The sequence below is a fragment of the Alligator mississippiensis genome, chromosome 1 (assembly GCF_030867095.1).
Source record: "Alligator mississippiensis isolate rAllMis1 chromosome 1, rAllMis1, whole genome shotgun sequence".
Classification (NCBI taxonomy): Eukaryota; Metazoa; Chordata; order Crocodylia; family Alligatoridae; genus Alligator; species Alligator mississippiensis.
The window spans coordinates 49,344,117-49,488,295 of NC_081824.1; the positions used below are offsets into that span (position 1 = coordinate 49,344,117).

Here is a 144,179-nt window from a genome sequence, read left to right on the forward strand (position 1 = left end):
ATAAGGTAAGTGCATTTTTGGGGGGATCTTCTCCCTGATTTTGCTTTGATTTGATTTTTGTGTCTCAGTCTTATGCATAAGGTGATCATGTGTCAGAAATGATACATTGATAGATTTTTCAGGACTTGAACAGGATGTAATAGAATAGCATTTAGGTATTAAGTCCACTTAGATGCCTAATAGGTGTGCGGGCCAGGAGCGATCCGGGCCCTTTTTTGCGCTGCGTGGGCTGTGGCCAGCAGCCCGGGCACGCTGGATTGGAGAAAACAGGCAACGCGCTAGAATTAGTCATGGACGCTTAGTGGTTGATTCAAGATTGTTTACTTACACCGAAGATGGTCGCGGTGTAGGCTGGACAGTTTCCCATGCACAGCTCCGATTAAATCCTCATTTGAGGACTACGACAAGCTCGGGTCTCTCCCACGGAGTTGTTGAGGCTCCGTGGATCCTTTTGCGCGCAGGGAGAGGGATACGTCGAGGATTGCGAATGGCGACGGGGAGAGGCTAGAGGCTGATCAGACCTCTGTTGCCTGCTTGAAATGCGCTGGGTCCGATAGGCTCCGCAGCACTTAGAGATCTTCACACAGCGTGAAGGTCCCTCCTCCTGGTGTTCGTGGAGTCCTCCAATTTGGGCGGAAACCACTCAAGCTTTTTATACGGCTAGCAAGCCAATCACTAGCCGCCACGTGTGAATAATTTCACGCAAGCCAATAATGGGGCTCGAATTATTATACAAATGGTGGGAACTCTTTGCAATGAGCATTTCTTAACTGCAAAGAAGAAATGCACACTGCAAAGAAAGCTACAAATTGGCGGGAAAATAATTCAGTGGCTCCAAAGCACACACAAAACAAAAAATCACACCCTTGGGTTGTGACAATAGGTAGAACAGAATTTGGCCTTTGGTCTCCAAATTGATTTGTTTTTATTCTTCCCCAGCAATTCTTCTCCCTACATGTTCATGAAAGTTTGGTTGTTTCAGCTGTATTAAAAGTTTAGCATAAATAAGATATGGCTTTTTTACATGAAAAGATATCTATAAAAACATTTTTTCTCTTGCTCCAAGAGAGCTGATTCAAACCTCTGTACTTTTGTCTTAAATAGAAAATTATTTGATTTTAAATATTGTGAATCTGATATATCTTTAAAAACATATGTTGTTGATATTAATTATTACCTGTATGTATTGCTGTGGTACCTAAAGCCACAATATTGGATCAGTGTCCCATTGTGTTAGGCATTGTACGTATACCTAATAATAAGTAAGCCTTAATTTAGAAGGCTGGTAGCAGAACAAACCTGCTTCCTTTTTCCTCATCCAGGTCCCTAGATCCCGAGAAGTTAATAGCCTTTTTTTCCCTTTTTTCTTTTAGTGCTGTGCTTATGTTCAATGATTCATGTATCTCATTTGAAGTCTTAGTAATAAGAACAATATAACAAAAAGAGATCTAAACAATTTACTTGGTATAGAAAGAGCTTTAAGTGCCATTTTCCCATTTTTGTATAAACGTAGAAAATAACTCCTTATCGTTATACTTTTTTGAATGAGTTTGCCTAGAAAATCATTCACCTTCTTCACAAATCATCATAGGGATATAATGCACTATATCAAAGCTAACTATTAAGTAATATGGATCTAATTAAAATGTTAATTTTTTTAAATAAAAAGTGATGGAATTTTCATCCAGAGGCAACTAAGAGCAGAATTTGGTACAAAGGGTACTATTAGTGGTGTTTATAGTGCTAGTAGTTGAAACATGTTCATAGCACGTGTCTACTTTTTCTTAAGTACGCCATTAACTGAACTACTTACTCAGCAGAAATTTATTGGCTGCCAGTCACTTCTTTGGATCCCTGCCTCAGGTATTTATTTTGATAAAATTAAGTCAGTAACTTTATCACATTTACTGCCCAATTTTTTTTCCTTAAAGACTGCCATTCAAGAAATGTATCTATTGAATCATTCTTAGCTTGTCCATATCCTACATTTAAAACTGGGTGTTATAAGGTTGCAAGGAAACTTTTCTGCTTCAAGATAGACATGATGAATTACTTCTGATAAAATACCTTTGTCAGAGGGTGCATCTACATGTGGAATTAATGTCTGAATTTTCTTTGCAGGCTCATTAAAGTGATCTGGAGCACATGTTTACGTATACACTCCCATCTGGACCAAACTGCACCAGACAGGAGCAACCCAGTCTACAGCTGCTCCTGCCCTGCTCTGCCCCCCTGCAGCAGCCTGGGGCTGGCAGATAGTATGGGGGTTGGTCCCAATCCCCATGTGTCCAGGAGAGTTGTCCCCACTCAGATGGGTCCCAATCCCCACATAGACGGGAGACAGCTGCCCCTGCAGCTGGCACAGCTCCCCACCCCGAGCATCGGGGCTTAGCCAGTCAGCAGTGGGTCCCCAGCAGACAGTTTGCTCCTGGTCAACATCTACACGTGTGCTATTGTGCAGTAGCTAATGCACTATTCATCTAATACCTATATTTCCTGGTACTAGCAAACAGCATATTAGCTTAATTTACTACGCAGTAAATTCTATTCATGTGTAGATGGTGAAACTTTACTGCCCATTTGCAGTAAAGTCTCATGTAGACATGCCCAGAATGACACAATATCAGACTATCCCACCAAGAAAAGGCCTGGCTGTATTTACACACATTGATATGTGTTGCAAAGTGTAATTAGGACAAAGGATTGCAAGGATAATTTACTTGAAATCTCATTATAATGTCATTATCTTAAACTGAAAATAACCCAGGCCTTAAGTGTTAAGCCATGCAATTGTGTGGGCCACTAATATTGAAGGTCAAAGTACACATTGAAAAGAGAATAAGCTTCTGAGATCTTTATTTGAAAAACTTTTTCAAACAAAACATTTTATAAATGATGGTTAACTTTCTAATTTATATCCTACTATTGAGGTGTTTTATCCAAAGGCCAAATGACTTACTAGAAAGCCAATGGCACAGCTTGGAAATAAAGGTCAGATGTGCTGACTACTATTTAGGATGTGATTACTCTTCAGTCATAGTCAGATTGTGGCACCCAAACCAAAAGTTGGCCTTAAACTTACCAGCAGCTGTTCTTCACAGAAAATGTTATCAATGTTGTTGGGTTTTTTCTGTGTTCATGGGCTACATGTGTGCCACAAGTGGTGTAGACCGCTTCTGTGTGGCATGCCAGCAGGTGAGGGAAAGGGTTAGCAGCATAGCTGCAGATAGGGCAGGAAACAGAAGGCTGGGCAGGGAGCACAAAATAGGGAGCAGAAAGCAGACCAACAAATTGGGCAGGGGCAGGGGATCTCCATGAGGTTGGGAGGCAGCTGCCCACCCAGCTGGGACAACTCCTCCCTCTGCTCAGGGCCAACCCCATCTTTCCCTAGCTGGGCTGGAGCTGCTCACTGAGCTGGGACAGCTCCCCTTCTCTGGGGATAAGGGCTAAGCCCCTGTGCCCCCTGCTAGTCCAGGGCTGGCACCCAAGGGAGCCTAGAGCTCCACCTGGCTGCTGCAGGGGGCAGAGCAGAGCAGGAGCAGCCCTGGATGGGCTGCTGCTGTCAGGCTCAATTTGCTCCTAATGGGGATGCACATGTAGACAGAAAATTCAGGAGCGTCAGTTGCACGTGTAGACATGCCCAGTGTTAACCAATACACTCCAGATTGTTTTTCTTTCCACCTGAAGTGTTTGCTACAATTCACTTAGGCGTGTGCCTGTTTTTGTGGCTCCTTCATTATCCGTGATTGTTCCTGTGCCTTCTGAACCAGTCAGGATTTCCTTTATGGACTTCCTCCATGTCTCAGCAGTGAATCCTTAGACAGCATTGCTTCCGCAGCGTGACAGAGGCCAGCAGAGTATAGGTTTAAAATTCATTAAGCTATGGGAAGAATGCAATGTAAGCTAGCATTCACACAGGAATACAATGGAAGGCTGCAACTGAACACCCTCAATGCCACTTCATCTAGGAACTGTGGCCTTCCCTGACTTGAGAGTTCAAAGCAAAGGCATTGGTTTGGGATTTGTTTTTTCCATGAGTGAACCTTCTGCTCCTTATAGCTTCATACAAAAAGAGAGTCGGAAGAGAGGTCATCTAGTCCAACTTCTTGGTCAAAGCAGGACCAGCCCCAACTATATCATCCCAGCTGAGGCTTTGTCTACCTGGGCCTTAAAAACTTCTAAGGATGGAAAGTCCACAGCCTTTCTGCATAGCTTGTTCCAGTGCTGTACTACTCTCCTGTCAGAAAGTTTTTTCTCATACTTGGGGGCACAGGGAAATTTAAACTTTCTTTCTGTGATGCACTACCCAAGTTGTAGACTATCAGAGTCTAATATTTAATAGTATGCATATGTGTGTGTATATGTCAGATAAATATATAACTATATCTATTGTATCAAACCCTTGCAGTATCACACACAGTCACTACATACATTACACTATAGACAGATATATAGATATACAGATATAATCAGGGTTGTTGGCTGTAGCTCTGTTAGTCTAAGAACATAGGCAAGGCAAGGTTCTTTGGGTAAATGTGATATCTTTTATTAGACCAACTAAATAGTCAGAAAAAAAAGTTCTTTGCAGGCTTTCAGGGACAAACACCCTTCCTCAGGCATTGGGAGAAGTGCATGGGTGCTTGACCCTGAAAGCTTGCAAAGAACTTTTTTCCGACTAGTTGGTCTAATAAAAGATATCACATCTACCCAAAGAACCTTGCCTGTCTATGTTATTAGACTAACAGGGCTACAACCAACAACCCTGATTATATCTATATATCTGTCTATAGTGTCATGTATGCAGCGATTGTGCGTGATACTGCAGAGGTTTGCTGCAATAGATATAGACATATATTTTATCTGACGCATACATACATACATATATATATATACACAGACACACGTGTACACACACATATGTATAATATTAAATATTAGACTGATAGTCTATGACTTGGATAGTACTTCACACAAAGAAGTTCATACAGAAGTTCAAATTTCCCTGTACCCCCAAATATGAGAAAAAACTTTCTTACAGGAGAGTAATAAAGCACTGGAACAAGCTATGCAGAGAGGTTGTGGAATTTCCATCCTTAGAGGTTTTTAAGAGCCAGGTAGGCAAAGCCTCAGCTGGGATTATATAGTTGGGGCTAGTCCTGCTTTGAGCAAGAAGCTGGACTAGATGACCTCCCTTCCAACTCTCTTTTTGTATGATGCTATAAGGAGCAGGAAGGTTCACTCATGGGAAAAACAAATCCCAAACCAATGTCTTTGCTTTGAACTCTCAAGTCAGGGAAGGCCACAGTTCCTAGGTGAAGTGGTACCAAGGGTATTCAATTGCAGCCTTCCATTGTATTCCTGTGTGAATGCTAGCTTACATTAAATTCTTCCTATAGCTTAATCAATTTTAAATGTATACTTTGCTGGCCCCTGTCATGCTGCGGAAACAATGCTGTCTAAGGATTCACTGCTGAGACATGGAGGAAGTCCATAAAGGAAATCCTGACTGGCTCAGAAAGCACAGGAACAATCAGTGATAATAAAGGAGTCACAAAAACAGGCACACGCCTAAGTCAATTGTGGCAAACATTTCAGGTCGAAAGAAAAACAATCTGGAGTACATTGGTTAACATGGGGCACGTCTAAACGTGCAACTGACGCTCCTGAATTTTCTGTCTACATGTGCACCCCCATTGGGAGAAAATTGAGCCCTTCCTCAGGCTTTGGAACAAGTGCATGGGTGTTTGTCCCTGAAAGTTTGCAAAGAACTTTTTCCCAACTATTTAGCAGGTCTAATAAAGATATCACATCTACCCAAAGAACCTTGTCTGCCTAGATATAATCAACGCATTTCATAATTCAAAAGATGGGCATGAGGCATTTCAGGGTGCAGACAGCAAGGTGGGCAGGGCTCAATTAACCCTCTAGTGGGCCCTCGGCAAACAAACTCATGGACCCGTACTTAATACTGTATATATTTATATTACATTTTCACTCAAGAATTATAATATGTAAAATAAGCATAACTGGGCCCCTTCTTCACTTAGGGCCCTAGGCATGTGCCTAGTTTGCAGTATTGCCAACTCTCATGGTTTTTGGCCTTGTTCTTAAAGTCTACACTTTGGGAATGTGAAAAACGTAGCTCTTTCTTCTATCTATCTATCTATCTATCTATCTATCTATCTATCTATCTATCTATCTATCTATCTATCTATCTATCTAGGAAAGAACTAAGTTTTTCACATTCTTGCATGAATAACGTGTGCCCCTGGAGGCTGGGCGACCGCCCCACGGGTGGCAGGAGTGGTGTCAGTGGTGACTGGGGGTGGTGAGCACCGACTGGTGGTCGGTGGCAGCCAATGGCAAGTGGTGACCACCTGCAGGCACTGCCGGCAGTGGCGGCCAATCACAGGGGGTGTATCGCCAATCTCAGGGGGTGCACATGCACCTGCGTGCACCCCCTACGTGTCGCCAATGCATTCCTGAAGCATAGATTTGAAGACCAACACCAAAAATCATGAGAGTTGGCAATGCTGCAAACTAGGCAAATGCCTAGGGCCCTATGTGAAGTGGCAACAGTGAGTTTGCCTATGCGTTCATCCGGCCCTGGAGGTTGGGGGGCTACTTCTCTTCAGGGGTACAGCAGCCATGTGCCAGGCAGCCTGTTGCAGGTGTCCTCCCTGCCTGCTGCTCCGTGCCAGGCACAAGCCAGGCGGGCCAGGACTGCCAGGGTGTCACCGCCGCTTCTTATCAGCCTGGCCCCGAGAAGCACAAGCCCTGTGCGAGCAGCCCTGGACTTTGCTCGGCGCAGAGCCGGCCGCGCCGTGTCTTGCCGAGTTCAAACGAGTCCTTGCCGCGCGCGCAGCTGCCCCGAGCCCCGCGCCGCGCCGCGCCGACATGCTCCGACTGGTTTCCACACCCAGGGCGCTCCCGAGCGCGACGGGAAATACCTGCCACGGGTTGTGTCTCAGCTTGAGTCCCAGCCGCCCGGGGTGAGCGCGCGGGCTCGGGCTGGGGAGGGGGAGAAACTGGTGGGGGGGAAAAAAAACCAAACCCCAAAAGCTTCAGAGGCGATTTGCAACCGCGGGGAACTAGCACCGTAAGTGGGGCTTTTCTTGCCCGCTGCCCCGCGCCGCCGGGGAGCGAGGCTGCGGGAGGCGCGGGCGGGAGCTGGGCGGGGGCGAGGGCGGCGCGGAGGGCCGGGGTGCCCCCCACGCCACATGGCACAGAGAAGCGGCTCGTGCCCTCTCCCGCTCCCACAGCCGAGGAGCAGGCTGCCGCGCTCTTCCCCCCCAGGAGAGGCGACCCCCGCTTGGCAGCCGCTAACCCCGTGAGGCCAGAGGTCTGGACTCGGGCAGCACTTGGCGTTTCTTCCCGTTCCCCGCTCCTCCAAGTGTCCTGGCTTACAAAGTTTCTCTTCGCCCCTTCTCTGGCTTCGCTACAGCTCTTGGATCCTGGGGTGTGGGAGAGTCGCCTTGGGCAGGGGACTGCAAGCTCGGGGCTCCACACTTTAGCAGCTCAGATTTTGGTGGTGGGGGGAGGTGCAGTTTTTGCAAGGAAGTGGCTGCATTTGCGTTTTAACACTTGCCTATTTATCTGATTCCCCCAAAGAATAGCAAAAAGAGTCACGGTACAACTCAGGTAATATTTACCTGAGCACATACCTGGAAGGAGCCCCAAATGACTCTCTTGCTAGGGTGGGCCATCATAGAGGACAGTCCGGTTGTCCTCTGTCCCCTATTGACGTGAAACCAGATGCCTTTATGTCCTCTATTATTCTCTTGAAGAAAAAAATAGAGGACACAAAGGTGTCGGGTTTTGTATCGATAGAGGACAGAGCAGCAGAAAAGCAGAATGTCCTCTATGATGGCCATCTGATCTCTCCCAGGGCCCCAACAACCCTAAAGCCACCACTGCCCTGGGCCACAGGCAGGGTTTGAATGCTGGGGGAGCTCGAGGGTGGAGGCTGAGCCCCCCAATAAGAAATGAAAGCTCCCCTATAAGATTTGAAAATCATAATCTGGATGGCAGGGCTCGACATGGGTATGGGCGAACGAGGCGGCCACCCAGGGCCCAGGCACAAAGGGGGCCCCAAAATGTTAATTTAAAAATTATTATCATCGTTATCTTTGGTGAAGGAGAGCCCGATAGTAAAAGTTCACCCCAGGGCCGCCAGGAGTCTAGGTATGGTGCTGCTGGGGGGGTAGGTGTCTCCAATTGTGTTAGGGCATTGTGATGGGCAGCATAGTTTCTTTCAGACCCCCCCTCCCCTGCCCCCCCACCCAAGAGTCAAAGTGTAATTCAAACTCTGTGCCACAGGGATTGGGAAGGCAAGTGTTCCTGTGCTGCTTAGTGCCCCCGACACCTTTTGATTGTGACTATAGAGCAGAGGGTACATCAAACCCCTGTTAATTCTGTTCATGACAGGCTGGACAAGGCCCAGGGTTCTCACTGCACAAATCAGAGGTGAATGGCACATTGCTGGAATAGCCCTCACATACCCACATGGGAGAGAGGGGGCAAGCCACCGGTTTGTGCCTGCTGTGTCTCCTTCAGACCCACCATTGGGTAAACACAGCTGGGTGTACTGTCCTCTGAAAATGCTGATTTCACCAAAATGGATACATTTGGCAGGAACCTGTCTGAAATGTATGTCTTTCTTGGGGAGGGCAGAGAAAGAGAGAGAGATGCTTGCTTGTACCTAGTCGTTAAGGCCTCACTTTGGATATAAGAAATGATATGCTGGCTGCACTGGCAGCAGATCAAGGGAAGTGATTATTCCCCTCTGTTCAGGGCTGCTGAGGCCACATCTGGAGTACTGTGTGCATCTTTGAGCCCCCCACTACAGAAAGGATATAGGCAAACTGGAGAGAGTCCAGCAGAGGGCAACAAAATGGTTAGGTGTCTGGGGAACAAGACTTCTGAGCAGAGGCTGAGGGAACTGGGTTTATTTAGCCTAGAGAAGAGAAGACTGAGGTGGGATTTAATAGCAGCCTTCAACTACCTGAATGGGGGTTTGAAAGAGGATGGTCCTAGACTGTTCTCAGGGGTGGCAGATAGCAGAACAAGGAGCAATGGTCTCAAGGTGCAGCAAGGGAAGTTTACGTTAGATATCAGAAAGAACTTTCTCACCAGGAGGGTAGGAAAGCACTGGAACATGTTACCCGGAGAGGTGGTGGAATCTCCATTCTTAGAGGTTTTAGAGGTTGTGGAACCTCCATCCTTGGAGGTTTTTAAGATCCAGGTAGACAAAGCCTTTTGTGGGAAGATACAGTTGGAGCTGGTCCTGCTTTGAGCAGGGGGATGGACTACATAACATCCTGAGCTCCCTTCCAACCCTAATTTTATATGAGTCTATCATTCTGACTTCAAATGACTGTTCCAGGAATTGTCCCAATTTGGAAGAGGAGCATTTTTGAAATCTTGAAATTCTTTGTGGGATAGGAAAATCATTTCCCACCCATCTCTACCTTAGTGTATAGAATCATACAATCATAGAAAATTAGAGTGCAGTGTATAGAAGTTAGCATGACTGAAGCAGGGGTAGAACTCTCAACTTTTTTCCATTGGGTGTACTTGTGGCTGTCTATCACTCATTTGTCACCATTTTGAAAGCTAAGATGGTGTGGAAATTCATTCCCACAAAGACACAATTCTACTTGCCTCCCAAAGTGCAGGTCTTTTCTTGCTATATTCCTTGTATCAGCACTGGAAAGGGCAGGGCACATAGTTAATATAAAGCAAGTGATGAGCAAGTCTGTGCAGGATCCATGCAGAGCTTACCAGCTGTTTTAGCCTGAGCACATGCTCTGAAGCACAAATCCTTTCGTCATTCAATTATATGTGCATTTCAACTCTGTGGAGGAAAATACTTCTTTGGTCAACATTATATTTACAATGCCCACATCTACAAAATGAAGATGTCTGATGCAGTGGACATCAGGATTACTTAAATCAGTAGTTCTCAAACTTTTTAGACTATGGCACCCCTCAGACTTGAGGCTTCCCTTTGAAAATGCCAGCTTTTAGTTTTCACTCATTTTTTGAACATGGAAAAATAATAGAGAAATTTTTCTGTTGCAAAGAACTGAGAAAGACCGCAATGGATCAAAATGTTTTTAACACTAAAGATTCCTATTTGAAGTCTCTGGGTTTATCTTGAGAATCATGTTTGCATACCTAACAGTGCTAACATTGCTTTACTTGGCACCCTTGAAAGGATCTCAAAGCAGTCCAGAGTGCCATGGCACCCTGGTTGAGAATCTGACTTATACAGATATAGTGAAGATGTTGGAGTTAAAAAGTAGTTGACATCAAATTTCTAGCAGCTGGTCAACCATATAAATACATACATGAGGTCTGCAAATTTACAGTCACGACAACACCTACAATAAGCAATAGATGGGTGTAAGTAGATTACTGAAAACTCAAACCATCAGCCTGATTCTGCCGGAACCCTACTTATATTAGTAATAAAGCTGCTGACATGAGAAAGTATTAATCTGGAGAGTATATGTTTCAAGAATCAAGCCCGCTTTACAAAAATCAACATACATGACAGAGAGAGACTTGAAAAAGTTCATTTAAAATTAAAAATAAAAGACAACTCTCAAAAATTTAGTAAACTTTGTTTTTTAATTGTATCTCTATCATGAGTGATAGTAAAAAACAACCCTCATAAAGACAGCTAAAATATACCTGTATTTTATTGTGAAATTTAAACTACAAGACACAACAGGTCCAAGCCAGCTACCTAATTCTCCTCATTCTTTCTCTCTCTTACCTTCCAATAATTATAAAAGTTCTATTAGGATATTGTTTCAACACAGTAATTATTACTTTCCAGGAAAGAAAATAAGGGTTTCAAGAGGGTTGGACCTTGTACCATATTTATTTGATGCTATTACTTCAATTTGAGATTTTTTTTGACTAAATTCATGTACCATACCATAGAGTCATGTTCTTAATTCAGCACTATAATTTTCCATAGGTCTGACCTGTCTTGCAGTCTATCTTTTTCCTGATAATGAATAGGAAATCTTGGCTCTCAAATAAATATATAATGTTCCTGATATCTTTTGCAAGCAGAATTTGTTTTCTATGGAAATAATTACTCTCATGTAGGACAGAATTCACTAAAGCAGAAGTTTGTAGCTCTCCCTGGATAAAAAACTGTATCATATTCACATCCTTCTTTCATGTCTGAGTACAGATTATTTCATTTGATCTGTGTGCCACATTAAATGTATTCGCTTTCTTTGATAAAAAACAGTAAGCACAAGTCAATTTACTATGACTTCATTTAAAATTTTAAAATAGGGAAATATATCATCCTGAGGTTCTCTTAACTTCAATGCAGTATTACAAATCAATACCAAATGAAGATATAGCCCATTAATGCTTAAGTAAAAAAAGAAATAAGAAAAAAAGAAAACAAAACCTTCAGTGAAACCCCCAGAACAGGGGCTTCATATACCGCATATCAGTCACCATGCCTGGAGTACCCAGAATAAGTTGAATAGCAATGGATGCCAACAAAAACAATTTAAGACAGAATATCATGACAAAGATTAGAGCTGTAGAGAAAATATATTAGCAGAAATATAAATGCTTGACTTATTGCTGGGTATTACCGAGTTAATAATTGCCACAATAGCTATGTAATATAAAATGGATTTCTTTTCCCACACATCTTTGCAGACTCAGGCGCAATCATGTTGCAGCTCATAAAATCAGTGGCAAAATTCCCACTCCCAGCAGCCCTATGCCACAGTATAATCAGATCTAGAAATACTAGAGATTGACTGACTTCAGTGGAAACTGGATTGGGTCATTAATATCATACAAGAAGTGGATTTCTTGCAGAAGAGTTTTATAGGTGGTCAGCTTAATATCTATTCATTGCCTCATCAGTACATTGCCCAAATACCAAGTCCCGTGTGTATGATTACTGTTTTCTCAGTCATTTTTAACTCTTAAGTCTCAAATAATTTTGAAACAAACTGTTCCAGTTAATTCATTTATGAGGCATTGTTTTCAGTATTTCAATATTACAATTTCATTCCATGTTTCATTTTGTCCTTTTTAATTACTGTACTCTTTTATGCACCACAGAATTGAGTATCCACCCTTTACACCCTGTATAATCATCTGCACACATGTAATGTGTATGTTAATGCTACTGCGCATCTTTCATAACGTTTTGTACTTGCTTCATATGTCAATGAATGGACAGATCCTCCAACAGATCCAAATTATCACTCTGGAAAGCCATCAAGCCCCCTTAGTTTGCTTGCTTGATTATAGTAGCAGACAAAAATGTTCCTTCCCCCCAGGCTCAGGAGCAATCTTTTTTCCCGCTGGCTCAGCGATATGATTCAGATTTAATCCCTCATGTGAAAGGTTGATGGCAATATCAGATTGGCCATTTTCCATTTTTTTTGGTTAAACCTCAGACTTTGCAAACTCTTCATCAGTGATCTTGGCTGAATTTTTGCCCTTATCTTATTCTTAGCTATTCAGTAATTTTTTTTCTCCATCACAAGACTTTGGGTGTAGGATCAGAAAATCCACAGACACAAATATCCAGAATTGACAATATGTTTGAACATTGAATTGGATTTTGGAATTCACTGGAATTCAATTCACTTTTTACAGACCTCTGTAGAGAGTTTTTTTAACGTTTTTTTCCTACCAGGCTTAGTTTAAGTGTTAAATGAAAGCAACTTCTATTTCATTTAATATTGGTTAGGATATTACCAGTATGAATTCCAGACCAAAATGCACATTTCACAAATTGTAAAAACATCTTTGTAATATCTGCATATAAAGAGAAAATATATTTACACATTGTGTAAATGTATTCAACATGCCTAAATGATTTACTATTGCAAAATTGGCTTCAAATGATGGTTTTCATATTAATGTTCTATTGGTGCTTGTGTATATGTATCCTAATTTGCTCATCATACACTGAGGGAAGAATGGAGCCTTTCTGTAATTATCGTTTATTGGATCAATTATATAGCTGGGAGAGATGCCTCTGTTCCCCTCAGGATAACTTTCTCTGAATTTCACTATGAGGTGAGCTCCCATGTCATTGTCATTGGCAATAGGAAGTTTTTTTCCATATAGCTTCTCTCTGTTATGCTTGGCAAATTCTTTGTCATTCTCATGGAATTTCCAGGTTTTTACTTACCTCCATGCAGTGCAGTGCGTGAATGCGATTAGACCTTAGTTTTCATGCAAATTGTGAAATTATGAAAATTCAGTGGCTCTTCATGTAGGTAAATGAAGAAGGATAATGTGATCCTTTATTCTTGCACAGGTTTGAGTTTTTAAGTGGGTAACACCAGCATCCCTTTTAAATTTAATTGAAATAAAAAAGGGAAAAATCTCTTTTCTTCTTCTTCTTCTTCTTCTTCTTCTCCTTCTTTTTCTTGGTAACATGGTAAGATACAAGCAGGAACTCCACTGAGTGAGCTGGGTGGAAACTAGTGACCAAATTGCTGATTCAGAGCCTGATACAAGATGTGGGAGGAGAAACTTCTCTAGAGTTCCTCATAACTCATCGAAGTGAGGCAGGCTAGTCCCGGTTATAAGCAACACAAGGATTAGCTCATCATGGGAAAAAGAGTAGATAAGACAACGACTGTGGTTTCAGAGAATCCAAAGAGGAGGTATGTGTGTGAGGGAGGAATGGAAAACAGTGTAAAGAAATGGGAGACAGGCGAGGGTTGTGAAACATTTTTCTTGACTGTTCTAGCAATGTTCCAATTACCACAGATAAAGTTTTGAAACATATTAAATGAATGCTAACTGAATATATTATCTTTTCATAGAGTATGGTTTGGTTTATAGCACTGGGAAATCTGGGACATAGTGTCAACTCTACCACAGATTTCACATATGAACATAACCAAATCACTTAGCTATTTTCTCCTTCAGTAAAAAGGGACAAAAATACCTAAACTTGGGTCTGAGAAAATTACTTCAAGACAATTTTCAAAGGATCTTGAAATTCCTAGGTGACCTAGAGAGTTTTAGTATAATATCATTAGAATCATACATTGTTACATTTATTTTTATATTTCTCTGGATTGCAAATTAGCAAAAAATACTCTTTTCATTTTTTTATATCCTTTTAGATACATTTCATCTGTACATGAATGGAAGTTTAAAAGGTTTGTTGCTAAATATCTGTGAAAATGGAAACCTCATCTTTGCTTTCATCCCTACATGAAGACTGCAGATCAGAGAACTACATTGAACCTCATTACAAGGAATGGTACCGAGTAGCCATTGACGCTTTAATTGAAGGAGGTTTAGAAGCCTACAAAGAATTCCTTTCCAAGGAGAGATGTACAGAGTTCCTTGCAGATGAGGAAATTAATTATATTTTGAACACTGTTCAGAAACTTCCTCCAAACACTGTTTATTCCTCTGACAATTCAGTTGATGATGCTTCTTCCTCAGGAACTTATTGGCCTATTGAATCAGATGTAGAAGCTCCAAACCTTGATTTGGGTTGGCCCTTTCTCATGCCTGGTATTTCTGGTGGCACAAACATTGATCTGCTTTTTCACCCACCACGAGTACAGCCTTTCACAATAAAGGAAACCATTAGGAAGATGATAAGAGAAGCAAGAAAGGTAAATAATTTATATTTAAAGACTATGGCAATAAACACTTTGGTTGATATGTTAAATAATTTTTTTGTTCATAATATCAGTAGAAAAAAAAATTCTGGCTGCACAAAAAGTTTATCATGGAAATGAAGGGTCACCTTGCATCATGATTTCCAGTTGCCTGTTATCACAGGCCACATATCCTATAATCCCACTTATAAAAGGACCAAAAGAAGATGGAATTCTTGTAATGAGACCCCTGCGTGATGCTGATTAATGCTTGCAAAATCCATAGCTTATTGGTGGATCCTTGCTTTGACCTCAGTATACATTCCTGCCTATGACTTTATAAAAACAAATTGGCCTGATTCTCAGTTGGTGTATTTCAGTCTAGCTCCAATATCATCCCACTTTCTTCCCTACCTCCCCTCTGTAATTATAGGATCATTCATGAATAGGATTTGTCTGTTGGCCTGTTTTTATAAGCAGGCAACATTTTCATGTGCATTACAGTACTATATTTCAGGTGCTCAAGAAGTAAGACTTCTTTATTATTTTCATACCAACCCTGGTCACAGAAACAGAGCAGAAAAGAGAGGTAAATATAAACAGGATTATGTTAATATGAATTTAGGGAACAGAAATGATAAAATCTGGTATCCTGCCTCCAGAAATAGGTAATACATGAGGCATCAAAGAAAGTTGAATGGTGTTCCGCAAACTGCTTGATTTACTTTACAGTGGGAAAAAATACTTCCTGATCCATAGACAAGATCCATCAAGTAGTTGCATGTAAAACAAAGGAGGGGAAAAAAACTACTGCTTATTAAAGTATGTTGTTGGCACCTAACAAATGTTTCCATTTGCTGGAAGTTAAAAAAAAGTTTCTATCTCAGACCAATTTGCTTCTAGAACAGCATTCCCATGAGTGTAGCAGGGACAAAAACCTAACTAATTTTAATATAGAGTTTGATCAATGTACAGCAAGGGACTGTACTTGATGAACCAGGAGATTCTTTCCATTCTGATGGTTCTATGATTGTATTGTGTATTGTAGTAATGTTATAGAGAAGTACCTGCACAGTAGAAATTGCTTACAGTTTAATTAGAGTCTTTAAAATGAAAGCAGAAACATAAAATGCTTATGTGTTTAAGGAGTGATGTATGAGCCTATCAAATGTTTCTTTAATGGTAACTTAAGAACAATGTCTACACAAAAGGCATAACTTTAAGGTCCTCTGTTTATATTAATTATGTGGCATGTGCTTCATGCACAGGAGGGCGCCCAGTCCAAGCTGGAGCACAGCTGTGCCTGACAGTCAGGCTAAATACAGACAGTCAAAAAGTCAGAGCCTGAATTGATTCAGTCTTTGCAAGGTAGTCTAAACTGGATAGATTGAACCAATAAGCAAGAGAACAGACATTCACTTCCAATTCTGGAAATGCAGCCACATTCTGGTTCAGGCCAGAAGCTGGGGGGTGCTAGAGCAGGCCTTCCAGCCATTGCCATAGCTAAACCCCAGCCTGGGGCCAGTATGTTGAGGCCAGGGTGAGGGGGGGCTTTAAACCCCACTCTCTGGTCCGCATAGGCCAGGCTTATCCCCATCTCCTGGCCCAGGCCAGCATGCTGAAAAGGGAGGAGGGGGGGTTTAAACCCTATACCTGGCTCACAGTGTACCCTAAATGGGGTCTGCCTGCTTGCGGGGAGGCAGGGCAGTCCCTGCCAGGCTTTTCCCCCATCCTCAAGCAGCAAATGTGGGGGGTGTAGCCATACGTCGGCCCAGGGCTCACACACTGAGGTGGGAGAGAAGGGGGTTAAACCCCTCCCAGTCCACATGGGACCCCAGCCAGGGTCTGATGGGGGCAGCCTCTACCATGCTTTTACCCCCCTCCCCCCCAGTTTACGCAGAGATTGGGGCATCTGGCCAGACTGCGGCCTGAGGCCAATACTCTAAGGTGGGGGAGGGGGGGTTTAAACCCCCTCCTAGGCCCTCACAGGACCCCAGCCCCTGTCTGCCTGGGGTGACAGCCTCTGGCAGACTTCTGTCTCCTGCTGCCCACCTAGTGGGGGGCAACCCCTACTAGGGTTGTGCTCCCCCCTTGAGCAGGGGGTGTGGGCACACTCTGGCCAGCAGCTTGCAGGCTGAGGTGGGGAGGGATGGGGATTAAACCCTCTCCCTTACTGCAGAAGATCACAGCCTGGGTTTGTTTCAGGGGGGAAGGGGTCCCTGAGGTCCTTGCCAGGCCCCTGCCCCCACCCCCACCTCTAGTAGAGAGTGGGGGGCATAGCTGCACCCCCAAGCCAGGGGCTCACTGACTGACGGGGGGAAGGGGGTTTAGGCTTTTTCCCTCCCCTCCCTACTCACTCTAGTGGAGGAGGGGCATGGCCACACCTTGGCCCGGGGCTCTGATGCTCAGGTGGGGAGGGAGTGGGTTTTAAAACATGCCAGCCCCAGGCCAGGACATGGCCACAACACCTGCTGTCCATTTGAGTGAGAGAACAAACCATGACAAGAGCTGCCCTCTCCCCTCCTTGAGCAGAGAGTTGGTGGGAGCAGGCAGAAAAGTTGCAGGGGCTGTCCCTACCCAGGACAAACCCTGGCTGGCTGCCCCCACCCAGGACAAACCCTGGCTGGGGTATATGATAACTTGCTATATGTTTGAAAGAGGACCTCCAGTTTCAAGAAAGGAAAGAGTTAGGAAGATTCGTCCATCATGGCATATTTTTTTCTGAATTGGTCCAAATTTTCATCAGCATTTTCTACTGTACATATTTTAAATAAATGCTGTTAAAAGCAATGACCATTGCTTTTAGCAGCATTTATTTTGCCAGCACACTCTATGAATTGCTTCCCCCATTAGATGTTTTGTGCTTTATACATGTTCACCTTAGGGAGCACCGTTGACAGAACAGTTTGCCATTCTACCAGGTCTGGTCTATCACAGAATTATAGAACAGGTTACCCAGAGAGATTGTGGAATCTCCATCATTGGAGGTTTTTAAGACCCAGCTAGACAAAGCTTTGGCTGGGATGATTGAGTTGGGTATGGTCCTGCTTTGAGCAGGGGGTTGGACTGGATGACCTCCTGAGGTCCCTTCCAACCCTTATTTTCCTTTTGAGGAAGGTTTGGGACTCCATAAAGATATACTGTCTATAATCTGAAGCTTCAAAATCACAAAAGACAATGATTCTTGCAGTAAATTTTCTACATGTTTTCTGCCTGCCTACAATTCATGCTTCTTCCACTCCTGTCCTATGCAGGAAATGCTGCCAGATGAAGGCTCAGTATTTTGTGGGTGTTTTATGTATTATTATATAGGAAAGGTTCGACATTACCTTTAACCTTTTTTAAAGGAGATATAGTTCATAGTATTTTAGACCTTTTATCTAAGTACACAAAGGCAAAAAGCCTGAGGGTGAATTGTTTGAGGGTTTGCAGGGTAGGTGCAAAGCATCTTGGGATGTTGGGGGACAATGAATTAACTGGAATCTGGAGGGGACCTGAGACAGATGTTCACTAAACTGATTTAACTTAAATCAGTTCAATGCGATACTACATCCGTCCAGGTTTATCTTAAACTAGCTGTGGTCATTTTGAAAGTATTTTATGTGTAATTAACTTCTGTTGTGTTACATATTTGAACCAGTTTCTGATCATTTATATCAGTTATGTTTAATTTCTGTCCTAATGTTTTATTTAGGTCACTTCCATATTAATTAAGAGAATGATTTCTGGTTGGTGATGGCATCACTCTGCAATGATGAGACAGCAGAATGGATTTTAAAATCAACCAACACATTACCAAACAGTAAAAATGAAATAGCAGCCTTATAAAATTGGGATCTTGTGGTGATATGGATTGGTTGCTTCAGGAGGACATTATTTATTCTTGAAAGCAGCAGTGATATTTGACTGTGTCTTTTGGTATTCGCTGATATATGTCAGCGGAGCATCAGGCTCAGAGAGTAGTAATCAATAGCTCGATGTCTAGTTGGCAGCTGTTATCAAGTGGAGTGCCCCAGGGGTCAGACGTGGGGCTGGTTTTGTTCAATGACTTCATCAGCGACCTGGAAGATGGCATAGAGTGCACCCTCAGCTACTTTGCAGATGACACCAAGCTGGGGGGAGTAGTAGATATGTTGGAGGGTAGAGCTAGGATTCAGAGTGACCTAGACAAATTGGAGAATTGGGCCAAAAGGAATCTCATGAGGTTCAACAAGGACAAGTGCAAAGTCCTGCACTTAGGATGGAACAATCCCATGCACCAGTACAGGCTGGGGGCTGACTGGCTGGGCAGCAGCTCTGCAGTAAAGGACCTGGGGATAATAGTGGACAATAAGCTGAATATGAGCCATCAGCATGCCTTTGTTGCAAAGAAGGCTAATGGCATATTGGACTGCACTGTTAGGTGTGTTGCCCGTAGGTCAAGGGAAGTGATTATTCCCCTATTTTCACAACTGGTGAGGCCACATCTGAAGTACTATGTTCAGTTTTGGGGCCCCCATTACAGAAACGATGTGGACAAATCGGAGAGAGTCTAGCAGAAGGCAACAAAAATAGTGAGGGGCCTGGGGGACATGACTTATGAGGAAAGACTGAAGGAACTGGGCTTATTTAGTCTAGAGAAGAGAAGACTGAGAGAGGATTTAATAGCAGCCTTCAACTACCTGAAGGGGGGTTCGAAAGAAGATGAAGCTAAATAGTTCTTAGTGGTGGCAGATGACAGAAAAAGGAGCAATGCTTTCAAGTTGCTGCAAAAGAAGTTTAGGTTAGATATTAGGGAGAATTTTCTCACTAGGAGGGTAGTAAAACACTGGAACAGGTTACCTAGTGAAGTGGTGGAAGCTCTATCCTTAGAGGTTTAAGACCTGTCTCGACAAAGCCTTGGCTGGGATAATCTAGTTGGGGGTGGTCCTTCTTTGAGCAGGGGGTTGGACTCTCTTCCAACCCTAACTTTCTATGATTCTGTGATTCTATGTCACATATACAGTTAAACTTAAAAGGAAGGTGGATTGCAGGCAAAGTACTCAAAACATTTCTATTGCAGCTTATCTCAGTTTGCAAGAATTAGAATACTGGACAAGGACAGGGCAGCTTGCTTCTCTTGAGCAAGCTATGATGAGGTAGTTGCATTGAAATTAGCTGTTTGTCAGTCAGTGAGGGAAGAAGGGGGCAACAGTCCACAGAGGGGAGTTATAAAAAAAGAAAAGAGAAGTTAAACACAGTGTTCAGTAAACTCCATACAACTAAAGATATGAGGCCTCATGCTACTGCTGTTGAAATTAATGAGAACTTCAGAAAACCTTAGTGGGAACAGAAGACATATTCAACAGAATTCTATTTCACCTAGTACCCTCTATTATAGCAATATGTGTATGTGTGTGTCTGTCTCTCCAAAAGGTGATCATGTTCCTAAAATTGGGGCACTTACACATCCATGAGGGTAATAGAATTGCTCCTGTACTTCATTCAGGTAACCCAGAGTTAGTCTCAAACTGTACTTTGGTCATCCATTCGGTGGAACAGAATTCTGCCCTTACCATTCAAGGTATACTAGCCCGAGGAATGTTGATTATGATCAATTCAGCAAATAACATAGATTCTTAGAAATTGTGTGAGGCTGTTGATGATCTTTAATGGTGAACTCATTCTTCTGACCTCTTTCTGCAATGCTTGATGCAAAAGGTGTCTCCTTAAAATGACTAGCCTCTGCTTTTTTTTTTTTTTTACAGAGGTGTGTTTTGTAAATAATGTTAGGCAGATTGCTGACTGGTGATGAATCGACTTAGCTGGAGGAAGATGAGAGGTCAAGCTGTGCTAGAGAAAAAACAATGCCCGTGAAATGATGTCAGAAAAGAATATTGCCAATAACTTTTTCCTTATCAATGCAACCTACTGCATATGATGCTAAATATCGGGAATACTGTGATTGTAATGATGATGTTTGTGTAACAGAATACTTACTATATTAACATGTTACAAAATAGTGAAAATAGCTATAGTAAGGAAAATTAGAAACTTAGCTTAATGAAGGCTTATATATTTGAGCCTTCCTTTTAGAGTTATTGTGGGTGGAGAAGAGGAATTGGTGCATTAGTTACAAGCTAGTTATTTTATTTCACTTCCAAAATGGGTTTCTAATATTAATGAAAGCTAAGTAATTCTGCTGTTTTTAAAACAGAGCTATTTAAAACCCAAATATGAATTGACTTTGGAGTCCCAAGTTTGAATATTGTGACAGTAGCTTTCAGGTCTACCTTGGTAAGGTACCGGGTAAACAAAACCAAACCAGATCCTTAGAAAAGAGTTAACTTCCACTACAAAATGATTTTTATAAAATTGTGTGGGACCCATGATGAATGAAAGTAAAATAAACTGAAACACAAATGCCATCTTTGTTGACCTGCGGAAAAATACTAGTACGCACAAAATATAATTGTCAGTTATTCTGTCTTCCAGTTCACTATGCTTAATTAAGTAGATCCAAGCAATTGCAACATTTTATAACCCTGCTGAGAGAATGTATATGCTCTTTATGTTATGAGAAAAACTGATTATTTGCTGTTCCTTATCATGTTTGGTAATGCATATGAGTATACCAATAGTTAGTATCACAGTCTAATGCAAGATTTTTTCTGAAACTTAAAACAATAGCAAGCCCTTTGCCTACCTATAGGAAAAAAAAAGAAGATTATAGCATAAGGGCATGGGAGACTGGACTGAGAAAATTTTTTAACCTGTCAGCAATCCGCTTTGCCAGCTGCTTTCAGTATAATTAGGGAAAAAAGACTGGAATGGTAGTAAGGAACTGAGCTTGAGGGAATGCTTGTCTTGGCTCATTAATTGCAAACGTCCAATTACATGGGAGAAAGATGCCATTTTGATGGTTCATGGAAGATATGGAAATAGACTGAATTTAGTGAAAGTAATACATAAACAAGCTAATCAGCCAACTGAAAAATTCTCCAGTTTTTTTGTATAGTATGTAAGAAACACTAGTAAATTTATCTTTACCAGATGGTTAGTAACAACTCTTACCAGTATTGCAACTGCCATTGCCTTCAAATGAGGTTGATTTAATGTAGGCCAAGTCAAAATTCAACTCTGTTAAAAGGTTCCAACAAGTACTGAATTTCAGCAAGAGCTCTGTAGATTCAACTTCTATGAAACATGCATATTAAACATGTATTCACCATTCAGTTCATCTCTCTTCTACTAAATGATTTGCTGTTATTTGAAAACTGACATAGCAATCATGTCCCCAGCTTCCAGGTAAAATGTGTATTGTCAGTTTTTTTATAGAATTTTGGGATGCTAGGAGGGAGAGAGGCTTTTCTAGTCATTTAGAGTTAGATTCAGTCATTGGATAAGGTCCCTCCATCCTGTTCAACCCTTACAGTACTTCTCCACAAATTGAGGTGATTGTGGGGCATACAGGATGCTGTGAAGCTGCGGTTTGGAAAACAATCATTTCAGATTTGTCTATGTAGAATGGAACAGTGGGCATGGCTGTGCTTAGGTGGCTACCATGGCAGGAAACCCTCCTGGAAGGAATGGAGTGAGCCCCCTACCTGGTTGTCATTTCATTATTCCCTTGTATACTCTTTCATTTAGATTGTAAAACCCAGTGGGCCATGTCCTTTTGAGACATGTCTGTCAGTATTTAATTAAGAGGTTGCCTTCTAAATTATAGGAGTTTCTATCTACTTAATTTCCACTCAAGGCATATCTAAAACCCAATGCACAGTTGCTCAGGCTCTGTTAAGAAGTTGGTACTTCCTCCCTGGGATATTAGGCTCTATTTTATAATTATAATTTTTTTAAGTTTTTGGAAAAAGAGTTTATCAGCTATTCAGTCCCTTAAGTATCTATTTACCTTCATCCTCATCATCCAAATGATAAAAACTTTTCAGGCATTTTGTCTGTTTTGATTTGTTTTGGAAATCTTTGTGCTATCTTCTCAACTGCCCATTGTTGTGAATACAAAACTAATAGTAACTAACAAACATTTAGTAAATAAGGGTGTGTCTACACGTGCAAATGCTCTGAGGTAATTTACTTCAGAGTAAAAGCACCCTGGGCAGGTGTCAATATGTGCGGGGAAGCAGGAGCAAATTTGCTACTGGCAGGCATCAGTCTGCCCCTGCCTCCACCAGCCCTGCATCAATCTCCTGCAGCAGCCAGGGGGACATTGTCCCCACCTGGGCTCTAGTGGCGTAACCTGCCCCGGCAGCAGGTAGCTCCCGGGGGCAGGGAGCAATCTTCCATCCCCTGCTGAATAGCTGACAACACATGTCATACTGCACAGCATGAACGAAACATGCCCCCGGCAGCTGGGGGGGCATGGCAGTGGCAGGAACGTGGCAGCAGCAGCGGTAAGCGGGAGCTCCCACAGATGCTGCAGTGTCGCTAATTGCCCACAGATGCCGCTGGCGGTGTCGGCAGTCGGGGGTGGTGGTGAGCGGCTACTACCTGCATGAGCTGTTGATACTGTCAGCAGCACCTTTTTGTAGGGGGTGCACCGCCATACTCAGGGGGTGCACGTGCACCCCTTACACATTGCCCCTGCTGTGCAGTAATTACTCCTGAGTAAATTTGCTACTTGTATTTATAGGTAGCAAATTTACCCGTGATTAGTGCAAATTACTGTGCAGTAAGCATCTACACATGTAGATGGTGATGTTTACTGTGCAGTAATTTGGTCTAATTTCCAGTAAAGCATCTCCTCTAGATGCACCCTAAGTAGACCCTTGTAATAGACTGTCCAAAAGGTAGGAGGAGAATAAGGAATTCTCTATCTTCTAAAACTTTAATTGTGATATATGGGACATTCTGGCTTGGTTGCATTTTTTTAAATACCTCAAATATCACCTGAATATACAATTTATATGACAGTTCTGAAGTATTAGCTCTAGAAGATGATTCAGCCACACTGGCATAAGAAAGTCTTTTATTAATGAGCCCTTGATGTGAAAAGAACATAACCACAAAATGTAATTTTTAACAGAAGATTCAAGAAGAATTGTTTGGGAAAGCTAGGAAGCTTGTAAAATGCTTTCTCTGTCTAATGTTAACCTCATAGTTTCTCCTGATAATTCTTTTATTATTTGGGAAAAGGTTTAGAATATAATGTGGGTGGATGATACTATGGCTTTTACTAATGACTATCTCTAGAGTTAAGAGGTGGCAAGAGGAAAGGTGTTGCTAGGATTTATTTAAATAATTGATTTACATTATGATTTAAATCATGTAGTTTTTTGCAAGTCATTCATTTAAATCAGCTAATGTTTTAAAAAGGATTTTTAAATGTATGGTGTTTCTACTTCCAAACAAAATGTATAACAGCCTAATTTCTAGATAGTGTTATATTTAAATGCCAGTACAGTTACAGCATCTTATTCTATTTTACAGCCTTAGTTAAAAAAAAATTTAAAAACCTGGAGGAGGAGAAGGAATAAAGCCTTGGACCTGCAAACAATTAACTTTATTAATGTGCATATTCAATTCAGTCATTGCAACTACTCATATGCTCAAGGTTAATAAGCCTGTGAACAAGTTTTACAGAAGCAGGACCTAAAATTTCATATGTATTAAACAATCTTTTTTCTTTGAGTCATCACGGTCACTTAAAAAATCTCTGCTACTAAAATGTTATTTACAGCTAGCAAGGAAATATACTCTATCATATAATCAAACAGTCCTTAACTCTAGGATAAAATCAACAGTTTGTTAATACCTAGGAGATGATAAGCTGATAAGGAAGAACTAACGGATTTATTAAGTGGAAGTCATGCTTAGCCAACCTGATTTCCTTCTTTGACAAGGTGACAGGTTTTGTGGATCAGGTGATAGTGGACAAGATACATCCCAGCTTTAGAAAGCTTTTGACAGTGTATTTCATGACATTCTCATAAGTAAGCTAAGGAAATATAGTACAGAGGAAATGAAGGTAGGTGCATGACAGGTTGGATAATCAGATTCAAAGAATAGTTATCAGTGTCTCATCGTCAAAGTGGAAGAAAGTTTCATATGGGCTTTTTACAGCTCTGTTCTTGATCCAGTACTATTCAGTATCTTCATTTATGAGTTAAGGGATTAAATTGAGTGTTCACTTTTTAAATTTGTGGAAAGTGCCAAGCTAAGTGAAAGAACAGACAAGGAGGACAGGATTCCCCGTTGAAATAGCCTTGATACATTAGAAAAGTGGCATGAAATAAAATAAAATTCAGTTAAGACAAATGCAGTATGTTACATGTAGGAAGGAACAAATCAAAAGGACAAAAATAGAGAGATAACAGCTGGCTAGGCTGTAGTGCTGCAGAAAAAGGCCTGGGAGCTAAAGGAGATCACAAACAGAATATGGAATATTGTTACCAAAAAGTTAATAGTATAAAGCAAATCATGGGAAGTACTGAATCCAGTTTGAGGCACCACTCTTAAAAAAAAATAAAAAAAAAATGGGCAAATTAGAATGCCAAGAGAAAAATAAACTGATCATAGGTCTAGAAAAGATGATGTAAAAAAAGAAGTTGGAAAATCTGGGATTATTTTGTTTGGAAGCGAGAAGACTGAGGGGGAATGAGATGCTAGACCTTAAATACAAAAAAAAAAAAGTTGTTATGAAGAGGACAGTGATCAATTGTCTTTGTCCATAGGGCACAGGACAAGAAGTAGCAATAATTTGTGCACTGGACCAAACTACCTAGAGAGGTTATGGACTTTCTATCATTAAGAACTCTTACGTGCAGAGTAAATAAGCACTTACATGGAAAGGTTTAAACCAAGGTGATCCTGTCTTGAACAGGTAGCTGGACTACATAAATTCCTTAGGCCCCTTCCAGCCAAGTTTTCGATGATTTAATTTGGGCTTTTAGTGCATTGAGTATATTAAATATTATTGGAACATTTTCGTACACATAGTAAAAAATATTGATCTTTAACTTATTTTTAATCATGACTTTTAGTCTCACTGAAAGCTGCTCTGTTCCGTTTAGCACTTCCATTGCAGCATTTCTGCTCTGTTGGGAGAAGGAAGTTAATACAGGTGAAGTACTATGCTCTTTTATACTTTTCCTCCTTTTCCCCATTTTTCTTCCCATTTTCTTTCCTTGCAGAGGGAACAGTCTGACCCAAAGATATTCTGAACAGTAAGTAAGGCTTCTTCCTTTCCCTCTTGCCATGAGTCTTTTTGAACTCTTGTAGTCACCTTCTGTCAAGAAAGCAATGCTCTGGGGAACCACACTTGCACAATGCATATTTTAAATCCATTTGCTGCTTACTAGCACTTCCATACTACGTTGATGCACTTCTTAGAATATCAAAGATAAAATTTAAAAACAGTTTTGCTCAGTATCATACCTACAGCCTAACTGTAATAATATTTGCATAAAACAGCACAGCATGGAATATCTGGAAAATGGTGTATCACTGAAGTAGCGAAAAATATTCCTGGAAAACAGGGAGTTTCACAGTACAGAATCTCCCGTTCTGCTTTTGAGAGAGAGAAAGTGATTATTGATTACATGATAACATTGAATTCTTTTTATTATGTTTTCTCATATAAAAGATCATGTTACCAATACCTTCTTTACTTCAAATTACATTAAAACACTGTCCGAAGCTTTATTCTGCACACTGCAAATACTCCCATGCAAGTAATACAAGAGTTCAAATCAAATTGCGCTCCAGGGCTTTGCACGTTAAAAGAAAAATATGTTACCATTGATTACCATGAACCCAGATTTTCACCTTTAGTTTGTTAGTAAGAATAAAATATACTGGTACTACTACTGTTAGATGTTACTCTTTTAAGTAAATTTTAAGTATGGATTTTTCAAAAAATGCAACGCAATAGGAACTGTTGAGTCCTAATCTCTTTAGAAAAATTTCACCCTACATTTTTTATCTTAGAAAAGAGAGTTCAGTCAGCAACTGTAATGGTCTAATCTTGCAACCCTTCCTGGTGTAAGCAGTCCCATTGATTTCAATAGAGATTACCCACATTAGTAAGAGCTACTCAGAATAATAAAATTTGCAATATTTGACTGCCACATTGAATCATTTCTATTTTGTACTTCCCCCACATGCATTCCTGCATGAATTTTTGTAATTGTTGTTTTTATGCTCCCCCCACCCCCGAATGTAAAGTTACTGGGGCATGCATTATGTCATTCTATAAACAGATGAAGAAGCTACTGTCTTGATTCTTATAGGATTCTTTTAGTGCTACTGGAATATAAATGGTAACACAGCTTACACCGCTGCTTTTCATCTTTAGATATCAGTAGGCGTGTCGACATACGTGCATTTACTATGCAGTAACTGAAATTATTGCATTGTATGGGCACATGTCTACACACGCATGCCCGTACTGCACAGTAAATATGGCGACTTATGCTGACTTGATCGTAAATTTGATAACTGCATCATGAAGGTATCAAATTTACACCCGAGTAGTTACTGCGCAGTAACGCATGTGTAGATGCCTTACTGTGCAGTAACACTGTGTGTGTGGACTGACTTGGAGCTAACTTTAGTCCCAAGTCAATCCACATACAGCCTTAATACGCTTTAGTGTCTACATGTGTAGTTGCCTACCCATTCCCACTTACTGCGCAGTTACTTACTACACAGTAAATTTAAGCCAGCATAGATGCAAATGTAGACACACCCGGTGTGTTGAAAAATACCCCCCAAATCCTTAAAAACTGAACCACAGAAACATTAAATGAACACCTGTAGCTTTCAATAGGAATGAAAAAAATGTAAGCCAAAATCTTAAGCATAATTTACATTGACAGCTTCCATGGGGGGAGGGGGCTTATATACTTGTGTCTGTAATTTTAATATACAGCCAGGCTTTTCAACAAGTATTTACAACATAGAAACCTGAATTCAAATAGGGCATCAGTGTCCCTTCAAAATAGTTAAATTGGTGCTTGACTGACTTCATAGTGCTTCCTTTTCAAAAGGTTTGTGCAAGTATAACCTCCCATCTTATCTTTAGATAGGGAGTACTTATTGTGCGGGCTGGGCCCCAATCCCACTGCCAAGTGCGAGTCGGGAGGGGCGATCCACGGCCCGTCTTTGCGCACGCGGGCTGTGGACAGCAGCCTGGGCACGCGGGGTAGGAGAAAACAGGTGGCGAGCTAGAATTAGTCACAAACAAGTAGTGGTTGATTGAAAAGTTTATTTACTTACGCCCAAAGATGGTAGTGGTGTAGGCTGGACAGCTTTCCAGGTGCAGCTCTGCTTAAATCCTCGTTGGAGGACTACGACAAATTCTTTCCCACGGAGTTATTTAGGCTCCGCGGGTTGGGTTGGGTTCGGTTCCCTGGTCCCCCGGAGTTGTTAAGGCTCCGTGGGTTCGAAAATTGGGCTTACAGGAAAGGGATACGTCTTGGATTGCGCTTGGCGACGAGGAGAGGCTAGAGGCGGTTCGTTCTTTTGTTCCCCCCTCTGGAGTAGTTAAAGCTCTGTGGGTTCGATTGTTAAGCCTCTATTGCCTGCTTGAGAAAAGCGTTGGGTCCGTAAGGATCCACAGCGCTTAGAGATCTTCACACTGGGTGAAGTCTCCTCCTCCTGGTGTTCGTGGAGTCCTCCAACTTGGGCGGAAACCACTCAAGCCTTTTGTACGGCTAGCAAGCCAATAGCTAGCCGCCATGTGTGCCTACATTTAGAGCCGGCCAATAATGTGGCGCGAATCTAAATACAAATGGCGGGAACTCCTTTGCACCGTACATCTCTGAGATGCAAAAGAAATGCACCATGCAAAGAAGCTGCAAATTGGCGGGAAATCCCCCGTTGCACCAGAGTTCTCTCGCACAGCAGAGAACTGTACCGTGCAAAGAAAGCTACAATTTGGGCGGGAACAATAATTTAGCGGTGCCGAAACACACACAAACAAAAACCACAACTTTGGGTTGTGACACTTATCAGGATGGATGTGAAGTGTTCTGGTAACTTTAAGTAACTGTAATTGCTTAAGCAGTCTGTCTGTCAGGAATGCTCACACTAGCTGCCCAAAGGATGAGGTATAAAGGAGTCAGCACAAATTCTTATAGACAGGACATGGAAAAACCTCTTGTTTTCATCAGGAAGACATACAGGCAGAAACCTGACTGTATTGCAAAAGCATTGTGAATAACAATATACCTCTTGTCCAGGAGTTTGGCAAACTGTAGCTCCAACTCCTCTTGGACTCTTTTCATAGGTACATTGTATTCTTCTGGAAAAATACCATATTTTCTTAAATATAAAATACACCTTCCCCCCTACCCCCCAAATTGGGGTGCATGCCTTAAGTGGAGGAACTGATTTCTTCACTGAAAAAGGAACATTCCAGAACACACTGTGCAGGAAACTGAAGATGCAGAGTCTCGTGGTAATCCTCTTACAGCCAGAAAGTAACAAAGGCCAGCCCCAGGGTGGCCTTGACATGCCCTGGTGGCCACTTAGTTCCTGTTTCACCCTATCCTTTGAGCATCCTGGCCCAGGGATCCCTGAGCGAGATCTCATCTGCTCATGAGATAAGGCAGTGAGCAGTTAGGCCTTAAGGGCAATTTCATGGCTGCCTTATCTCCCCTTTGAGCCACACCCAAGCCTTGCAGATGTTTCCTGTCCAATCAGTCTCCTTTGTTGGGAACTTGGCCCATTTGACTTCTGCCCCTTTTTTCTTGCTGGGCCACTTAGTTCTGATCTATTGTGTTAGACCAGGCTTCTGGGCTCTAGCACTAGTCTTGCCCTGTTGTGCTCTGGCTTAGCCACTCTCGGGTTTCAGGCCCCTGGCCCTTGTTCTTGCCCCTTGTGGGCACTGGGTTCCCTGGCCCTGGGTCTTGTCCTTCCTGGGCACTGGTTCTTCCCCTCTCAGGCTTCAGGTCCTTGGCCCTGATCTTAGCTCCTCTTCAACACTGTTCCACCCCTCTAGGGCTTTGGGCCTTTGGCCCTATCAACAACCCTCCTGGGTGGTGGGTCCCTGCCCCTGCTTAGCCACAGCAAGTGGCAGCTTTCTCAAATTTTGGCTTCACCCCTTCTAAAATGCCACCAGTCAGTACCCTGTCAGGCCCCTGGCTCAAAACACTCATGTACCCCTCAGGCATCACTGGGACATCCAAAACCACCCCTCACAGTCCAACCCAAACCATTGGTATAAACTATAAGAAAGGAATAAGTTCTCTGGCTATAACACCAACTAACCCACTCTGGGTCCCAACATAAACAGTTGCTGCCTGTCTGTACAACAGGGCTACCCCTTATCCTGGGTCATATTCCTCTGCAAGGCAACTGCATTTTGTTTGCTTCCCCCAAAGTACCACCACTGTCAGCTAGGAGCTCTCTTGGCCTCTTCTGCTCTGGAACTCTTTCCTTTGCAGCATCTAGGGCCAGATTACTTGTATAGGCTCAGGCGGTGAGTTTATATACATACTAAGCCCTGTCCCCTTCTGGTCAGGTGATTCAGTAGCTATCACAGGTATGTTCAGTTTTGGACCCTAAGGCCCTGCCTGCTTCCCTTGTAGCTGTTTAGCTTCTGTTTGCAGCTCTTAGCCCATGAGAACCTTGTCTGTCTTTCCCTATGCCTGTTACTGCTGGTTTTTGGCAACATCTCAGCTAGCGGGTAACTAGTTCCTTACCTGCTATTCTCTGAGCCAACTCACCCTGCTGCAGTTTCCTCCTATTGGCTGAACAGCATTGCTTGTGCAGCAGGTGAGCTGTTGGTAGTAACTTGATGAAGTTTGTGATATTGAAACAACACTTTATATACCAGAACTTGTATAGAAAACTACTTACAGTAAAGAATGAACAGTCTTGCTACTGCCTTTGGAATGGTCTGGGGCCTAAGCTTAGACATCGAGTAAGTCCTCCTAGAAAATATGGGCTAGGGACAGACGTTACACATAAACTGGTTTAAGTGATCAGAAATTGGTTTAAACCTGTAACAGAACAGACATTCAGTGCACATAAACCAGTTTCAAAATGGCTGAAACAGGTTTGAGATAAACCTGGTTGAATGCAGTATCAGACTTAAGTGATTTGGCTCAAACTGGTCCAAGACCCCTTGCTGGTTTAAGATAAACCAGAGACTGCCAGCATCCTGGCATGCTATCTGTTCTGGGAGGAGTTCTCTGCTCCAGCTCAGCCAGGCTGGCTCCGCTCCTCTGCTCCCCAGCCTAAGCATGGACAGGCAGAGGCAGGGGTCTGGCCAGAGAGGGGTTTAATTCTCCCCTCCCTGTGCCACCAGTAGGGACCAGAGCCAGGTCTGCCAGTTGCTCTGCTGTCTTTCTGCAGCACTGGGCACCATGGCCCCTGAAGCAGAGGGGGCAGGGAGGAGAGTTATTTTCCCCTGCACCCCCACTGGCAGCCAGGTCTGCTGGCTGTTGCCGCAACACTCACTCCCTGCCCGGAACAGGCCCCCGGCTGTCCCCTCACTGGAAGAATAACCCCACTTCCTGCACCCCCTGGGGCCCTGCCTGGTCATGCCCCTGCAGGGCCACCATGCTCCACAGCAGCCCTGCCAGTCCCACAGCATGTTCCCTCCCCAACACTGGGAAGGGGCTCACGTTCTGGGAAGCTGTGATGGGCTGATGCCTGTCACCTCACCCACTGCTCGCTGCTCCAGCTGCCAGCTGGGGGCAGGGCCCGGCCCCTGCCGCTCATTCTGTGCTGGGGCAGGTCCTGGCGGGGTTAACTTGCAGCCCCTGGGCTCCCAGCTGCTGGCTGCTCCACTTCATTATTCCGCACCAGCTTCGCCTGTGACTGGGCTGGGCAGACCCCTCTGTGGTGTCAGCAGCTGAATAAGCAGGGGCCTTGCCCCGAGCACAGAGAGGCCACTCGCATTGCTGTAGGGCTGCAGCTTGGGGCTGTGCTCAGGGCTGGTGGCTGAATAAGTCCCTTCCTGCTGGGAAGAAGCTGGCCCCGAGCAGAGAGCAACGGTGGCCGGGCCAGGCAGACTCCACTGCGGAGCAAGCAGCGTCTCTCTGCTTGGGACAAGCTCTCTCCCAGCAGAAGGGGGCTTATTTAGCTGCTGGCCCCTGGCACCGCAGCAGGGTCTGCCTCGCCCAGCTGCAGCTGCTCTCTGCTTGGGGCCAGCAGCTGAATAAGCACCTTCCTGCTGGGAGGGAGCTGGGCCTGAGCCTGTGAGGTGTGGTAGCAGGGGGAAGAGGTGGCAGAGGGGCAGGTACAAGCAGGGGGCAAGCTGTTTGGCCTCCCCACAGCACCTGCCCCACCACTACCTGCCCTACTGCAGTGGTGGGGGATTAATTAAAGATGACCCTCCAATAATTAGATTTTATAGGTGGAAAATTATAACAAATGTATCAATTTTCTATGTATAGAATGTAATTATTGGGGGGTTATCTTAAAGTCAGGGTTATCTTAGATTTGAGTAAATACAGTATTTTTCAAGACTAGGTATTAAGGGTTAGGCAGTCTTTTCCAGTTGATGTCAGGTGGGGTCCATGTACTGGGACTGTCCTGTGATAGCCTTCATGTAGATGCCCCTGGACCAGTGGATAGTGTTGGACACCATGAGGCGCTGCATCAGCTTGGCATAGTGGTGTGATATGCGGCAGGTGCACAGGATGCTGTCATTTCTAGGGTCCCATGCTCCAAGTGCCCTAACGATCAGTGCCTCAACCATCATGTGCTACATTTGATCTTAGAAAAAGGCTGAGATGCTGATGGGAACCTTTTTTTTTCTGCTGGTTTTTTTTTTACAAATTTTATTAAAAATACACCTATCACCCTACATTTATAAATCTATACATACGGAACATCCTTGTTTTACCAAGACTTCATGAAACAGAACCAACTACACATCAAAAATGCACTGCTGCATATATTAAACCCGTACAGAAATCTTTTTCTTTATACAAAACCCCATGAAAAAACTGTTACCTCAGTAACCACCTGAAACTCCTGTCCATTCCCATCAGTCTTCCATTTTGGTTTAGTGAAACAAGTGTCCAGTCCTTTTTCCTTCAGTTCTTCCTTGCCTTTTTTTCTCCTATCTCTTTCAGAGGTTTCTTACTTTCCATAAACTAGTTTTAACACACGCTAATGAAGTCCTTAATAATGTTTCCTACAGTCCCTTTGATATGAGTACATATTGTACCATCTCCCTTGCTAATGACAGGTTTATTTTGGTCACAGAAAGCAGTGGGCCCTTTCCCACACCCCCTTTGCATGAGTGTACATGCGTACAGGTTTCCTTAGCTTTATGCTGTACATGCGTTCCTAGAAAACAGTGCATAACTCAAATTTGCATAAAGGGAACCCACTTTATAATGTAACAAATAGGGATCCATTCTAAGACCTCAACTACTGACCCCCAGACCCATTTCTACCACTTTTAAAATACAATTTTGGTAGTCACCAACAGCAGACAGTACACACAAGCACAGGGTACTATCATAATGGGGATGGCAACTACAGAAACATGTGTCACAGATAACGAGCAAGGAGCACAGATCCACACAGGAGACTATATTTTGGTGTGTGTCACTCCCACAATGCACTGCACAAAGCAGCTGACTGTGGGTTTCCACCACACCAATAGTATTAGAGTGACTTTACCTTGCATATAACAAATTTTTGGTATAAAAAGGGTCATTGCAGAAAAGCAAATTTGCACATACAGATCCCACATAAACTGATGGAAACCTGTACACCATTGCTTTTTCACCACAGCTCTCCCTTGGGCACCTCAATGAGCTTGTCAAGCCCCATCTGTGTTTTACTTCTCTCATCAGCAAGATATTTCATACAAACATCCATGCTCATCCAGCATGCTCTACTTTTAGATGTTTACCTGCCACTGGTCCCTACATCTTCTTCACTTGTCCTTCTGTAAAGTTTCCCACTTTCACTCTCCCTTACTGCTTTCATTAATTTCTTATGATCCTTCAGGACCTCCATCCCTACCTTCCCTACTTTATACCTCTGCATGAATCCTTCCATCCTAATGTAATGAATTGTTGGTTGCCACACCCATGGACTCTTCAGAGAAGTCTGATATACTCCCCATTTCCTCAAAATTGAAGCTGTGTGAAATCAGGTGATATGCTGTCCCCTCTCCCTCCGTTACCGCCTTGTATATCATGCTTACATATTTTGCATAGGTGAACAATCCCAAGTCCAGCAGCCCCCATCCCTCCACCTCTCTGGCTTTGTACAGTTAGGATCTAGCCAACTGTTCTCTTTTGGCATTTGAGAAGAACACACATATTTTCTTCTGTATTTTTGCTGTCTGCTGCCACATCAGGGGGAAACAATTCCCATATATATAATAGTTGGCAGTATCACAATCTTAACTGTCACCAGCATCCTTCCAGACCATAACCAAAATATTTGCTGGAGTCTTGTTGTCACCTTTTCCCATATTTGCCAGTCTTGCTGTCACCTTTCTCTTCAGCATTCATTAGGATCCCAACACTCGTGATTCCTCTCTCTCTTATTTGAAGGCCCAACTTCTCCAAGTCCTTCCAGTTTCTACTCCCATTATAGTGCTTTTTGATCTATTTAGTTTAGCCCCTGTTCCTTTTCCATAATCTGTTGTATGATTTCCAGCTTTAGCACCCTTTCCATCGAAAGACTCTAACTGCTCCATTTATATCATCCATGTATGGTACACATTTTAACTCACCTGTTCCGGGTATCTTTACTTCACTTTTGACCTTCTCTTTTCTTATTCTTTGCGTTAATGGTTTCATGCTGCACACAAATAGATGTGGCAATGGGAGGCATCCTTGTCTCACCCCTATATGGATTTTAAAGGCCCCTTTTAGGTGCCCATTAATTTGGACTTGACTGTCTGCTTCTGTATACATTAACCTTATCCAACATATAAATTTCTCTCGGCACCCCATTTTTTCTAGCACCTTGAATAAGTAATTATGATCCACTCTGTGGTATACTTGTTCTAAATCTAGGTCTGCTATAACTGTGTTTGTATTCCTCTCTTGAATGTGGGACAGTGTATCTCTGATCACTCTGATGCTTCGGAGATTTTTCTACCAGGTACTGAACACAGTTGGTCTTCATGTATTATCTTTTGGAAGTTTTTCCTCATCCTCAAAGCCAACATCTTGGCCTTTAACTCATAGTCCATATTAAGGAGTGTAATTAGTCTCCAGTTTTTCAGGAGTTCCTTCTCCCCTTTCTTGAAGAGTAAGAGTACAGCACCTCTTGTAAAAATTTTTCCCTGCCACTCTTATTTCTGCTATTTCTTTGAACACTTCCATTATATCCCTCCCTACCCATGTCCAAAACTTCTCATAAAATTCCTAGGCAGTCTGTCTGCTCCTGGTGATTCCCCTCTCTAAAAGGTTTTTAAACACATATCTACTTCCTTTAAACATATGTTTTCTTTCATATACTTTGCCTCCTCCACTTCTATTTTCTCATCAGTCTCTTCCAAGAAATCCTTCATCTTTTTCCTTCTTGTTTCCTTCTTCTGGTATAGCTCTTTATAACATCTCCTCATTGCCTCCAACACCTCCTCCTGCTTTTCCACCTGGGCATCACCTTCTTCCCGCACTGCTTTACCTCTCCTTTTGCTGCCTTTACTCTGGCCAATAAGTATCAGGGCCACTCTTCCTTTTCTCCCAGCCAGGGTGCTTATATTAAGAACTTTTTCTCCCTCATCTTTTTTTTTTTTTTAAACAGCTTCCTAACTCTTGCCTTATTTATTCTAGCTCTTCTTATATCCATCTTCCTTCTGTGGCTTCCTTTAGCAGCTTCTGCATCTTTCTTTGCAGCTGTCTTAGCTCTTTTGTTCTTTTCCCTTCACACCTTTTGCCTTCCTTTCTAAAGGATTATCCTGTTCTCTTCTTCACCATCATAAACAATTCTCTGGTACTTGCAAAATATTTCTTCAGTGTTTGCCACCCCTCATAATGCCTCAAGTATGTTTGACATATCTCTTCATCTTGTAACAGCTGCACATTTAACTTCTACAGTTCCTTTCCACTCATGGGGCACTTACCAAGATTCATTACCACCTTTAGCATCTGGTGATCATTAAAAGCCACATGTATGGTTTCTTTCTTCTTTATCCATATTTCTTTTGAAACTAGCACAAAGTCAGTTCTTAATTGTTTCTTTCCACTGGAGTCTGTTATAGTGAAAACTTCCTTTCCTGTCCACGCAACTCTTCTTTCATTATATTTGTGAACAGTCTGGATGAGCTGTGTAAAGTCTTGTTTCCTTCTTCACCTGTTCTGTTGCCCACTTTGATTATACAATTGAAATCTCTCACTATTATGTGCAGTCTCCCTCCGATCACATAAACTGCTAACTTTCTAAGCTGTACATTCCTCCCCTCCCTCTCTGGTGGCGCATATACATTAAACATTTCTAATTCTGTTCCCCTGATTGCTAGTATCATTCATTGCAATCTTCCACTGATGACTTTTTCTACCTGTGTTGTTCTCAGCTCTGTGTTCTTGAATAATATTGCTAGCCCTGCCACTTTTTTCTCATTTGTCCCTTACCACCAAGATGGTCCCGATCTCCACATTTTCTCAAAATGTTTATAATCTCTTTCCTCTGGTATACCACATTTTTGTAGGCAGATTATGTCTGCCCTTACTTGGTTCAACACCAGTTCAATTTGTTCCAATCTTTGCCTTGTTAAGGTATTCCTGACATTAAGTGAAACTGTTGCCAATGCCATTTATGGTTGTTTTAAAATAAGCACGCCTTTCCCTTTAAGGTTCATCTGTGCTATGCTCAGGGTGGTCAACTCCTTCCCCTGCCTCGCTCTCATTCCTGTAGCTTTTGCAAGCTGCTGGATCACTTTCACATTTAGGAAGGCTTGCGTATGCCTACCTCCCTGTCACATCCTGCCTTCTGGTCTCAACTCTGGGCTGTAGCCCAGAGGTGTTAGCAGCAGGAAATGGCTCTTTGGCTCTTCCTCTGATTCACCTCCCTCATTAGCAGGTTTCTTCTTCCTGGTCTTCAGCCTCTGCATTTTCTTTTCTTTTCCTGACTGGTCTCTCTGGTTCTTATCTTGCTCTGTTTCCATTTCTGTTGTCTGTAGGGTGTCTTCTTTCTTCCCCACCCCCACATCCATATCTGAGCTGTTTGCTGTATGTGCCTTCCCTTCCATTCCATCTCCTATCTCCTCCTCTAATGCCTCAGTCACAGAAATTTTGCCTTCCTCCTTCTCTGTTTCACCCTCCTGCAGGGTTTTTTCCACTACTTCTGCCTCAGTGTCTAACTTCTCCTTTTCTCTGCTATCATCCTCTGGGTTTTGCTGCGCCTCAGGGGTCTGATTATACTTGCGAAGGTTTTGGGGCACCTACAATACAAGTGTCCCTCTCCCTTACAAATAGTGAATTCTAGGGACTCCTGGCACACTGCTGCTCTATGCTTCATCCTATCACACCTGTAGTACACCGTGAGGGGACAGTAAGCAGACAGCTGCCCCATTTTTCTGCATTTGATGCACCTTTTTGGTTGCCTATGGTACATTAGAAAACCTTCGTGTGCCCCAACCTGGATCACTGATGGGAGGTGCAGCACCCCACCTGAGCTCTATTTGTCTGCTTGTAACACTACTCATGCCCTCCAAGACCGCATCCAGATACCATATTTGTCCGTTACTTTCTCTACTGACATGACTCTTGACATGACTCTTCTGATGCACTTTTCTCCCCAGCTTTCCAGGAAATGGTATCTGTTCGTTGTTGATCCAGTCTGCATCCTATCACCTGTTAAAGTTGCCTTTATCCACAGCTTCCACTCCTCCTTAGTTTTTCTGGGTGACTATTCTGTGTTTTCTTGCCATGCCACTCCCAGTGGGCCAGCCTGTCATCATGTTCCTGCCATCCTCTGCTTCTTGCCTGATGTGCCTTCTCTTAATGGTCCTGATCTATCTCACATTCTCCTCTGCTTCTGTCTTCCTTCTGGCATCATCACTCTCATCACTGCTGCCCCTGCCATTGCTCCTGCTGTCACCTTCTTTCTTCCTTCTCTACTTGTGTCTACTCTCCATCTGTCTCCAGATATTCATTTCCATTCTTCAACTTTTTTTTCCACCACATGCTTACTTGCCACCACTGCCATTGTTTTGATCTTTGGGTCTCTTTCTTGGACTCCTTACACCTCAATGCTCTGTTGATCCCTTTCTCTGCTTTTAAGGCATAGAACAGGCTTCCACTCCTTTTGGAATCTACCCCAAGGATAGGTTAGTGCATCCCATTTGCATAAGATATCTGATATTACCTATTGTGTGCCCCCTCAGTCATGATGAACCACTAAATTAAGTATATTTTGACTTCTTCTTTGTTTCCACAGCTGAGCTATGCCTTTCCCATTTCCAATAATTCCTGTTTCTTCGCTAGCCTTACATATCTGACAAACATCACCAAATGGGTCCCCAAACAGTTCACCCAGAATCGCTCTTTTGCCTCCTATCTTAGCCCGTTGCATATGATTACTGTGGCCCTGCCCTCCATGATGTGGAACTGGACCCGGATGCCCTACCTTTCATCTGCATATACATTTTTAGACTGGTCCTGGGATTCATGATAAAAACATCCAGTTCCAGTCATTAGTGGGAGGCTATTGAGCATATGGTTCCTTTGCAAGGAGGGATCTGGAGTACACACACATACTGAACAGTTTTAAGCTGTGGAGTCACCATGGCTTGAAATGCTGCTGGTTCTGCTGAGGCCCAACCCAGTGAGCTATATGATAACTGATTAGCCTTTTGGCTTTAGACTAATATCATCATTAGTGGGTGTGTCTGCACATGTACTTTAATGAGTAGTAGCCTATTTTACTGCGTATTAAAACAGAGCATAAAAAGTCATGCTGCTAAACTAATGCACAGTAAAATAGGCTACTGCACATTAAGTATCACTTAAAAAGCATGCACTTGCACTGCTGTACATCAGGGCAGCCTAATGCTCATTCATGTAGTACCTCACAATGGAGGTACTAAATTTAATACGCATTAGGAAAAGTGCATTAACGCACATGTAGATGCACCTGGTTTGTATTATGTATATGTAGGTTCAGAAATGCTATTTAAAAGTGAGTTTATAGAATACCTGTGCTAAAACTTGCAGCAATTTCAAAAAAGATGAAACACCTCAATTCTGGCTGAACTAAATCTATGTATGGGTACTTGTAGTTATTTGCCTATATGCAGATTTTTTCAGACATGTTTATTGCCTCCAGCAAAGTTTTCAAATGTGTTCCTCACTTCCATGTTCTTAGGGAGACCAGGGTCTGACAGTAGGGAGGAGGGGAAAGGGTCATTTTATATTTGAGTAAATATGATATATATATATATATGTTGTAATGATTCAATTATCCATTTTGTTCATGGATTCTAACCCTATTGAAATCTGGTGAGATGCAGCTGTTAGAAACTAGTAATTAAACTGTTTATTTTCTTTTTGCTTAGTTCAACTTAAGTGATGAGATTGGCGTTCTGATCTGAAGAAAAGTGTTGCAGCATTTTACTTTGCATTTTAGGAAGTCTTACTTATATTACTCCCATACATTTGAAGTGCAGAAGGAGTTAAAGAACATCAGGATGACAACCCCATAGAAGCACTTAATTGTAAACTTCTGTTTAGCTAGGGCTTTAAAAGCTTTCTGAGGAAAGGCAGGAAGGATTTGCTAATCTTGAGACACTAAAGGCCCTTCTAAATGTTCAGGTAAAGGCATGATAGGATCTGTTGCATGATCTGCACCATCGTGCCCCCTGCCATGCCATACGTGCATGCGGGACTATAAGATCAACTGTCAGTTCTAGCATTTTGATACTGGGTTCTCCGTGCACCAGCAAGTAGCAAGTTCCCATGGCTAGGAGTCCTGCAGCTGACAGGACCCATGGCAGCAGCAGCATTTCATGTGTTGCTGCAGCTGCAAGCCCCTCAGCTATAGGATTCACAGCAAATGGTACACCCCTGTATCTGGGAGTCTCATCACCTGATTGAGCTCCCAGCCATGGGGGAGCACCTGGCCACACGTCAGGAGGGCTGGCCGACCCCATGCCTGCCGACCCCACCCTCACCAGAAACTAGATAGCCAGAGCCATGCTGGCCAGACTCTGTGTGCTGAGATCACCACTGCTGCAGCCCTGGGAAGCCCCCAGAATCCCAGGTTAGGCTGCTGGGGACAGCCCAGGTGCTGGCCCCAGCGCCCCCTGTCCCACCTGGGGCAACTTGCTGTGCATCAGAGTACACATGTAGGGACATTCCCCGGGGACAGCTAGCAGCGGCACAAATATGTGCCACTGCTAGTTGTCCCCACGGAAATGCATGTTCCCGCTAATGGGGACATATCCCTAGAGTCCAAACACATGTTCACTAGACCTATCTCAGGTTTAAAGGGCTGTCGGGATTGCCACGTGCAAGTGCTGCTTGCTGGGAGAAGATGTGGGAAGCTGGAGGTAAGTAAGATGGTGGGATGGATGGGTCTACAGTGGGTGGGCTGGTGGATCCATGGAGAGGGACTGGAAGGTCCAGGGGAGCTGGCAGGTCTGTGAATGGGGTTGGCTGGCCTGTGGAGGTGGGATCAGAGTTGCTTAATCCAGGAAGTGGCTAGTTTTTGGGGAGGAAAATAGGTTGTTCATGGTTGGGGGTGGGGGGTAGGCTGTAAAAACAACACAGCCCCAGGGCTGTGGAGAGCAGCTGGGCTTTCACAGTCCTTGGGCTCTGCTGGGAACATGTGCTGCAAACATTAAGTTGGATTAACACATTTTAGGTGAGGTTAAAGTCAGGGTTTGAATTATGGGGGAGCTCAGGGAGGCTGAGCCCCCCCCCCCATAAGATACAAGAGCCCCCCCCCATAAGAGATGAGAACCCCTTCACAGGCCAGTCAGGCCCCAGCCCACCCAATGCCTTTCTAAGCAGCCCAGGTGGCAGTGGCGGCTTCTTCCAGCTGCCACTGGCACCAACCCCATTGTACTGGCAGGGATCTGTGCACACAGCCCCGAGCCCGGCCAATTGTTTTTGCAGACCCCCGCAAGAGTCCAGGTATAATTTGAACCCTGGTTAAAGTTGGCTCTCATTTGATGAGAACTAACTTTAGATCACGTGTGCTATTTTTAGGGCAACATAAGCCCTGCCAATTCTTGTATACAAGCTGTTTAGATTTAGTTAGGGTCATCTAAATATAATGCTTGCGTGTACTCACAGACTTTTACTGAGTGCTTTCTGGTGCTCTAGTAGCAATTGCAATTATGTTAGTTTGGATATTTAAGTAAATATCTTATAATAAATACTGAACCAAAAAGGGAATGCTTAATGATGATCTCATTTATTTTTGCAGTATAGTGAAATTTAAAATATTATTTGCTACTTTTAATCTGCATATAAACTGTAAGTTTAGTGACAGAAATTAATTTAGCAGAAACTGAAATACAGGAATTATTTTACTACAAAAATTAATTGCACATAACTGATTTTTCAGCTTTTTATGTAATGGAATCAAATTTTGTTGTGTATCTAATAAAGGAAAAAAAAAACATTTATGCACATGTGATGACAAGTAGTGGTTTTTATCTTTACCGTGCAAAAACACTTCGCTTTAAAAAAAAAGTGCCTATAATGCAGGGAGGGGCTTTAAGTATGCCAAAATTTAAGTACATGAGAAATCCCATTGACTTTTCATGCCTAAGGACTGGAATACATAACATCAGGGGTCTGGTTGAAAATATTTTAATGAAATCCTTCCCTTAAAACATGTTGCTATATTTTGTATTTTGTTTCCTGGGAAATGAGTAAGAATCTCAGGTTGATTATACCAGTACAAAAAGTTAAAAAATAAATAATTTGTTACTGGTTTGTGGCAGTTTCCCATTGGAAAATTAAATCTAACATTGGACAGCCTACTATTTTTCCCATTCCCTGCTATTGTTCTACTGATTACTACTACTTTTCTTGCAAACATTTCATAATGTTCATAATGTTCATGTTCATTCATTGTATAAATGTAAAGCACATGCAACCATTGGGGAAAATATGCCATTTCATTTTTAAAAGCCCAGCTCCAGAGTCAGAACCATAATTTTCAATGTTAATTGTACTGCGGAAGGAAGGAAGGAAGGAAGGAATTAAGAGCAAATATTCTAATGCCAAAACTAACTATATATGGTGCAACTCAAAACTCCTGCTCTATATTTCAATACTAATTGCAATTAATATTAATACAATAATAATTAATACAAAGGGAGACTAAACAGAGTCTGTATAGCTGTGTTAACATTAATGGTTACACTCATTTAGACTAACTGAGGATCTAAACTGAAACACTGAAATAAGTTAAATGATCTGTTTTGAGGTATAAGGTGATCAAGAAAGAAAAAAAAGACTACATTTTAATATTACCTTTTATAGCTAATGTAGTATTAATTTTAGGATAGCAGACCAAGTGGGATAACAATTTTATCTCATAATTCGAAGAAGTACATATAACCTTGAAAATGTTACAAGAGGTTCAATTATTGACATTTCTATGAAATGTCTTTAAATCAGGTATAGATGTTCAGTTTAGGATCTTGGTCAATACATCTGATATGGAACCTAGTACTGTAACTTCATTCTGAGATGTGCAATCTTAGATCACTTTGTTGTATTTGGAGCACAGTCAGTTTAATTAGTTAGCAAAGCGGGGAAACATTTTAATTTTTTTTTCATACTGCCAGCAAAAATATCAGGTTAAATGCCATACCCAGTTTTGTTCCTACTAGTTATCTGTTATATAACATTATGCACAAATATGAATAGATTATGCTGTGAGAATGAGAGGTGAGTTCTTTTCCCTATAACAAATACGCTATTTTAAAAGTGATCCTATACAGATTAAAGGCATAAACAAAGCCCCACTCTGTGGTCTTGCTTTGAAGGCATTTCAAACACAACATGAAATTTTGCTTCAGTTCACATCACTTAACCCTGATTATCCCTTTTGAATTTGCATTACAAAATATCCAGAATAAAATTCAGTCAAAGCTGCATCTGGTTTGCATGGGAGGACAGACACCTTGAATATATTAAGAGATTTCCCTAAAATCTTGGAATATTTTTATTCAAAATTTAGCTGGGCTATTCCCAAAAGAACTTAAAACTTTTTAGTAAGCTTTTTGATAAACCTGGACTGAAATCAGGTGCATAATATAGTAAAAAACTATGCAAAACGCCTGATTTAGCATTTCATTTTTTTTAAATCTGCACCACTTTCCTCTTCTGTTGTGTGAAGAACTGCTTATGACCATTATAATAAGTACTTTTCTCTGAAAAAGTTTGAAAATTACAGCAAAAATAAATGGGATTCTGTTCTGATGGTATGCCTGAAACAGGAGGGACGTCAGTATAGAGTGGAGATTAGCATTGTTTATAAAATCAAAATAGCAGTCCTTTTGAAGGGAAAGTTCTCATTGACATTAATTATATAGTAAGAGTTTAAATTTCTGCATCTTACTATATAAATTTAGTTTTGTTTTCAAGCCAGCACATATAATTTACAAGTTTGCAAAATAAGTAAAGTCCGTATGAATTTCTCCCTATAAAAAATGGTTTGAACTGTTGAATTGATGGAGCCAAGGGGTACCTATACATAAGCTGGGAGGCTGCTCTGACATGCTGTAATTACAGCATGTCAGAAAAGACTCGATTAATTGTGTCTGCTGAAATATGGTAATTACCATGCTCTAGCCAGCCTCTGTGCCTTGTGTATCATCATTCCTAAACTTCACAATGGTGGTGGGGGCACTTTAACTAAAGTTCATTTGGCAAGCTTTAGATAAAGTGCCCCACAGCCATTTTGAAGCATGGGGATACTGATTCACGAGACGTTCCGGGTGCTTTAATTAGAGCAACTCTTGGAGCTGCTCTTATTAAACTGGTCCCCCCCAACAGACCATGTGTAAATATGCCCAAGATTTCTAGTCTTCAGCATTAAAACAAAAAACAATCTGAGTATTTAATTCTGTGAAGATGAACTATCTCAACAGAGGAAATCTATTTGCTCAACAAAAACTGATATTAAATAATTCAAATCTGTCTGTGCAAACAGGTTGCATGACATTTGACCATGTGCATCCACTGGGATTTCATTAAAAAGATCACATAAAGCAGCTGCAACAGTGCATGTTACTAAGCATTTGCTGAGATGCAGAATACCTATTGACAGAACATTTGTTAGAAAAAAAAATCTGACTAGGTTGATTATTACCATTCATTAAACTGAATTGGTATATTGTGTAACTTCTGTAAAATTAATTTTAGTCTAAATATTTACATAATTTGTAAGCTATAACCCTGCCTTTTAAAATATCACAAATGAAAATGAGAATGTAATTTCAGTTAAGATATAATCATACAAGTTTAGCCTTAATGTACTTGTAATTCCTGACAAGGCCAGTGCTAGTGCTGACTGTTCAAACACAGCAAGATCAATTCCTTGGACAGAAGGATATTATTATTACTTAGTGGCCCATGCTGTCATTTTTATTTCTTCTCTGTGATTTATTTAAAAATCCACCAAGTAAGAAAATCCCGGAGTAAATATTTTATTTCTACTCAACCTGCCTTGTGTTTCTCAGTATTTCATAGAATCATGCAGATTAGACACAAAAAAAGAACTCTTTGTTCATCTTTCCACTTATCCAGGGCTCTTGCTTCAGTAAAGGTTTTGCTTGCTTTGTCTGTTTTGGCTGGGATTTTGAAAGGCTTGAAATATGGGAACCTAACTCCCTAATGCTTCTTTTCAAATATCCTAGCCTTTACATTTTAAATCTCTTAGTTGTGTTTAGACGTACCTCTTCCTTTGGGAGACTGATCCTAATCCTACATAGACCTGCTTATGAGTTCTGCTACAGGGTACCTGCCCCTAGAGGTCTACTAGTACCTGCATCCTCTCTTCTCTCTCATATTCAGTAGTCTCTCCTGCCATGTCTTGATGTCAACATTAGTATGGGAGACTGCACAGAGGGCAAGACATGCTTTTGAAGAGGTGGGTCCTGTCTGCTCCAAGGCTTCCCCCTGGCCTTGTCCCAACTTTACTTTCACTGAGCTCTCTAGCTCAGGTGCACTGTTCAGAACCACAAGCTCCTAGCTCAGCTCTGGTCATGCCCCATGACCACAGGTTCCAGAACCCACAATATCTGCTACGTAGGTATCTAGGGGCCCTCAGTCCTATTTTGCCCCTGCTACCTCCTGCCTTATAGTCCAGGCAAGCTCAGTCTCATTTGGCCATACAACATACTCTAGTCCAGTGGTTCTCAACCTGTGTCACATGGGTCACATACAGGCCAGTCAGCATACTGCTGTGGCCCATGTAAAATCTTGTTAAAACGTTTTTTAAATGGATACGCAGGAAGTAAGTTGTGTGGGTGCAGCCCACATAACACATTCAGAGCTGCAAGTGTGGCCCACTATGGCAAATAGGTTGAGAACCACTGCTCTATTCCTTATCCTCTGTCCACTCAGTGGAATTTCAAGTTTGGGGTGTTTCCAGCCACCCCTTTCAGTGGCTTCCACCTACCCGACAGCCACAATCTGACCCTCCAGAAGAAAATGAAACCACCAAATATAAACATCAGTCCCAGTTGAAAGGAATGTCCTGCACAGGATTTCTCATACCCCTTGGTGGTGGGCTCCAAGTAGAAAGGAAAACAGAACAGAAAATGTCCAGGGTACTTAGCTTGCTTTCTATGCATGTCCCCAGCTTCTCTTTACTCAGGGCTACCTCCTGAGTCCTCATACCACAGCCTGGGCTCCAGTCCTCATGCCTTTCAGAGAAGTTTTTGTCCCCAGTAGCTTCCACAGCCAGGCTACCCACCCTGGCCAGAAGCTTGGGCTTATACAGGGCTCTCTGGGTCATATGTCCATACTTCTGTCCCTTGGGTCATCAGGCTCTGTCTGCATCTGAGCCTGACATCTATCTTGCTTCAGGCTCCTGTGCCTGTGAGTTTGCCTCTAGCAGCACCACCGGGGCACAGGCAGGAGACAGAGAGGAAGTGGAAGGAAGCAAGGGGGGGAGGGGGGAATGAGAACCACGTAACCAGGAAAGCAGGGGGTGCCCAATATTTGAAATCCAGGGAAAGGATGAACCAGCAAACACACCAAAGATAAGAGAGGACAAGGTAGATGGAGGGGGAGTGAAGGAAGGGAAAAGGGCCAGGTGCCCTTGGATCCTCTTCCCATTTTTGTAATGGGGTACAAAATATAGATTTTTCCACTAATATTCAATCTAGACTTATTTTTTCCTTTCCTGATTTTCTCCAATTACTTGCACTGTTTTATAATCTCTCTCCATAGGAGCAGTCGTATAATTAATTTTTAGGTATTAATCATAACTGATTCCGGGAAGATATCTTACAAACTGCTGCTATAATATAGTTTTATCTTCAATATTTACAACCATTAAATTCTTATAGGTCATTATTGATGCCCAGTGTTTTCCTGATAAGTCTTTGTTTAATCATTTCCAGAGCCTAACATCAGCTCAGATTATTTAGGTTAGATTCATAGATATATTTTTGTTAAAACAGAGGGGACCATTGTGATCATTAACTCTGACCTCCTGCATAAGAGGCCTTAAAAATATCATATCTTCAAAGCTTGTATCACCAAAAATACATTTGATCTCATAACATTTATGTTATCACTACTGACTACTAAAGACAGGTATAAAAATATACCATGCCAGATGAACATAATCAGTTGTCAGGCATCAGGTATTTCAGAACACTAAACAACTGTGGGCATGAATGGATGATTTTTTTTTTCCCAAGGACTGATAAGCCACTACATGACTAGGATCAGTATCAGCTGTACTGAGGGCCTTACAGACTCACATCTGTAATCAGCCAAAATCAACACCTGATAAAGTAGGCTGTTGCCTACTAAAGCTTATGCCTCTCTGAACCAGTTAGTCTTTATGGTGCCACCCAACCTACCCTACCTTTTGCCTGGTTTTAGGTACATACTTTCTTTCATATGAAATTACAATGAGGTAAACACACTATGTGCAGGTATTATGAATGCAAAACTGTATCCTGGGTTAAAGCCTCTTTTACTAGTTGCCACTAACTTCATAACCTGCAACACTGTATACATAAAACTGGCAGCAAAGTGAGTCCAGTAAATAGAATACAAGATAGAGCATCAAGAAATCCTTGTTCTTCACTTTGTTCTGCTACTGACTTGCTCTGTTACTTTATATAACTTGCTAGTGCTGTCAGCTATACAGTTTTTTGTTGTAGTCAATGAGAATTTTAAGTGCTCATTAAGTCGTTAACATCCTGTGAGTTTTCAGTTTTTTATCTTAAAAAGCATATAATAATGTTTTACTCATATTTATAAAACTGAGTTCTGCAAATGAAGAGCTCCATGTATGTTCAAAAAGTGGTATATATAATTTAAATAGATTAAGAAAATCTGCTGTTTTCCTTATAGATTTTTTCTGAGACTTTTATAACACTGGAAGAGTACAATAGAAATCTGAAAAAAGACTTTTAAAAGCTTCAAATATTTTAGTTATTCTGTGGATGATCTGATCTGAAAAGCCATAAATAATGTGTCTCCTTGTAAAAGATCTATTTCTATGCTAATTGATTTTGGGGCTAAGCTAACATTATATGTACTTCATATACCATTTCATCTTGATATTTAGATACAGTGTTTTGCCATCCATCCATATATGTGGGTGTATATATATGTATACGTGTCCGTGATAAATATATATCTCACACACGCACATGTATACGTACACACACACACACACACATACAGACACAGATTCTGTGATGTAATACATAACAAACATACAGTTGTACAGTTCTGTACAGTTGGTTCCTGCTTTGAAATTGAAAAGTAATGTGGCCAGTGACTAAAATGTTAGTTTAGGATATGGGATCCCTGTGTTTGAGTGCTTATTCTGCCACAGACTTCCTGCATGGCCTTTAGGATGTCACTTAAGCCCAGAATTTTAAAGATATGCAGGTATCTAACTCCTATTGAAATGAAGTGCACCCAAGGAAAACGATTTGCCTTAGAGAAGTCAAGCAGAAGCAATTCAGCAATTTTAATATATGAAGAGAGCAGTGAGTAATACATTTCTGTCTGACTATCACTGAGGCCTTTTTCAAAACTATGGTTCCATCAGAATTCCTTTGATTTATCATCATCATTATCAACAACTACCAATAATAACAGTTGTTATTGTTGTTATTTAGATTTATATCCTGCCCTATCCAGAAAGGCTCAGCTATTGGCTTACAATGACAAAGAACCTCCATGATAAAATGCAACGGACTCCCCAGTCGACATCCTAAAACTTACAGTTCCACTGTACTCCATCCATTAGGCCTTCATTCAGGAAAATACTATTGTGTAAATGCCATGGAAGTTAAACTCACTTGAGTTGCTGCACTGGTCCAGATTGTTGGGCCCCTTCAAGGCCAGATCCAGACGTGGTGGTAGTGGCAGGTTTAACAACAGCATGAGGGTTAACACAGCTATCTCTCGCTCTCTCCCTTCCCCCTACCCACCACAAATATGGGTTCTGAGCAGGGCTCTGTAGCTGAGAATTTAGTGGTACGCCTGCCCCAGCTTGCCCTATTCGCGAATTCCTGGCCCCTCCTAGGGTTGGGCCAGATGAAATGGCTATGTGGTCTGGATCCAGCCTGTAGGCCAAATGTTGGGCACCCCTGGTTTCTATTATAGTTAATATAGTTAAACCCAGTAAAAGTATGGACAGACATTCATTATAAGTACTTCAAATTCCTACTCTAATTTAGACTATATCCCTTCTTTGCCATACTCCCCTCAACTCTCCCCTCTGTTGGAGTACATCAAACTGATTGTGAGAGCCTGTATTGGTGGAGCTGGAGAGCGGGAATCTACACGTTACAGTTACATGTTACAATCTACACGTTACAGACCTACACGTCTCTGTCTGTGAAGGTTCCTGAGGACAGCCAAGCACCTATTGGCAGTCCACCCCTCTGCCTAATCCTTTGCTCTCCTGCATGGGAAGAGTGGGGAGCAGCGTTCCCTCTAAGCTGTGTGACGTGTGTGGCCATGCAGGGGCACCTAGCAGCACGGCATGAGCCGCCTGTGCAGCCGTGCATGCCACAGATTAGAGGGAACCCTCTGTCCTGGGCAGGAAAGAGCAGGGAATTGGACTTGATGACCTGCTGAGGTCCCTTCCAACCCTAACATCTATGAATCTATTAATTACTGCCCCAAAGAAACTCTTCAATAGTGGTCAAATTGTCTTTTTAGAAATGACCCTCAAAAAGAGAGGAAAACCTTTGAAACACTTCTTGAAACATTTGTATCTTTCAGCAGATCATGATAGGAATGTCTGCACCATTGCCATTTGGAGCACATCAAAAGCACTTGGAGCACTTCCAATAAAACATCTAATAAAGTCTGGCTCTACATAGCATGAAAAATTTGTGTTAGACCTTACTTACAACAGCCGTATGGCATACTAGCTTCCTAGTGAAACTGTCTATAACAGGGGTTGGCAACATAAGGCCCAGGGGCCAGATCTAGCCTGTGGAACCTCTGGATCTGGCTTGTGGCATTAGAAAATTTTGCCTGTGACTGTGCCCACACTGGAGCCAAGCAGCAAGGAGCTGCAATAGGGCTGGGCAGCTGGATGCTTCACCCATGCTACCACTGCCTCCTCCAGCCTCTCTTCTGGTTGTGGAGTGGGTGAAGCTTCTGCCCAGTAAGGAACTGTGCTGCAGCTGAGAGGTTCTGACAGGAGAAGTTGTGGAGCAGGGGGAAGCAGCAGCAGGGAGTATGCGGCTTCCAACTGCCCAGCCCTGGAGCAGCTCCTCACCAGCTAGAAGCTGTCACAGGTGCAGCCACAGATGGGGCGGGGAGGGGTACAGATGGCTGGGGGAAGTGGTGGCAGTACAGGCACAGCTCCCAGCTGCCTGGCTTACTATTGTTATGCCACTAAAGCCATTTGGCAGTGTCAAACCAACACTGAGTTATTCTGTCTTGTAGCTTGTTAAAGGCTGCTGGCCTCTAGTGTAAAACATGACCATGGACTGTTCTCTGTGGCACTTTTTGTTTGCAACTGCCATTTCAGGGTCCACAGGATCAACACAACCAGTTCCTGAAGACCCCAACTCAGTGACCTACTTAAAGATTCTCTTGTAAAGTTGATTTTTAACTTATACATCAACAATCTACTTAAAACTATATCCATTCAGTTTATCTATGCTAATAACATCTGCTTGGGTACTCAATATCAAGTCTTTTCTGACTTGTGGATACATCGATTCTGATCTGGTAGATATATCCAGCTGTTGCTGTAAGTGTAACACTTCAAATTCAGTTTATTTTCATTTCTACTTCCATAATGCCCTTTGAAGTTAGGGACTAAACATCAATCTCAGTGAGTGTTCTCAGAAACACAGTCTTCTTATCTCATCTATCTCAACATTACTCCTGATAGGTCTTTAACTTACCATGACCATCTGATAAAATTGGCTGCCAAAATCAAGATCTCTATCAACGTAACTGGCGAGCTTGTCAGCTGTATGAGAAGACCTAATATTCATACTCTTCAGACATCTGTTCTTGCTCTGCGACCTGGCAGCTGAACAGTAAACTCCAGCATGGGTATCTCAATACATGGTTGTTTCCCACATTCAGCTTCATGAGATTGTAGACATCACATAAAGGAGTCTGTAGTCCATGCCTTCACCCTGTTTGGTTGTGTTCCACAATATCGTCCTGCCACACATTCATTAGGAAGCCAAAATGTTGGCAAGTTTGAAAGGTCACAACCTTCTGAACCATTTGGATCTCATTAACTTCTCCAGCTCCATTGAAATCCTGCCACCTCTTGTGGTCAGCTTGTTCTTCCTGGGGCTCCTCAGTGACATGCAGTTGGTAGAGACAGTCCAATTGAGAGTCACTGGGCATGTCTACACATGTGCATTTCCTGTACAGTAACCAAAATTAGAGATGCACTGATTTATCGGTCCATATCATATTAGCAGTGACAAAAGGAAAATTGATATTATTGGCAATTCGCTTTTTTTGGCTGATGTGGCCAATAATGTCACCAATAAATTCCACATGCATGCACACAGTCAGGAATGCAGCCCGGCAGCTTGGAGAGCAGTGTCTGACTGGTAAGTCTGTGGAGAGGAAGGGTCATGGGGGAGGGAAGGGGCGTGCGGGTGGGATATCAAAACCCCCAGCATGGCATAGGAAGAGGAGTTGGGGCAGGGGTAAGCACTGCCCAGCTGAGGCAGGGAGGGGTGCAGGACAGAACCGCGGGTGGCTCATCTGGAGGGTATGGGGAGGGTGGCTCCCACTACTGAGCGCACCCCTGGGGGTGGCATGTGCCCCCTGGATTTGTGAGTGGGGCGAGGGCAGGCTGCCCGCTGCGGGCTTGGGGCTGGGGGTTGCACTGGCCTCTTCCAGGTGGGGAGGCTGGACTGCAACTATGCTCAGGATAGGCAGGGGCAGAGCAGGCAGCAGCAGTGCTAGACGGAGGGCTGCAGCAAATTTTGGGGTGTCTATAGCCCACCCCACAGTCCCCCTCCTAGCACTGCTGCTGCCTACCCTAAGCGTATCCCAGGCCCAGCACCCCACCCTGGAAAGAGGCCGGTGCAGCCCTCAGCCCTGAGCCCACAGCAGGCAGCCCACTTTTGCCCTGTGCACAAATCCAAGGGGAACATGTCCCCATGCCTCCCCCGGGTGTGAGAGCAGCACCCAGGAGCCACCCCCCGACACTCCTGGAAAAGACATCAACAGCTCCTCCCCATGCCCTCCGCCACCTGGGCAGTGCCTGCCCCTGCCCCAGCTCCACTCTCTCCCTCACCATGGGGACCTCAATCTGCCTCCCACATTCTTCTTCCCTCCCCCACACCCTTTCCCCCACACCAAATTGTTAGGCTGTATATCAGAAATTGGATCAGTTTTGGCTGATATGGCTGGTTCATAATCAGCCATTGGTATTGGCCAAAAAAGTCCTTATTGGTGCACCCTTAACTGAAATTACTGTGCAGTAGATATGGCAACTTGCACTGACTAGAGCATAAATTTGATACCTGCATCATGCATCATGCAGGTATCAAATGTATACTCGATAAGTACTGAACAGTAATGCACATGTAGATGCCTTACAGCGCAGTAACACTGTGTGTGTGGGCACACAAAGCACTAATGAACTTTAATGCCTTCATGTGTAGATGCCGGTCTATTCCCTCTTACTGTGCAGTGAATTTAAGTCTGCGTAAATGCACATGTAGACACCCCCCCGAGCACTTCTTTATATTTCTATCCAACTGCTATACAACTGAATAACAGATGAAATTCTGAAATGACTCTTGGGAAAAATAGTCTTCTGGTTAAGCTAGATCTAGAATCTACTCCTGGTTCAACCATAGAAAGGCACTGTGACTTTAAGCAAATCACGGCTTTAATGTACCACTGCAGTACTGAACTCTTCTGAATCACTTCTATACTGGTCAAAAGCCAGCTACATGCCAGCAGACATCAGTGGGATTTTCAGCAGAATCTGATCTGAACTCTGCAAATTGCGTATAGCAGAGTATTCTTCAGTACCTCAAACATGACGTGACTTCGATTTGTTCAGATTATATAAGCTGGGGTGAGCAATTATTTCAGATGGAGGGCCACTTAATCAGTTTTGGTGAGCTGTTGAGGGTCACAAGGGTAGCCCCACTCCTTGATAGGTGCCCTGCTCCAGGTCACCATCTTGGACTCTGGGGTTATGGTGTGGGGTGGGAGAGTGTGTGTGGGAGGGTTATGGTGGGCGATGGGGTGGGTGGGTGTGTATATGGATATGGTGGAGGCTGGGGAGTGTAGAAGTGTGTGTGGGGAGCTGTGCGGTAATGGTGGGGTGTGGGAGTGTATATCGGGGCTGTGGGATGGTGTGTGTGCTTGGGGGTATGGTGGGGGGGTATGGGGTGTGAGAGGGGCTGTGTGCATTTGTGTGTCTGGAGACAGTACTCGGAGTCCCCAGAGTGTGCGAGTCCCTGGAGCTGTAAATGGTGGCAGCAAACAGGGCCAGCCCCATCCAGCCCCATGGTGCACAGCTCCCCGCACTCTCACACCAGTCCCCACTACAGGTGGCGGCACCATGTGGGGCGAGCCCAATAGCACTCCTGCCTGAGTCCCCAGCTGCACATGGTGGCAGGGTGTGCAGCCAGCTCCACCCCACCCCATAGCATGAAGCTCCCTTCCCTGTGTTCCCACCCCAGTCCCTAGCTGCAGGTGAGAGCAGCACGTGGGTCCCATCCAGCCCAATAGTGCTCCCACCCAAGTCCCCAGTCACTCATGGTGGCAGCATGCAGGCCCAGCTCCACTTGGCGACATAGCATGCAGCTCTGCTCCTGCAGCATGAGCGGCCACCCCAGCTGGACTCCATAGCACATGGCTTCCCATGCTCCTGTCCCCTTTCCCCTAATGGGAGTCCCTGGTCCCAACCTTGTGGAGCCCCTACTTGCATTTCTAGGCTCACAGGCAGGGGGATTGGGAACAGCCATGTGGTGACCAGGCAAAAGCCTATGCCAGATAGAGGCTTCCTGTCTCTAGTGTCCCCTACCCTGGGGCTGGGGTGGGGCAGGACAGGCCAGGGGAGGAGGGTGGGGAGGGGTTGGCTTAGAGCTGCACCTCCTGCACAGAGGTGGCTTGCAGAGGGACAGCCCAGGACAAGGTAGCTTACAGAGGGGCTCCACAGGCTGAATGGAATTGCCTGCTGGGCTGGATCTGGCCTGTGGGCCATATTTTGCCCGCCCCTGCTATAGGCTAATAATAATAATGACCAAAAAAAAATTTCCAGATCACTTAAGATCTTGTATATTATAAATCATTACAAGAGGGGATTGAAATGTCTGCCAGTTACCAAAATAGTAGTCATTAGTTCATCAGATATGTAAGGAACTTCCAAAAGCTGCAGACGGCCTGCTTGAAATTCAAAGAAATTACTTAGAAAAATGATTGCTGGAGGGAATCTTACACCAAGTGTGTTGCAGTGAATACTGATGGCACTGATGCAGCAGTTAAAGAATAAAAAAACAGAAAGAAAGGGGAAAATGAGGAACAAAAGAGAGCATTTAGAATTCACGGTGCCTTTTATTAATTAGAATAAGAATTATATTAAACTTATACCAGAATTTAATATCAGTTATCCTGTGCCTTTGGCTAATATGATTTAGTGGGAAATTCCACATAGAAGGACAAATGTATTTCTCTGTCAGGTTTATGTTTTAAGTGTCACTCCAGGTTTAAGAACTTTAGGGGTGCAACTATGGAAAGATTAATGGCCAGGTACAGTGTAAGGCTTATCATAAATGTAATTTATCACTTCCACGTAGTATGGATACTGGTGAATGTGTGTGCATATGGGTGTGTACAGAAATACATCTACACAGGTACACACATACTTAGTGCTTATAAACGATATAATGCTCATGCATATATAAGCAAATACATATATACTAATAGTGCAAGATAGGAGAAGTTTTGTAATGTCATTGGTTTGAGATGGCTGAGTTACTCATGAGTTTATATATCTTGAGCTCAGAAAACCCTTTCAGGAGAGAAAATGTTTCCTTAGAAGGACAGCATTTGCATCAAAAGACAGCTATTTCTAAAATACTCTTAAAATAATATAGCTTCCAAGGTATTTCACTCTCTCATGTCCATGCGTATTTCCAGTGCCATGTTGAGTACTATGTTATTCTGTCCATTCATTCAAGAACAAGTTTCTAACAGAACGTACAAAAATGTAGCTCAGTACAAGTCCATGGCTGGTTTGCTCTGTGTTGCTGCTACCTTTGTTTCTTATGATTACATGAGATTTTCTCTTTGAAATGGGAAAACTAGTAAATAGGTTCCAGTCCCTGTCTTCTCCTCTCTGCCAGGGCATACTTTCCTGAGATACGTATTTATTCAGTATATGATTTTTTTGTGGCAGCAGCTTTTTAATGTAGGCAACAGATCTATCACAAAACTATTTTAGAATCATATTTAAAACTTAATAGGTGCTTTTGGGTTGAGTTTTCTCTTTCTTCCAAGTGATTCCTGAGATCTTTTGAAAAAGAGTGGACACCTCACGAACAGGACGCACAAACAGGTGCACTTCTGGGCCTGGTGTGAGAGTTAGCACAGGAGTTCATGCAGAAGCATGAGCGGGAGGGCCTGAGGCCCTGCCAGTGAGCCCCAGGAAAGGTAGTCCAATTAGTAGCTGGCCTACCAGTGGCACGATGCGGATAGGCACACACCACATCCAGAGGGTACCCTCGGAGTCTGCGGCCTCCCCATCTGGCACCTCAGAGGCCTCCACCCAGCTCTCAGCTGCAGGAGCTGCCTGGGACATTTCCAGGCTCATGGGACTGGGAGCATGGCCACCTCCCCTTGTGAGGTTTGCTCCACTTCGGAGTCTCGGGAGCACCAGATAGAGGAGCTCCAGGTCGCAGTCCAGAGACTGTGTGCCATCAGGGATGGCGAGCAGGAGATAGACTCCTACTGCCAGACCCTTCACCCCCTGGAGGTGGAAGGTAGACCAAGGTCACCCTCCAGGACAAGGGAGGTCTCAGGGATCTCCCATACTGTCTAGCCAGGGGGTTGGACCAAGGTGGTCAAGGGCCCCAAGGCCTGCCGCACCAAAGTCCCCTCCTCTCTGGGGCTTTGCGACAGGTACAAATCTCTTGCAGCCCCATTAGAGCTACAGATATGCCAGCTCCTGCAGGCAAGGGAGGATTACCTATCCCTATTCTCCCTAAGATGAAACACAGACTGGTCGTCATGGGAGACTCCCTCCCTAAGGGAGACTGAGGGGGCAATCTGCCACCCTGATCCCCTAGCCAAGGAGGTCTGCTACTTCCCGGGGCCCCGCATCCAGGACATAGCAGAGAGGATCCTAAAGGTTATCCGGCCCTCCAACCACTACCCTATGCTCCTTATCCATGTGGGCATGAATGATATGGCTCGGAGCAATCCCAGCCAGGTCATGAGAGACTACAGGGCTCTGGGAATGGGGCTTAGAGGGCTGGGGGTGCAGGTGATCTTTTCCTCGCTCCTCCTGGTTGTGGGTCATGGGCTGAGGAGGGAGAGACGGGTTGAAGTAGTTAACCAAAGACTGTGGCACTGGTGTCATTGTGAAGGCTTCAGCTTCCACGATCACAGTCCTCTCTTTGGTGAGAGAGGTGGTGGTCTGCTGAGGAGAGATAGCCTCCACCTCACTCCACTGGGGACGAGGCGCTTCTCAGCCAGACTGGCTGACCTGCTTGACTGGGCTTTAAACTAAGCCAACTGGGGGATGGGGGAATTGCTGCCACTGCAAGCACACTGGGCAACCTTTGTAAATCCAGCAGGCTAAGGCACTTAAGGGAACCCACCCCTATCCTAGCCCCAGAATGATCTCTAGGGAAGGCAGGGGCCCCCAATGGGACACTTACCTGCCTGTACACCAATGCCAGGAGCTTGGGGAATAAACAGGAGGAACTGGTAGCTCTGGTAACTGGTAGGGGTGTAGCTCTATGTCAAGGAGAGCCACACATCCCTGCAAATTGTCATTGGCACCCAGGAATGATGACTGGAGTCTGTCTGGGTTAAAATACGTGGGGAATGTGGCACAGGGGACATCATGATAGGGGTCTACTACAGACCTCCTAACCAGAAACAAAAGCTGGACCAGGAATTCACCAGGGAACTGGCTGAGGCTACACACACTCAGTGAATGGTTGTCATGGGAGACTTTAACTACTCAGACATCTCATGGGAAGAGCACTCAGCCAAATCTGATCTGTCGCAAAGCTTCCTCATGTGCGTGGACTAGCTCTACCTGACTCAAGAAGTCTATAGGCCGACAAGAGGTAAAGCATTGCTGCACCTGGTACTGGCCAAAGGGGATGACTTAGTCAATGATGTAAGAATCGATGGAAGGCTGGGTGACAGTGACCATGAGCTGATCACCTTTACTACCCATCGCAAAGTTGTCAAGTTAGTCAGCAATACAGAAGTCCTCGACTTCAGGAAAGCTGACTTTGACAAGCTCAGGAGGCTCATTGTCAAGGCCCTAAGGGACCAAGACTTGACAGGAAAAGGAGTCCAAGAGGAGTGGTTGCTCCTCAAGGGAGCGATCCTGACAGCACAAGGGATGGCCATCCCATCTTGGAGGAAGGGTAGCAAAAGGGCACAGCAACCCCCTTGGCTCAGCAGGGAACTTGAGGACCTCTTAGGCCTCAAAAGAGAAATGTATAAAGGATGAAAGGATGGAAGTACCACCAAGGAGGAGTACTCAGCTCTGGTCCATACCTGTAGGGAGTGAATCAAGAAAGCCAAGGCTGCAACCGAGCTCCATTTGGCCTCACATATCAAGGATAACAAAAAGTCCTTTTTCAGATATGTATGGAGTCGGAAAAAAAGCAAGGGTAACGTTGGACCCCTGCTGAACCAAATGGGACAGCTGATAACCGACACCCAGGAAAAGGCCAATCTGCTCAATGGGTACTTTGTGTCAGTCTTTCATTAGTCCAATGGGACTGCCCTGCCTAGTAAGATGTGGGATGGCCAGGGTGAGGGAGTATTTATACCCAGCATTGGTGTTGATCTAGTAAATGATCACTTTGAGAGGCTGGACATCTTCAAGTCAGTTGATCCTGAAAGATTACACCCTAGAGTACTTAAGGAGCTGGCAGGTGTCATAACCCAATCACTGGCAAAAATATTCAAAAACTTGTGGTGCTCAGGTGAAGTACCTGAAGACTGGAAGAAGGCCAATGTGGTACCCATCTTCAAGAAAGGGCAGAAAGTAGATCCTGGGAATTACAGTTCAGCCATCTTGACCTCAATCCCTGGGAAGATTCTGAAGAAAATTATCAAGGAGACCCTTCTGGATAAGGTGGCTGAGGGCAACATCCTGAGGGACAGCCAGCATGGGTTTGTCATGGGTAGGTCTTGCCTGACCAATCTCATCTCCTTCTAAGACCAGGTGACATATCACCTGGACAAGGGAGAAGAGATTGATGTCATATATCTGGACTTTAAAAAAGCCTTTGATCTGGTGTCCCATGGCCTCCTCATGGAAAAAATGGCCAACTTTGGCCTCGCTACACCACAATCCAATGGCTGGGAAATTGGCTTTGAGGTCAGACCCAGAGAGTAGTGGTTGATGGCATCAAATCATTATGTCGCTCTGTGACATCCCCCAAGACTCTGTCCTTGGACCGGTTCTTTTTAACATCTTTATCAATGATGTGGACATTGGTGTCAGAAGTGCACTGGCCAAGTTCGCCAATGACACTAAACTTTGGGGCATAGTGTCCACATCTGAGGACAGGCTAGTGATCCAGGCTGACTTGAATAAACTTAGTAAGTGGGTGGATACAAACCTGATGATGTTCAATACCAATAAATGTAAGGTACTCCATCTGGGGAAAAAAAACCTGCAGCATACTTATAGGCTCAGCAATGCTACCTACAGTTGCTAGCACCACTGCTGAAAGAGACTTGGAGGTCGTGATTGACCACAAGATGAACATGAGCCACCAATGCGATGTCACAGCTGGTAAAGCAAACAAAACTCTGGCTTGCATCCATAGATGCTTCTCAAGTAAATCACAGGATGTCATCCTCCTGCTGTACTTGGCCGTGGTGGGGCTGCAACTGGAGTACTGCATCCAGTTCTGGGCTCCACAATTCAAGAAGGATATCAAGAAGCTTAAGGGAGTCCAGAGCCACACTCATGATCAGAAGGCAAGAGAATAGGTCTTACGAAGAGAGGCTGAGAACCATGGGACTCTTCAGCTTGGAAAAGTGCAGACTTGGCGGAACCTGGTGGCTGCTTATAAGTACATAAGGGGTATACACCAGGATCTGGGAGAGCATCTGTTCACCAGAGCGCCTCAAGGAAAAACAAAGACCAGTGGTCATAAACTCCTCCAAGACTGTTTTAGGTTGGACATAAGGAAAATTTTCTTTACTGTCTGAACCCCCAAGGCCTGGAATAGACTCCCTCCAGAAGTGGTGCAGGCACCTACTCTGGACTCATTCAAGAAACACTTGGATGCTTATCTTGCTGGGATCCTTCGACCGTAGCTGACTTCCTGCCCCTGGGGTAGGAGACTGTACTTGATGATCTTCAAGGTCCCTTCCAACCCTAATGTCTGTGAAATCTATGAAATCTATGAGACGTACCACTTCCATTTTCTTTAGTGGGAACTATGCATATTAAGCAAGTGTGGCCCTTTTCAGTATTTGACTCTTACAGGTTCTGTTACAGATTACCTTTAGAACATTTTAAGTCCATGGAACGTTATGCTGTCAAAAAGTTTTAAGTTTCAGATTAGTCACAGGTTAAGGCTTAATACGATCTCAAACCTGCCTAGCAGTGACTTAACATTAGACAGTCTGATGAGCAAGGGTATAGAAAAGAGCCACGATTCTGTTCTTACTTTTAGATGGGAAAGGGGCAGGAAGGATAGCATACAACTCAGAGGTGGAGAAACTACCATGTGGCTTCCCTCACTCTGCAGCCAGCAGTAGCTAGCCAGAACCATGGGTGGAAGGGAAAAATTCTTGGAAAAAAAGTTGGTGGCTGAATCTCTGAATCCAAATCGAATCAGGGAACCCTTTAATCTCTCTGAATCAAACTGGAACCCTTCGAATCGATTTGGAAAGATTTGGAGATTTGGACATAGAGACAGCTTTAAATGTTTTTTCTACATATGTCTAGGTAGCAGGGGCTTATGAATGCTGCGATGCTGGGGTGCATGGAGTGTCCCACAGAAGCATGGGAGGCTCCCCAGTACACTCGACAGCAGACTCGGAAGTGGACCAGAAGCAGTTCCGGTCCACTTCCAGGTCGACCAGGGAGCATGCTGGGTTCCCCCCCCCCCCGTGGTCTCCCGGCTTGGCGACTGGTGCCTCCTGCATCTGGGGGGGCACCCGGGGTCCCCCTGCAGCTGATCACCAAGCCAGGGAGGTGTGGGCCCCCCCCCAGCACACTCCCCAGCAGATCTGGAAGTGGACTGGAAATACTTCACCACTGAGCACGTGGAGGCCCCCCCCCCCCCCAAAACTCCTGTAGAATGATTCATGCACCCTATTATCACAGCAATCACGAGCCATGCCTGCTACCTCAAGGTATGTAGAAAAAAACTTTTAAAGCTATGTCTGTGTCTGAATCTCTGATTCTCCAAATCAGTATCAAATCTTCAGATTTGGATTCAACCAAATCGAATCAGGGACAACAATCTGAATCAATGATTTAAATCGCTGTCCCTGATTCGGAGCAAATCCAAATAGAATAGGGCCTGCTTCACACACCCCTATTGGGTACCCATTTACTTATCACTTCTGGTAATAGCCTGCTTAATGCACAGAGTACCCTGAGAAGGGTGACATATTTATTTTATTTTTCCTATTTACTCACCTACCAGGCATGCCTTTTTCACAAAAATATGTCCTCCAAAACTAGAGTGCGTGGGGAAGCTGAACAGAAGCACAGGGCATTTATACACACAAAGGGGAAGGAAGGGGCCCTTGGAGCCGCTCTAATTAAAGTACGCAGAGCACCTTGTGTATCTGCATCCCCGCTCTTCAAAATGGCAGTGGGGGTGCTTTATCTAAAGTTTATCAAATGAGCTTCAGATAAAGTGCCTCCGCCACCATTTTGAAGCACGGGGACACTAATACACAAGGCATGGGAGGCTGCTGGAGCATGGTAACTACCATGCTCCACCAGACTCGATTAATCGATTAATTACAGCACATCAAAGCAGCCTCCCTGCTCTTGTATAGGCACCCAAAGAGACCCTGTAAGATGGCTGCTCTTTCTTTTTCTATATTCCTCCCTCAGCAGCCTCCTAGAAGAAAGAGTGGAGTCTAGTCTTTGGCACCAAGTTGGGTCACAGACAGAGGCTAATCTTCAGCTCACTCACCATCCCTTTCCTGCTCAGGCAAAAGCAGCCTATTCAGGTGTAAAAGGGTTAAAACTGTAGCTTTTGCCTGAGCAGAAAAAGGAGCTAAAGATTGTTTTCTGTCCCTGCTGAAAGCAGCCATGACTCTGGACAAAATCATTTTTTCTTCATTGTGTCTTCTCAAAAATAAGATGTGGGTCTTATTTGGGGGCAAGTGGTATGCCAAAAAAATATGGTATTGCCTGTTCTTTGGCATTCATTACTCTAATATCTGCTTTCTCACAAGAATGCTATAAGGAAAAAAATATCCATTTTTTTTTACCAATGGAGAACATGAGACATCAACTTAATGAATATCACACTCCTCTTCTGTCATTAAACTAAGTTTCAATTTTAGATCTAACCACAGGACCAGTTCTGTACACAACATCATACTGCAACCAGCAATTTATAAGACTTGGATGGGCAGAAAGATCTAGCTCTTTTTAAAAACTTCTAAAAATTAACTAGGTTTGTATCTAAATAATCGATTCCTAGATTTTAAAGAAGGGAGCTATATGACAGTAATTATCTACTCTGACGTGTATACTCAGGCAAAGAATATTAGTTTGTAATTTTGTATAATTAAAGTTAAAAGTTACAAATGATGAACCAGATATGTTCATTTTACTTCTATTGGTATGCAGCTGTGTAAATATCAATGGAATGGAATTAAATGCCATGCCTAGCAAATGCAAAAAAAAAAATGATTATTGTTGTGCTGTAAAACTTGCTATATGATAGGCATGGCCACTCAAAATTCAGCTCACACTAAGATCAAAAGATCAGAAGAACAAAAACCTGGTATAGCAAGCAATGGGTTTAAGGGTTTTTTTTAAGTTTTTTCTACTCTCTTGTCCTTTTCTTCCAGCAGCTTCTTACCCATCAAACACAAAATCAACCAGAGAACTTGAACCTCCAGGGAAAAATTGATCATCTTTCCTCACAAAATCCTACAATAGACTTTAAAATTGAAAATGTGTTTTCATAAAACTTTAGTTAAAATATAATGTTTAAAAAAAAACTGAGCTGCATGAGGTGACTGAAAAACTGCTTGCAAAATGGTTTCTCCTTTTTGAAGAATCTTATTTTAAAATGCTACTTATTGGGCACGTCTACACTAGACACCACTTCACAGTGGTTACTGCACATTTAAGTACATTTATAAGCAAGTACTAAATAAATGCACAGTAACAGGAGTTACTGTACAGTAGCACCGGTGGATGTCTTTTAAGTGATGCGACTCTGCAGTGGCCTAATACTAAGGCACAGCAGCGTATTAGCACTGTTAGTGCTGTGACATGCTACTGCTTAATAATATTCAGCTCCTGTGCAGTCAGCTTCTCGTGTAGACATGCCCATTGACCTGCAAACTGGATTTTATTTAGTTCAGTGTTTAGCTGTTGAGGGACTGTATTTTACTATACCTTCCCACTTTCAGAAATGAGATACTTAAAACCTAACAAAGAATCTTGAATTGCCTATTTGCCACATTTCAATCATCCATGGTTAGTTAAGAAATTTGGAGTTATTTTTTCTATCACTAGCTAACTCAAAACTTTTATACACATTTTTGTTGGTGTGTATAAAAAAATTGAATTTTTCTGAAAAAAAGCAAGTGTCATCATCAAAACTTCCTTGTCTTTAAGATATGTTGTTGATGCTTTTTGATTTCTCTGTAATTATTTTTCTATTACAATTCTGAATGTAATAGATAACTTGGCATTTTCAAACAAGGATCTCAATGAGACTTGCAGACAATTCTCAGCTAATTAAGCTGTACCAGTGCTCTCTATCACTGATGAAGCTTAATTAGTGCAATATATTAGTGCTATCACTGTATGATTCTAACCAATCTTTAGAGACAGGTAAGAAGCATATAGAGATCTTACTTTGCTTACCACACACACTCTACAGTACTACATAGTAATTTAGCAACATACACAATGTCCATAGGGCCTGATCCAAAGTGGATTCCTATCCATGAGAGTAATTAGTGAGGACCCTTAGACATTTCCTTTTAGCACAAATAGATGAAACTAGACAACAGCATGCACTTGACAATTCATCTAGCATTTTCTAAGGCCAGGTACAGACATTACATATAAACCAGTCTAAGTGATCAGAAATGGATCTAAACGCATAATACTACAGAAGTTTGGCACACATATCCTGGTCTAAAAATGACAGAACTCAGTCTAAGATAGATCTGGTTCTGTGTGCACTCAGATTTAATTAGTTCAGTTTAGAATGGTGAATAGAACTTCTCAACCCAGTCCTGGCTCCCTCACACCCAGCCAGGGACCCCAATGACCCTATGCTCAGACAAAGCCCCATGAAGCCTGACCCTGGCTTCTGCACACCCAGCCAGGGAACCCCATTCCTCCATGCTTGGGCATATCCCCGCAGAGCCTGACCCTGTCCCCATGCTCAGGCACAGCCCCATAGAGCCTGACTCTAGCACCTACACACCACATCATACAGGCCACAAACAGGTGCCCTGCCACCCAGACCCCAGCATGGACTCTGCAACCCTGAGCAGGCCAGTGTGGCCAGCTCACCTCTCAGTGATCAGGGTAGCAGAAGGCAGAATATTGAAACTGGTCCTACGCAGAGGTAACCCTTGACCTCCACAGCTCAGCCACTGCTGGCAGATACCCAGGCTATGGGTACCTGAGGTACTGCAAGGCTTTTTTGGCCCTCAGCCAGTCTTAGGTCAGGGCAGGTGGGTGGAGGCCTACTTGCCCATTTCTGGCAACCAGTCAGGGTTAACAATACATTTGGCTGCATTCAGCAGTCTCTGGCCAGCTGGGTGGGGGGTTGTGGGGTATGCTGGGAGGCATGTGGGAGTGCTTCCAACCTGCAGGCCTCAGCCAGTGGAGGCATCCTTCCTCCCCACCCACCCCTGACACCCATGAAAGGGCAAACGTGTATACTGTTCACTACCAATCTAACCTAGGCCACTTACAGAAAAAACTTAGGTTGAGTTTTCCTTGGGTTTTTTGAATGTCTGTACTTAGCCCAAACATGTGCCACTCCCACTGAGTTGTAATTTCCTAGCATTTACAGGATCAGACCTAATCGCACAAATCTTTTTGACAGTCTGAAACATAAAGGTCCTGTTCTCGCCTTCCTGAACCAATGGAGAGGGATAAAAATGGCTGGGGAGCAAAGTGACTACCAGCACAACTACATCCAGCAGATTTCCCTTTGTCCAAGAGTACAGTATTTAGATATCTAACAGCTATTTTCCAGAGCTCCAAGCTGGATTTAGAACTGATGACAAAAGTTCTTTGTTTAGAGTCAGAAATATTTTTGGTTTTTATATCTGTGTGTACCTTATAGAGGCCACATTTGCTGACCATTAACTCATTTAACTGATTGGAAAACTTTAAAATGTGATCCCTTTATGGTTTATATTAAGTCAGGACTGAGTAAGGCTGGAATAAAAAATAAGGAAACAGCTTGAGATTTATCTTGTGTGTTTATACAACAAAATGGGTTTACAGATCATTTTGTTTCCGATTTATTATCTCATAACAGACACATAGCTCTGAAATGTAAAATGACTGTAAACATTGCATACATTAGGGCTGGAAGGGACCTCGGAAGATCATCAAGTCCAGCCCCCTGCCCAAAGGGCAGGAAGTCAGCTGGGGTCATAGGATCCCAGCAAGATAAGCATCCAATTTACTCTTGCAGGTGTTCAGTGTAGGTGCTTGAACCACCTCCGATAGCAGGCTGTTCCAGACCTTGGGGGCTTGGACAGTAAAGAAATTCGTCCTTATGTCCAGCCTGAATCGGTCTTGCAGTAGTTTGTAACCGTTTGACCTTGTCATCCCTGAGACGCTCTGGTGAACAAACGTTCCCCCAGATACTGGTGGTCACCCCTGATAAACGTATAGGTGGCCATCAGATCACCCCTGAGCCTGTGCTTTTCCAGGCTAAAGAGCCCCATGGCTCTCAGCCTGTCATTGTAGGGTCTGCTTCCCTGACCTTCGATCATGCGCGTGGCTCTTCTCTGGACTCTCTCAAGCTTCTCCACACCCTTTTTGAATTGTGGAGCCCAAAACTGGATGCAGTACTCCAGCTGTGGTCTCACCAAGGCCGAGTACAAGGGGAGAATGACGTCCTGGGATTTGCTTGAGAAGCATCTATGGATGCAGGCCAGTGTTTTGGTCGCTTTACTAGTCACAGCATCACATTGCAGGCTCATGTTCATCTTGTGGTCAATGATGACCCCCAAGTCTCTTTCTTCCATAGTACTAGCTAGTGTAGCACTGCCGAGCCTAAGGATGCTGCAGGTTTTTCCTCCCAAGGTGGAGAACCTTGCATTTTTCAGTGTTAAACACCATCAGGTTCTTGTCTGCCCATTTGCTTAGCCTGTCCAGGTCAGCCTGGATCGCCCTCCTGTCTTCTGGTATGGATGCTTTGCCCCAAAGTTTGGTGTCATCAGTGAACTTGGACAGTCCGCTTCTGACTCCAATGTCCACATCATAAATGAAGATGTACAATAAGTCAAAGACCTATATTAAGATCTCATTATACTTTTGAAAGTTTAATTCAGTCTCAGATATAATTGGGTTGATACTATACTTGAGAGAATACAGGAGAAGAAATAGAAAAGAGAAAGAAAAAAATTAAAGGGGAAAAGAGGTCAGTAAGAATAAAAACTAGAAAACAAACATGGGAAAAATTTAAGGTGTCTATATGCTAAGGAAGGATAAGTGGAATGGAAAAAAATGAATAAAAGTAAATGTACTATGTAATATGTGTTTAACTTTAGGCAAGTTCTTCCATCATAATTCTGAGCACAAACTTCTGTTTAGTTAGAATTGCATTATATACAAGTGGTCCTGGGTATGACTGTAAACTACGTCCTGTTGGAGGGCTTGGTGGCAATGCAGGGCTACTCATGGTGGGGTAGCTCCTATAAAATACCACAATGTTGCAACCTCCACAATAAGGCAAGTATATGGCACCTCAAAATCCTAGCCCTCCCTTCTGCCCCATCCACTTATGATTATTCTTTGGTTGAAGAAAGGCTAAGGGATATCACCCTGACAGAAACACACCATTGCTGAGGTGTTAGGCAGTCAGCAGTAGAGTTCTTATCTGTTGCTGTCTGGCAGAAGCTATAACCACTGGGGCACTGAACATCTGGACTTGGCCTGGCCTTTGGATTCTGTCCCAAGGATCAAAACGGGGGGATAACAGGTCTTGGACAGCCTCCACTCCTCTAGACTTTTGTCTAGGCATACACATCTAAAGTCTTGGAGTAATGGTCACAGGACTCCATATAAATGGATTCATCAGGCACCTGACTGGACCTCTTATGCATACAACATGATTCAAAGGATTGACAGTTGCCTAGTATTACAATATATAAAATATAAAACCTCACTGCAGAAAAAAATGGGTTTAAACTGAAGAAAAAATAAGTTTATAAGCTCAAACAAATTTTGCAAACCATTTGAATTCCAAGATTTAGGAATCTGCAAATCCTTGAGCTCTAGGTTTTATCTATCCACCTTTTCATGTTGGAAATCATCCCAAAACCTATATAAAAATGGGGAACATAATTCCTTAAAGTAAGTCAATAGAATTTAAGACCAGAAGAGATTGTTAGATAAAATAGTCTGACCTACTGTTTGAATTTATTATGTCTGACTAATTACTAACATGAATTTGACTAAAACATGTCTTCCAGAAACATATTCAGTCTTGATATGAAGACATCAAGGGATGGATAATCTAATACTTCCCTTGGTAATTAGTTCCAGTGATTAATAATCCTCAGTTTTAAAAAGATAATGCTTATGTTTATATACCCAAAAATCTCCGACCTGTTTTTCACAACATCCTATTACAAACTAGTGTTTAGTTGTTTGCCTGCTATGACCCCAAGATCCTTTTCAGAGTCATTGTTTTCTACAATATGGTCCCCCTTTTCTAGTCATGGCCAAGATTTCTTGTATCTGAATCAGTGGTTCTCACCCTCTTTAGTTTGAAAGCATTCTACCATAACTTTCTGGAATTTGGCAGCACCTTGGTTGAGAACCACTGTTTTACTGCCACAGCTTACCTCTGTAGTTCTTAACTGAGGTACAGCTGCTGCCACCACAGCAGCAATGTAGAACATGTCTTGTAGCACCAGATTGGGAAGTGGTTGCATGTTCCTACCTGCATTAGGATTATCTAATAACCTCCTGCCGTAGCCCTCCCCAGTCTGATCCATCGTGCTCCTCCCAGAAACAGAGGACGGTTCCATCTGCCCCATGTTCCTGTGTTTCTGGGAAGAGTGTGTGGTGCTGAATCAGTGCCTACTTCCCAATGTACCTCCAAAGGAAGCATGCAGAGTAATTATATCTGACCATGGCAACCCAGTTGAGAATCACAGTTCTAAATTAACAAATTTACATTCATCTGTAAACCATTTTGTTTGAAGGGATCCAGTTTACCAAATGATCTGCATTGTATCGTATAACCATCTTTGTCATTATTTACTGTTTTCCCATTCACTGTGTCATTTTCAATGTCACCGGCAGTGATTTTACATTTATATCCAGATAGGTGCTGAAAATGTTGAAATAAGCTAAGTACCAATCTCATGAAATAATAGAAACCCACAAGAAACTCCAATGTAGTGATGATTATCCATAACAGCCAGTTTGGAGATTTGAGCCAGTTAACAAATGTTCTGCTGGCACTGTACAGTGCCAGTTTTTAATCAGAATTACATTTAGTACTAAGTCAAACATATAAAAAAGATTTATTAATAATGAACATCAGTAGAAAGAGATTTTTTCTTTTAGGCCTCTTAGTTTCAAGGTATCTGGGCCTTGAAATTTTAAACTGTTTATCCTTAACAGACGTTGTCAAAAATCCTTGGTTTCTAATGGACCAGAAATATCTTAATCCTTATGTGAAGCAAGCATATATTTCTTTTTCCTTTCAAAAACAGAACAGAATATTTATTTTAAAACTATTTTTCCTGCTTTATTATTTTTTTATCTGTTATAGCTCTATATAATTGCTACAATTTCTGTTGTTCCTGATACACTTATGTGGCCCAGGTGTACATGGGTTTGTACTCCCCTCTCCAATTGAGGAAATTATTGGCAGGGCAGTGTGCTGCAGAGGCACACTACAGCCCAGCTCCCACCTTCATCCCCTATGGAGTCAGGCCCAGTCAATCAATTACTTACCTATATACAAATGTATTATTATAACAAAACCATTAAAAGGTAAGGACGGACACACACACAAATATACATTTACAAAACAATAAACCCTATACTATATATCTATCTATATATATATATATATACACACACACACACACACACACACACACACACACACAATTATTATTAAAAAATACAGATGATAGGGCAACCTTATAACTCTATTAATATACAAACTATTACTTCAACTTATTCACATAAACTATAACGCACAGTCTACAAATATAACCAACAATCCTTAGACTACCTGGGTGCCTTCCAGGGCAGGGCCCCACTCCCAAGGTACCACTACAGGAAAAGAGGTGGGGGGAAAGGAGAAGGAGACTGAGACCTCAAAGACTCCTAAGCTCCCCCGCTATCACCCAGGAGCGGCCCACGTGGTGCCCCTTCACAACCCTGAGGGTTCCTCCCCTGTGGGGACATTCTCTCCAGGGTAACTTACTTCTCCACAGTCCCGGACAGTTGCCTCCCGTTCTCCAGGTCAAGCTCTGTTCCCCACCAGGCTTTCCTACCACCCAACTCTGCTGCTGCCGGCCCGGTTTAGGGCCACATGCACCACTGTGTGTAGTGGGTGCTTTGCCTTGTGCTAGGGGTTGGAGGCCTGGGCAGCCTTGTGCAGCACCGGGGCTCGGTTTGTCCCCAGACCCTCTGTGCAGCATTGTCTGCACTGAGCTGCTGCCCCGTGCCAGCAGCTGTAGACCTGAGCCACCTCAAGCAGCTCCCAGGGTCTCTCAACCTCCATGCAGCACCTCCTGCACTGAGCTCCTGGCCTCATGCAGAGATTGGGGACCTGAGCCACCCAAATGGCTCCAAAGATCCTTCTCTATGCACCGGTCAGTGCATCATGTCTCTGGCCTCACTCCAAAGGTTACAGATCCAAGCCACCTCACACAGCTTGCAAGGTCCAGACACTGTGCACTGTGGTACACACTGAGAGCCTAACCGCTGGAGCTGTCCACAGCTCCCCGCTGATGGAAGTCTTCAGGGGCTCTTCTGGGCTACTGCTTTGCCCTGCTGAGCAGCTCTCCTCAGCTCTTCTAAGCCCCACTCTTCTCTTTTCTCCATCCCTGATGCATCTCCTCATGCTCAGCATGTAGCTCTTTTTATACTCTTCCGCCCCCGAAATCTTCTGGACCTGACAGTGTTGCAGTCTTCAATCAGGTCTGGGGGAGCTCTTCTTCCCTCTCCTCAGGAAAGGGGCTTGACTTTATTTCTCTTGCACCCTCCTGATTGGTAGATGGGCTCCAAGAATCAAAAAAGCAGAATCTCAAGCCTGGGACTCAACCCAAGCTCTGAAAGGTAAGCCTGCTACACTCACATAAATATTGTTGTCATTAGACCTGCTTATTGTCTTTAACTTCTTTTCTATACCTATTGTTGTATTTACTACTAATTATTTGTCCCTTTTTCAATTGTTGCCTTCACTTTTCTACTGGAATAGATAGGCTTTAAAACAAAATTTTTATATTTCACTTTTTTGTAACATCATGAGGTTTGACTATCTAATAAACTGTTTTCCTAGGAATACCCATTATCATACACATTTTTGTTCCCAGGTTTTTTTCTTAGTCAATCTCACTAGTAATTTTCTTCAGCTTAGTGAAATTATCTTTTTTTTTTAAATATCAGTTATGTATAAACCTATATTCCAGTCAGTAATATTGCTATTTGGGACTATCCTCTGTTTCCCATTATTGAATCTCTTCAGTAACTTTGTTTTCTTAGCATTAAATTCCTTAATGGTTGATTCATTTTTCCTGACAGTGGGCACATCTGCATGAGATGCTGACTGCGCAGTAGCTGGAAAATATTGTGCAGTAGTGCATCACAGCTCAGACAGTGCTAATACCCTACTGCACAGTATGCTTAGGCTACTGCACAGCAGTGTCACCTAAAAGATGTTCACCAGCGCTACTGCTCAGTAACTCTAGTTACTGAGCATTTATTTAGTATTTGCCAATACAAGTACTAAATAAATGTGCAGAAACAACTGTGCAGTACCATCTCATGTACACATGCCCTGTGAAGTTCAAATACATACCTACCTTATGTTAGGTTGACTACCTTTAATGTTAGGAAATCATTGTCTATATTTTTCAAATTAAGTTTTTTTTAGAATAACTACTTACATTTTAGAATAATTTCTTATTATGATTTACTACTGGTTATAGCCATTTTTCCAGCATATGTCTCCCAAATTTAAATTTCCCATAACAATGTAAAGATCCTTTTCATACATTAGAAAGAAGTATCTTACCTTAACTCCCTTGTTCTTTGTTTTGATTTGGTTCTTTGCAACAGACCTCCCTCACTTTACCAGTCAATGCATCTATCCACAAAGCCGCCCTTAGGGGTGTGTGGGGCATATCAGGCTGTGCAGGGGGTTGGGGGAGGGGGGATGACAAGTGGCAGGAGCGTGGAGCTGGCAGTGCACGGTGGCCAGCAGGACTGTTCCTGTGTACAACACTGTTCGCAGGACCCTGCAAAGTGCAGGGCCCGGGGCAGTCGCCCCAATTCACCCAAACCCCTCAAGGGACAGCTCTGTCTATCCATATGCTTTCCATATCCTTTCTAGATCCAGCTCTAATTAGCAATAATTGTAAAGATATTTTGTGCTGTTGTCTAATGTTCTACATTGTTCTCAAAGCCAAAGCACTGTAGAGCATGTTACCTATAGTAAGCACAAATTGAAACATTTGGAACATCAGATTGCAGTAGAGTTTATTATCACTGATGTATGGAAGACCAAAGCTCGTCTCTTAAGTACAAAATTTACATTTCATTATGGGGGAGAAAATGAAAAACCTATAAAAGGAGCAAGGGCATTGGAGCCACAAAAATCAAGCTGCCTTTATCTTCAATAACCTTTTTTTAAAACTATGGAGCATGCCGTTCTCCATTTTATCCCAAGCCTACTTTTCACTGGGAGCTCTTGGACACCCAATATTTTTTTAACTGAGAATATTATGGCTGTTCAGAAGAGGAGGAACTGATATCATTGCTTCTCCCTCTGATTTGCTGTCTGGTTTTAGTAGTAATAATGTAGTACTCCTGAGACTTTGGAATCTTAATTTATTTCTGTAAAATAGAGAGGGGCAGATGGCCTGCTGGAATATAATAACATCTGAAATCAACCCCTGTATAATAAAACAATGGGAGAGGCTCCAGTTTATAACTGAATGTATTACATGTTTTAAATGAAGAAGTATCACAAAGAGAATACCCTAACACCAGTACCGAGCATTGAATATAATACTATAAAATATGCTGCTTACTAAAATAATATAAAAGTCAGTCAGGTTAGGCTGTTACTGGGTAATTTAAGAAACGTCTGTTTTCTGCTAAAGCCTTAAAGATGACAGTCATTACTATAGTCGTAGCATAAGCAAACCATGAGAGAAATTGTCCTGAGTCTGAAAAAATGCCTATGCTGCATAATTTCATTCAGTGAATCAGCTTTTGAACCTAGTTAAATAAAAGCTTTCAGTGTTTTTCATACGGCTAATCAGCAAATGCTTGCATTTGCAGTTGACTAATTTAATGGCATGCTGCTTTATTATCATATACTAATGTTGTTTAGTACTGTGATTGTAGACTCAGTTTATATCTTTGCATATGCAGTGCGATAAGGGATGAATACTGTAACCTGATTTTACATCTGCATTGTAGATTTTTATTACTTTATTTTGTCTGAATTCAAAATAATCATTTTCCATTTAAAGCCACTACCTAAACAGAGGACAGGAAAATCCAGAAGTTTTAATTCACTCAATGAATTCTTGTGTTGTGGCAAGGGATTTGCCCTGCCTAATACACCTACATGCTTACATGTACACAAACCCGCAGGTTAATCCCTTGGTGAAATTTGTTGAATGAAGGTATTGGACCTCTGTAGTGTCAGCCAATTATTACCATACCATCTGTGTTATTATCACATTTGTAGTCTGTTGTGAAGCTTGTTCTGTGATTTGAAAGCATCTGGCTTAAAATATACTTGCATATTCATATGAAACAATATTCTAATTTTATTAATTAAATAAAACTGCATAAACCACTATACAAATATAAAAAGACGAAATATAAGTTTAAATATATAAGTATTTAATTCATATTAAACTGAGCCCCATACTCCCAATTGACGAAGATGCACAAGCACCACAGTAGCAATACTGACTTTAGTAAGACTACACAATATTTAAAGAAGAATTATCCATTCAGGGGTTGGACAAGATGACCCTTAAGGTCCTTTCTAATCCTATGATTACAATCAAAGATTATCAAATTCTTTGATTACAAGTCCTATTGTCATCAACTGGACTTCTGGAAGTAAAGAGCAGGGTTATATGCATTTACAAAAGTGGGGGCCTCTATTATAGTTTTTATTCAATATCATTCAGATTTATATTAAAATACTCAAACTGCAATCCTCAAACTGCAATCACTTTTAAAAAATCAGTAACTTGAACTAAGATTTCAAACTCTAAATGGTGAGTAACGGTTGTTCAGAAGTGAATTATGAAAGAGAAACACCCACTAATTTTAGTTAATGGTCTAAAGATCACCCAGAGATTTTAATTGAGGGGGGAAACCAAAACACCAAAGCTTTCTACTCCTTTAAAGTATATAATGAACAAATCCAACTATCCTGTGCTTTAGTACTAGATGGTGGGGCGTTTGGGGTTTTTTGGTTATATTTCTCCAATCCTATAGTAAATTAAAAGCTTACATTTGGTGTGAGATTAGTATATAGTACATTCTAAATACATTAGCAACTCTGGTTAATTTATAACAAAGATTATAACATAGATCTATATCATTATATAATTTTCAATATCCCCTTAGTAAAATCCAAAATCATTAGAGACAGATAAAGTTAAACATTTAAAATCAAACTTGAAATTCTTTTAGGCAGATTGCTCTTCTTATGCATGTTGGTGTAGTTTTAAAAATCCAAATAATAAGATACAAATGATTCTTACCCATATATGTAGAATACCTCATATAATTTATTTTATTTAGTCATTTCCACTTCTCTTTCACTTTCTTTTTTGGCAGTTGGCCCTTTAAATTCAATCTGGAGAAAGTTTCCAGTTAAAAGATCTTTTAAAAATATTAAATTTAACTGTGGCTTAGCTGATTTACAAATTGTCAAAAACTGTCATTTCCTTTCTGTTGGAACATTTTGGCAGCTTACCAAAATAACAACTCCAAAAGAATATTCTAAAGAGCCACCCTACAAACATTCTGAAGAGCTAAATAAGAACATTATAATTCTGCTTGTTTCCAGTGTCCCTGAACAGCAGCTGCCAACAGTGCAGTGGGAATGTCAGGAAGTTCCTGACAGTGGGGAAAAGGGAGTTAGGGCAGTGTTCCCAATCATATTTGATCCATCAGGTGCAACTAGTTTCAGGACCTTTTACCAATTTCTTTGCAGAAACGGCGGCCAGCTAATAAATACAGTGATGGAAAAGACCATATTAAAATCAAATAGGTTTTTTTTATGCATAGGGATGTCACAAGCAAGAGACATGAGTTTAAAATAACAACAGCCCTATCTCTGTCATAAGCTTGGGACTTCTTGTAAGTTTAGGTGAGTCCCCAGTGCCCTGTTACAGTCCATTTTTCTATGGATCCAATGTCTTCCTTGTTCTCCAAGACTCAGATTCTTGACTGTATCCATGCTATTTGTTTGAATCTCCCATCTAAGGTCCCCTCTACACATGAAGGTAAAGGCACGATAGGATCTAATGCATGATTGACACAATTGTGGATTAGATCCCATTGCACCTCATTGTCCATGTAGGGACAGCTTGGTCCTGGGCTCCCCCTGCACCAATAAGAAGTAGGCTTCTGTAGCTAGGGACCCTATGCACACCAGTTGAGAGACTCCCAGCCATGGGGGTGCCCCATCACCCTGAGGACTGGAGGATCCCCACTCCCCACCCTAGGGGTACAGGAAAGCCCCAGGGGAGGAGGATCACCACTGCAGTGATCTCCCCACCCCAGGGGTGCAGGGAAACTACCAGAGCAAAAGGATCATCTCAGGGTGATCCCCAGGTTCTGGGGGTTTCACAGGGAGACCTTGCTACACATGCAAATTAAAGCTCGATAGCAGCCAGCTATAAAGTTAATACACATTTTCAAGGTCTAACTTTATAGCTGGTTGGAGCTTTTTATTATGTGATAGCTACATTGCACATGTAGCTGCTCTCCAGGTAATTATGCAATTAACCAGTTAATTGCATAATACCTGTAATGTGTAGAGGGTTCTAGTGTTAAAAACTTCTAAATAATTCAAATGTGGCTGAACTCATCCTCTACTGCAAGGTTTACCCAGGAAGGATGCCTTTGAAAATGCCATCAATCAGGTCATCTCCTGGCCAGTCCAGCCTAAATAGTCTCACTGGGCACATCTAATGCAGTCTCACTGGACACATCACCCTATGATCACGTAGCAATGCATTACGGTGGTGTACAGTGTGCTATGGTGACATAGTGATCATGTGTGTTTACACACAATCACCAGCTACATTGCCATAGCAGCGCGCTCCCCAGCTATAGCATACTGCTACAGCAACATAGCTGGGAAATTTACTCCTGCACAGTGTCCATGGTGCAGTAACAGCCCATACTACACCATGTTTTAGTACTTCTGTTTTGAAAGTACTAAAACATGTTGCTGTAGCAACTTTGCCATATGATGACATATAGACGTGCCTGCTGGGTGCACCTAAATGAGACGTTAATGTGCAGTAGCAATAAGGCACTAACCATGGGCACTAACTGTGCAGTGACAATACTGCGCAGTAGTAATGAGCTACTGCACAGTAGCTCATTGCTACTGCATAGTAGTGTCGGAAAAAAATGTGCTGTGATGATACTGTGCTATAACACTGGTTGCTGCACGGTCATTTATTACTTGCTAACAACTGTGCAGTCCACCACTCATGTAGACATGGGCACTGTTCCCACCCAAGTGATTCCTGGGGGCCTTTAGCTTCAATTTTGCTAGCAGAAGAAAATGATTGTACTTTTCACTGTATGTCCTGCAATTCCTTTTTATTGGAAATAACTCTTTTAATGGTCGTTACGCTTCCTTTGCTTGGTTATTTAAGAGTAAGTGGTAACAGAAAAAAAAAAGTTATTTTTCTAATGTAATAGAAATACATACAGAAATATAACAGATTTTTATGATCAGCTACTTGGAAAACTAGCACTTATAAGGGTGAAGTTACACATTACACTTAGACTATACTAAATCTGTGCAATGTTAAATCTGTAAGTGTTAGAATGTGCTGTGAGGAGTTGCTAAGTGTTAATATCATTTGTTGCCTGAACAGCTCCGTCTTGCCACTAGAGGGCTGGTGAGCAGGGTATGGCTAGGAACCAGGACACCTTGGCTCTATCCTTACTCTGGTGGGGAAGGGTGCATCCTGGGTGCATCCTGGGTGCATCTGGTGGGGAAGCAGTGCACCCTGGGATGCTGGAATACTGCAAATTACTCATTTTATCTCTGTGGAGCAGAAGTTACCTTAACCTGAGCTAGGTAGCACAATCCAGAGTTAACCCTTGCCTAAAGTGTTTAACTTTGAGATGCCCAGACAGCACTTAGCACAAGTTAATATGTGAGCATCTGCGCATTACAGCTTGTTAAGTGCCCTTAGTATGGTCTAAGAGTAAAGTGTAACTTCACACTTCCTGATTTACTTATGATTGAGCATAAGGAATTATGGACCTTGTTTCTATACCCACTGTATGATAAAGTAAAGGGTAATATGATTAAGATTATTAAAAGCTCCAATTTGGTACTCCATTTGAGCCAGAACTGCCCATCACTTCAATGCACATGAATTTTACAGAGTATTAAGCTTAGGTAATATGTATCTTCTAATAGAAAATTAACAATCTAAAAAAAAGCATCTAACTTTTTAGCATTTTAAACACATTGTTATGCTTCTAAAGGGGCTGTACATGTGCTGTACAGAACATATAATTTTATTATTGAATTGCAAAAGTTACTCACCACTTTCACTAGTGTGGTAAGGGAGCTATTTATGTCCTAGTCCTCCCTTCACCCTAGTTCAGTAGAAGTTGATTGATTGGGTCATCATTGGGCACATCTACATGTTCTTTAATGCACCTTAGATACAGAGTGTTTAGTTTAATACTTCCTTAATAAAGTACTAACTAAACATGCGGTACCTAGAGTTATTGTGCAGTAGCACCGGCACATGGTTATTTAGTGATGCTTATTGTGCATTCGCTTAATAACACTCTGCAGTAGGCTGTTAGCACGGTTTGTGCTGTAATGCACTACTGTGCAGTGTTATGTGCAGTAGGCTAGTGCACAGTAAGTGTCTTGTGTAGGTGAGCAAGGTAAAAAGGGGGATATCCCTGTCCAGTGTGTGCAAATCCCTACTTTAAACTGTTGCCATGATAACATTTTTGCTGGAGTTCTGAACTCTTCTTTAGTTTCTTCTGGAAATGTTAGCCAATCTTACAACCTGCTGCCAGGGAGGATGTCAGTTAACCACAAACAGTCAAACAAACTTATTTTTTGATTTTGTTCCCATATCAACAGGCCAGTCAAGCTGACATGGGGATAGGTTTGGTTCATGCAGAACTCCTCCAATATAACCATAAAATGAGGAATTAGCTCTATGGCCACAACTTCACTCTTCCACCAATATTAACATTGAGGAAATCTCTTTCCAATTCCAAGATTTCATGGTTCATTCAGTTCCACGTAAATTCACAGATGCCTCTTGTATATATTAAGACACATCTTTGACTTCTTTGAATGCCTAATCTACTGTCTCTTGTTGACTATCTTCGCTTACCCTGAAACCAGAACCAACACAGGCCAGCAGTCTTTCCACATCAAAATTACTTTCCTGACTTTTTAACTGATAAACAAATATTTCACTTCTCTGAGGTTCCTAAAGCACTGCAATATCATGTATACTAGTCATAGTATTTCGGTTTTAGAGCTCATATGTTTTTATTTAAAAAGAAATTATTTTGTACATACCCAGAATTTGTAAAGACATTCTTTTAATCAAGAAGTCTTTGAATAATTTAATCATTGTATACTAGTACTTAAGACATACTGAGTTTTAAATATGTTTATCTGCCAGATAGTGTATATACTTTTAAAACCATCTACTTTTCTGTAAACATCATATATTTAATTTCTGTCCTAAGAAAATCTCTGTTCAATTAAACTGTTTTTACTTATCAATCTATGGTTAGTTAAGTTTATCAAAAAATTGTCTAATATAGTATATGATGTTTTACCATTTAGTCAAATTATTATTTGTATTTTATCAGATTAAATGTGGATCATAAAACACATGTCTGCTAGTATCTCAAACAAAAAACTGTTGATTACAGTGGAAACAGTTTTGAGCCTAAAGACTTCATTGGGTTACATGGTTAGCGAAAATAACTTAGATTAGAATTTAGATTACCAAATTAATCAAATTAGTTAAAAAAAACCCAAACCCACAAAAGCCTATAATGTTAAGTTTGGAAGTGGGCATTTACTGAACATTAAGTGAGAAAATAACTGTAAAGACTATATTTAATATAGCATCTGCTTTAGACATGTCACTGAAATGAGTTGCTCTATGTAATCTTAATTTAATCAGACTAGTTCACTTTTCCTTTTTTTGCAAGGGCATTTTTTCCTGCCTTGTCAATTACCTTCCACCTCTGGCAGTGAAAAATTATGAGGCATTTTCAGTTTAAGGTTACTTGTGATTGCTATGGGGTGATAATTTTGATAGGGCATGTAAAGATTTCTCCTGGAGGCTTGAATTTGGCAGTATTTGGCTGGAAACTACCATTTAATGATTCAGTATTTACTGTAAGATGTGAATAAATTTTACAAAGCAGTACAACTCTTTTAGGCCACACTTCTTATTTCCTTAAAGAACAAAGACAAATTATAGGTAAAGGTAGCAGATAATCTGAGTAGTACACAAAGGATGTGTCTACATGAGATGCTTTACTGCGCAGTTATGCAGTTTACTATGTAGTAAGTGTGTGCATCTACACATGCACATGCTTACTGTGTAGTAAACCTCACTAATCGTGAGTACATTTTCTACCTGCAAAATCAAGTAGAAAATGTAGTTTTGATTACTTACTACACAGTAGCGCTCATGTAGACACCTGACCAAGAGCAACTCTGCTCCCAGTCAGAAAGAGCTGCAGGGGTGGGGTAGCTGCCAGGCCCTTGCCCCAATCCACTGGTGGGACAGCTAGGGGGAGCCAGGACCAGGAACTCCCTGTGTTGCCCTGTGGGGTCAGGCCAACTTTCAGGATTGTAATATTGCACTGTTAGACAGGTGAGTGTGACACAACTGCATATATACAAATACACAAATCAATTAGGTGCATACACACACACTACCAACTCAGGCACATACACATTCAGACTAGCCTAGGCACATGCATACCTATCACAAATTCAAGCACATACACTATACACCCCAAAAGTTAAACCAAAAACAAATTGTCCATACCCATACACTTAGTACACATACACAGATCACTAATTTGTATATCATGCACACAATGACATATATATATATACACACACACACACTCACCAGTTAACACACATACAACCCACCTACACATACACAAAGGTAAGTTCCTAACTTGGATGGTATGGTATGTGTATGTGTGCTTGGGGTACCTCGGATACTTGAGGGAAGGTTAAAGTGAGAGAGAGTTAAAGTTACCAGAACCAGGATTAGAACCAGTGGATTTGAGAGAAGCTGGCTGAGGAACTGAGGCTTGGGTTTACTTAAGATCAAGTGGCCCCAGGGTTACTCAAGGTCACTGGTGCAAGGGAAGAAGCCTTGGAGGCAAGGAGGAGACAGCCAGGAAAGAGAGAAAGGCAGAAACCTGGGAGTTTGGGGCTGGAAACTGAGGCAGACAGCTGAGATATTGGGGGGAGAGGCAGATAAGTAGTGGCAAGGAGGAGACAGCCAGGAAAGAAACTGAGGCAGAAATGTGGGAGCTCAGGGGAAAAGGCAGCGGGGATAAGACATTGGCAAAGAAACAGGGGGTTTGCAGGCAGAGAGGAGCTCAGGACAGGTGTTGGAGGTGGTGATGAGCCAAAAGCAGGAGAGGGAGAAATGAGACAGAAGTTACAGGGGCGAGGAGCAGAGATTGCAGAAAGGCCAGACTGTAGTAAAGCAAACCCAACTCAGGGGTCCAAATAACAGTTTTATTAAATAGACAGCACACTACACAGCCCCATGAGGTTATTGGTTTACACACACACACACACACACACACACACTCACAATGGCAGCAGGAGAAAGAGACTCAGTGGAAGGGTTGCAGTCCAGGTAGGGAAGAGAAACAGAGTCCAAGTCCTTGGTTGAAGAGGGGGTGGGGGTGATAGCTACCTATCCAGGCTGGAAAGGGGTCTTTGTCCAGTAGGTGTTGTCCAGAGGGGAGTTGCTGGCAGGGCCTCTGGGTGAATAGGTGATGTGGCATGGTGCTGCTCCAGATTGAGAGGGCGTCCCAAGGAGTCAGTCTTCACTACCCCTTTTATGGGGCAGACTACCTCTGATCTCCTATGGGGAGGGCCTGTCCAGGCAAGGTCATTCCTGTTCCAGAGGGCTCCGGGTGTTCTTACTGGGCATGTGCAGCCTGGGACAATGGTGGGTTGCCTCATCTTTTGTGTCTTGAATGCTGAGAGTGGTTCCAAAGGCTGGGTAATTGATTCCGGTATTGGTGTTGATGGTTCGGTCATTCAGAGAGAGCTATTTTTAGACCTACTGCCATTGTCTCTCAAGCACCTACATTCATCCCCATTCATTCAGAAATCAAGTTACATAGGAGGGGTATATGTGAGTCATAGGTCAGGGGACACAAGATGGAGGCTTGACATTACAAGATAGAAACTTGACATGACTTATGCTAACTTACATATGTAGGCCTAAAACAGTAATCACACAATATAAAAGCAGTAAAAAAATCATTAGAAACATAATAATTATCACTTATTATCACTTATAAAACAGTGAGTATCTATATCAAAATAGCAGGGCACTTATTTGCAAAGAGGGAGAGAAAAATAAAACTTACTACCTAAAATAAAATGTTAAAGCTTATTCTATATCTTAGCTTACTTATACTTATCTATAGGGAATAGAGAGGGAGAGAAAAAGTCATAAATGGTTGGGGAGGGGGAGGGAATGCATTTTAAAATTAAAACAAAAGAAAAACTGGCGGTTTTACTACACCTGCTGCCAGGACAGGGGGACATTGTCCCTACATTGGCAGCAGTCAGCCTGCCTGGGAGCATTTACTTGGAAGTAGTTTACTAGAGAATAAGCTGCTCCCACATCAATGCACGTGTAGAGACACCCAAAGATAATGGGATTTCACTGCCATAGAGTAGATCTCAATAAGCATGCCTATATGTGAAAATGTTCTGGGGTGACTTTACTTTAAAGTAATTTACTTCAGAGTAAACCCACCCTGGGCAGGCGTCTACATGTATGGGGAAGTAGGAACAGATTTGCTGCTGGTGCCAGGAGTGTGCTCCCATGTCCTCTGGCCCCTGCACCATTCCTCTGCAGTATCCTGGGGGAGCTCTAGGCTCCCCCTGGAGGCTAGCCCAGGAGCTGGCAGGGAACACAGGGCCAGGAGACAGCTGCCTCCTTGCAGGGGCTAGGACATTGCTCCCTGCCCCCAGGAGCTACCTACTGCTGGGGCAGGCTCCACCACTGAAGACCAGGCAGGTAAATGGCCCCTTGTCCCAGCAGCAGGGAGCTTCCAGCTCCTACTCCACAATCACAGGGCCAGGAACAGGAGATTCTTATCTCCCAGCCCTAGTTCTGCCATCACGGTAGCCACGCTGAGAGATTCTTCTCTCCATGTGCCACCTATGCGGTCACAGAGCCAGTGCTGGGAGATAAGAATCTGCCAGCCTGGGCCCTACGACTGTGGAGATAGGGCTGGGAGATAAGAATCTTAATATCTAAGTATTCTTATCTCCCAGCCTCCGCTCCCTGATCATGATTGTGAAATGGAAATTGGGAGCTCCCTGCTGCAGGGAAAGGGGAACATTGTCCCTGCCTGGGCTCTGGTGGCAGAGCCCTCCACAGCAGGGAGCAATCTCCTGCCCCCTGCTGCCTGCCTGACCAGGAGCACATTTGCTCCTGATCAGCCATCTATACATGCGCTACTGTGCAGTAAGTAATCGGGAGTAAATTTGCTACTTGTATTTACAGGCAGCAATTTTACTCATGATTAGAGCAAATTACTGCACAGTAAGTGTCTGCATGTGTAGATGTTGATGCTTACCACATAATAATTAGCTCTAATCTCATGTAAAGTGTCTCATGTAGATGCGCTCAGTGAGACCAAAAGAACTGAATTTATGCAACAAGCAATTTTATGAGTTTCTGTATGCAGTGTGAAATAATAATAGTTGTTTATCTCCCCACTCCTTTATTAGATCTCATTGTTACGTTGGCTGCTTGCTACACTTATCAATATAAGGGTCATTTCTACAGATGGTTTAGAAACCATCTAAAACACAATAATGAAACCTATTCCCAATTGATGTAGTATGTAAATGAAGCTGCAAATGTTATCAATTCAAGCTTTAAACAAATACATACATTTAATTAAATGTGTGTATTTAATGCTCATTGTTAGTCAGAAGAGTAATCTCAATCTTTTTAGTTATATATAAAAATCTTCCCTATTTATAATTTTGTGTTTTTCATGGAAACCATGAAAAAAGAAGTTTCCGCAAACCCTGAGAAAATGGCAATTCCCACAATTTTGGCATAGAATTGCCAGGAAAAAAAAAAGACTAAAAGTAAAATGCTGGCTTCCCAGTGGGAGCCAGTGGTGCCTGGGGATGCTGCAGCCTGGCCTAGCGACCTGCTGGGATTGGGGTGGGGAAAGGGAGATGTTGGCAAGAAGGGGAACAACAAAGATAAGAGCCAGCCCCCATCCCTCACCGCTGATTGCCCCAGAGTGCTGCCTTTCTTGCGGCCCCAGCCTGCTCTATTAGTCAGCAACAAGAGGTGGGGTCAAAGGTCATGGGAAGCCCTCTTGGCCAACCAGTGGTGAGGGGCAGGGCCACTGGGACCAATTAGCAGCTGGAGGCCACTGGAAAAAGACTGTGAAAATGGTGCCATGCACTGCGAGTGGCCCACAATGTTTCTCTTGTCTCAGAAAAAAATAAGTAGATCTCCAGTTATATTATCAAGCTGAGGCAGAAGTACTCTTTACCTTCTTATTTCTTTGGACAACATACTCCCTTCCACTGTGCAAAGGAGCAGAAAAATATGGACAAAGAAACAGAAACGCAAGGAAGATTGATAAATATTAAAATGAGAAGAGATTATTACTGTCATTCAGTTCAACGTCTGCATCCCACATCCATAGATTTTCAGCTACTAAGAAAATCACGCAACCTTGATTTAAAGATTTCAAGTCATAGGGAAAACATCATAATCCTGGATGTTCTAAGGGTTGGTTAGTTCATTATTAAAAATGGATAATTTGCTAATTGTTTGAATTTGGCAAGATTCCACTTCTAAATGTGCTTTGTCTGCAAGATTAATGATCTATGGACAGGCATGCACAGGTCAGATGGAGAGTATGGTAAGAGTTGCCCTCTTATGGCCATGCAGGAATGGAAGAAAGAGATATGCCCAAGGTTGTAAGATAGAGAGCTCCGCAACAATCTATACTATTCTTAAAACTAAAGATATTTGAGCTTTCATCGGTCAGAAGTGTTAGGCTACCCACAGGCACTACCAAAAAAGAGCACATGTGGAAAATCTTCAACTAGGATTTCCCATTCCTTGAAAAAGTGTAGCTTGTCAAGTGGATAAATTCACTGTGAAAGTTAACAAAAGTATTTTAAAATAGTTATATTAGGGAGGAGGAAAGGACACAATATGCTGCTGATCTCTAGGAATTTAGAAAAAATATTTGGGATATTTACAAAAAAAGAGTAAACATATACACACATCACCACTTTTGTTATACTGCAATTTTGTTTCTGCATTTATGAAAACATGGTTAAAGCAATATTTTTAAAACTAGCTTCCAATTTAAATCTCTTCATCATTTGGGCTGCAGTAACCAAAGATACTGCATACAAGTGGATGAGAGTGATTTCTGAAGGATGTGATGATGGTTTTGAATATATAATATAGTTGATTCAATGTGTACTGATGAATCCATTCATTATACAGCTCTTTTATTTCAAACAAATGTCTGAAATCAAATGAGAATCTACTTCTAAGAGACATAGAAAGGGCTTAGTTCCATATTGAAACAACAGGGTTGTTTGAGATGAGCTGTTTTCCTTTAATCTTTTCACCCAACAGGCCCAGCCAGTGTTGGCAGCTGTCTTTTCAGATGGTAGTGAAACCAGACAGATAACTTGAATATGGCAACCCTGCTTATACAGTTCTGCCTACCTTAGAAATGAGGCCAAGCAAGAACAGCAATAAAAAACCCAAAAAAACAAACCCAAAACCTAAACCAAAAATATCTCTGGGCTCCCCCTCAACCCTCTAAAAAGAAAAAGAAAAAAACCCCATCTCAATCCACCAGTCAACCAAAAGAAAACTCCCAAATGAACAAGACTCTAGATGTAAGATTCAAATTGTATTTAGCATCTTCTTTAAAACTTGAGCAAGAAAATACTTCTTACTGCTAACAAGTGAGCATTAATAACAAAAAAAAAAATTGTCACTACAATTCATTTCACAGGTACATGAAAAGGTTCTATGATTCCTACCTAATTAACTGTTTTTCACCCTATTTATACAAGGAATGTTTCAAATGCTGAGAACTTGCACTAAAGCTCTTTGTTTGTATCATCTGACCTCCCAAAAGACATGATTGTTAATGGTCCCCTCATTTTTCTTAATGATTTAGTTTTCACTAACCATTTAATGTTTATACCTAAGTATTTTATATGAGAGATTCTTTTAGTTTAAAAAGCAGGGCTCTTCAAGGTAACTGGGGTGGCTGACTGGAGATACAATTGATTTTGGACCAGGCATGTATGATAAGGTCCCTTTATTTTATGAATGAGCTAAATGGCTTAGTTCTTGGTTTTGGGATGAGATTAGCAGTTCCAATATAGTATAATAATTATAACAATAAAAACCAAAACTGCAGATGGTTCAATAAAGTTAATGACAATGGTAAATCACGTGTAGTGCCAAAACCCACCTTAGGGTACGTGCAGATGTTCATTGTACCCAGTGTGCAATCTTACAGCTTTATAAATCTATATATGTAGAAAGAGAGAGAGAGGAATTGAAGAGAATGAAATATTTTTCAAAATTAAAAGTTTTTTTTACAGATATTCAAGCACTCTCTTTTTCTCTGCCCTTCTTCTGCACTTCAGTATTAATTCTGGAATTATCAATAATGTATAAGTGACTTGTAGGCTAGGCATTATATTTCCTTATTCAGACTTATCTGTATTGTTTTAGTTAGTCAAGTCTAGCAGTGGGCTGATTCAGCCTTCTTTATTCAGCCAAACCCTCACTGAATTGTGGGAGTTTCATCTGAGTTAAGAGTACAAAATGAACTATGTGATGAAACATAGAGTCATTCTTGTTGATTCTTAAAATACTGTGGGGAGGGGGAGGTGGCCAATACTTAGAACAATATTTCAAATTAAGATTGGCTAGTTCCTTATACAGAAACAACATAATTCTTGGGTTTTTTTCTGCAGCCAAACTACAGTAATACTTGACTAATGGTTTGACTGTGTTTATTTTCATTTTGCCTTTATTTTTATTAATGTACAAACAGCCTTTCCACACTTTTTTAAATATGTCACCAGTATGTCAGACAAGTGGTCACATGGCCCCTACTGTACCTTTCTCAAATTAGTATCAAATTGTCTTAAAGAGTATCCTATGTTTAAAAACACATTTAGAGCTTTTTTTGTATGGAAAGATTACAAATTCATTAGTTGCACTATATAAACAATATTTAATTTTTTTATCACTAAATAAATATTGTAATATTTTCTCTTCTTTTTCTTACAGGCCATTGCCATAGTCATGGATATTTTTACAGATGTGGATATATTTAGAGAAATTGTTGAGGCATCTACCAGAGGAATTGCTGTATATCTTCTTCTTGATGAGTCCAAGTTCAGTCACTTTCTTAAAATGACAGAAAAACAGGGCTGTCAAGTCCAGAGGCTCAGGGTAAGGCTTCATATTTCACAACAAAACACATATTTACTGCATAGTTTTTTGTAACTCAGTGAAATTATGTTATTATTTTAGGGGTATAAAATCCCTTCAATATAGCTTTTTTATTGAATATGTAATTTAATTTATGAGCCATACCAGATGGCAGTGTAGCAGCATCTACATGAGTGGAGGAATGCACAGTTGTTACTGCACAGAACTGGTATTACTGCTTAGTACCGTCGTCATATGTTTTTTTCCTGACGCTACTGCACATTAGCTTCTGCTACTGCACAGTAGTGTCTCATGTAGACATGCCTGTTGTGTTAGAAAAAGGATCCTGTATACTATTTTTGTGAATTTCAAAACATTTTTTGCTTTTTCTGGACCTGGCAAAAATTCAATCAAAATACACATTTTTGAGTGTTATTATTTTACATATATATTTTTGAATCTTGCAGGATATGAGGACTTAATATGAATGTTTGGAAAACCAAAATATGTTCTTGTTTAAAAATACAGATTCAAGACTTTTTTTTTTTAAATTACAATTCACTGAGAAGGCATGGGACTTTATTTTCTAGTGTCTTCCTGAAAATTTGTACCAATGTCTGATATTTAACCTAATAACTATGTCCCATAATTAGTTAGATGAGTGAAATGGTCTCTTTCCAGTTAGATTATGGAGAATTAAAGTCTACATTTTCCAGAATCAGACTATATGCCCTCAGTATATCACTGGGAGCACAATCCAATCCAATGTGCTTTTTGGCCTGACACAAATATGTTAGATGTACTTATAAAAGTCTGTCATACCAAGGACAATGCTAAAAAATATTGGAGCTGTTCCAAGAAAGCTTTCAGCATTTTATTTGTGATTCTATACAATTTCCTTAGATGAATTTTAGTGTAGGCTCATTTGCAATTACTTATTTCTATAACTATTAGTTAATGTATGCATCTGGCAAAAATGTTGCAAAAGGTCTAAGCATCCCCCAAATTATTCAAAGTGTTACTGCTTGACAAGAGCCCAGTCCTAAATTGAGCTGTATGATATGATGTCCACATGGGTTGCCTAAGGTTTCCTTTAAAATTGCAAGTAGACTTCTATTATGTAGCAATTTCTGTTGTATATTGAAGGGAAGTATTAGCTTATGTATTCTTTGACGTAATGCCATATTACTTACTTATTTTATGTTTAGGAATGTGTGATACTGCCCTCTAGTGGCTAGCTAAGGGAGAGATAAGGGATGTGCTTAAGAATAGCAATGGCCAACATACCACACACATACTTCTGGTAATCTGGCATTTTTCTAAACCCTAATAGTGATTGACATGAAATAGTATTTTCCAGTAGAAATATACATGGAGATTTTCACTACTAGAAACAAAAATGATGTGTACATTTACAACTGTTACAAGATTAGTTACAATGTCATATCATAATAAAAAATAAGTGCCAACATTTTAAGAAGCCTTTTGGAACCATGATATCACATATCTTGGGTATAATTCTGAGAAATAAGTATAATAATTTCAAAAGCTCCATTTTCTGTAGGAAATCTCAATTTACAAGAGATAAAAAACATTACGAGGGACTGTCATCAACCAAATGCTAGTGCTTGAATCTAAACAGCATCTAAAAATTAAAGCTAAACCAATGAGGGACATTAAGAAGGTGATGGTTCATTTATGAGAAGAATCTTTTAAAACATGTGTAGCATGTGATTAGCTTAAAAAACCTTTTTCATATGAAAGAACTTTTATCTTGAAAACATTCATTTGGATCAAAAAATGTCTGCAGCCTCATACAATGCCATACTGAAAGCTTCACCAGCTGCTTCTGTAACAGAAAATAAAGCTTTAAAAGTGGCTACAGGTATAGATGAATTAACTCCAAGGTTGCTTTGTATATTGTCATGGAAGCAAGATGTAGCACAAAGGTGTAAGTCTCTACTTTCAGACTGAGGACATTGCTCTTTGAGCATCTAAGCTTTCCTTCATTTATGAATTAGCAAACTTCAGCAACATCTTTTTATTTGTATTTTCTTTATTTTTGCCCTAATTTGGGGTTTGTTTCAGTTGTTTTGTTACAGTTGTTTTAGTAGGGTTTAGGCTTGTTTTTCTGTTTTGTTTTGGTTTTATAGACCTCAAAATCACTTGCATGGTGGCTGACAAAATTAATATATTTAAATCAACGTAGATTACTGCAGATTAGCATGGATTAAAGGGATGTGCCCTTTAGAAAGTATCTGGGCAAGGCCTGTGTAGTAACATCACTTTTTATGCAAGGCAATTTAACAGCATTGGGTATCGTGTGTGTATTCGCTAAAAGGATAATAGACTCCAAGGGTACATGCAGATGTTACATTTAGATCAATTTAAGTAGGGTTAGGTTGACCTAAATGCCCATGTGTGTAAACACTTGGAGGTTTTAAATGAGGGCAAAAATATCCAGCCCAATCTAAGTTAGTGAACTCAGATGAACTACCTTAGATTGGGAATGGGTGAACCCAGGTGTTCCCAAACTGTGGTATGCATACCCCTGGGGATACACAAGACATCTCTGGGGGTACCTGGGAGAAATTATATAATTGGCAGATTTAATTTTCATTATCATAATTGGCATTTAAGGAGTTAAAATATATAACATATGCAGGTAGAGGTAAGTGGGCAGAGGTAAGTGGGCAGCTGGCAGATCTGGAAGCAGGTACATAATAAACAAAAGTTTGGGAACCTCTGGGTTAGCCCAATATGTTGAATATGTTCAGAGCATAGCCCTCGGGCTGGAAAAGCCCAGCCACTCACCCCAGCCCTAGAGCTGTGCTCTTTCTACCTCCCTGAATCTAACTGGACTAATTTTAGCCCCCGGATGTCGCCACCCCAGGATGGACAAACTGCCCTGCATCCTGCTATCCCCCCCGCCCCAGCTGATCTACCAATCCCCCTGTGGATCCACTAGTCCCCACAATCCTGCCTCTTCCACCTCCCATCATAAGTTACTAACACTAGGTTTCCAGCATGGCTTTGGGAACTGGCAAAGATCTGCACATGCCACTTCCGTTCTGTGATCTCATGGCTTAAAGCAAGCTGCATGACTGCAGCCTGGGTGCAGCAAACATCTGTACATGCCCCAAAAGCCTACTTAAAAGAAACAAAATATATGGTTAAGAATAAAGTAATAATAAACAGATATCCGTGGACATTTACCTTTCTTAGCTATATACTATATCGTTGTATTTACCATATTTTTAGTTTTGTTTACTACAAAGTTCCTGTATTTACCATTCTTTGTGAGTGAGGCCTTGTTCCACCTTATGCTGAAAGCTGCACAGATGTTAGTCAGCTTAGTGTTATTTGGTTTAGTGGAGCAGTCACACATTAAGGCAAAAAAAAATCTCTGACTGTCCTTCACCTGAACAGCTATGACTTAACCACTGGTGGTTTGGTGAGCAGGGACAGGACTAGAAGCCTACATATTTGCATTTGTATCTCTAACAGCAAGTCTGCATGTAGTTTGTTGGAAGGGGGTGGTGCGGGGGCAGGGTGAGCCCTAAAGAAAATAAAGGTTGGGCCCCTCAGAGCTCAGGTGGTGCCCAGCTGGCTAGCAGCCTAGATAAGGGTGGCATGGGAGGGCAGGCTCCAGAGAAAATTGGATCAGGACCCTCAGAGCTCAGGTGGCACCCAGCTAGCCACTGGTGGCATGGGGTAGTGGACCCCAGAGAAACAAAGGATTGGGCCTGAGCTCTGAGGGTCCTGATCCTCTTTTCCTCTGGAGTTTACTCCTCCCACACAGCCACCAGTGGGAGCAGCGAGCTGATTCAGGGGGCAGGAGGATGTACTTGCAGGCACTGAGTGCTCCAGGGCTGCAGCACTCGCTCTGCCCAGTGTGTCCAAGGTGTGAGATGCTGTGCTCAGTCATGCTGAGCCCTGGTGTCCCCACTTGCCCTGAATCAAGAGGAGACACTGTATCATCCTGGGATGGTGGAGGACTTCCACTTGGGTGGAGCAGATGTAGAAGGTGGCCACACCTTGATGAAACAGGAGCATAATTAGACAAACTAGAGGTAATCTTGCCCTGGAGTGGCATAACTTTAAACAGAATAACGGCCGCTTTAAAATATTCAAAGGTGTTAATGTACAGCCAATCGACAGGTTAAGAGCTCCAGAAACCACCTTAATTTACCATGTAACAGGGTTCTTGCTTTGACAACAAATACTTCCCCCACAGTGGTTATTCTGTGCTACCATGGGAATGTAGAGGAATGGAGAGTACCCATGAGAGCATCCATGGCTTTGGAGAATTGCCTTATTCCCTCTGTTTCTCTGTTTTCTCTATTTCTAAAGAGTTCCCAAAGGTGGGCCACGATTACCTCTACATCCATAGAGGTCTACATTATCTCTCAGTCCTACCATCTTCTGGTCATTGAAAGAGATTTAAAAAGGCAGAGAGCTGTATGGCTATCCTATCAGCCATTGTTATTCTCTCATGTGGCATAACTCAAAGTTACAAGAACATATGTCTGTCCTCCTAAGAACTGGTGACTTAGGTTGCCTGCAGGTAGTGTTTGTAAAAGCATCCCTACCCCACTCAAATCTTCCTTTGGCTTCTGTTTACTCCCATTGAAATGAAATTCAGCTGACCTAAAACTGAATTTAAAAAATGCTCAGTCTGACCCTATCTTGCCAGTTATGTTTTACCACTGCCTAATTTATGTATGGAGAACAGGAATTTATTCAACAAGCAGCATTGAATATCCATGCAGAGAACTGAACTCATTTGTAAGCTGACTACATATCAGGACTTGTTCTCTCTTTCCATTGTCAAGCATAACCAAGAAAAGTTATAGCATATATATTACTGAAGGATGGTGGCCTGTGTACAGAAGAATGTACGTCAGAGATTTAATTTGATTTTTTTCCCTGGCAGAAAAAATCTTTTGCAACATTTGTTTTTTCAAACTGAGAGACGTTTCAAAATTTGTGGCGAGATAAATACATGAAGTGAATTGAAAGAGAAACTCAACATTAAGTCATTTGCTTTTCTACTCTTCTCATTCTTCCCATTTTAGTCTTTTAAGTTATTTCCCCTTCTTTCATTTCCTGTTCTTCAATTTATTTCTCTTTTTTCACTCACTGAATGATTTTTTCTCCCAATAATTTCCCCATTACTCTATTTAAACCTCTGACTTTTGGAGATCCATAATTTCTTATATGTGAGGAAAGGAAAGGAGTCATTAAAGGTACTGTGAATCCAACTAAACTGTCTTATGAAAATAGTAGGTAAAAATTATTTTCAAAGTACTAATCCTTTGTTTCTGGTTTATTGCCTGGTGCTACAGTTAGAAAAGGAATTTTGGCTTACTCAAAAAAACAGTAACTGAATACCACCATCCTAGATCTTGGGGAGCTGTACCCCTTCTGATTTGACGGCTTAATAATGGATTAAAGAAATAAACAAACATAACTTCTGAGGATGGTTTATAATACTCGGGTGAACTGATTTGTTCAATAGATGTCAGGTCATGTTGCTACTCTGTCTGAAACAGACTTTTTCATAAAAACGAGGCAGGCTCAGTTTTGGCCAGTCATCTGTTGATCTTTGTACATGGTCTTGACATCAAGTGTAGAATGAGTAAATGAACATAGCTGAAAGCAGGTTTCACAAATACAGTGTGATGAAATGCAACACTTTGAAACCAATTGCTTTGACACCAGTTTGTTCCCAGAGGACTCAGTCACTGTATCTGGTGGTATCTAAGACTTAGAGGCACAGTCGGGGCTCGCTTTAAGGGTGCGGACACGGCATTTAGCGTTTGTTTCTCAGAGCTGCAATCCACAATTGAACAGCCACATTCCTGTTCCATTCATATTTACCCCATATCTGATTCCCTGTGAAGGCATTCACAGTGTCTAGGGCTAGGTACAGACATTCAAACAGCCTAAGACAAACTCTCAGTTACGTGGTTTTCTGTAAGCAGTGTACTTTACATCAGTAGCAAACAGAACACACATTCACCCTTTGGTGCGGGAACAGGACAAATCTTAGAGTAGGTTCTGCTATTTTTAAACCAGTCTGTGTGCGCCAAACTTCTGTTCTGTTATAGGTATAGACAGGTTTCCAATCACTTATACCAGTAAAAGTGTAATGTCTACCTAGCCCAGGGGACACCTGGTAAGTGCATGAAGAAACTTGCAAATATACATATAGACAGACTTTATATAGTGTTTCTGAACATGTAAATTCAGTGTTTTACATAAAGGAAGATGTTAAAATGATCCTGGAAGATGTTAAAATGATTGTGCAATTGTGATCTGAGAACATATGCCTGATCCCAGAAATTGTGGATCCTGTCATGCCATATATACATAGCAAGACGTACTATTTTGGGGATCAGGCATTCCTCAGATTTCAGTTGCCCAACTGCAGAGCAGGGTGTCCAGGACAGGATACCCAATCCTCCATTCCAGGCTCCCCATGCTGGTAGTGCCAGAGCAGCCCAGCGTTTGGGGAACTGGTTCACCAATACCACATTGCAACAGCATGTCTTTTAGTGCACAGGGAACTGGGACCTAGGGCCACTTCCAGAGATCAGGTGAGAGAGTACCCCTGGTCCTAGACTCAGGACCTGGTACTACCTCCACTGGGGAACACTCTGATGCCTAATTGCATGTGCCTCATCCCCAAAGCTTCATCCTGGGATGTGTACAATTGGGCATTAGGAAGCCAGAGTCCCCAACTGCCCTTGTCACAGACCCAGAATCAGGCTGCACAGCATAGTTTTAAATGCATTCATGTGGAGACCACATAGGTTTCCCATGGAGGGACATCTAAAGCCATACCAGGCAGCCCAGTGCTGTTGGTGATACATTTAAATTAAAGCATGACAAACAATCCACAAAGATATTCTGCATTAAATGCAGAACATCTTTCTGGTTTTTTGCCATTTCATAACACCATAAATTCAATGAACATCTGGCATATTGCAATTTATGGTACAATTCACATTTTAGTTGTACCACAAATATAACACCATCCAGAAAAAACAGAAGTGAACATTAGAAAAAAATAAGTGTTCCATAGGAAATGCCCCTCACTAAGTAATTCTTAGCTTATCTTTATCTCCATCTTCTTTTTTTTTAAATAAGGAAGTGGTCAAATAAGGAATTGTGATGTTTGGATAGGAAAGGAGAAAAGGCATGAAAGTGGTGGAGAAAGAGCAAAAGACTGGAGAAGAAGACCAAGAATAAAGAGAACAGATTGGGTAGCAAATGGTGATTTTAAAATATTGCTTTTTTTACCTTAAATTTAATGTTTGGGTTTTTTAATGCACTGATGAAAATTGTATTTGAAATTATGACTACTTGTGTTTTTTTTTAATTTCCATCTCTCAGCTCAACCATGGCAATTGGACCAAGTAAAATCTTCCTGGTGATTTTGACTTCTCTAATCTAATATTCACTGACTATTAAGCCTCCTGTCCAAGTACTAGTCGCTTATCTAATGCCAGATACAAAATCACTCAACTATCATAGCTAAACTAAATTACTGAGAAAAAAGTAATAGAAACCAAAAAAAAAAAAAGCTATACTTGTTTGCAAACTCTGGGTAGAATCCTATTTTGCTTTATGTTCCCAAGTTATATTTCTATAGCCATGTAACTGTCTTTTTTAGTCCAAATTTTTAGGAGGTTAACAATCCATGAATGGAGGAAGAGAAGCAGAAGATGGTGCTGTAACAGGACCTAGCTTCCAAGGTGGTTGTGACACCCCTAACAGCCCCACTGATAATACTGCACTCTCTAGACCCCCTGCCACACTTTGATGTTAATGTGTTTACCTGCAGAGACTGCCTCTAGATGCCAGAGCAGCTTTTTCCTTAGTACCTTACTTCTTGGCAAAGTACCTAGGGCTTCTCTGTCCCCAAACACAGCCTCTCAGGCATCTCTGCTCCCAAACATGGCATCTCAGCCTCTGGCCCTTCTAGTACGTTCTCTTTTGTGCTGAGTCCTGGTCCTACTGGCCTTCCTGACCCTGACTGTGCCTTAAGGTCTTTACTTGTGGCCTCCAGTCACCCCCATAGCTATATCCATGTCTCATATGCATTACTCTGATTTCAGTTAATGGGCCCCTAGTTCTCTTTAGGTCAGCTTACCCTAACCCCAGGCCTCTAACCCTTGCAGAGTTACTCCCTCCCTTTCCTTGCTCCTTGCAGTGCTTAAAGCCCTAGATGATTTTCAGGTATTCTCTGTGGCCTCCAAACCACCCCTGTAGCTACAACTGAAGCCTCTGGTAAGCAAAAAGCCAATGGTAATCCAGTACATAACACAAAACCATGGATCATTGGCCCTACCAACAGCACTTCTGAAGATCCAAACCAGTCTGAACCTCTAGCCACGGGCTCAGGCTTATATGGCCTCTTTCTTCCCTCTGATCTGATCATGTGACCCAGCTCTCTGGTAACAGCTCCCAGGTGAAGTTACCTCCTAATCAGCATCCCAGAATTCCACTGGCCCTGTAGCCCATACTGCTTGCACCTGCCATCCCTTGCATCCTGGGTTTCTGCAAGTTCCACTGGCTCTGCTCTCCCTAACCTGCCCTGCCCTCTTGCTTTCAGTAACAGGAGTAGGGGTCCCCTGTTACAGGGCCCAATAGCCTAATGGTTTTAGCCCAGTAACTCAGTGATTAGGACAGTTCCCCAGAAAATGAAAAAACAGTTTCTAGGCTCCTTCCTCCCCACCAGCCCCTGAAAGTTTGAACGTGCACCTGTAACAGTGCATACCTGCCCCAAACAGCAGTTGTGCAGGTGAGTGCCATTTCACTAAGTGCCATTTTGTGAAATTCTCTCTATTTCTACCAGCCAAGGTCTCATGTGTCACAGACTGCTCTTGCAGTGGGGATTTATGCACAGTCCAAATAGGAAACTTGCATTATTTGTGGTTTAGGAAATCTCAAAAGTCTTCCACAGAGACACAAAGGAACAGTATTCAGTGTTCAAGTCTGGAATTGGCTCCAAGGTGGGAGTTTGGCTACAGGTAGCAGTAATAATCCCTTCTCCCTGTTTCCCCTAAGTATTGATACATAAAATATTAAATGTAGACTGTTATATGTAGACATTAAAGGTCTTCTGTAATCTTTTTCAGAACATGAGGGTACGAACAGTAAAGGGACAAGATTATTATTCCAAATCAGGAGCAAAATTCCATGGAAAGATGGAACAGAAATTTCTTCTAATTGACTGTAAAAAAGTCATGTATGGTACTTACAGGTAAGATCAGAGCTATCATTAGAATATATTTCCATAAAATCAAGGCAATATGAATTCATCCCTTCGTTATAAGTAATTTGTTTGTTTTTTATATTTTTTTCATCATATTGTAATGCTTAATGTCATCTACATCATGCATTATTAAGTACAGAAGGCATGGGGGATTTTTGAATAATTAATTTTATATGAGGTTATGCATAGGGAATCTAGCAGACTCAGTTTTCTTTCAGTTGAAAGAACTCAGTAAAAATTTAATACTTGTACTAAACTTTTTGAATTATTCCTATTGTTCTGTGAATTCAAGAAGATTGCCGAAGTATATTTTGTAAGCCTTCTTGTTAAACTTCTATTTCTAATAGTCCTTCAATAACTTGTTTTGCTAAAATGTTCTTTGACATTTGGTGTTATATGTGCGCGCCGGGTCTGACCCCGGGTCGCTTTCGTCGCTCTGCACGCGGGCTGTGGCCAGCAGCCCGGGCAGGCCAGATCAGAGAGGGCGGGCGCCGAGCTAGAATTAGGCACAGACACGTAACGGTTGATTTTAAGATTATTTTACTTACACCGAGATGGTTGTGGTGTAGGCTGAGAACTTGCTTGAGTTGCGGTTACAACAGAAAACATGAACACACATGGAGGTTGCAAGGCTCCACGCAGACAGAACATGAACAATCACGTGGAGCTTGCCAGGCTCCACGCAGACAAACTCCGGATGTCCAGGACAAGCGCGCATTAAACTCATCGTTACGTCTTATAGTAGGCTCCGTTTGAAGACAGGAAGAGGTGGGCGGTGGATCAGGCCGCCAAACCCCTCTGAGCGACACACAGGGTTTCTATTACCCTGCCGCGCACACCCAGAGTCCCCACGAGATGGATGCGGGGTCCTCTTCGGCTTGGGCGGAAACTGCTCAAGCCTCTTATACGGCTAGCAGGCCAATCGCTAGCCGCCACGTGTGAATAATTTAGAACTAGCCAATTGCGGGGCATGAATTTGCATACGACGAGCGGGAACTCTTTGCACCGTGCATTTCTGTGTTGCAAAGGAAATGCACCCTGCAAAGATCGCTGCAAAGTGGCGGGAACACTCCCCTGCACGCGGGTTCTCTGCGCAGCAGAACTCCTCCGTGCAACAAAGTGGTAAACCCACGGGGATAATTCGAGTGCTGAAGCACACACACAAAAAAATCAGACCTTTGGGTCATGACATTATACAATGTAGTTAGGATGACCATATGTCCCGGTTTAGCTGGGACAATCCCAGATTTCAGAAATTGGTCCCAGCTGGCTGTTGAGAATTATGATGGACATCTTGGAAATGCAGGGACATGGGGCACAGTCTGGCCTGAGTTGGAGAGGTGCAGAGTGTCTTGCAGGTGGACAGGTAGGCACCCCTGCCTGCCTGGCATGCAGCCTCACCCCTGCTAACTTGTGAGAGCATGGTTGGGAGGAGGCCAGTGCCCTGGATTTCCAAGATGATGTCCTGGATTTCCAGGATTTCCATATTGTCAACCTAACCGTAGTCTAGTCTTAGACATGCCATATAAGCCAGGTAGGGTCTCTCACAGACAGATTCCCTTAAATATCCCTGCAGCTACTTACTAACATATAAGTACACTTAAGAGCATGTCAACTGACACAATTTATACTGAACAACCGTAAAAATGTGGTAAATTAACTTAGGGATGGCTAAATTTGTCTAACACATTACTAGATAGTTTACTTACCTTTCTTGCTATCTTCATTCCTTTGGTTTTTTTGAATTCCCAATACCAGTCATTCCCAAAAGATGTGCCATGGCACACTAATGTGTCATGAAAGTGGCAGGAGTGTATCATGAAAAAATGAATGGGATGGGGGCAGACGGTCTGCGTGGCGGTATGGGGCCTACCAACCTTATCCAACCTGTAAATTGGTGAATGAAGTGTACCATCCATTTTAATCCGGAAAAAGAGTATATGACTCAGGTATCAAAAGTTTGGGAAATGCTACTATATATCAATAGAGTTCCTCTGATGTACACTATTTGAAGGTAATTTGTGTCTGTTAATACTTAGACAAGTGTGGAAAAGATGTATAAAGAGTGCTAAGGTAAATTACAAGTTCTTAAGTGAGTCAGTGTAATCCAGGTCACAGGGTTTCTGACTAGTTTGATATCTCCAACTAATAATGTAAGTTTGAGTCTGCGGGTATGCACAGGTGTTACATTTAGATGAATCCAATTAGGGTTAGGTCAATCTAAATGCCAGATAGTGCAGATGCTCAGAGGGTTTAAAACACCTATGAAATGGTGTACATGACTTAAGTTAATTTACCACAATAGGTGCACTAACTTAAATTCAAATCTGGTTAATTCAGTGTAGGAAAGGGTTAACCTGATCTCATGAATGCCTGTTTGTATATATTCACAACACAATCCTGGGGCTAGGAATCCCAGCAACATACCCCAGGCCTAAAGCTGCATTATTCCCACCACCTGACCCTGACTGGGTTCTTTTTAGCTCCCCAACCTTCCCCAGACTAGGCAACACCCAACCCCACTGTGGAATCACTGCCCCCCCCCCCCCCCCCCATTCTGGCCACCTCCCTACCCAAGTTTCTTACACCAGTGTCCCTGTGCTGTTCCCAGGAGTGGCAAGTGGCTGTATGCAGTGTGAGAATGCAACTTTCTCTAAGAGAAAGTAATTTTCAAGCATTTTGGAAGATAGTACTTCTTTTGATCTGCCATGTAGGAGGCCCCATCATCAAATCCTTCAGAAATTATCTTTTTTTTTAAAAAAAAGAAAAAATATCTTTTACAACAGCTGATTTCCCTTTTTCCAATTTCTGCACTGTAAACTCAATTTAAAGTAAAGATATTATTTAATGTTTCAAAAAGCAGTAGTTTTAAATAGTGCTTTATTGTAATTTTATTTTAAATCTAAACATATTTTCTTTTTCTAATTTCTTCCTGGAATATATAAAAATAACTGATTTAAATAATAAAATATTTAAGTTACGCAACAATCCTTTTCACTGATGAACAAATACAATTATACAAGTCCTAATTCTTTATGATGTTGGTTTCAGTTTTCTTGCATTGTTTTGGCAAGAGCAAAACCCAGCATGGAATCATAAAATAAGAATTTGTTTGTTACAAATTTAATCTGTAGAACATTGTTTTTATTAATGTCATTATGCCATAAGACTTGTTATATCATAACTACAAAAATGAGCCTATGTAGCTCAGTGTATGTTTTCTCTTTGTATATATAAAATAATAATTTATTTAGTTTATTCAGAACTGTGTAAGCACTTCTGTATATATTCCTAATTTACTTTTTTCAGAGTAAACTCCAATTAAATTTATTTCTCAAAGATAAATACATGGAGCTAATTTCCAAATATGGACTCTGGCTTTGTCATGGATAATTTTGTACACACATATAAATGTGCCCATAGTTTAACAGATTTATGGATAGATACTTTTTTTTTAGTGCATAGTGTTTGTAAGTATAAATGAGTAGGTATAAGCCATATGCATTTCCCACTAAAATCAAGCAAATCTCCTAATAAATTCAAACAGAACAGGACTTCCACTATTCAAAAGCCTTGGTAAATGTCCATAATTAATTTGTGGACAGTTATTTGCATGTTTCAAACTTGGTTTGAAAAATCAGACAGGTGTTTTTTTGATGAGGTGGTAAGATCCACTTGGCCAAAGTTTTCCATTATTGCTAATTGTCATTTTTTATGCTTTCAGCTTTATGTGGTCATTTGAAAAAACCAACCTCAGTATGGTTCAAGTTATCACAGGACAGCTCGTTGAATCTTTTGATGAAGAGTTTAGGACACTCTATGCTCGATCATCTGTTCCTAGTTCATTCACACCAGAATTAATTAGGATAAACAGTCGCAGGATACTCTGGAAGAATGACACATACCAGCATTCACTATCATCTTTAGCTTCAGTTTCTAGCCAGAGAAACCCATTTGGTAGACAAGACAAAATTCACAATTTAGACCCAATTTACTTGAAAACTCGAGGAAGATATGCAGTTAATGAAATAGATAAATATGGTTTGAGAAATAAAACCTACAATAAGCTACCCTTTCATTCAGGTATGAATATGCAAAATCAAATCAACCAGTGTCAACCCACTGAAAGAATTGAGCACTGGAAGAGACATAGTTATGCTGGAGAGAAACCAGAAAGGACTCCTTATTTTCTGCTCAACAGAGCAATGAATTGGGTTAATAATCCACCAAATACTTGGAATATGCCACCTGATAACCTTAGTATAGTGTCTTCATTACGAGAAGGCTATACAAATAGCCACAATGCACCCCAACAAAGTTTTGCTGACCATTTTGCCCGACCAAAGATTAATCTTGTAGAAAGAAATTCAATCATACGGAGGTCTTTCAACGGAACAGATCATCAGATCCGCCATTTGCAACAGAGAATGCCTACCCTTGAACACACTACAAAGTCTTTTCTACGTAACTGGCGAATCGAGTCATACTTAAATGATCAATTAGATTACTCAGCAGCTTCTAATGGATCAGCAGTGGGAGACCGGTATAATGGTTATGATGCAGCTGAAAATATTAAAGCTCATGCCCTTTATTCTCACTCTCGTCTGAGGTCATCATTGGTATTTAAGCCAACTTTGCCAGAACAGCAGGAAGTAAGCAGCTGTGCAAGTTCTTCAAATTCAACTATAATTGATTCAGAGGGAAGTGAAACACCTAAAGCAGTATCCAACCATGCCCCAAGTCTGAAAAATGTGATTGACAAAAGCTCACCAAAACTCAGCACAGAAGTCCCACCTCAACCAGATGCAGCAAAAAGCCATGGAATGCAGACTGTAGAAGACCAAAAACCTAGTTTAAACCCAAACATTAGTAAGAACTCATCAGCATTCTTGTACACAACCCTGTATGCAGATAAACAAGCTGAAAACATGAAGAACCAACAAAATGAAAATATATTAAAAAGGCGAAGTTTCCCTATGTTTGACAACTCAAAATTCACGCTGGATCCAGGTGTCAAAAAACAGGAATGTAGCTATGTATATAGCACACTGACTAGGCATAGAATTAAACAACCAGTCAATATGAAGCCTCCTGAGGACACACTTAAAAGTTCCAAAAGCTTACACAATGTGACCAACCATGTACCACCTGAAGATAAAAACATCAAAGGAGAATCAAAGAGCCCCACTACTGCCAAGGCAATTTCTATGGCTGCTCTTGCTGAAGCTAGCAAAGAGGAGTCTAGCAAAGATTGCACTTCAAAGAAAGAAAATAAAAATTCCCCGAGTTTCCTGAAAAAGGGATCCCAGAAACTGAAATCATTTCTCAATCTCACACCAGACAAGAAAGAAAATTTGTCAAAAAACAAAGCTCCTGCTTTTTACAGAATGTGTAGCAGTTCTGATACTCTGACTTCTGAAGGTGAAGAGAATCAAAAGCCAAAAATGTCTGAGACTAAAACTGATACTTTCCCAAGAAGAAAAAGGACTACATCTTCAAATTCACAAGGAAGCTTGCATAAAAGTAAAGAAGATGTTACTGCAAACCTTTCAAAGTCTCCTAAGTCACCAAAGTCACCAACACCTCTACCTGATGAAAGCAATAAAAAGTGTCCTCCTCTGTGCCCCAAAGAAAATAAGTTCATAGAAACTGCAGGAGATGCATCTGCTCCTAGATTTAATACTGAGCAGATCCAGTACCAAGATGTGAAAGAAATGATAACAAATGCTACCCATGAAACTGCACCTATTTCAACCCCTTCACAAAGAGTAAATACAGTGATTCCTCAGCTTACAATTGCAAAACAGAAAGAGGAGTTATTAAGATCTCATTTGAATGACAGACGTGTTTATAGTCGCTATGAGCAATTCTGTAAAGTGGAAAGATCTGGTCAACTTTCAGAAAACACAACAAATAGCAGTTCATATCCCTCAGAAATGAAAAACAAACCCTTAGAGAACAACCGTGCCAGGGGTAATCAGATGGTTAATTACAACTCAGCTGCATACCATCCATTACAGCCTAATGAAAACAAGCTCCGAGGATTTATGCAAAAGTTTGGGAATTTACTACATAAAAACAAATGACCTAAATGGACTGAGGATTATTTGTAAAATAGCCAGGGCAGCAAGGTTGTAAATACTTAACTGGAATTGATCAATGAGCAACTTTTGTACTTGGGTTTCTGCACGTGTTAGAACATTGTAATTAATGTATATGTTTTTACATGATGAAACAAGAATTACTACACTTAAGTCATTACAGATAATATGTATCTACAGTCAATTTTAAAGGAGATATTTATAGCACAAATACTGTAAGATTATTTTGAAATACTTTCCGTTGTACAGAAAGTATGTAATAATATGTTGTAAGAAAGTTTGAAAAGGATGCAGGATTATTTTTAAACTTCAGCCAATAATGTTTTCAAAATATGTCTTTTAAAATTAGGGTGGTCCTGAGATAAATGGCCTGCTGTGTATTTTCAGCATGTATGTGCTCTTGTCAATCCATTACATGTTACTTAGCCTTTTAAACTAATTTAGAAAAGCCTCTTACAGGCTATTTCTTGTCACCAATTTTTCCCATAGACAATATGGAAATGTTAGGACAACAGTGGAAAACCTTACTTAATGTAGCAAATATTGTATTTAATATTGAATTTGTATATTATTATTACCACAAATATCAAAATTTACTTTACCCAGGATATGATGTACCCACTTATATTTTTAAACTATTATGACTGTGTGACTATAGTGTCAGCTGTTTAAAAAACATTGATATATCAGGATTCCTTGAAAATAGTGACAGTTGAAATTTCACCTGAACTATATAATTAACTTTATACTACACTTGCCAATATTGTGTCTTTAGAAACATTTTTGCTGCATTTTAAATTTGCTGCTTTAAACAAGAAAACTAGTCTATGAATTTCTCAGGTAAGTATTTAAGAAAGTTCTGGATGAAATAATTCTACGTAAGCATTGCTAGATGTATTTGTGATTTGAACTTCAGTAATATGGTTAAAAAAATTGTAGACATCTCTATTCACAAATGGGATTTAGGCTCAGCGTTTTAGTGTTCATTTTTGGGGATTCTTGCCACTTTGTAAAATTCACAACTCAAAGTTGAGGTGCCTAGGCTCCTAATACAATAATTGAGAGAGTAGGACAAATAAGGAAAGAATTCACAAAACTCAGCACACCAAGTGAGAAGTTGTCTAAACTACCCAACAGAGAAGGTTGCAGCTTACAAATTGACTCTCAAGGGGATGGTGAGTGCTTAAGGGTACAGACAGAAGTTCAGCTCCTAGCTGTAACTGAGAACACTTTGCAGAAAGCATTCTGAGTTACAACGATCCTCCAGACAAAACAGAAGTTCATAGTTAGTTGCAGAGGGGAGGGGAATCTAACTGCGCGCTGGGACCCTGCAGTCAGTTTCCCCTAGCAATGGCCATCCTGTCCCAGTTTCAGAATGGGAGGGAGGAAAGGGAGCAGAGGAAGCTCATTCTAGGGGATCCCCAGCCAGTGCTGGAGCGTGGGGTGGGTAAATGGCAGCCCCCTCCATGTTGGGGGGGCTCCAATATACCTGTTCAACCCTCCAGCAGGGGCTGAAAACCCCCAGACCAAACTCCCTGCATTTGTTTCCCCCCTCCCATTGTGAAAACAGCTTGAGGATGGCGGGTGGCATAGACAGAAGTTACAGAAGACACTGTGTTTGAAAACTCTTCATCTGACACCTCATGCAACAAGGAGCCAGATTTTCACCCAATCAGCCATTTTTTAAGCTGTCTGCAGTTGTGTACTTGTATTTCATCATGGCTATAAACTGCTTTCTGTGTCCAGATTGGGCAGAAATTGCCACTCTGTCTGCGCCCTAAGTGCATTTATAGACATGGTCCAGGAGATGGGGGAGGGCAGGCACTTTAATTAGTGCAGCTCCGAAAGCCATGCTGTTTAAAGTGCCCAGATCATCACATGTATCAGCGTCACAGCACTGAAAAATGGCTGTGGGGTGCTTTGAACCAAAGTTTGTCAAACAAGCTTCCGTTTAAAGCACTGTGCTGTCATTTTTCAGCACGAGGACACTGATAAACATGACACTAGAGTCTGCTGGAGTGTGGTAATTACTACGCTCCATCAGACTTGATTAATCAAATCTGCTCCAATACATAGTGCATTGGAGAAACTGCCCTGCACATGTATAGAAGCCCTAAGTGCTTATCCATTTTGCATTAAAAAGCCTTTGCTAAAATTCATGCAGTGTATTCAGAGCTAGAATCTAAGTCAAACTTTCTGAGGTTATACTCCCTCTTCTTTGCTCTTCCTCTGGCCATATGTATCTTGAATTCTTGGCTTCACAGTGGCACATCTTCAGCAGAAGGCGTGGAGAGGCCTTTGTTTCCACTGCACCTTGCCTCCAGCCTGGTGGTTTGGGCACTCTCCCTGGAGGTGTGAGATGTGTGTTTTGACCCTATCAGCATAAGGAGGGAAATTAACTCAAATTTCCTACTTCCAAGTTGACTGTTTAACACCTAGGCTTTTTATATATAATATAGCTGGGCCATTTTTGAAGAAAAGTGACTGTGGTTGCTGTGTTTTGTGCTGAAGTAAATGCTGTCAGTAGGCACATCTACACTGAAATTACTGTGCAGTACAGGCACATGTCTACATGTGCATGCCCGTATTGCACAGTAAGTATGGTGACTTATGCCAGCTTGAATATAAATTTGATACCTGCATCATGCAGGTATAACATTTATGCCTGATTAGTTGTAGCAAAGTAATACACATGTAGATGCCTTACTGTTCAGTAACACTGTGTGTGTGGACTGACTTGACGCTAACCTTACTCCCAAGTCAGTCCACACATAGCATTAATGTGCTTTAATGCTTGCATGTGTAGACGCTGGCCTGTTCCCACTTACTGTGCAGTAATTTACTGTGTAGTAAATTTAAGACCACATAAATGTATGTGTAGACATGCCCAGTGTGTATTAGCCATGTCCATGGCACAACTGCCAGGTGACAGGCACAGGAATATTCATTTGTGAATTCCAAGACTACCTAGGTATGAGAATGGCAGGAAGACATTCAGTTCTGCCAAAAATGAGGTCACACCCCTCTCTGTGTAGTAGCACAACTTTTGGTGCTTGGAAGCTTTACTAATAAAAACTTAGGTCCATGTGAAATGAGGCACTGGTCTTAGACTTAGGCACGTGAGTGATCCTGTCTTTTAATATTCACATCCCTTTATTAATGTCTATGTTTGAACCAGTTGTTGAGATGAGAGCAGGATTATTTTCTTGATTCCATTTCATTCTCATCAGGAGAAATTTTTAACAAGACTAGTGTAGTGGTGTACAGAGTAACAGCCTTCCAAACAGCAGTGCTAATAACTAATTCCATTTTCAAAAATGCAGCAACTTTATTACCACTATTGCTTTGACAGAGAGGTCATGACTGAGCTCATTGATCAAAGCTTTATCTTCCTGACACAAAACAAGTAGGACCTCTGTCACTGTAGTATCCATGTACCATAAGTCACATCAGTTATTCTTGATTTATATCAGCATAAATCATACAAGAATCTAACCAGGAAGATACATTTTTGGTCAGTCCATTTTAGTTAAGGATTATTCAGAGAATAGTTTCCTTTCCTTAGGAGGCAACTTTCCTTCCTAGATAGGAAACCAGTGTCTTGGGCAGCTAAATTTTGTCTTTATGATTCGTCTTCCATCTCCTGTATTGTTCTTCTTCATAGTGAAGTCAGCTCTATCACTTATACAGCAGTTAAACTTTAGGGGGTGTTATAACAGGATGTAAGGATTGAGGATGTTCAGGGTTTAATCCCAGAGATCATTGAAAGTCTTTCCATTAGGCTTTGGGTCAGGCCCTATGTTCCTCTACAATTTAATATGGTGATGATTATTTAGGAGTTGACTGAGTATTACTGGTAATTTTGAAATGTAAAGGAGATGTAACCCAAAGGTTACATCTCCTGCCTGGCTGATTTCTATATTTTCAGAGGCAACAGATGGGGACATGAAGTCAGAATGATGAAGTAAAAACATCACTGGTTGATGTGTAAGGCATTACCTCATCCTACTCCTCAAAAGTTCCCATAAGGATCTTTGAAGGCCCTGGCATCATCCTTTTTTTTTTTTTTTTTTTAATCTATTTTGTTCATCTGCTTGGTCAGAAGCCTATTTGTTCTGCCAAAACCCTCCCACCTTGAATCTGGGGGGAGTCTTTGTATTGTGATGTAATAAGCCTCATTTAGAACTCGGTCCTGTTCTCCTTCAAATGACAGAATCAGGCCTTTAATTAAACACAATAAAAAAAACCTCAGGGAACAGTGTGCACATCTACATGAGACACATTAATGAGCATTAGCCTAATTTAATGCACATTAAGAGGACACATCTACATGTGTGTGCCTTTAATGCACATTTAAAATGCTGAAATTAGTCTAACTGCACCTAAATTTGATACCTGCAAATGCAGGTATCAAATTTAGGCATGATTAGTTAAAGCACATTAACACACATGTAGATGCGACCAACACTAACTTTAACACTGGGTCTGCCCAGCTACTAGGGGCACATGGCAGGGACTTGGCACTACCTTTAGTGCCCAGTGCACTAACTTCGGTGCCAAATCCCTGCACATGTAGACACCTGGCAAAAAATGTTAATGTGCATTACCCCAGTATTAAGTAAAATAATGCATAATAGCAATAATATTACATATTGGAGATGGTATGTTTATAGCTAGTAGAAACTAAAGCTCTTCTGTCTTGATCATATGTTGGTGCTATCTTTATGTCCTTCTATGCAAAAAGTTCTCTATTCCTCTTTAGTTGTGGTACTAGAAGAGCACATAAGCTTTACTAAAACTGGTGCTAATTTGCTCTTTGTAATATGAGCTGCCATGGAGAAGACATCAAATTTGGTTCTCTCAACACAAAAAATGCCTCCTCAGGATATTAGAGGTCTAGTCAGTTAGGACTTCCCTAGAGAGCAGCACTATTATTTGACATTGTTTCTGCTGTAAGTAGTCATTTATAATTGGGAGAAAAAGTTGTTTAGGACTCTTCAGAAACACACACAAGCTCCCGAGTTGGTAGAAATCAGGTGTGTAGGCTCTGGAAAGTCAGTCATTACACTTTTCTTGCCCTAGACAGCTTTGCAGCATACCTCCAGGAAATACTCATATTTTCATTTTGGGGTTTCCATTTTAAGTGCCAGAAGTGGCAGTTCTTTTTGTACACACTTGCAGAGAATCTTAGGGTATTGTTTTTATGCATTTGGGGAAATATTTTACTTTTTTCTACTATTATAAGCAGATTTATTAACTAGTGATAGCACTGTACTCAAAAAAATGCCAGTCTTGGATGCTTAGCAGACCTTAGATGTTTGTCTTCTTATTGTATGTATATTGGATTTAGAACTGAAACATGATATAGATATCCCCTTTCAGGTTTAAATACAGTATATGTATGTATTCAATATAAGAGCCTGTTCATAATCCTTGAATGGTTCAAAAAAGGTTTCATGCTAAAACTGATGTTTATCTACTCAGACTTCTCCAGTACCTTGCATTATAACCTGAACCAATACCAGCTGAAGTGAATGAGAAAGGCTACCTTTGACTTTAATGGAAATAGGTTCAGACATTTATTGACTTGACATCAGTGTTTTAGAACAGGGATGGACTTCACCAAGGTTGATCTGCCATGGGGGTCTGTGATACCAGGGACTTACCACTCTGCATCTGCCTCTGGAACACCCCCTGTGTAGGAACATTAACACAAGATGAGCATTCATAATATTTTTAGCTCTAGATTACCTGCCTGGATGAAGAGAGAGAGAGCACTGCTTGTCCATTCTTACCAGAGGTGCCTTATTCACACATGGAGAAAATCCAAGCTTCCATGGTAAAAGGAGGCTTTGGATCAGGTCCTAGGAGAGAGAAAAGGAAGAGATGATTGGGGAAAGGGGATGTGCATAGACATAGGACAAATTTTTGAAGGAACAATACCACCTGTACTACAGTTTCATCATTACAAAGGTTTCCCTCTGTTTTTCCTTGTCCCAGGAACAAGCATATTGTTAGCAAAACGTTATGTTAGTGTGGCTGGGGTAGTAGTCAGGGATGATCTTACCTTGGGCTCAAGGCTAAACTTGATGACCTTATGAGGTCCCTTCCAGTCCTACTTTTGTATGATCCTATAAATATTTGATAGACCCATACCTTATTAGTTACTCCACACACACACACACACACACACACACACACACACACACACACCCTCCCTCCCTGTGTTCAAGTTTTGCAACTAATAACTACTGCTGAACGGTACAACCATTTAGCCCAATGGCTTGGGAGTTGTGGTACTCAGAAAAAAGAACATTTCATTTCCATCTTAACTAAAGCTGAATTAAAATTAGTGGATATAAAACAGTGGTTATGTGAAAGCTGATCAAAGTTTTGGAACATTAAAAACTGCAGGGGAGAGATGTGGGCAGAGTGAGGTGAGGTAACCAACATTACTTTAATAAATGCAAACTCTATATATAATAAGCATGCCATATATTTATTACATAAACACACCAGATTTATCATCATAATATTAATTGAAGAAATTGCTTCATTTAATCAATTTTGTAATAAACACATTTTACTACCAGTTTACAAAATGTTGTGGTTATTGTTTTAATTTAACTTGCCCTCCAAATTATTTCTTTTGTTACCGTCTCAAATGTGAATCCAGGATAGGAAGGAATTAAGAATTAACCTAAATCAAATATTCAAATTTAGACCAGCAGCAGGGTCAGGTTCTAATTCCAGAGGCTAAAATAATTTATTTTCCTTTGGATAAGAGAAAAGGCATAATTCATAATGGTAAGCATTGTCTTTTGCTAGCAGGAGCAAAGTGCTCTGGCCTTAAAATAATACCTTTTACAGAATAATTATATTGTATCACTATACAATTTTCTAAACTATTAAAGTTTTCTTAATGTGTTAGCACAGCGGTCTAGTTGATAAAAGGAGGTATAATGTAAAAAACCTGTTAAACCACGTCAAAATGAATTGCAAAATAAATCCTCTTAGTTCTATAAAAACTGTCATATATTTAGTGTGGTAATATGAATGTTTTCTTACCACTTGTGGGAACATCTGCATAATCTGCTTGTGCCATTGGAAATGTGAGTAAAACATTCAGATCAATAAAACAATTATACCAGCTGTAAATGGATTTTTCATATTCACTGTATTTCATGTTGGTTTGGTTCATCCCCTGGTTCATAAACGCACTTCAACTACAGTGACATGGTGGTAAATCAGGCCTTTTCAGCCAAGTTCTCTAACTTGTTTTACATATGTGCACATCTCATTCAGAGGGCTTTGAATTATACAAGTGGTGAAAAATTAGCCTCTATATTATATATACCATAATGCCAATCCATTCCATTCTACTTCCCTATTTTCAGGCACAGATTTCTCAAAGTCTTCTTTATGAGTTGAGATTTCTTACAGTTTTCTACACAAAGATACCAATTAGTTATAAGCCCAAATCTTTTCTTTTCAATCCCCAATAAAAAAAAAGGGTAAGGATTTACACATGATTTAGGGAATGTGTTCAGTTTGGGGGGTTTTTTCTTTTCTTTTCATTGGGGTATCTTAAAATGGATTAGACTTCCTTTAATTTCTGCTAGTATATAGCACTGATAAAATGTGAGCTTTCCCCATTTTGTATAAAATACTTTGAGAAATTAAGAAGTTGGGTTTGATTTTCTAGATGACCATGTAAATGAGAAGTAATTTGATTGAAGTCAGTGGATTTAAATTCTTTTGCCTGAAGTAAAGGCATAATAGGATAGCTCTGCACCATAGGCAGTGTCAGTGCACAGGGCATCAGCAATTGCTAGGCATTGGTGGTATAGCTGATCAGCAGCTGCAGCGGCTGCTACTTTTGCTCCCCTCTCCAGCCCCAGTCACTTGCCCCTCTTTAGTTATGCATCTGGCATAAAGAGTAAGAATTTTAAAAGTAAATCCCACTTCCAGAAATAAGTTAGGCCCAGATTTTAAAATTAATTTAGAGGCCTAACTCCAATACCACTCAATACCTAAAAATAGGGGCTCTAGGACTGAAATTTGTAAAAGTATTTTGGCATTGCTTCACTCAGTGTTACCTAGCCAAAGTGACTTAGCTAAAACCTATTTTTTTAATATTTTAGGCACTTAGAGCACAGACAGAAGTGACAGTTTTCACCCAATTTGATCACAGAAAGCAGTTTATAGCCAAACACAAGTGCACAGCTGCAGACAGCTTAAAAAATGGCTGATCAGGTGAAAATCTGACCCCTCATTGTATGAAGGGGTAGATGAAGACATTTCAAAACAGAGCTTCTGTAACTTCTATCTGTGCTGCCTCCCAGCCTTGAGCTATTTGCAGAATGGGAGGAGGGAAAGAGAGGGGAGGGAGTTTGGTCTGCGGTTTGTTCAGTCCCGGCTGGGGATGAGGTGGTATATTGGAGCGCCTCCCCACAAGGTTCAATTAACCCACCCCACCCTCCAGCACTGGCTGGGGAACCCCTAGAATGAGCTCCCTCTGCTCCCTTTCCTCCCTCCCATTCTGAAAGTGGGACAGGCTGGAAGAGAAAAGGGGCCATTGCTAGGGGAAACCAGCTGTAGGGTCCTAGCCAGCAGCTAGATTCCCTTCCCCACTGGAACCAACAGTGAACTTCTGTTTTGTCCGGGGGATTGTTATAACTCAGAATGCTTCCTGCAAATCATTCTTTTACAGTGGGGAGCTGCATTTCTGTCTGCACCTTTAATATCCTTAATATGTTTGAAAGCCAAAACAACTTAGGCCCCTAAAGGCCTAAATCAATGTGAATGATGGGACTTGGGCTCCTAAATCTACTGAAACTTTGAAAAGTTTTACTCAAACATTCCAAAAGGAGAATCTAAATTGAAAATCCCTCCAAAGAGTCCCTGGACTTCACATTTCTCTCCACTCCTATATATTCCACAAGTTGAATGTTGAAATATATCATTTCAAATTCAAATATTTTTCAAGAAAAAACTGTTTTCTAGTCAAATTACATATGTTTGCCAACTGGTGCTGCTTCCTTACTCAGGTACAGTTGAGAAAATTTATGTCAGGTCTCTTTTAAGTACAGGTCAGTTCAGCACAGGTTAGGAAGAAGTATTTCCATCAGAGTATTCTGTTAAAATACTGGCAGAACATACTACAGCATCCTATTTCCCTACATATATACTAGATGCAAATCACCAAGTAATCACATATGTGAACAGAGCACATTTGAATGTGGCCTTGGATTCTCCTCTGTACCTTTGCTCTCAGTGGGGCAGAAACTTCCATCCATTTTATTTAATCACTGCTAAATTCAAAGTACAGTGGGTCTCCCTGCAATTTACCATATGACAGCACATCATTGAGTCTTTATGGAGCATCCCTGAATTCTGTGGTGAATCCTCCAGAACTGACAATCCACCTGTTAACAGTGAATTGCAGGACTGAAGATTTATTAAATCATTTTAATGTAAAATATCAAGAATCAAACATGGTTATCAATGAAGTCACTTATGTCCAACTTCTGTGCTTAATGCTAGGGCGTCATATCCTTCTGCTCCTACAATATCTCCAGTTTTGTTTTGCTTTATTTTAATTCTACCTTGACACTGATGACAGCCTTCATATTCTTTTTCTTTCCTTCTTCCACCTCCACCTTTGCACTAAATTTCTTTCTGGCCCTTTATATAAAATGCCTTTTCAAAATTGGTTTGCCTCACATGCAGCCTCTCCCCATTTAACTGCTTCAAAAGCCATACCTCTGTCAGGTTGCTTACAAAGACTGGCTTCACATGCTTCTCTGTGCATGAGTGTGCACTCCTACAGAATGTCTAATGAGGAATCAATTTGGAATCCTAAATATGTTCTAGTTGCTTTAGAGAAGCAAGCAGGAAACAGTCTCCTTCCCTGTAGAACTTGTGATCTAAATTTAGACTTAACAAGGGAAGAAAATGAACAAGAGGAGAGGAAAGAAATAGATAGAGACAAGGTTAATAAAATAAAATCAGGTAGTTACTTGGTTATGGTATGTACCACATCCCAATGGTTATTTGTGCACATGTGTTTACATGTACATGTATATGCGCACACAGTATTTGTGTCCCCATGTAGGTATCTAAAAATACACATATGAATTTAAACCGGTAACTCCTGCCCCACCTTTTCTCTTCTCCTTTTTTAAAATTTTTTCACTAGCATCAAATTTAACTTAGACTAAATTCTTCAAGGCAGAGTTCTGTGTTTTCATCTTTTTACTCTACAACAGCTCAAATAAAATTAAACAAGAATGTAATTAATATGAACTGACCACATAACCTCCCTGGGTATGTAATGCTCAAAATCAAGATGAAGTGGGTATAAAAATGCTTAGAACTCAAAGTACTCTATGTAGGTAAATGTGCCTTTTACAGTGTTATTAATAAGCATGACTTGCACATTTTATAGATGAGGAAACTGAAGCATAGGTATCACTCACCAATGATCTCAAGCAGGGATTTCCAGCAGGGCTAGAGATATAACCAAAATCTCCTAACTCCCGTGTCTTTGGTGTCAGTTCCTGAAATGTTCAAACATTAGGAATGACTTTGGCCATCTCGTTTCTCAGGTACTTGAACTCAGTCCTAATTTTCAGACTGTACTGAGCACATATCAACTGGAAATCAGGCCTCTTCAAAATGAGTAAAAAATTGATCATTCTAAAGACCTTAATTTAAGATTAATTTAACATATTAATCACTGTTCTCATAACTCCTTCACCTTCCACTTCCCGAAATAGCCAACCTTTACTACGCCATGTATGTAAGAGAACCAGTGAAATATACTAGTGTTTTCAGTCTCACCATCTGGTAATGGCCATACATGGTGAATGGTTACTAGCAATAACAGTCATTGTTAATATTTTATCATTACTGGTATATTCACCATAAATATAATTATATATTTATATTCAAACCCATCAAAAGCAACTACTTCAGCAGTCATTCTGCAAGGCTCTTTTCCTCATTCAGAGCATCTCATTCCCCACCATGGGTCAGGTCTCCAGCTGCTGTAGATTGGTGTAATCTCATTGAAGTAAGTGGAACTATGATAACTTATACTATTTAGAAAGTAGCCCATGAATGGCCTTCATTGTCACACTGCCAGGACAACTCATGAATTCCCACATGATCATAAGTTCTTTCCTACTGAAAACATGAAAGAAATCAAGGGTGGCTGGTAAAAACTAGGGCTGTGTGAAGCTTTGGTCCCTGATTCGATTCAGGAGAGATTCGGCCTGATTCGGTGGCCAAATCTCCGAATCCGAATCAAATCAGAGGACCCTTTCATCCCTCCAAATTGAATCAGAGCCCACCAAATCAATTCAGAGAGATTCAGAAAGATTCAGAGATTCAGACATAGATACAGCTTTAAATGTTTTTTCTACATACCTCTAGGTAGCAGGCAGTTTGTGAATGCTGCGAAGCTGGGGTGCATGGAGTGTCCCACAGAAGCATGGGGACTCCCCAGTGCACTCAGCAGCAGACCCGGAAGTGGACCAGAAGTATTTCCAGTCCACTTCTGGGTCTGCCAGGGAGCGCGCCAGGGGTCCCCCACATACCCCCCAGCTCAGCGACTGGTACCTCCTGGATCTGCAGGGGCAACCGGAGTCTCTTTGCAGCTGATTGCTGAGCCAGGAGGGGTGCGGGAGGGCATGGGGTGGTCCCCTGCACTCCTGCTGGATGTTCCATCCACTCCAGCATCGCAGCATTCACAAGCTGCGCTGGTACCTCGAGGTATGTAGAAAAAACATTTAAAGCTGTGTCTATGGCTGAATCGCTGATTCTCCGAATCTTCAGATATGGATTAGCTCTAATCAAATCAGGGACAGTGATCCAAATCAACTAATCAAATCACTGTTCCTGATGCAGGGCAAATCTGAATTGAATAGGGCCAGCTTTGCACGCCCCTAGTAAAAACCATTATTTGGTTGAGCATAACAGATCTGTCAGACAGGAAATTACATTTCAGATGCACCTTCATATAATTTTCAAGCAAACATAAGTGCATGCATAAGAATAAATACATTGACACTAAGCAGACAGCAAAACTGAAAGCAGATATTGAGTAGTGCTTTACAAGGAAAAACAAATGCAAAAATCTAATTGTTTCCTCCTTCTGTTTCAGATAGAAACACTACTTTGCACTGAAGCCTCAAGAGCTCAGCTAGGAATTAATCATTATTTGTTCTAAAGGCATGTAGTCCTCAATCAAATTGATCTACTATGGAGCTGTCCTGTCCTGATGTATTTATGAATGAACAGTACTAGAAAATAAAGTCAAAACAGAGCTGTCCTTTGAATCTTGAGATCACCAACGAGGCCTAGCATTAAAAATCTTGCATCTAAAGGAACAATTATATTCTCTCAAGAGAGATTTCTGTATTACCTTACAGGCTGCAGAAGTGGAGATTCCATTCTGGCATGATTTTTATCTTACTTTGGTACAATTTTGTCATATATTATGTGCAGATCTGGAGCAAAAAAAACACTTCAACCAATGTAACATTGAATTTCATGGCATTATTAACAGAATATCTGCTTTGCTGTTACCCTAATATATTCCTCACATACAGAATAAGGGAGAAAGAGGTAAGAATGCAAAATAAGAAATTAATGGGAGAGCAAAAGATAATGTCACCCCCATCCATTCTTCTTCTTGATAACCTCATCTGGTTATTCCACCTCTTTTACATATCCATTGAAAGACACATGGGTACAAGCTACCTGCAACCAATAATGTTTGTCTTTTACCTGACTTACATAGGGGATATCATTTGCACTGCCATTTACTTATATATGGAATTTGGCCCTTTGTGTTTTGTAGAAGAAGTTCTCTATCAGGATAACCTTTTTTCCTGACAGCCTTAGGGAGAGCTAGTATCCATCATATTGCCCAGGCTTGCCTAACTTAGAAGGTCACACAGATTTTTAGCGTGATCATTACCAGTGACATAAATCAGATTCAAGAGTGTTATAAAATTCTATAGGGAGAAATATATTCCTAGAGTAGAATTCACTGCCATTAATCTTGGAGTTAACAGACAATATTTTATTCACTGTAGAAGGCAATAGTTTGTGTGCATTCTTTTCAGATCAACTGTTTATAGCCATGTATATTGAATGACACTGAGAACTTATCAGTAAATTAAGTTGGTCTTTGGCTGCATGAATCCAATTTAGTCTGCTGATTACATATACTTCTACAAGCACTATCAAACCAGATCAAGGAAGCTATGAGCCAAAATCCAAATATGTGAGGTTGATATACATTTCCATAAAGAAAGTCCAGCACTCAAAAACAGGCCCGTTTTAAATGTATTATTTTTACCAAAAACTATTGTTACCAAAAAAGAGAATAAGCAGCAGGAATTACAACACCATTATTCTCAGATATGAGGCATTTTTAAAAGTATCTCAGTGATTTAGAGATCTAAATTCCATTTCCAAAAGTCAGATAAAAATCACAGATAATATCAAAAGTCACAGACAGATAACAACACACTTTTAAAGGCATTTAGACATCAAAAATGCATCTAAAAGTGAATGTTCTCAGCTTCCTATGGGACTCAGGCACCGATACATTTTTGAAAATTCCAGTATATGCCTATCTGTATCTTTAGCCATCAGAATGCCTTTCAAAAATCTTGGCCTAATTCTTTATGTGCTTTTAACATTTTATCCTAGAAATATCAGTCATATGGAGTGAATTTATTTCTAAAGAAAATTTTCATGTGATATTTCAGTTTTATGGAAAACTTTTGGGGTGAAACTCATTCCTGGCATAACTAGATACTCAAGGGTGTATTTGACTCTTGGAGGGAGTTTGAGAAAGTCTGAGCAATAAATCTTTAATAAATGGTGGATTAAATTAAGACCAGAGTCAAGCATTACACAGAAACGTTATTTTTCTGAAAATAAATATCCAAGCTTACCACGTTTTTCTCTAAGATCAAAATGTTTTTCTTTAATTTTAAATAATTCCTTGCATCACTGCAACCTGCTTTAGTTTCCATAATTATATGAAGTACAAAAGGTACGATCTTGCAAACCTCATCTGCTTCAAGTGTTAAGAAGTGTTCTTTTGAACATATGTCAATATGTTCTTTCTTAAGTAATTAAATACCATATTTCTCAGTGGAGTAGTGGAAACTGCTAATGCCCTTGAAATCCTTAGAATATTTTAATCTAAGAAAAAATACAGATTAGAGTATTTATGCCACAATAGTTAGATACACTTCTATAGAGTTCTTAACTAAAAGAAAACTACCATAAAAAGAAAAAAATGGTGTTCCCAAGTGCCTGAGGCAAGCAAAGTGTACATTGACACACTTCAAATTGCTGTCAATTAAGAAGCCAAATTCTCAGACCTTGTATGAAGCAAGCTATGATTACAAGTAAAATACTAGAAAGTATAGGCAAGTTTTCCATATTGAGCACAATTATTGTTTTTTAAAAAAAAGCTACAAGCCTCAGAAATTGACAAAAGGCCCCTATTCTGCAATATATAACAAGCAAGTGAACTGCTGAGCTTCCTCCTGCTGAAACCACATCAAATCAATGGGTATATGAACTGTCATATGCACCACCCATTCCTCCCTCCCCCTGGCATTGTACATTAAAAGACAGGGGCCTCTCACAACACCTTTAATATACATCACCCAGGGGTACAGTTGCAATCAGCAGGCTATGCCAGCACTTCCACAAATCCTTCTACTGCCCACTTGTATTTGGTTATATCTGCCTTAACATTTTTTCTACTTGGATATGACTGTCTACACATAGCTGTATGGCAATGTTGCTATGGTGCCATGCTTTAGTACTTTCTTTTGAAAGTACCGACAGACAGTGAAGTACAAGTGGTTACCGCACCATGCAAATGGTGCACGGTTAGATTTCACCACTACATCACCATAGCGGCATGCTATACCTCGGGAGTGCATCACTATGGTGATGTAGCTGGTGATCACATGTAGACACATGTATTCACTACATCACCGTAGTGTGCTATACAGTGACGTAGTGTGTTGCTACATCACCGAATGCTGACATGTAGATGCGCCCTATGTCTGCCCTATGCTGATGTGTAGACACAACATATACATTAAAGATCAAATTCCATACTAAGGGCACCTATACACTAGCAGAGAAGTTGCTCCAATGTGTTGTAATTACAGCGCATCAGAGCAGAATCGATCAATTGAGTTTGCTGGAGCATGGTAAGTACTGCGCTCCAGCAGCCTCCAGCGTCTCATGTATCAGCATCCCTGCATTTCAAAATGGTGGCGGGGGCACTTTATGTAAAGGTCATTCAACAAGCTTTAGATAAAGTACCCCCACCGCCATTTTTAAGTACAGGCACACTGATACATGAGATGCTTTGGGTGCTTTAATTAGAGCATCTCTTGGAGCCACTTTAATTAAAGCACCTCCCCCCAACTCCTGGAGCACATGTATAAATGCCCTAAGTGATCTGAATTCTGTGCTGTCCAAGCCAAATACTTAGCAATGTCTTTTCCAAAATCTTTATGACTCATAGCAATGCACAAAACCATGCAACACATTCCAGAGTAGATTATTGTTGGCGAAAAGATGGTTGTGAACAGAGAATTTACACTTAAATATCAGAGAGATATTTAATCATGTCCCTCATGATTCCAGTGATATTTTTAGAGTCGCTATTCAAGGTGGCAGAAAAATTTAAGGGGGGGAAATTATTTGTAAATTCTCTAGCTGAAGCAAGGGTGAAGTTTTATTTATGAAAACACAGTCTAAAAGTCAAGCTTGTCCCTGAAACAAAGCTTACCTATTAATAACCTACCCATGCAAGGGGCTCTGTAGATTCTTTAACACAAATGTTCCATAAACCTTATTCAGTGTAACAAAGGCCATGTCCAAGTGTGACTTTTCTACTAGGAGAGTCTCAGTTTGGACAGCACAAATGACAAGCATAGGAACGTTCATACAATTTCTCCTGGGGAAAACTCACTACTTCAAGAAGAAAATCTTCCACATGTCAGCCTGGAAGATCTCCCTTGCAAGAGAGTTCCTCTTTGCAAGAATTAGAACTTGTACACTTCTCTCCTGGTCTGGTCAGGCAGAGAAATGAAGCAGCAAGGCAGAAGCAGACAGGAGCAATGAGACAATGCCTCCCATTTGCTCCCTGTGGCTGCCCAGTCAGGTGAATGAGTTGGGGGCACTGTCTCACTGCTCCAGTCCCCTTCTGGGCCTGCTCCCCTGACTGGGATCCCTGATCTGAGGATCTGGTGGGGGTTTCTCATGCTGTTCACTCTGCTTGACTCCCAGACACTGGGAAGCCAGCAGAGAAGCAGCCACTCCTTGCTCCCTACCAGCTCCTTAAAGTAGGGTTTCTGGTCTGAGAAGTAGGTCGGGGAAGGTTGCAGTTCTGCTGCCCATGCTTTCTCCATATCGCAGTGGACTGAGGAAGACAAGAGGAGCAGGGGAAGAGGAGTGAGGAGTGGGTTGAACACTTATACTATTCCCTCTCCCACAATCATTTCCAGCGGTGGAAATCTTTTACCACTAGAAATAAATGCCTGTTTGCTGCTTAAGTCACCTTTGCATATATGTCTTCATTTTCACTAATTTCCTAAAGAAATGCCCAATCCCAACACACTGAGATTTAGGTACTGCCTCAGTAACAGCTGATTCAGTAGCGACTATGGCTAGCACCACTTGCATGCCAGTGTTTGTAGGGTTTATAAGAAGTTTTAAGACTATAACAAACTATAAATTTGCTTAAGCTGTACAAACTGCTACTGTTCCCAAAGCTGCTTTACTATCCAAATACAATTCACAGTCCATAGAACAGCATTCTTTTTTAAAAGACCTGACAAAATTCTTGAATGATTTCAGATTAAGGGAATGCCAATAAACAGTTCAGGGATTTCAGATGTCCCTTTAACAGCTTCCAAAATTAAATATGGGAAGTTTGCTTTGAGGTTTAGTTTGGCAAGCAAGCAATTAAAAATAAATGGTACATAAAAACATATAATTAATTTGCTTTTAATCTGACTATGACAGAGGCATAAGAAGGACAATTATCATAAGAAGAACAATAGAAAAATAGGAACCTGATAATATGCTCTTTTGAATCACTGTGTATTATCGAGGAAATGCTGTGTATTGCCTTAATATATTGAGAATTTTCTAGATGAATATGGAAAAAAAAAACAATCTGTGTATGACCTTGATTCTGTGTCCTGTAAAATGTAGTTAATAATGTATTCCCAACTTCCAGCTAATATTAGAAGTTCCAGCTGGTACACCAAATAGCACAGGGACAAATAATACCCTGAGGTATACCTGAGAGAGACCCAATCCTGCTTCCTGATTTTCAGGAAGGGTGGTATTTTGTTTAAGGAGATCTGGGTCCAGCTCCTAGTTCTTCCACAGTCTTTCTGTGTGGCATCAGATCAGAATTTAGGGCCAGGTTTTTAAATGATACAGTTAGGTACCTATAGTGATAGGGCCATATTTTTTAAAAAATAGATTTTTATGAGGAACTTAGGTAGAATTAAGGTGCCTAAGTCAAAAATTGCAATCCCGGAATACCCTTTTCAGCTACCACCTACCTGGGTGTGGGTGTGGATGTAGTCCCCAAATTCATAAAGAACCCCCATTCCTTTTTCATTTTAAAGTTCTCCCATGCCTATATTTCTACTTCTGCCAATATTCAGACAGGTCTGAGTATATAGGAGCCTTGCTCACCCTTAAACAGTGTGACCACCTTTTCTAAATGCAAAAGCAGGACACTGAGCCCCACACCCTGCTCTGTCCTCCATGTCGGATCCCACCTGATCAGCCATGGAGGCCCCAGGGGAGGGCAGCAGGATGGGAAACCATGAGCCCTCAGTGGGCAGCCCTCATCCACCCCCACCCTGTGCACAAATCTGGGGGGGGAGGCACATGCCCCCCATGCTCCCCTCCCCAGGAGTATGCCCGGAAGTGAGGAGCCAGCCCCTCAGCTGCTCCCTAGACCAGCCACCCATGGCTCTTTGCTGCTCCCTAGCTGGACTTTGCAGCTGGCATTGCCTCCCTGGCCCCAGACCCCATCCACCAACCCTCCCTCGTTGTGGGGGCCTCAATCTGGTCCCTAACCTCCCCTGCATTGCCTATGCCCCTCCCTCTCCCCCTCCCCTGCCGCCCCATAGACTTACCTGTAGGCAGCTGAGGGAGCTGCTCTCCACTGCTGCCTGGCTGTATTACTGACCACATACACGTGTGCATGTGCACACCAGCACATGGCACCCCCTGCATCCCACTACCTCCACCCCCAAGCAGCAAGCAGAAAAGCCTGATCCCTGCCAATGATATTGCAATGGTTTGACTGTGTCAAGGGGAATCTGAGACAACTGCTGTCTCAGAGTCATTCAGCCCAGGACAGGGACTTGATCTTTACATTTCAGGACTGTAAAGAGGAGGGGTGTTGCTCTCTATGCTAAGGAGCAATATACATCTTCCATAATCAAGATGGGATCAGAGGAGGAGCAAATTGAGGTATGGTGGGTCAGAATACAAGGGTGTTGGGAGGGAAAAGAACTTGGTAGTGGGGGTCTACTACAGGCCACCACATCAGGAGGATGAACTGGACCTGGAATTCTCAAGACAGCTCTCAGAGACTGTACAGTCATGGGACATGGTTGTCATGGGTGACCTAAATTACCCTGACATCTGCTAGGAGAAGCAGTCAGCTAGATCCAACCATTCACATAGGTTCTTAACCTGCATACAGGATCTTCACCTTGTACAAGAGGTATATGGTCCTAATAGGGGAAATGCCTTACTGGACTTGGTGTTGGCTACAGGGAATAACCTGGTGGGGGATCTAAAGACACAAGGTAACCTAGGGAACAGTGACCATTACTTGATTGAATTCACTATCCGGCGTATGGTAGGAAAGATAACCAGTAGGGCAGAAATGCTCAACTACAGAAAGGCTAACTTCAGTGTGCTGAGGAGATAAGTTAGAGAGGCACTGAATGACAGGAACATTGATGAGATGGGAGTCCAGGAAGGGTGGTCATTCCTAAAGGGAGCAATCCTTCGGGTGCAGAAGGAGACACTCCCATTCTGCAGGAAAGGGGGCAAATGGGCCGAGAAACCCTCTTGGCTGAACATGGGAATCCAGGAAAGCCTAGGGGCAAAAAAAGAGGTATATAGGTTGTGGAAGCAAGGATTAGCTACCAAGGTGGAGTATACCTACTTGGCCCACACTTTGAGGGAGGCAGTTAGAAAGGCCAAAGCAGAAATGGAACTTAGCCTCGCAACAAAAATTAAAGACAACAAAAATTCCTTCTTCAGGTATATAGGGAGTAAAAAGAAGGCACAGGGTAGCATAGGACCCCTACAGGACAAAGTAGGGCAATTAGTGACTGATAAGGGGGACAAGGCTGAGCTCTTCCATGAGTTTATTTGCTTTTGTATTCTCGAACATGGATCAAGACAAATCTTCCAACTGGATAACAGACAAGCACAAAAGGGACACCATCCCACCAACTGTTAGCACTGGCTTGGTGAAGAGACACTTGGAAGGACTGGATGTGTTTAAGTCAGCAGGCCTGGAGGATCTTCATCTAAGCATGCTGAAGGAATTGGCCAGTGTCATAGTAGAGCCACTGGCATGGCTGTTGGCGTACTCATGGTGCTCAGTTCAGGTCTCAATGGACTGGAAAAGGGCCAGTGTAGTTCCTATTTTCCATAAGGAGAGGAAGGAAGATCCAGGTAACTTTAGATGGCTTAGTCTCACCTCTATCCTTGGGAAAACCTTTGAAAAAATTTTTAAGGATCACATTTCTGGGAGTCCAGTGGGAAAAATAATGTTGAAGGGCAACCAGTATGGATTCATAGCAGATAGATCCTGTCTGACTAACCTCATTCCTTTTTATGACCAGGTCACAAAATGCTTAGATGCAGGAGTCAAGGTAGATGTCATTTACTTGAATTTTAATAAGGCCTTTGATATGGTATCTCATCCTATTGTCACAAATAAACTGAGAGGCTGTGATGTAGATGATTACATGGTCAGCTGGGTGGCAAATTGGCTTCAGGGTCACACCCAGACAGTGGGGGTGGACAGGTTGGTATCAACCTGGAAAAATGTGGGCAGTAGAGTCCCGCAAGTCTCGGTCCTTGGATCTGTGCCGTTCAATGTCTTGATCAGTGACTTGGATGAGGGTGCAGAGAGCACTCTGTCCAAATTCACAGATGATACCAAATTATGGGGTAAAGTTAACACAATAATGAGTAGGGAATGAATCCAGGCAGATTTGGACAGGTTGGAAAAGTGGGCAGAACAGAATAGGATGCAGACAACAAAGACAAGTGCAAATTGCTGCACCTAGGGAGAGGGAATTACCAACACACTTACAGAATGAGGGAGGACCTTCTCAGAAGCTTAGCAGCATAAAGGAATCTTGGAGTCTTTGTTGACACCAAGATGAACATGAATCATCAATCTGACGAAGTGATCAGTAAAGCTAACTGCACTTTCTCATGCACTACCAGGTGCATGACAAGCAGGTCCAGGGAAGTGATACTTCCCCTCTGTCCAGCATTGGTCAAGCCACAGTTGGAGTACTGTATCCAATTTTGGGTGCCGCACTTCAAGGGGGACGTGGACAACCTTGAGAGGGTTCAGAGGAGGGCCACTCATATGGTTAGGAGCCTGCAGGCAAAGCCCTACAAGGAGAGATTGAGGAACCTGAATTTCTTCAGCCTCTGCAAGAGAAGGCTGCCTACAAATTCATTGGGGAGGCGGGGCAGCAAGGAATAGGAGATACTCTGTTTACCAGGGCACCTCTTGGAGTAACTAGGAACAATGGCCACAAACTGACAGAGTAGATTTAGATTAGACATCAAAAGAACTTCGTTATGGTAAGGGTTGCCAGAATCTGGAATGGGCTTCCAAGGGAGGTGGTGTTCTTCCCTACCTTGGGGGTCTTTAAGAGGAGGCTAGACAGCGCCTGGCTGGGATCATCTAACCCCAGCGCTCTTTCCTGCCCAGGGCAGGGGGTCGGACTCAACAATCTACTGAGGTCCCTTCCAACTCAAACATCTATGAATCTATGACTGTCCCACCCAATTAGGGATGAGTGGTCACTTTACACTTAAGCCTGAAAGGAAATAGGCATTTCTCTGCCTAAGACCCTTGAGGGATTCAATGAAGGTCATATTGAAAGCCTGGGCTTCTCACAAAATGCAATGGCAGCTTCTGCTTTGTTTTAAAATACAACTAGTGATGATGCCATCCATTTTCTATTAGTTACAAAAGCTATGCCGGAAATGGAAGACCCAAATACAATTCTCTTCCCAGCTCATAGAAAGGAAGTGAGTAAGTGTCTGCTTTCAGTAAGAGGTTCCAGGATGTGGACCCAAGTAAATAATGGCAACTCCCTATGGCCCAAGAGAGGTGCTTGAGCAACAGGGAAGGATGGAATTTAATAAACACCCATGTCATCAGTGTTTCTGACTGTCTAGCTATCAATGCTTCCCTGCTTAGTATGCTGTTTTTTGGATCTCAACTTGAGGCACCTAAGCTGTCCAGAACTTAGGCATCTTCTGTCTACCACCACTCTTTCAATAAATGAATCAGATTTCATTCCTTTCACTTAAAAATATAGCCACCCAAGGAGGAGGAACTGGTGGTACCATCCATCATTTCTATACTGGCCTAACAGTTATCTCTTTCCTAGGAAGCAGGATACCCACAGTTCAATTCTTTTTTCATCCTAAGCAGATAAAAACCCTCCTCCCCTCTCTCCTAGAAGAGTGCCCTAATCACCAGATAAGTTTGGCTGAATGGGGAAAGGAGTACTCTCTGCCCCTTATGCTAAAGATATGCCACTATGCTGTAAAGAGTTTAGACTTCTTTGCTCCTGATATAGACTGAATGACTGTGGCCCAAATAGTTAGACTGCTTACAATTGGGAGGAGCAGGCCTTATTCTCAACAATGCCTTTGTATTTTACATTAACAAGTCACTGAACAAAACTCAAAGACTGTGTTAGAAGTAAGAGTTGGAATCCAGGATTCTTCTCTCCTCATTGGATGGCCTGAGCTTTGCTAAGGTGCACTGTCCTTACAGTCTATCCTGGAGCAAAACAACTTCAGTAGGAGGGATAGGGAATTACCGTCTGAAAAGAAACCTATAACCTGGTAATCAGGGCACTATCTAGAGAGGTATCTGCTGTTAATTCAAACTCCATTCAGGCTGAGGAGGGATTTAAGGGCCAAGGCTTTCCACATCCCAGGTGAGAGATGTAATCAATGAGCTATAAAATAATAGTAAGGAGAACATGACCTCCTTTTTGAGTTTCATCTTCCATGGAGTCTAATCTGCCTTGTATACTCTGAAAAATATCTACTGGTTCAAACATATCAGTTCAGATGAATGGATGGATATTTGTGGGCTGTAGATTAGAGCAAGATACCTATCTGCCCTGTCAAGCTTGAAGTGCTTCTAGATCTGCTTACAAATTTATATTTCTGGAGAACTTTAAGGTTGAAAGGTGATGCACTTCTGGATTTTGTCTCTCCATGGTTAGTCAACATCTGACTAGGGATTTTAGAGAGAACAATTTTGGACTAAGATGTCTTAAATGATGGTTATGAGGGAAACTATGCTATTCAAGTCCTTTTGTTGATTTGGTCCTTGGTCCCTATTAACTTTCACCAGTACATGACCCTTTTAAGGAACTGTTCCCTAGTATATTTATTTGCATACAGTCCCTTTAAATTTGTCAGAGACAAGCAGGGACAGTCCTTAGGTGGCCAGTTTATAAACAGCTGACGCAACTTTATTTTGTTCCTTCAGTGAGCATATCCTTTTATACTTTCTTTTTAGTTTTCCATCTCTTCACGTGCAGAAATGTTACATTCTCCATGTCAAACATTAGAACCTTCAGGAAAGACAGAGAAAGAAAGAGCTCCACCTATATGTTAATAAATAAATTGCTCCTGTTTAGCTACTTGGTTGAACTCCTTCAAAAACTGGAACTAGGATTCCTCAACTAGGACTTGGCCTACTTTGCTTGGATTACAGGTTAAAAGGAAAAAAACAATGCTCTGTAGATGTCTGTCAGTATTAGTCACTGTAATATATACTGTGTGCAGCAGTAGGACAGTGCATGTCTTTTGATTTCACAAATCTAAACTAAGTAAGTTTGTACGTGATCCAGGCAGTGGAATATCAATTTATTTGTTAGCTTTTGATCTTGCCTCTAATTTAACGGGCTTAATTTTGCTCTACTTGTATAAGAAATGTTCCACAGAAATGAAGGTTTTAAAGTTACCAGAATGGCTTGACTCTTGTAGGATTGATTCAACTCTGTAGCATTGTTTGATAGGCTTATTTAATTCCCTTTTTTTTTTTTTTTTTTGTAAGTCAAGAAATAGGGAAAAATGCTGGGGGAGCACAGAGCTCTTCTTAATACTACTGAAGGAACAAGACAACTGCAAGACCGTGAGTAAGTAGGCCTCTAGCCCTCATGCAGACCTGCATGAAGATTCAGGGGCCTGAGTTAGAGTGCTCTTCCATCTAAAGGGAACAGGCAGCATATACACATACCCTGCCAACCTGGAAACTAGGGAAGAAACTTCTTATCCAGACAGATAAGCAGTAAATTGCACAATCTGTCCCTTGTTTGACAAAGAAAGTCCACCTGGATACACAGAGTCTCCAGAAAGTGTGGCACCCCAGGAGACAGTCTGGGTGAAGCCAGGAGGAACTTTTGTGTGGCAGAGAAGGCTGATTTGTTATACCATGGCATACTGCCTAAGTCCACCAAGAAACTTAATTAGGGAGACTACAGGGGAAACAACAACTGATTCTGGGGTAAAACAAATGTGAAATAGGGACAGGAGTGCAGGTCCAAGCAAGGACACAAAGCAGAATACACTGGCTAGCAACCACTGGCCCTCAAATGAGTTCAAGGACACCACCCTGCCAAAAGCTCTGCCTGGAGACATGAATGGTAACAGTGACAAAGTTAGAGACTGAAGTCCCCCTATCAGTTCTAAAAAGAAAGTTCACCTGTGTCAGTGTTGAGAATAAGCATAGGTTCTCTATGGTGTACCTGCAGAGTAGATGGAAAATTTAGTTTCCAGGGCTGTGAAAGTAATAGTTTTGTACAAATGTGCATGTCAAAAGCCAAAAGCCTATAGATCCAAATTCTTAAGTTTTTAAAGCAACATCTTGTTATATGTCCCTCACAAAGGGAGTTACTGTTGTAACTGAAAAGGCAAATGAAATACTGTCCTAGATGAGAAGCTAACTTCACTACATGATATGTTATATGCCTCTGCCATGGAGATGTGCACAACTACCATGTGAATTGTCACTTCCAGGCAAAGGAAACAAAAAATTACTTCATTAATCTTAATTTTTCTTTTTTCTTTGAGAAAAGTTTGGATATAGTAGCCAAGGCTTTGATAGCCAAGAGATGGTAGTTTTTCTAGATACATTTTTGGAAATTATCATGAAACATATTAAAGGCGCTCAGTTTCAAAAATGCAAAAGCACATTTGAAAATAAAATTCTTTTGAAGTATTTCAAGTTGGGTGGCACCCATATCAGTAATTAATATTAATTTGAACTTGTTACCCTCTATTTGACCTGGTTCTTCTGACCACTATAATGAGGCCTATATCAGTCTAATCCTTTCTCCTACACGTTTAGCAGCTATATTTTCCTGGTACATTGTTTCTAAAATACAACTTTTTAATATGCATAATGCTGTAGTAATACATTTTAGAAAAATATTCAATCTAAGTATTCACGTCTTAAAAGAAAAGAGAAGCATCAGCAGAGTTAAAAAGTGATATACAGAATATAGCTTGCCAAAATAGATCAACATAATATTTTGTCAGAAAATCTCACTGCATCAGAACCAAAACATTTCCTGGGAAAGCAACAATTTTAATGAAATTCTAAACTCAAAAAAACCTTTCCTAATTTTAGTTTTCAAATTCAAACAACTTCTTGCTTTGAAATTAAAGATAAATAAATTAATAACAGTTAATACATAATACTTTAACAGTTAAATGAATATGTTTTTTAAAAGGCTAAAAAAGTAACAGTTTTGATCTAAAAATTTTATTTTGGAGCATAAATATTTTCAGAATTCCAGCTTTTCATCCTGATTTGGAACAAAAGGACAAAGATATAAGATTATAGAAAAGTTGGGCTAGAAAGGACCTCAGGAAGTCATCTAATCTTACTGCTGCTTATGGCAGGATCATCCCTGTCTCAGCCATTCTAGAAAAGTATTTGTTTAACCTGTTCTTAAACTCTGGGAACAGCTCCCTGGCACAAAATACCAAGTATAGTACCCAAAATATCAAAAACATTCTTAAAATTTTTGGTATCTCAAAACATTTTACAGGATGAGAATATCGTTTTCCTCACAGCTCTACAGCCCCATCATAGAGGGGCAAAGTGCATACCAGGTCTTATTGCATAACTTGTTTAAAGAAAAAAAACCTCATTATTATTAATAACTAGTGAATTGCCCATCAAGAATGATAGATGAATTTCAGGTGTTGCGGTGGACATAGTCTTTTCGGACTTTAGGAGGGCCTTCAACACTGTCTCTCACCCCATTCTCATTAAAAAATTAGGTGACTGTGGAGTCGATGCCTACATAATCAGGTGGGTCACAAATTGGCTAGAGGGCCGCACCCAGAGAGTGGTGGTAGATGGGTCATTTTCAACCTGGAGGGATGTGGGCAGTGGGGTCCCCCAGGGCTTGGTCCTTGGGCCCACACTTTCCAACATCTTCTTCAGCGACTTGGACGAGGGGGTGAAAAGCACCTTGTTCAAATTCACAGATGACACTAAGATGTGGGGCAAGGTGGGCACGATAGAAGGGAGGGACAGGCTACAACTAGATCTGGACAGATTACAGAGGTGGGCGGATAAGAATAGGATGGGATTCAATACTGACAAATGCAGGGTAATGCAGCTAGGGAGAAAGAACCAGCAGCATACCTATAGGCTGGGGAACTCCCTTCTCATCAGAACAGAGGCAGAAAAGGATCTTGGAGTCATTATTGATTCCAAGCTGAACATGGGCTGCCAGTGTGAGGACATGGTCAGTAAGGCTAACTGCACCTTGTCATGCATCCACAGATGCATCACGAGCAGGTCCAAGGAGGTGATCCTCCCCCTCTATGCAACATTGGTCAGGCTGCAGTTGGAGTACTGCGTCCAGTTCTGGGTGCTGCACTTCAGGAGGGATGTGGACACCATTGAAAGGGTCCAGAGGAGGATCACTCGCATGGTCAGGGGGCAGCAGGGCAGGCCCTACGAAGACAGGCTATAGGACCTGAACCTGTTCAGCCTCCACAAGAGAAGGCTGAGAGGGGATCTGGTGGCCATCTATAAACTTACTGGGAGGGACCAGTGGGGAACAAGAGAGTCCCTGTTCCCCTAAGCACTACCAGGAGTAACTAGGAATAATGTCCACAAGTTGATTGAGAGTAGGTTCAGACTAGACATCAAGAAGCACTACTTCACAGTCAGGGTGGCTAGGATCTGGAACCAACTTCCAAGGGAGGTGGTGCTCACTCCTACCCTGGGGGTCTTCAAAAGGAGGCTAGATAGACACCTAGCTGGAGTTATTTGACCCCAGCATTCTTTCCTGCCCAGGGGGTCGGACTTGATGATCTGCTCAGGTCCCTTCCAACCCTACCAACTATGAAACTATGAAACAAATAACAAAAACAAACAGGTAGATTTTACTTTTATATTTATTAAATAAATTAAATATTTATAAAACTTAAATAAAATAGGCTGAACATTTGAAGATACCAATCCCTTCCTGCACTTACTCTGGTTCAGCAGGGTGTAGGCAGATCTGCCCATGCTGCCACCCAGCCACCACCTGCATGCCTCTTTTCTGGGCAAGGGCAAGGGCACGGGCAAGGGCAGGTGAGCTCCATGCCTTGCAACAGCCTTCCACACCCGGGCACTTCCTCTGCACCACTCCCAGGCACCTCCTTCCCTGTTCAGGGTTCAGGACAGGGCCACAGCTGCTCGCCTACTGCCTCACACCTCTGTCCAGCTCCTGCTTTTCCTAAGCTGGCCTGTTCCTCTGCCCTGCCTGCCACACCGGGCTCCCAGAACCCTCCTGGGCGGAGCTCAGTAGAAACAGCCCTGGCCTCTGACTTTTTTCCCAATTTTGGAAGTTGGGATCATCCTGACATGGTCACTAAACAGATGGTAAGGTTTAGCAAAGAAATGTATCTGAAGACATAAATGTTCTATCTCTTACAGTTTTCAAACTATTCACATTTAAAGAGTGTTATGGACAGACAGACAACAGACAGACAAAGCCCTTTGTATATATAGATGCTTAGCTCTTAAACATATGTTTTTCATTAGGGCTAGGGACAGACATTACACATATGAACTGGTTTAAATGATCAGTAACTGGTTTAAACCTGTAACAGATCATTCAGTGCACATAAACTATTTTCAAAATGACCAAAACTGATTTGAGATAAACCTGGTTGAATGTAGTATCACACTTAACTGATTTGGCTCAAACCAGTTAATGCAATGTCTGTCCCAGCCCCCTTGCTGCTTTATGATAAAACAGACTCCCCCAGCATCCTGACATTCTCTGGAATGGGCAGGGCTCTCTCTGTTCCAGCCACAGGACTGACCACACCCCTATGCTTTCTAGCCAGAGCAGGGACTTCCCTGGTGGCATAGCCCTGTTAGGGCAAAGTGGGCAGGGAAGGGGTTCATTCTTCCTGCTTCTCCTTTTAAAATATAGGGAGAGCATGAGGAAGGAGATATACTCGTAGGAGTCTATTATAGACCTCCCCACCAAGAAGAAGAACTGGACCATGAATTCAATAGGGAACTGGCTGAAGCCACATGCTCCCAATGTATGATCATCATAGGGGACTTCAACCTCCCTGACATCATGTGGGAAGAGCACATGGACAAGTCTTACTGGTCACGTAGCTTGCTTGCTTGCATTGATGACCTCTACCTAACACAAGAGGCCTATGGGCTGACTAGGGGAGATGCACTGCTGGATCAGGTTCTGGCCAAAGGGGATGATCTGAGTAAGTGATCTGAGGATCAAGGGGAAGCTTGGTGACAGCAATCATGAACTGATCACTTTCTCTGTCCAATGCAGGGTGGGCAAATCCCTTAGTAAAACAGAAATCCTCAACTTTGTGAAGGCTGATGTTCACAAACTCAGAAGATTAGTCAGTCAGGCACCAAGAGGCCATGCCCTCTTAGAAAGGGGAGTCCATGAGGAATAGTTATTCCTTAAGAATTTAATCCTCAAAGCACAAGGGAAGCCCATCCAATCCCACAAGAAATGCAGTCAGCAGGCAGGGAAGCCCCCTTGGCTAAACAGGGAACTCCTGAATCTTAAATGAGAGGCCTACACCAGATGGAAAATGGGAAGCATCACCAAGGAGGACTATTCAGCACTAGCTCGCACATGTAGAGAGCAGTCCAGAAAAGCCAAGGCATCAACCAAACTCAAACTAGCCACGGGAATCAAGGACAACAAAAAGTCCTTCTTCAGATATGGGGGAAGCCAGAGAAAGAACAAAAGAAACATTGGAACCCTGCAAGATGAAATCAGGCAGCTAACATCTGATGCCCAAGAAATGGCCAATCTCCTAAATGATTACTTTGTGTCAGTTTTCCACCCTCCCAAGGGGGTCACACTGTCAGAAAGGATACAAAACACCCAGCAAACAGGTGATGGGCCCACAAATGATGTGGATCAGGTGAGAGAACATCTCGAGAGGCTAGACAACCATAAGTCTGTGGGCCTGGAAGGAATGCACCCCAGAGTCTTGAAGGTGCTGGTGGACATGGTAGTTCTCCCTATGGTGAAGATATCTGAAAATCTGTGGCACTTGGGAGAGGGTCTGGAAGACTGGAAAAGAGCCAATATGGTCCCAATCTTCAAGAAAGGATGGAAGGAAGATCCAGGGAATTACAGGCCAATCAGTTTTATGTCCTTCCCTGGAAAGGTCTCGGAGAAAATCATCAAGGGATCCATCAGCAACAGGCTAAAGGAAGGCAACCTTTTGAATGCTAGCCAACATACATTTTTTACTGGCAGCTCTGTCCTGATCAACCTCATCTCCTTCTATGACCAGGTGACACATTATCTGGACAAGGAACACAAGGTTTATGTCATATATCTGGATTTCAAGGAAGCCTTTCACTTAGTCTCTCATGATGTCCTCATGGTTAAGCTGGAGAGCTGTCGCCTTGGCCATCTCACCAATGGCTGGGAAACTGGTTCTGCGGTCAGACCCAAGGAGTACTAGTTGATGGGAGCAAATCAATGTGGTGCAAGGTGATCAGAGGTGTCCCCCAGGGCTCAGTACTCAGACCAGTACTCTTCAACAGCTTCATTCATGATCTGGGTTCCGGCGTCAGATGTAGACTGGCGAAGTTCGCAGATGACACTAAATTATGGGGGAAGGCGGTCACACTGGAAGACAGGCTGGGAATACAGGCCGACTTGGATATACTCACAAGGGGCGCAGACCAAAACCTGATGGTCTTCAATGTAAAGAAGTGAAGGGTGATCCACAATGGAAGGAAGAACCAGCAGCATACTAACAGGTTCGGCAGTGTTACACTCACTAGCACCACGACTGAAAGAGACTTGGGAGACTTGATTGACCACAAGATGAACAAGAGCCATTAATTTAATAGATTTCATAGATTTCATAGACATTAGGGCTGGAAGGGACCTCGGAAGATTCATAGATTCATAGATGTTAGGGTCGGAAGGGACCTCAATAGATCATCGAGTCCGACCCCCTGCATAAGCAGGAAAGAGTGCTGGGTCTAGATGACCCCAGCTAGATACTCATCTAACCTCCTCTTGAAGACCCCCAGGGTAGGGGAGAGCACCACCTCCCTTGGGAGCCCGTTCCAGACCTTGGCCACTCGAACTGTGAAGAAGTTCTTCCTAAAGTCCAATCTAAATCTGCTCTCTGCTAGCTTGTGGCCATTATTTCTTGTAACCCCCGGGGGCGCCTTGGTGAATAAATACACACCAATTCCTTTCTGTGCCCCCGTGATGAACTTATAGGCAGCCACAAGGTCGCCTCTCAACCTTCTCTTGCGGAGGCTGAAAAGGTCCAATTTCTCTAGTCTCTCCTCGTAGGGCTTGGTCTGCAGGCCCTTGACCATAAGAGATGCCCTTCTCTGGACCCTCTCCAGGTTATCCGCATCCTTCTTGAAGTGTGGCGCCCAGAATTGCACGCAGTACTCCAACTGCGGTCTGACCAGCGCCCGATAGAGGGGAAGTATCACCTCCCTGGACCTATTCGTCATGCATCTGCTGATGCATGATAAAGTGCCATTGGCTTTTCTGATGGCTTCGTCACACTGCCGGCTCATGTTCATCTTGGAGTCCACTAGGACTCCAAGATCCCTTTCCACCTCTGTGCCACCCAGCAGGTCACTCCCTAGGCTGTAGGTGTGCTGGACATTTTTCCTCCCTAAGTGCAGCACTTTGCATTTCTCCTTGTTGAACTGCATCCTGTTGTTTTCTGCCCACTTGTCCAACCTATCCAGGTCTGCCTGCAGCTGTTCCCTGCCCTCCGGCGTGTCCACTTCTCCCCATAGCTTTGTGTCATCTGCAAACTTGGACAGAGTACATTTCACTCCCTCGTCTAAGTCACTGATGAAGACATTAAAGAGTATTGGTCCAAGGACCGAGCCCTGCGGGACCCCAATGCCCACACCCTTCCAGGTCGAGACCAACCCATCCACCACGACTCTTTGGGTGCGACCCTCTAGCCAATTTGCCACCCACCGGACTGAGTAGTCATCCAAGTCACAGCCTCTTAACTTGTTCACCAGTTTGGGGTGGGATACCGTATCGAAGGCCTTCCTGAAGTCTAAGTATACGACATCCACCCCTCCTCCTGTGTCCAGGTGTTTCGTAACCTGGTCATAGAAAGAGACTAGATTGGTCAGGCACGATCTGCCCTCCATAAACCCGTGCTGGTTTTCTCTCAGCATAATTTGTCCTGCCGGACTCTCACAAATGTGAGCCTTGATAATTTTTTCAAAGACTTTACCAAGGATGGAGGTGAGACTGACTGGCCTATAGTTGCCCGGGTCCTCCTTCCTCCCCTTCTTGAAAATGGGGACCACGTTAGCCCTTTTCCAGTCCTCTGGGACTTGGCCCGTGCGCCACGAGCATTCGAATATTCCCGCCAGTGGCTCTGCAATGATGTCGGCCAGTGCCTTCAGCACCCTCGGATGGAGCTCATCCGGGCCTGCCGACTTAAAGGCATCCAGTTCTTCCAAGTGACTCTGCACCACCTCAGGATCTACGTATGGAAGTCTGGCACCTTGCTGCTGCCTCTCTACAACCCCAGTGAGAGACTTGTCGTGCCCCTCACTTAGGAACACTGAGGCAAAGAACTCGTTGAGGAGTTCAGCCTTGTCCCCCCTGTCTGTCACCAATTGTTTCTGCCCATTTAGCAGGGGTCCTATTCCTCCCTGGGCCTTCCTTTTACTCCCAATATATCTAAAAAACAATTTCTTCTTGTCTTTTAGTTGGGTTGCCATCCTCAGCTCCATGGTAGCTTTGGCCCGCCTAACTGCGTCCCTACAAGCTCGAGCAGAGGAGGTATATTCATCTTTAGTGATCTCACCCTGTTTCCACTTTTTATGTGCTCCCCTTTTGGCCCTTAGGCTGCCCTGGATTTCTCTGGTCAGCCATGGAAGCGTCCTGGCCCCTTTCCCTTTTTTGCCTCACTCGGGGATCGTCTTGCTTTGTGCCCGAAGGATCGTTTCCTTAAGGCACAGCCACCCTTCTTGGGCTCCCATCCCTTCAAAACTCTTACTCTGCAGTGCGTCCTTGACTAATCGCCTGAGTGCATTGAAATCAGCTTTCCTTAAGTCTAGCACTTTCACCCTACTAGTTACCTTACCCACTCGACGTCTTATGTTGAATTCTATTATTAGGTGATCACTGTCTCCCAAATGGCTACCGATCTGGAGGTCCCCTATCATGTCATCCCCTGTTGCAAATACCAGATCCAGTATGGCATTCCCCCTAGTGGGACCGTGTACCTCCTGTGTCAGGTGGAGGTCCTGTACACAGGTTAGAAACCTACGTGAGCGATGGGACCTTGCTGTCTGTGTCTCCCAGCAGATGTCCAGGTAGTTTAGGTCCCCCATGACTACCGCCTCTTTAGCTTTTATGGTCTCCGAGAGTTGCCTCAGGAGCCCCGCATCTATTTCTTCCCCTTGGTGTGGGGGTCTGTAGCAGACCCCTACCACCAAATCATCGAGTCGAGCCCCCTGCCCAAAGGGCAGGAAGTCAGCTGGGGTCATAGGATCCCAGCAAGATAAGCATCCAGTTTGCTCTTGAAGGTGTTCAGTGTAGGCACTTGAGCCACCTCCAGTGGCAGGCTGTTCCAGACTTTGGGGGCTCGGACAGTAAAGAAATTCTTCCTTATGTCCAGCCTGAAATGGTCTTGTAGTAGTTTATGACCATTCGACCTAGTCGTCATCCCTTGGGGTGCTCTGGTGAACAAATGTTCCCCCAGATACTGGTGGTCACCCCTGATAAACTTATAGGTGGCCATCAGATCACCCCTGAGTCTGCACTTTTCCAGGCTAAAGAGCCCCAGGGCTCTCAGCCTGTCATTGTAGGGTCTGCTTCCCTGACCTTCGATCATGCGCGTGGCTCTTCTCTGGACTCTCTCAAGCTTCTCCACATCCTTTTTGAATTGTGGATCCCAAAACTGGACGCAGTACTCCAGCTGTGGCCTCACCAAGGCCGAGTACAAGGGGAGAATGACGTCCCGGGATTTGCTTGAGAAGCATCTTTGGATGCAAGCCAGCGTTTTGGTCGCTTTACTAGCCACAGCATCGCACTGCAGGCTCATGTTCATCTTGTGGTCAATGATGACCCCCAAGTCTCTTTCTTGCATAGTGCTAGCCAACATAGCACCTCTGAGCCTACAAGGATGCTGCGGGTTTTTCTTCCCAAGGTGGAGAACCTTGCATTTATCGGCGTTGAACACCATCAGATTTCATCCGCCCACTTGCTGAGCCTGTCCAGGTCAGCCTGGATCACCCGCCTGTCTTCTGGTGTGGATGCTTTGCCCCAAAGTTTAGTGTCATCGGCAAACTTGGCCAGTCCGCTTCTGACTCCAGTGTCCACATCATTAATGAAGATGTTGAACAGTATGGGTCCAAGGACAGAGCCTTGGGGGACCCCACTGGTCACAGGACACCATGCTGAGTGACTTCCATCAATTACTACCCTCTGGGTCCGAGCACGGAGCCAATTTTCCAGCCAGTGGATCATGGAGGACCCAAGGCAACAATTGGCCAGTTAATTCAAGAGGTGATCATGGGAAACCAGATCGAAGGCATTTTTGAAGTCAAGGTATTTGACATCAATCTCTTCTCCCTTGTCCAGGTGATAGGTCACCTGGTCATAGAAGGAAATGAGATTGGTCAAGCAAGACCTACCCTCAACAAACCCATGCTGGCTATCCCTTAAGATGTTGGTGTTGGCCAGTCCATTAAGGATGGGCTCTTTAATAAACTTTTCTAAGATCTTCCCCAGGATAGAAGTCAGGCTAATGGGCCTATAGTTAGCCGGATCCACTTTCCTCCCTTTCTTGAAGTTAGGCACCACATTGGCCTTCTTCCAGTCTTCGAGCACTACACCAGAGCGCCAAGAGTTTTCAAAGATCCATGCTAGAGGCTGGGCTATGACGCTCGCCAGCTCCTTGAGTACCCTGGGGTGAAGATTGTCAGGGCCGGCTGACTTGAAGGTATCCAGCTTCTCAAGATGTTCCTTCACGAAGTCAGCATTAATGGAGGGCAGGGGATCACCCTCACCCAGACTTCCCTGTCCCTTAGCGGGCATGGGCGTCCCATGGGACTGATGAAAGACCAACACAAAGTACCTATTTAATAGGTTGGCTTTTTCCTGGGCGTCAGTTGTCAGTTGCCCCATCTGGTTCAGCAGGGGTCCAATGTTGTCCCTGCTTTTCCTCCGGCTCCCCACATATCTGAAAAAGGACTTTTTATTGTCCTTGATGCTCAAAGCTAGTTGGAGTTCAGTTGCAGCCTTGGCTTTCCTGGTATGCTCCCTACAGGATCGGACCAGTGCAGAATAATCCTCCTTGGAGGTGACTCCCATCCTCCATCCTTTGTAGGCCTTTCTTTTTAGCCTCAGGAGGTCTGCTAGGTCCCTGGAGAGCCAGGGGGGCTGCTGTGTCCTCTTGCTGCCTTTCCTCCGAGATGGAATAGACCTTAGGGCCTCACTGACAAGCCTCCTGAGCTTGTCAAAGTCGGCTTTCCTGAAGTCAAGGACTTCCGTGTTGCTGACTGACTTGCCAGCTTTTCGGCGGATGGTGAAGGTGATCAGCTCGTGGTCGCTGTCACCCAGCTTCCCATCGATCACTAGGTCGCCGACTAGGTCATCCCCAGTAGCCAGTACCAGGTCGAGCAGCGCTTTGCTTCTCATTGGCCCATAGACTCCTTGAGTCAGGTAGAGGTCATCCACGCACTAGAGGAAGCTTTGCGACTGCTCAGATTTTGCTGAGAGATCCTCCCACGAGATGTCCGGCTAATTGAAGTCACCCATGACAACCATGGTCCTGGAGCAAGCTGCCTCAGCCAGTTCCTGGGCAAACTCCTGGTCAAGCTCAGGACTTTGGGTGGGAGGTCTGTAGTAGACTCCCACCATTGTGTCCCCTGTGCCGTGTTCCCCATGGATTTTAACCTAGAGGGTCTCCAGTCATCCACCCTGGTCGCCAATATCGGCTTGCAGGGACGTGTAGCTTTCCTTAACATAGAGAGCATACCCCTGCCCCTTTTATCTACATGATCCCTCCTGTACAAGGTATAGCCATCTATACCCGTGGTCCAGTCATGGGTGGAGTCCCACCAGGTCTCCATTATCCCTATGACATCATAGTTATTTGCATTGAGCAGGAGGATGAGCTCCTCATGCTTATTCCCCAAGCTCCTGGCATTTGTGTACAGGCAGGCAAGTGTCCCCTGGGGGGCTCCTTCCTTGCCCACAGATTTTACCAGGGCTGGGACAGGGGTGGGCTCCCTTAAGTGCCTTGAACTGCTGGCTTTGCAAGGATTGCTCAGTGGGCCAGCAGTGGCGGTAGTCCCCCCCCTTCCCCCAGCAGGCTTAGTTTAAAGCCCGATGGAGCAGGTCAGCCAGTCTGGCTGAGAAGAGCCTCCTCCCTAGGGGAGAGAGGTGGAGGCCATCTCTTCCCAGCAGCTCGCTGCCTCTCTCGCCAAAGAGTGGGCTGTGGTCATGAAAGCCAAAGCCTTCCCGATGACACCAGCGCCGCAGTCTTTGGTTTACCACGTGGATCCTCCTTTCCCTCCTCAGCCCATAGCCTGAGATTGAGAGGATCGACGAGAACACCACCTGTGCCCCCAGACCCTTTAGCCCCGCTCCCAAATCCCTGTAGTGCCTCATGACCTGGCTGGGAGTGCTTCGAGCCATGTCATTGGTGCCCACATGAATAAGGAGCATGGGATAGTGGTCTGTGGGCTGGAGGAGCTTTGGGATCCTCTCCGCAATGTCCCGGGTGCGGGCCCCTGGGAAGCAGCAGACTTCCCGGCTGGCCTCTGCCAGCAAAATGGGGTGAGAGGAGGGGCAAACTGAAGTGCTCTGGGTCAAGATACAAGGGGGTCGTGGGGAGAGGGATTTAACAGTGGGGGTCTACTACAGACCCCCCAAACAAGGGGAGGAGCTGGACTGGGAATTTTCGGGCCAGCTTGCAGAGGCACTTAAGGCAAGGGATGTAGTTGTCATGGGTGATCTAAATTACCCGGACATCTGCTGGGAGGAGCAGTCAGCCAGGTCAGACCGTTCTAGGAGGTTCCTGGCCGAGATACAGGACCTCCACTTAACACAGGAGGTGCACAGTCCCACCAAAGTAAATGCCATGGTGGACCTGGTCCTGGCCACAGGCAATGATCTGGTAAGGGGGCTCCAGGTCCTTGACCACGTGGGTGATAGAGATCATCGCTTGCTGGAATTCATCATCCAGCGCAGGGTGACAAGGGCCTTCAGTAAGGCGGTAGCCCTAGACTTCAAGAGGGATAACTTCAAAGAGTTGAGCAGATTGGTGGGAGAGGCGCTGGGGTTCTTGAGGGCAGGGGAACTCAGTGCCCAAGATGAGTGGTCGTTCCTTAAGAAGACAATACTCAGGGCCCAAGGGGTGACGATCCCAACAAGAAGCAAGGGGGGCAAGAGTGCCCCAAAACCTCCCTGGCTCACCAAGGATGTCTGGGAATGCCTGGTTGCCAAAAAGGCAGCGTACAACCAGTGGAAGGGGGGGGGGTGCGATCTCCAAAGAAGAATATACCTCCACTGCTTGGGCCTGTAGGGGGGCTGTTAGGAAAGCTAAGGAGGACATAGAGCTAGGACTAGCATCCAAGATCAAAGATAATAAAAAGTCCTTTTTCAAATATATAGGGAGGATGAAGAAGGCACCGGGAAATGTGGGGCCCCTGCAAGATACGCTGGGCAATCTGGTGGTTGCGCCTGAGGAGAAGGCAGACAGACCTCTTTAACAAATTCTTCACCTCCGTTTTCTTGTGCAGGGACTGGGACTCCCCCACCATGATTCAAGATGGACTCAAGGGGAATGCCTCAAGACCTAAAGTTGAGGCAGACCGGATTAGAGTGCTTCTGGAGGGGCTGGACGTGTTCAAATCAGCAGGTCCAGATGCTCTCTGCCCCAGGGTGTTGAGGGATCTAGCAGGGGTTATTGCAGGGCCCCTGGCACGGCTTTATGAGCGCTTGTGGTGCTTGAGCCAGGTGTCAGATGATTGGAAGATAGCCAATGTGGTTCCCATCTTTAAAAAAGGGAGGAGGGAGGACTCAGGCAACTTACCTCAGTCCTGGGGAAACTCATTGAGAAGATCATCAAGGAACACATCTGTGATGGGCCGGCATTGGGGATGATATTCAAAGGCAACCAGCACCGTTTCATTAGGGGCAGGTCATGTCAGACCAACCTGATTGCCTTTTACGATCAGGTCACAAAAGCATTGGATGCAGGTGTCGCCGTGGATGTAGTCTTTCTGGACATCAGCAAGGCCTTTGACACTGTCAACCACTCCATCCTCATTAAAAAACTAGGCGACCATGGCATTGATGCCTACACAGTCAGATGGATTGCAAATTGGCTGAAGGGTCATACTCAGAGGGTGGTGGTGGATGGGTCATATTCGACCCAGGGGGAAGTGGACAGCAGAGTCCCCCAGGGCTTGGTCCTTGGGCCCGCACTGTTCAATTTCTTTATCAGCGATTTGGATGATGGAGTGAAAAGCAACCTGTTCAAATTTGCTGATGATACCAAAATTTGGGGTGAAGTGGGCATGTTAGCAGGGAGGGAAAGACTGCAGAAAGACCTGGAGTGGTTGTAGGGGTGGGCTAACAAAAACAGGATGTGTTTCAATACTGACAAGTGCAGGGTGCTGCACTTGGGCAGTAGTAACCAGCGGCACACTTATAAGATGGGAAACTCCCTTCTTGAGAGCACGGGGGCAGAAAGGGATCTTGGAGTCATCACTGACTCCAAGATGAACGTAGGCCGACAATGCAAGGTCACGGTCGGCAGGGCTAACCGGACATTATTGTGCATCCACAGGTGCCTCTCAAGTAGGGCCAAGGAGGTGATCCTCCCCCTCTACGTGACACTGGTCAGGCCACAGATGGAGTACTGTGTCCAGTTCTGGGCACCCCACTTCAAGAGGGATGTGGACAACGTTGAGAGGGTCCAGAGGATGGTCACCCGCATGATCTGAGGACAGCAGGGCAGACCCTACAATGAGAGGCTACGGGACCTGAACCTGTTCAGCCTTCACAAGAGAAGGCTGAGGGGGGACCTGGTGACCATCTATAAACTCACTAGGGGGGACCAGAAGGGTTTGGGGGAGACCTTGTTTCCCCTAGTGGCCCCTGGGATAACAAGGAATAACCGCCACAAGTTGTTGGAGAGTAGGTTTAGATTAGACATCTCTAAGAACTACTTCATAGTTAGGGCAGCTAGGATCTGGAACCAACTTTCAAGGGAAGTAGTGCTGGCTCCTACCCTGGGGGTCTTTAAGAAGCGGCTCAATACCTACCTGCCTGAGGTCATTTGAGCCCAGTTTTCTTCCTGCCCAGGCAGGGGTTCAGACTTGAAGATCTGCAAAGTCCCTTCCGACCCTACTTCTATGATTCTATGATAGCAAAGCAAACACTGGCATTCATCCACAGATGCATCTCAATCAAAACCAGGGACATCATCCTCCCGCTTTACTCAGCCTTAGTGAGGCCGCAGTTGGAGTGCTGCATCCAGTTCTGGGCCCTCCAGTTCAGCAGGGACATGGATAAGCTTTAGAGAGTGAAAAGGAGAGCATATGATCAAAGGCCAAGAGGGCAAGCCTTATGAGGAGAGGCTGAGGGGCTTGGGACTCTTCAGCCTGGAGAAGAGAAAGCTCAGGGGGGACCTGGTGGCAGTCAACAAGTATGTAAGGGGTGCGTATCAGGACTTTGGAGAAAAGTTGCTCATCAGGGATCTCCAAGGGATAACAAGGGCTAATGGCCACAAATGACTTGCATCACAAGCAGGGCCAAGAAGATGATCCTCCCCCTCTATTGAACACTGGTCAGGCCACAATTGGAGTACTGCATCCAGTTCTGGGCACTGCACTTCAGGAGGGATGTGGACAGCATTGAGAGGGTCCAAAGGAGGGCCACTCACATGATCCGGGGACAGCAGGGCAGACCCTACAAGGAGAGGCTACAGGACCTTAACCTGTTCAGCCTTCTGGTGGCCATCTATAAACTTACTAGGGGGGACCAGAGGGGAATGGGAGAGACCTTGTTCCCCCAAGTGCCTCCCGGAGTAACAAGGAATAATGGCCATAAGTTGTTAAAGAGTAGGTTCAGACTAGACATTAGAAGGCGCTACTTCACAGTCAGGGCAGCTAGGATCTGGAACCAACTTCCAAGGGAAGTAGTGCTGGCTCCTACCTTGGGGGTCTTTAAGAGGAGGCTTGATGATTACCTAGCTGAGATCATTTGAGCCCCATTTTCTCTCCTGCCCAGAGGGGCAGGGGGTCAGACTAGAAGATCTGCAAGGTCCTTTCTGACTCTACATCTATGAATCTATGAATCTATAAAACTCCTGGAAGGCTGGTTAAGACTGGACATAAGAAAAAACTTCTTTACAGTCCATGTGTCCAGGGTCTGGAACAGACTCCCTCCAGAGGTGGTGCAAGCACCTACTCCTGACTAATTCAAAAGGTGTCTGGATGTTTATCTTGCTGGGATCATTTGACCCCAGCAGACTTCCTACCTATGGCAGTGGGGCTGGACTCAATGATTTCGCGAGGTCCCTTCCAGCCCCTAATGTCTATGAATCTATGACTCTTCCCTAGCCACATCCTGGTTCAGCCTGTGTTCTGGGGAGCTGAGAGGAGGGGGCTGCAATGGTGGCCCCTGGAGCTGGTAGACCCCAGTTGCAGGGACGGTATGGAGGGAGGAATTAACCCTTTTCCCTGCCCCCTTCACCTTAACGGGGCCATGCTGAGTTAGTTGTCCTGCAGGGTGAGGCTGGGACACTGTTCCATGCTGGGTGGGAGTCTTACCCCTCCTCCTCCCAGGTTGTGGAGGGGAACTCTGTTAAGCGCTGGATGGGGACTCCTCCTCCTGATTCCCTTCCCCCCCTCCACGGCAGGGCTGGGAGGTGGGGAGCTCCATGCAATGCTGCCTGGCCACAGAGCTGGGGGGAGGCAGGGGGAGGCTCTGGGTGGAACTTTTTCACCTCCTCCTCCTTCCCCCAGAGGGGCAGCAGGAGCATGGATCTCAGCTGGGCAAGACATGGGTGTGTGGGGTGTGAGGTAGGATGCAGGGTGTAGTGACCCCCACAGACTCCCCCCATGGCATGCAGTCCCCACTGCCTGGCAGCATCAGCAGGTGAGGAGGTCAGGGCACTTGTGCCTGGTGCAGGTGTGGCTCCAGCCAGCACTGCACAGGGGAAGAAAGTGGAGCCTGCTTTATCCCCATGGCTCTGCTCCCTGAGCCTGCAGGTCCCCACGCTCTGCCAGGAGTCCTGCCCTCTGCTTTCCCACAGAGTCCAGTGCAGGCTGTGGGGCTTCCCTGCTGTGAGCGCAGAGCTGCAGGTGCTCAGCATGGATCCCCAGGAATAGAAGTGGCCAGGCAGGCTGCACAGGGCTGTGCTCCTTGTCCCCAGTCCAGGGCTGGCTGCCTCTATTGCGACTCTGTGCTGTGCACCTGCAGCTCAACATTCACATAGGGGAAGCCCCACACTGGACTCTGTGGGGAAGCAGGGAATGGGGGACCTACATGGCAGGGAGTGGGGGAAGCAGCTGATTCCAGTGCAGGTCTTCCCTTGCTGAGAGGGCTGGAGCTGCAGGCTCAAGGAGCAGAGTCATGGGGATAAGTCAGGCTCTGCTCCCTCTCCCCATGCAGTACTGGCTAGAGCCACGCGTGCACCAGACACAAGAGTTCTGGCCTCCCCGCCTGTTGCTGCTGCCAGGAAGGAGGAGATGCACACCATGTGGGGATTGTGTGAGGACCCCTACACCCCGCCACCCTCCCTCCCACCCCACACACATACACCTTGCCCAGCTGAGATCCACACTCCCATTGCCCCTTTGTGGGGAAGAGGAGGAGGGGGAAAAGTTTCCCCCAGCATGGAACAGAGTCCCCTCCTGCCCTGGGGAATGGAGGAGTGGGAGAAGTCTCCCTCTGGGCCTGGGCAGCATCCCATAGAGCCCCACCTCCCCAACCCACAGTGATGGGGGAGAAGCAGAGGGAAGAGTCCTTTTCTGGGGCCAGGCAACCTCACAGAGGCCCCCATCCCATCACATCACTGGGGGGGGGGGGGAAGAGAGAAAGAACCCCCCAGCCCTGCACCAAACAGGGCTCTTCTCCCGGCCCAGTGGCAGTGGGGCAGAGGGAGGAGGGGGACAAGTTCCCCTCTGGGCATCCCTGTGTGCTGGGAATCATGGCTGTCAGGGAGCTGCAGGGGCAGGCCTGCTGGGGCCTGGCCATGCCCCCCCTCCTCAGCTCAGTTTTTCTGTGGAAGGGAAGGCTGCTTTAGCACCCCCGGGCTTGTGGCTTCAGCCACTGCAGTCATGTGCTAAATGTCTAACCACTTGCAAACTGTTTCACCCTCTGCAAGTTAGACTAACCTGCAAAGACTGAATCAATTTAGGCTCAGGCTTTTTGAATGTCCATCCCTAGCCTAGCAAGTTCTGCATCATTTTGCAAAGGAAGTCAGTGTCATTAATAGCTAGCATTTATGTAGTGCAGCATCAGAACAACTATTTTAATATTCTTTTCACACGGAGATCTCCTTTCTCTAAGAGAGTATGGGAAAGATGGTATCTATGTATGGTAACCCTTGGGTTTAATGTGCAAGCTATACTATGCTGCTTATTCCTTTGTTATATTTCATCACTACTGTTGGTATCCAATGCATATATTCAAGTACATAATTTCTTCAATGGGTCTTAGGTTTGTTAGATGGGTCTTGTTAGGCTTGATGTTGCTTGGTTTAAATGGACGGAGCACTTTTCTAGCCACAATTAGAATACCAATTTAGGGATTTATAATTTTTAAGCACTGAATTGTTCAAAACTATCTTCTGCTAATGCTAACCACTTCTGTCAGTGGTGTTTTTTATTAGCTTATGATATACAGAATGGGCATAATTAGATGCAAGGTCTTTTAATTCTGTAATTGCCAAAATGACATTACAATTGCATAAAATTATCCAAAATAAAAGGAAACAATAGACTTATTTTATACTTTGTATTAAATATATTCTGTTGGAATGGTTTGTTCTACTAACCTTTGAGCCATACCAGGTATAATTTATTTTATAGTCAAGGGATATGCTGCTATAACAGGGGCTTTGAATACTGTGTTATGGGAAAAGGGAAAATACTGCTGAGGGTAGAGTTTCCTCTTTCTCCCCTCGCATCCCCAAGGGAGTGAGACTCAGGCAGAGATAAGGGCTATAAACTGGGAACAAAGGCAGGAGGAGGGAGGGTCTGGTGATTCATTAACTCTGAGTGCCAATACTGGAAATGGATGATGAAAAATTCCTGAAAATCTTCACTTGGGTAAGAGATCCTAAAAGATCAAGGGACTAATGTCATGCCCAATCTGTTGAAGACCTGTATGCAATGTTGAAGATAAAGCAGTTACAGATACTGGTCTATCACCCACAGACCAACAGATTGGTTGAGTGGTTCAACTGTACTTTGAAGGGAATGCGGAAAGAGATCATAACGGATAAGCCACAGAAATGGAGCCAATGAATACCTCCTTTAATGTTCATTCAAAGCACCCTGAGCATCCTTGGGGTTTTCACCCTTTGCGCTACTTTATGAGAGGCAACCACAAGGACTTTTGGATGTGGTGAGAGAAGGATGGGATGGTCAGGTAACTCAAGCAAAAACCCCAATGGAATAGGTAATACAGCTAAGGGAAAGGCTGGAGGTAACTCAGAAGATGGCATGTGATAGTTTACAAAAGGCTCAAGAATGTCAAAAAACACATTATGACCTGAAAGCATGCAAACAGAAATTTGAATTCATAATAGCCTTATGAGGTAAGCTGGCAAGTGGACCCCATGGACTATGAGATCCTTCAACAGGATAGAAAGAAACAAAGACAAGTTTATCATGTGAAATTGCTGAAGATTTGGTGAGAGCAGGAGGGCGTTTAAGTAGCACCATGCCCAGACTAGAGCTAAGATCCCCAAAGGAGGAGGCAAGTAGGTGGCAGCACAGCTAACAGAGGCCCAGAAAGATCAAATGAGGCAGCTGGTAGAAGAGTTTAAGGATGTGTTCTGAAAGGAACCTGGAATTTCCCACGAAAACACTGGGTACATACCCCACCCAGGGTTGTGGTGAGAGAAACATGTAGGCAAATACCACAAAAACCAAAAAAGTCTGTTAGGACGAAGACCGGACAGATGATAGAAAAGGGGGTGATAACTTAATCTAGGAGCCAATGGAGGAGTGCCAAAGGTAGATGAGAACCTCAGGTTATGTAGCAATTTCAGGAATGATTTTGGTTCCCCATGCCACCAATTGACAAAATGGTGGAGAAGAAAGGGTAAGTCAGGTATACATCCACCGTGGATATAACAAAGGGTTACTGGCAAATCCTGCTGGCTATGGGGGACCAAGAAAAGACAGCATTTAGCATGCCTCATGGATTATTTGAATTTAAGAGGCTACATGGGGTCATGGCTATTTTTCAAACACTGATGAGGGATCCTGGTTTTCTCTCTCAAAAAAAGTCCTCAATTTTCATCTTAAAAAAATTATTTCAAATCCACATTTTTTCATGATTAAAATGAAACACCACTATATTTATATTTTATATATAGCGGTGTTTCATTTTAATCATGGAAAAATTTGGATTCGGGGTTACTTTTTTTTAAGATGAAAATTGGTATATTTTTAAATCAGAGAAAACCAGGATCCCTCAAAATCAGTTATTAGTTACACATCAGGTTTACACTGCTGATGATATAAAGATGTGATTGTCTTTTCGACCCAGTGGGAGCATCACATGTGAGTGCTCGGGGCCATGTTGCAGGAGCTGAGGAGAGCTGGATTGATGGTGAACCCAGGGAAGTGCATGCTGAGGAAAGAGGA

At 42.8% G+C, this 144,179-nt stretch overlaps 1 protein-coding gene across 2 annotated transcripts; it reads left to right on the top strand.

Moving 5' to 3' along the window:
* Positions 1–6,856: 6,856 nt before the first annotated feature.
* FAM83B (family with sequence similarity 83 member B) lies at positions 6,857–107,566 on the top strand. 2 transcript variants are annotated; one of them, XM_019497082.2, is made up of 5 exons: positions 6,857–6,992; positions 14,148–14,651; positions 84,878–85,042; positions 94,171–94,295; positions 98,032–107,566. In XM_019497082.2, exons 2-5 carry the CDS (start codon positions 14,208–14,210, stop codon positions 100,391–100,393), a joined length of 3,096 nt encoding a protein of 1,031 aa, XP_019352627.1. In that variant the 5' UTR covers positions 6,857–6,992; positions 14,148–14,207; the 3' UTR covers positions 100,394–107,566. The 2 variants fall into 2 exon arrangements, with proteins under 2 accessions (XP_019352627.1, XP_006262483.1); XM_006262421.3 differs by lacking the exon at positions 6,857–6,992 and adding an exon at positions 7,024–7,099.
* The last annotated feature ends 36,613 nt before the right edge of the window (positions 107,567–144,179 follow it).

Coding starts and splice junctions, on each gene's coding strand:
- FAM83B (XM_019497082.2), top strand. CDS start 14,208: ATGGAAACCTCATCTTTGCTTTCATCCCTACATGAAGACTGCAGATCA. Junction 14,652..84,877: donor TGATAAGAGAAGCAAGAAAG/GTAAATAATTTA, acceptor TTTTTCTTACAG/GCCATTGCCATAGTCATGGA. Junction 94,296..98,031: donor GTCATGTATGGTACTTACAG/GTAAGATCAGAG, acceptor TTATGCTTTCAG/CTTTATGTGGTCATTTGAAA.